This window comes from Podarcis tiliguerta (assembly GCF_965153285.1).
Source record: "Podarcis tiliguerta genome assembly, chromosome: 17".
Classification (NCBI taxonomy): domain Eukaryota; kingdom Metazoa; phylum Chordata; class Lepidosauria; order Squamata; family Lacertidae; genus Podarcis; species Podarcis tiliguerta.
This window is the reverse complement of record NC_139550.1, coordinates 33,893,948-34,015,530: the sequence shown is the minus strand read 5'-3', so window position 1 is coordinate 34,015,530 and position 121,583 is coordinate 33,893,948. Positions and strand designations below refer to the sequence as shown.

The 121,583-nt window shown below is 47.0% G+C and overlaps 1 protein-coding gene across 5 annotated transcripts; it reads left to right on the top strand.

The window, feature by feature from the left end:
* Nucleotides 1–16,961: 16,961 nt before the first annotated feature.
* Nucleotides 16,962–115,278, top strand: MAST1 (microtubule associated serine/threonine kinase 1). 5 transcript variants are annotated; one of them, XM_083419406.1, is made up of 27 exons: nt 16,962–17,084; nt 44,155–44,186; nt 65,757–65,845; nt 66,900–66,975; nt 72,362–72,440; nt 73,739–73,899; nt 75,769–75,844; nt 77,209–77,418; nt 77,773–77,874; nt 82,708–82,840; nt 85,841–85,908; nt 91,639–91,724; nt 93,193–93,401; nt 94,268–94,406; nt 94,563–94,695; nt 95,444–95,609; nt 96,155–96,256; nt 96,588–96,710; nt 98,227–98,336; nt 100,575–100,738; nt 103,000–103,268; nt 105,441–105,647; nt 107,023–107,252; nt 108,421–108,543; nt 108,964–109,100; nt 109,182–109,369; nt 110,141–115,278. In XM_083419406.1, the coding sequence occupies exons 1-27, from the start codon at nt 17,046–17,048 to the stop codon at nt 111,244–111,246; spliced, it is 4,557 nt and encodes a 1,518-aa protein (XP_083275532.1). In that variant the 5' UTR covers nt 16,962–17,045; the 3' UTR covers nt 111,247–115,278. The 5 variants fall into 5 exon arrangements, with proteins under 5 accessions (XP_083275532.1, XP_083275530.1, XP_083275529.1 ...); XM_083419404.1 differs by having other exon boundaries at nt 109,179–109,369; XM_083419403.1 differs by lacking the exons at nt 16,962–17,084; nt 44,155–44,186 and adding an exon at nt 51,869–52,139.
* The last annotated feature ends 6,305 nt before the right edge of the window (nt 115,279–121,583 follow it).

Genomic DNA, 121,583 nt, shown 5'->3' with positions numbered 1-121,583 from the left:
CTATTATATTTTTATTGTAATTTTACTGGGGTTAGCCGCCCTGAGCTTGGCTCTGGCTGGGGAGGGCGGGGTATAAATTATTATTATTATTATTATTATTATTATTATTATTATCTGTCATGAATGCTTCAGTTGAGATTCCTGCATTGCCGGGGGTTGGACCTCAGGATCCTTTCCATGATTCTGTCAGATAGACAAGCAAAGAAGCAATGCACTTACAGAGATGGGGAGGCCCTGCAAGTTGCTTTCTTCACCCGCCCCATACACAGCGCACATAATGATTATATTGCATGTGCCCTGGAGGCTGGAGGTGCACTCCATTGCCTCTCGGGACAGACGGATGCCAAGCACAAGCTCCTGTGGCACAAACAATAAAGACACAAAGAATTATTGTGAGCATAAATCTGTAGCTCTGGAGACCACCCTGCGCACTTCTTACAAGAATGTTTTTGACTAAACAGTATAAAAAGAAAGAAGACAAGCACAGAGCACCCAAATACAGTGGTACCTCGGGTTACATACACTTCAGGTTACATACGCTTCTGGTTACAGACTCCGCTAACCCGGAAATAGTACCTCAGGTTAAGAACTTTGCTTCAGGATGAAAACAGAAATTGCGTGGCAGCGGCACAGCAGCAGCGGGAGGCCATATTAGCTAAAGTGGTGCTTCAGGTTAAGAACAGTTTCAGGTTAAGAATGGACCTCCAGAACGAATTAAGTACGTAACCAAAGGTACCACTGTAGTTCCATCCAAAAAAAAAAAAACCTGCAGAGAAAGTACGTATTTGACTTCATGCAAAGGGTCAAGAGCCACTGAGGGGGAAAATAGGAACACTTGGAGGGCCTGAAGTGTATATGAAATATAAAAGGAACTTTACACTGTGCAGTGACAATAGATCTATGGTCTCAGATTCCCTGGCAAGCCTATTACTCTTATTTTCCCTGGGGACGAGAGGCTGCCTGCAAGCAGATACGCATCTAGCCTTGTCTCCTTGGCAATGAAAGACCCATGTTCTCAAATCTACCCTTCAGTGAGAGACCCATGGTTTCAAATTTCCACAATATCTAGGCCTCATATACTTGAATCTTAAAGAGATGTATGGGGAATATGCTGCGATGGCCGCAGAAAGTTTAGGCTTTGGCGTTGCTTTTTTGATTCCATAGCAACGATTCTGGTGTTGCAACACTCACTTAATGATGCCTTGTGGAGCTCAGGAGACTGTTGCGTCTGAGGGGGAGGTAGTAAGTCTCTGTAGAGACCCAAGGCAGGTGTTTGGCCTGTTAAATTTGCCTGCATGCCTGTTCTCACCTGCTTCCCCTGCATTTTCAATCTGTCCTACACCCACACACAAGCTACCATTCTGAATAGAATTCATAAACACACACCTCAGATATGTAGATCAGTGGTTGGAGGATGGGAGCAGGGGTGGCAGGGAGCAGAAGGGCCCTAATACTTGGCTCTTGAAAGAAGCTCTTGGGCCAGATTCATCCTGGCGCAGTCTTTGGCCACCCTGAGCACTTTGAACACCAGACCCTCCAAGTGTCCCTGTTTTCCAGGGCAGCCCAGGACCTCCACACATATTGCCTAGGCTTGTGCAGTAGGGAGGTCACTTTGGCCTGCTAACACAGTGGTTTGACTTCACCCCTGGAGGCGCACTCCATTGTCTCTTGAGACAGAAGCATGCCAAAAATGCTCAGAGCTGTACAATATTGGGCTCAAGCAGGCATCAGGCCACGACTCATGTTTAGGTCATGTGTGATGGCCTGGGATTCGGACTCAGAGACTGAACCTGAGAAATCCCAGCCTGCACAGGAGTCCCCACCCCCAGAACCAGCTGAGCCGGGGCAGGGGCATGAGCCTGAAGGGTCCTCACCTGTGTTGGGTCCTCAGGTGCAGGCACCAGCTGAGTCTGCTGTGGTTCCTGAGGGGATGAAGGACCCATTGCCTGCAGGTGCTCCACTCTCAGCCCCGTCAGAGGAAGCTGAGGTTGCCTCTGGGTCTGGTAACCCTCCAGCCTCTCCTGAGCTGCAGAGGCTCAGGGCAGAGAGGCGGAGGGAACTAAGTTCCCGCAAGAGGAGTGCTCACCTCCAGGCCAGGAGAGGCGAGTCACCAGAGGAGCGGGGCCACCTTATGCCTCGGGGGAGATAAAAGCCAGCCAGCTCCAGTCCCAAGTTGTGGGAGCAACATTGTTGGTTGCTAGTTCCTGCCTGAACCCTGTCCTGCTTTTCTGCCAGAGCTCCTGACCCGCCCTGGCTCCCTGTTTGCAAGCCTGTTCCGGACTTCAACCAACTCCCTGCCCTGCACCCAGCTTCAGCTACTAGGGACTGCCTCTACGTTGCACCTTGACCACGGACCGGACTTGGACCTCGCCTCTTGGGTAACCCACGGGACCAACACATCATGCATGAGTCCCTGCCACACATTAAAAGTGCTCTAACAGTCATGACTGCCTGCAAAGAGTCCTGGGAACCATACTTGAAGAATGCCAGCTTGGTAGGAGTCCTTTCACAGAGCTACTATTCCTGGCACACTTAACAAATTACTGTTCCCAGGATTCTCTGACTGTAAAAGCAGTATGAGAGTGCTTCAAATGTATGGTGTGCATGTGATCTTAGTTTATCTCTGGCACTTGGAGAAGCCACACCTGTTCTCTTTGGAAGCTTTCCTTGGCCCTCGAGCCCCCACTTCCTGCACCAAATCATGGCGACTGAAAGCTCATTCTGTGGCCAGTGCAGCAGGTAGGTAGAACTCCTTGTGTTAGCTTATCCCCGTTGAGCTGGGAGCAGACCCTCCAAGTGTCCCTATTTTCCAGGGACGTCCCTGATTTAGAGAAGCCATCCCGTTTCTGATTTGATCCCAGAATGTCCCACTTTTCGGTAAAGGTAAAGGGACCCCTGACCATTAGGTCCAGTCGTGACCAACTATGGGGTGCGGCGCTCATCTCGCTTTATTGGCCGAGGGAGCCAGCGTACAGCTTCCAGGTCATGTGGCCAGCATGACTAAGCTGCTTCCGGCAAACCAGAGCAGCGCATGGAAACGCCCGCCGGAGCGGTACCTATTTATCTACTTGCACTTTGACGTGCTTTCGAACTGCTAGGTTGGCAGGAGCAGGGAGCGAGCAACAGAAGCTCACCCCATCGCAGGGATTCGAACAACCAACCTTCTGATCAGCAAGTCCTAGGCTCTGTGGTTTAACCCACAGCGCCACCCACCACTTTTCCTTAGGATGTTCCTATTTTCATTGGGGAAATGTTAGAGAGTATGGAGTTATCCGACCCCCGAGCCATCTGAAGCCAATCCCGTATAGGGAAATGTTTTATCATATTTTTATATATGTTGGAAGCTACCTTAAGTGGCTGGGGTAACCCAGTAAGTTGTGTGGGGTATAGATACCTTCCCGCTGGAGTGGTACCTATTTATCTACTTGCACTTTGACGTGCTTTCGAACTGCTAGGTTGGCAGGAGCAGGGAGCGAGCAACAGAAGCTCACCCCAGTAAGTTGTGTGGGGTATAGATAGTAAAATTACATTATGGAAGGGGCATCCCTATTTTCATTGCAGAAATGTTGGAGGTTATGTGATAGCCGTCTGCAATGGTGTCCCTGTAGCTTTCAGAAAACAAGCCAGAAGCTCCCTAGTCTTAGAGTACTTCCTCTTAAAGCAGGACAACCACGGTAACATAGAAACCAAGCCACTGGGCTTTGAGGCCCCAGACACCTTCCACCCTGCTGTTCTGTCTCTATGCTGCTTTAGCTGGTGCTGTTGTGATCAAGGAAATAGCCTATAAGCCCCAACGAATTTCAGTATCTTTAAAGGAGAGGCTGTGAGCCACTGATTTGCTAACTAAGCCTCTAGCTTGTAGTACCTGGTACTTGCAAGCAGATATGAAACACACAAAACAGACTTGTGGGGGGCAAGGGACCTTATCAGAGTTATCCAGAATTTATAGCAAGTTCTTGTAGCCTTCTGCATTGGAGTGGGCGTGGAGAACCAGGCACATTTTTCCGTGTAGTGATTAAGATGTTTGAGACATGTCTTTCATGAAATGGGTTTAATTACTGATCAGACACCTCCAACCAAACCTACTTGTGACACTGTTTTCTGTCTTCGATAGAGAAAAGACTGATGTACAGTGGAATCTCAAGTTGCGAACGTGATCCCTGTGGGAGGCACGTTCACAACCCGTAGCGTTAGCCACCTACAGTGCCACGTCTGCACACGCACGGGTCGCAATTTGGTACGTCTGCGCACGCGCGAGCACCAAAACCTGGAAGTAACCCATTCTGGTACTTCCGGGTTCAGCACAGTGCGCAACCCGAAATCGCGTAACCTGAAGCATCTGTAACCCGAGGTACCACTGTACAGCTCAAGGAAGTTTTGGTCGTCTTTTTTGTGTCAACCGCCAAAACAGTTGCTAACTAATAGACAGTGACTTGGTGGATTGATATAGACAAATACAAATTTAATAAATTATACACAAAATTATACATAAATAGTCAGCAGCATTGATCGAGAAAGGTCAGAGCATGGAAAAATATGGGGACAGCTCCAGGTACATCTCATTAACAATGGTACTTTTTTATTGTGTGTAGCTCACACAAGAAAAACAATTGTTTTCCATCATTATCATATAGTTTGCTTTGGAAAGATGTTCTGGGACAATTTGCCGTTTGCACATTGCGGTATATAGGGCTGTATGGTGTAATTTAAACTCTTGCCAGGCTGGTTATTGTTAAGTATTGGGTATCTGTTCTGTTAATTGCTCTTGTTACCTGAAATCAAATAAATTAAAGTTAACCAGAAGATGTTCTCTGAACATAAGAGTTCATAAATATGTTTACTACTAGAGCTGAGATGATGGAATCTTTTTGTTTATTAATAGAGTGACAATAATCTGATGAACCATCCTGGGTTTGTGCATTGACTAAGTGCCACTTTTAGTTTGAGGAAAATGTCATTTACAGAACTTGTTCTAGATCCAAAATAGGGCTCCACCGCAATTTCCTGCTGAACATAACCCCCTTGCTATCAGCAAGAACCAGAGACAAAAAACAGGCTATGATATCAGGCTGGTTCCTGCCACAGGGCTGTGATCTGGACTGGGAGCACATTTTCTGGGAAGGTCGCCACAACTGCTTTTCCTTCAAAATAAAAGTGGCCAGTAAGCATGCTGTTGTAAAGGCATGAAAAATTTCACATGCAATTTGTCCCTTGGTTTATCCAGGCAGTGGTGTGAAGAGAAATCCTAGCTATATAATTGAAAAATTATTTTATTGTCTTTGTACACTAAGAGCAAAATGGCAGCTGTATTATCATTTACTCACAGGAAGCACCAGATTGCTGCAGGAGACAATAAATTCAGAAGTACCTACACCTTTCTGTGGTCTCTGTCAAATGTGAACGATGTCCTTTTCTCCTTAGAACAGTAAACTCCTCTGCCCAAATCAGTGTTCCATCAGACGAGCTTTTATTTTGCGCAAGTAGCATTAGCTAAACCACCTGCCTAAAGTTTCAAGGTAGCTTCTACGTTACATGTGTGAGTTTCAACTGGAAATTGGTTTACATGTTATGCTTTGGAAATGTAATACGCAGAGCCTCTGAGAAGGAAGATCTGGGATTGGTTAGAAATGATGTCACCCAGGCCTTTGTTGCATTTTAGAAAGAAATATTTGGCTCCTGCCTTTGATGCTGACCTGGTCTTTGACTTGCTTCACTGCAGATGGAATGTCACCGACTAAAGGGCAATGGCTGCTGTCTTTGAGGGACCAAAGCAGGGATAGACTAGAACCTGTCTGAAAGTGAACATGTAGAAACATCTGCAGCATGCTAATTTAAACCATGTGCCTGAGCATTAGAAAGTACTATAAGTCCTGGCGTGTACCCTTAGAATCCAAAGCTTTTAAAAGGTGCCTCCATCTTCCTCCAGAAAGGAATTCAAATAATGACTTACTGATGTGCGTCAGCATCAGATCTTGGTACCACTACAGAAGATGATTTGCAGTTCTGTGAGGCTATCCAGACAGGGTCTGTTTCATATGAAGCATATGTGAGCATTACCACATCAACAAAGGGACGAAGTGTTTGTGATGGAGACAGACGCATTCTTTTGTTCATTTATTCACCCATTCTTGTATAAAGCAGCAGGTGGCACACTTATTGCCAACGAAAGGTGCATGCGCAAAAGGGGAAATGATCTACCCCCCTCACAGTTTGTCTGCCCAAGCTCGTTTTTCCAATATCAGATATCCAGGCTGGGGAGAATGCTGGTGCAAAACTAGGAGAGGCAGCGGAGGGAGAAGGGTTATGCATAGCACAGCAGCACATCCTTTTTTGTTTAAAAATTAGACTTTGCCCCACCTTTTCTCTTGTTTACATATGAATGGGGCAGACCTTCATTCCAAGGAACCCGAACCATAAAAGTCTAAATGAAAAGAAATAAAGATGTTAATGGACCAAGTAAATTTTATGTGAAAATAGTTTTGGAAAACTGCTGTAATGACTTATATGAAAACTCAGCCAGGGGGATTCGAAGAAGTCACCCAACAATTACAACAAAAGTGGAAATATTATAGTTAGGATACATGTTTGTTTGTTTGTTTGTTTTTTGATTTTTTTATGTTTGTGGATATGTTTGCTATAAATTTGGAAAACTAATAAAAAAAAAATTGGAGAAAAAAAGGAATCCAAACCTGGGCAAGCCCCTGGAGCCCCCGAATTCTCTCACTGCTCACTGCCATTATGGTTTTATTTACACATATATACAACTTGAGCATAAGATCTGGAGGGGTGGAGGCAGTGGCGTAGCGTGGGGGGTGCAGGGGGGGCCGGCCGCACCGGGCGCAACATCTGGGGGTTAGGGTTAGGGGGCGCAAATCTACAAGTTAGAGGGTGCAAATTTCTTGCCTTGCCCCGGGTGCTGACAACCCACGCTACGCCACTGGCTCACAGCATTAACACCCCAACAGACCTTGCTTCTCCATGAGTCACGGCTTTGGATCCAGCACAGCTCAAACATGTCCCTGGCTTCCAGCTGAACCAAACACAATGATGTTGGCTAGGAAAGGGAGTACGGCACAGGAGAACGGAACTTATTTTCTGGGCAGTGGTCAATCCAGTCCTCCCTAGGCTGTCCCCCAAGAACAAACTTCCCCTGTCTGGGCTGGATTAAGCAAAATAAGCACGTGCTTAGGGCATCTAGGGAAGGTTGGCACCACAGAAATTTTCCATGTCCTGATTTTTAACGCTAATGGTCACAAATTTATCAGCTGAGCATTCATTCTCTCAGTTGAAGTATATTAAAAATCCCAACACAACAACTATGCAACAAGACAGGCTGGGTGCCTCATCTCTACCAAGTATAGAAGCAGATGTGTTGTGTAAGAATAGCTTTGAGGATCTCATCGATGACTTTGCAATTAGGAAAAGTAAGGGGGGGGAAATCCCAATATAAATAAAGTGGAAGTATACAAAAACAAACATTATTTTCCATCTTACTGTAGGTTTCGTTTTGTTTCGAAAAATAGAATTTTATTTTACAGTTTATTGTTTATATTTTGAATTAGATATTTACAGTGGCACCCAAATATTGTAAGTGTTTAGGGCCTCTGAAGGTCTTAATCTAGCCCTGTCCCCTGTGTTCCACCTGGTTTACTCTAAATACGTGTGCATAAGGTTGCAGATTAAGGCAGTGGGGTTATTGCCAAATAAATTTGGATGCCTGAGAAACAGTTTCTATCCAAATGCGATTTTGGTTTTAAACGCAGTGTAAGGTAGTCTCTATGCGAGCATATTGTATTTAATTATGGGGTATCAGAGGTTTTAGGGGGCTAACCAGGCTGAGATGGCTGGGATAGCAGACTTGTTGGTTTTTGAATGTCTGATGTAGATTACCGTATTTTTTTTCCAATTTCATTGTTCTGTATGGGACAATGACAATAAAGATTATCGTATCGTATGCCTGCAGAACTGTGGCGCATGTGGAGCTTACTGTACATCTTCATATCTGAACAGCCCTCTTAATAAAATGGAGAGGGAGTCAATTTTTTACTCTTCCTTCTTAAAAAATTAATGTCTGACCTACGTGCTTGCGGGATTTTGAACAAGAGCTGCCCCTGGAAAGTGGAGCAGCTGCGGCAATGATTTTGCAGCTTCCATCAACCAGGAATGATACACGGCCGTCTGCTCTGAGTGTAGCAGGCTGGCTACATCCTCGTCTGCTTCCCTCCCCTGTTGCTTAATGGTGGGTCATAGGCCAAGCTCACTTTCTTCCATTCTGGAGCCTGCGCTGCCTGCTCTTCTGGCTTTAATAATATATCACTTGCATGAATATTTCATCAAAGCTAATTTTGCAAACATAGCTGGGGCTGTTCTGACTCCATTTGCTAGGGCCATGCGGGTCTTGATTTTTCTGGGGCACAGAAAAACTGCTGGGCGTAGAAGCAGCAGTCCGTCCTTCCACTGCCGCCTCGGAGCTCTCTCATTTTAAAGGTGTTGCTGGAGGCAGGAAGCTGAATGTAAGATACCATTTGTAGCATAGTGGACATGGGGGTGAGCTCTGAGTCAGGCTGTTCCAGATGCAAATCTTACCTTAATAGGTGACCTTCTTAGGACACAGCCAACAACCCCTCCATTTGCAACACAGGGATTATAATACAGTGGTACCTCTGGATACGAACGGGATCCATTCCGGAGCCCCGTTCGCATCCTGAAGCGAATACAACCTGCGTGTGCGTGTGCATGGGTCGCAATTCGCTGTGCATGCGCATGACGTCATTTTGAGCACATGCGTGAGCGGCGAAATCTGGAAATAACGCATTCCGTTACTTCCAGATCGCCGCAGAGCACAACCCGAAAGTGCTCAACCTGAAGCAACTTCAACCCGAGGTATGACTGTACTGGCCTGCACTGCATGCTTTGAAGACTCAAAATGTGTTGTATGCGTGGGAGATGTTATTTTACTATATAGCTTCAGGAAGTGCCAGACTCTGTACATGAATTGTGATTTTTTGAATGGTGAGTAGCATGTTACGGAAATCACATGGCAGGGTGCACATCTTTAAAGTTGTTAAATGTTATAAATATTATACCTGAATGTATCCTTTCGACTTGACAGCTCAGGGAAGATACCTAGCTTTATAAATCATAGAAAATCAACCCCCTTTGCCAATTTCCTCCATTCCAACACCATTTTGCCCTTGGGAAAAGGAGCCTTTTCCCTGCCACCTCCCGCCATAATCCCTCAAGTGTGAGGACATGTACACACACTCCCACCCAGGGGTGACAATTGCTGAGCTGATTGTTGGCCAAGGGAAGCCAAATCTCATCACTGGACTTGCCTTGGGGTCCAGACATGCAAAGGAAGTTCCATTGTGCTTCTGGTGGTGGGTACTTAACTATGCTAATCTTATACTTGGGTGTTGCCCTGACAAATTTGCCTATGTTAATCTTGTATAACCTTCCCCTTTCTGACGTTTTGGTGATGTAGCAATGATACTGTACGAACTGTATTCTGGGATATGGTGGGAAAGTTTTAAAAGGCAATGCCACCCTATGCTCAAGGTTCACTCGCTGCTGTTTGAACCTGTTGCGCAACAATAAAGGATCTAAGCCTACAGACTGCTGTTTTGCTCCAAATTACTTGGCTGGAATTTCCTTCTTTTACTGACTGCATGGACCCGCGGAGGACTTGTACCCTGATGAGCTGAGCTGTTTAGTAGTCTCTCAACCCAGAATTTTCCTTATCAAGCACAAAGCCTTTATGTTGGAAGAGCAGAAACACCAACATCTCCTCATGCAAACACATCATATATGTGACAGACCATGCCCAGGATGCCTCCATGGTATACTTGGGTATGTATAATGTATATACATTTGCATTCATTGTGAATCTCTGTTATGGACAGCTGTGTGCTGAAGGCATGAGGGCTGGATTATAGGAGCAGTCTTATTGTTTGCTTTTATTATTATCCCTAAACCATCAATCAGGTGAAGAAAGATAAGGCTTTGGGGTGGTTGTTTTTTTTAAAAAAAGTCTAGGGTTTTTTATTTGTATTGTTTTGAAACCTACCTTTGGTTGTTTTTTTTTTACTAAACCCATTTGACACCCACTCAAATAGACTTCAGACTTATGTGAAAGGCGATTCGCACATTAATAATCATGCACCACAGGGCAACCAGTTGGTAAGCTCACAACCAAGATGTGAAAGCTCTACCACTCCTTGACTTCACTAGATAATAATCATAATGATAATAATGCTTTTTTTCCAGAAAGGTGAACTCAAATAAGCTTACAAAAACAAACATTAAAAGCACAATAAAAACAACCAAAAATGGTCACCAATAGTATATAGAAAAGAGCAGTTCCAACTCAAGCCCAGCCCACTAAAAGATAGCAGAAAATTAGGCTGCAAAGACCTGGATGTATAAAAATGTTCTTGCCTAGTGCCTAGGGGTGGTGCATTATTCAAACAGGGAGCCACCAATGAGAAGGCCCCTTTCACGAAGAGGCGGTCCCTGCCTTGTCTGTCTGTCTGTCTCTCTGTCTGTCTTGTATCTATCAGATGCAAGAACCCTTTGGTAAATTGTCCTCTGTACTCACTTGCATTAGCTTGTATTTATTTAATCTGATTTTAAACTATTAATAGAAGAGTACTGTTCCTGGAGGTGCTGCAATACTAGGTCAATGTGTGGAACAGACAGAGTCAACAGAGTAACCTCTTATCTCCTGTGTCTTTTCCAAGAGATTTGACTTATGGTAGATTGTATCTTACCAGCCCAGTGGTTTTTCCTACTTTCTTCAGTTTAAGCTTGAATTTTGCTATAAGAAGCTGATGATCTGAGCCACAGTCAGCTCCAGGTCTTGTTTTTGCTGACTGTCTAGAGCTTCTCCATCTTTGGCTGCAGAGAATATAATCAATCTGATTTCGATGCTGCCCATCTGGTGATGTCTATGTGTAGAGTCGTCTCTTGTGTTGTTGGAAAAGAGTGTTTGTGATGACCAGCTTGTTCTCTTGGCAGAACTCTATTAGCCTTTGCCCTGCTTCGTTTTGAACTCCAAGGCCAAACTTGCCAGTTGTTCCTTGTATCTCTTGACTCCCTACTTTAGCATTCCAATCCCCTATAATGAGAAGAACATCCTTCTTTGGTGTCATTTCTATAAGGTGTTGTAAGTCTTCATAGAATTGCTCAATTTCAGTTTCTTCAGCACTAGTGGTTGGTGCATAAACTTGGATTACTGTGATGTTAAAAGGTCTGCCTTGGATTCGTATCGAGATCATTCTATCATTTTTGAGATTGCATCCCAGTACAGCTTTCGCCACTCTTTTGTTGACTATGAGGGCCACTCCATTTGTTTTACGGGATTCTTGCCCACAGTAGTAGATATGATGGTCATCCGAACTGAATTCGCCCATTCCCGTCCATTTTAGTTCACTGATGCCCAGGATGTCAATATTTATTCTTGCCATCTCATTTTTGACCACATCCAACTTACCCAGGTTCATAGTTCTTACATTCCAGGTTCCTATGCAATATTTTTCTTTACAGCATTGGACTTTACTTTCGCTTCCAGGCATATCCGCAACTGAGCGTCCTTTCAGCTTTGGCCCAGCCGCTTCATCAGCTCTGAATCTACTTGTACTTGTCCTCTGCTCTTCGTCAGTAGCATGTTGGACGCCTTCCGACCTGAGGGGCTCATCTTCCAGCGCCATAACTTTCATATGCCTGTTGTCTTTGTCCATGGAGTTTTCTTGGCAGGGATACTGGAGTGGCTTGCCGGTTCCTGCTCCAGGTGGATCACGTTTGGTCAAAACTCTCCATTATGACCTGTCCATCTTGGGTGGTCCTGCACCGCATAGCTCATAGCTTCTCTGAGTTCTTCAAGCCCCTTCGCCATGGCAAGGCAGTGATCCATGAAGGGGAACATCTGGGTAGGCTTGTCTAAACAATGTTTCTAGCAGGTGTTATTAGAAGGTAGAGAAGAGTAGAGTAAAGGTATTTGATCTCAATAGGCAAGAGAGTAGATGCTGCCACACTAAATGACTGAGCTCTTACAAATGTGGAATGAGTATTATGTGGCACTTGTAGTAGTGCCAATTCCACCAAGTGGGCACATGGCATGAAGAATCCCTGACTGGGGAGACCTGTCCAAAGGAGCTTCTCCCCTTTCTCCCCACAGGGCTTTGGCCGAAGTGCCACTCAGGACAGGGGTGGTTTACAAGATGGGACGCCTGGCAAATTCTCCTCTGGCTTGCCCTGTGTGTTCAAAAGCACGCCAGTGCAAGTAGATAAATAGGTACCACTTCAACAGGAAGGTAAACAACGTTTCCGTGCACTCTGGTTTCCATCATGGTGTCCCGTTGCGCCAGAAGTGGTTTAGTCATGTTGGCCACATGACCCAGAAAGCTGTCTGCGGACAAACGCCAGCTCCCTCGGTCTGAAAGCAAGATGAGCACCACACCCCATAGTCACCTCTGACTGGACTTAACCAGGGGTCCTTTACCTTACCTTACCTAACAGCTCCATCACTCTCAGGTTAGGCATAAGACCTCACTTCTCCACAGTGCACACCACACAATGATACCTGTGAAATGTATGGGTTTACTACCCATTTCATTTGATCTTATAGCGCACCTTACATTAAAGGATTCAGGGCAGATAGTAACCATGATGCACAGGGTTTAGGACTTAAGACAAATGGTGCACAAGAGGACAGGAAGGCAGTTCATGCCACACACACAAAGTCACCGTACATTTTTTATTCCTATTTCCACCTGTTTTCTGGCCAGGATCCAAATAACTACTTGACTAGTTCTACAGACTCAGTATCATAACGGCTGTCAACCCTGTTTTTAGGCCCTGTATGGCAGCAGTTAGTTCTGCAGCAATTAGCAAGAGAGAATGCTTAGCTCCATGCCATGTAAAAGCTTCCCCAGCTATCGATTTCTGCACTTCAAACTTTTGCTGCAAGGGACATCGGCAGGCCAGGCTGCTCTCACCCACCCACCCCTCCCTCCCTCCCTCCCTCTAGGCAGTTGGCAACCCTAGCGAGAGACCCCACTGAAGATGCCTGAGCTCCTAGGAGCTTCTGAAGTCATCCTTTGGACCACAGCCACGGTCTTCATCACAATTCTGCCTTGCCCTAGTTCCCTTCTTATTGATTAGCCCTTAAAGCCAACCCTTCCATCCTCTGAGGTTTCGTTTTTACAATCAAGTGCTATATAAATTTTACGAAATAAATAAATACGTTGTCTCCAACCCCATCCTTTGCCAAACCATGAAAACATCAAGCGGAGATTGCAGCCTTGGAGGGATTTGATAATGTGGGACGAATGAAATAAAACTGTTATAAGTTTGAGGTGCCAGAGTTTGTGGGGGCAAGGCACTCATAATTTCTAGATTTAGTAAGTGTTAGAATTTAATCAAGGTTCGGGAAGTTAAAACGGCAAACACCAACCTCCCAGATCCAGCAGGGATTCAAAATGGAAATAACACAGGCCAGCTTCCCCATGATGGCTGAGCTATCAGGACATTCAGTGCTGGACAGCAAGGGGGGTGGAGCCCCTCCTCCAGCTGTGTGTTAGTGGGCAGAGACAAAAAGGGTTTCGGATTTCAGTTTGGATGATGTGGGTTGGAGGGGAATCGTTTCACTGGGCTAACAACAACAACAAGGAACAAGAAAGGGGTCGAAGAGCACCATGTTGACTGACTGAGACAGGCTGTAACAAAGAGACAGAGAGCATGGCTGATTTTTCTGCTCTGAGCCTCCACCCTGCTGTGCCTATGGGAGAAGGGACCCTCTTGGAGTGTAGCGTGTTGAGCATTTGCATCTGGACTCAGGTTTTATATGTATGTGTAAATAAACCAGATATCATAAAAACACTACAGTCTCCACCACGCCTCGCTGTCCCTGGATAAAGTGCTCCTGGAATGCCTGGAATCTTGCACCACTTGTGGAATTTGGGGTGGCATGTAACAATCCTTTTTCTCTCAGCCACTATCACCAAATACTCACACCCCTTTTAGGGCTGCTTAACAGATTGGGAAAGAGTGTTGGCAGTTTGGCACTCCCAGCCCCTACTCCCCCTGGGACTAGAAACCAGAGACTGATCAATAATACAGCAAAGCTCTTAGCATATGTCAAAGATACTGTGATGGGGGAAAGGACATGGATGAGCCTTGTGAAAAAAGCCAAAAAACATTTTATTAAATGTCATTCTCCCCAGACACATTAGCTCATCAGAGTAAATTATCCCATTTCTCCTCCCCTCCCCTTGTACGCTATGACCCATAACATAATAACGTGTTTCTTTGGGATGTGAGAGGGAGAAGCTAGAGAGAAATAGAAGCAAAGTGTTGGGAGATATATATGTGAAAGGGTCAATGATTGATCTTGCCCTTAATCCCAATGCCATTAGTGCCCAGGGAAACTCTTGCTTTACAAAGGACTAGTTCTTACTGAGGTGGTAAATGTGTCTGAGCTGAGCCACTTCAGAGCATAAGTGAGGACTCACATAATGGAACATTCCTCATCCCCTGCACATAGAAAACTAACATGTCAGGGATAGAATCCATCTCATTGACATGCTAGTTTTCTATGTAGAGGAAGGGGGAAAGTTGTATGGAGGAGCATAACTCACCACCACCTATAGACTGACACAGCATAGCCTTGACCACCACAGTGAACCTTCCTGGAAGTAAGTCCTGTTGAACGGAATGGGGGTTACTTCTGCGTAGTGTGTGGTGTGGGTTCTGTGGCTGCTAATAACATCTGTACCAACTCAATGACATAAGCAACAAAGTAGTTGCTTCAGGTGCCAAGGAATCTGCACAATTGCTGATCTCCAAGGAAACAGGGACTTTGTCCAGGAGTTATAGATATGGAGTGCACCAAAGTTTAGTTGGGGGTTCAGGAATACATAGATCCTAGTTCATTTTTAAAGTTCTTTGATGGTGTTGCATTTGAACTTTCGTGCAAATAAGGAACCAGGAGCCAACTTCAGTGTCCCCCCGATGTTGAGGGCTAACTTCGGAAGCAAGGAGCCTTGTCTGTCCTGAGACCATGGGAAACCCAATGCCAGGTGGGAAGAGGCTATGCTAGGCTGCATCATGGACCCATGTGCATTAAGGCAGCTCCGTATGCTCCTATGGCAGCAGTGGCCCACAAGACACCATCTGGGAAGTTTTGCAAAGGATTAGCTCCTCCACAGCTCCCACCAATTTTAATGCAACTTGTATAAAGAGAATTTACCAATGCATTGTGTCCCACGTGGGAGAATGTGAGCCACTTAAGGTTTTCTGCTTGTGCCAGCCCTGTCTAAATGTAAAATATATTATAAGACCAATATATTTCTGTGTAACCTACTAAAGCACATTTGTCAGACTACTACACTATCAACTGCCATTGGCTGATGATGAGCTGCATTTGATTTAGCTGGCAACTGGAATGTTTTATCTGTGTGGCTTATGGGTGTGAGAATCTGATATGACTCCCCCACCCTTTTAAAGGCAGAGCTTCATTTCAAGTTACCAGAAAGGCGATTCTAAGCATCTGGAAGAACTTTCTTACAGCTGTTTGACAGGGGAACGGACTCCCTTGGGAGGTGGCGGACTCTCCTTCCTTGGAGGTTTACAAGCAGATGTTGGATGGTCAATTGCCATGGATGCTGGACTAGAAAACCCTTGGGGTCCCTTCCAACATTACAATTCTATGATTCTATATAATAGTCAGGGTAGACTGGGGGGCCCAATTTGAATAAGATATTGGGAGGGCAGGTAAGGGAGTGGGTGCTGCTGTAGTCTAAATCACTAAGCCTCTTGGGCTTGCTGATCGGAAGGTTGGTGGTTCGAATCCCTGCAACGGGGCGAGCTCCCATTGTTCTGTTCCAGCTTCTGCCAACCTAGCAGCTCAAAAGCACGTCAAAGTGCAAGTAGATAAATAGGTACCACTGCGGTGGGAAGGTAAATGGTGTTTCCGTATGCTCTGGTTTCTGTCAGGGCATTCTGTTGTGGCAGAATTGATTTAGTCATGCTGGCTACATGACTCAGAAAGCTGTCTGCGGACGAACGCCGGCTCCCTCAGCCTGAAAGCGAGATGAGCACTGCACCCCATTAACCATCCAGGGGTCCTTTTCCTTTTTTATCTTTTTGTCCCACATAATTGATCGCATGATGCAGCACACACACACACCATTTGAATGGGAATGGACATCAAATCTGCGGGGGTCCGGCCCCCTCACATATGTTACTGTGGGGGTCGAAGCCCCCACGGCCTCTTATGGGGCCGACCAAGACATTTTGGCGCCCGAGGCAAGACGCGCCACGGACGCGTGGAATGCAGATAGCGGGTGGGGTGGCTCCTTCTTAAGGGCTGCCTCGCAGGTGAGATGATGGCAAGAGTCTAGTTCTCAGTGAGGGTCTTTGGCCCGAGGGCGGGGGAGTGCGTCAAAGCCCGGCGCGCTGCAGCTGCGCCCCCACCCTCAGCCTTGGAGCAGGCGCGGCGCCGTGTGATCGCCCAGCCGGCCGAGGGGAAAGGGTTAAGGAGGCTGGCCTTGGCCGGCGAGGGGGCGCCGCCGCATCCTCTCGCTGCCCCCGCCAGGTCGGGCTCGGTGGCAGCCGGAGCGCACGTCGGCCCCGCCCGCGGCGCACAGGAGCGGGAGCCGGGGAGGGGCGGCCGCCGCCCTCGCCGCCTCCTTGTGCCGCTGCTCCAGCTCCGGCAGCCTCGGGCGCGCATGCTGCCGGCGAGCCCCAGGGGCGCGGCGTTGCTGCCCCGGCGCAGAGAGAGGATCCGCCCGGCGCGCCCCGGGCCAAGCGTCCCAGGCCAGGCGCCCGCCAGGCCCGCCGAGAGGCCGGGGCTGTGCCGCAGTCGGGGGGCGGGCGGGCGAGGCGCCCCCTCCGCGCAGCCCACCTGGCCAGCCCCGCCCTGAGCGCCGGCCCAGCGCAGCGCAGCCGCGGCCTGGAAGGCGGCACGGGAGGCGCGCTCGCTCGCTCGGCTCGGCTGGCACTAGGCGCGCGGCGCCCATGGGGCGAGCTCTTCGGGCCGGCCAGCGATGGACGACTCCGGGATCATACGCCGGAGGCGGCTGCAGGTAAATCAGGGCGCGCGGCGGGTCCCTTCTCCCTCCTCTCCCAAGCGCAGCCCGCGCCGCCCTGGCCAAGCCTGCCGCGGTGCCGGGGATGCGGCGCGCAATCCGCGCGCCCTCTCCGCCGACGCAGGCAGGCCGGCCGGCCGACGAGCGGCAGAGGCAGGGCGGCAGCTCTCTCCTCCGCCATCCCGGGGGAGCCTCCGGGCAGAAGCCCAGCCCGGGCTTGTTCCTTCCTGCAGGGCGCAGGTGTGCTCGGTGCCAACCGAGCGGCGCTTTCCTTTGGTGCCAGGGGGGCGCCGCCGGAGGTGGCCGCGCTCCCCGCACGCCAGACCCGAGCAAATCTTCTGGTGTCGCAGGGGGAGGAGTGGGAAGGGGGACGGAATGGCCGAAGACCAGCGGGGAAGCCGAGGGCCGCCTGCCCCGGGTGGGCTGTAGGGTCAGGCGAGTCCCTGGGCAGCGCCAGGGAAAGATCAGCGGCGCTTGGCTTTGCTGAAAATGAGATCTAGGGGAAGGTTCCTTTTTCTGCCTCCTTTTCCCCTGCTCCATCCCTTGGGGCAAAGCCAGACTGAAGAGACCGAGGCTGTACCTCAGTCGTAGGAATATAAGAATTTCCCGGTGGGGTCAGGCTAGAGTCCGTTTATGTAGTGTTTGGCAGCATGCAAAAATGACAAGCAGCAGTCCCTGCCCCGAGGAAGTTCCACTCTAAATACCACTCCCTAGCAAGGGAGAAATAGGGGTAGAATTATTACATTTGTTTACTTAAATAACTTGTTTAGATTTCTGCCCTATGCTTTAAGTACATGAACAGGGCAGCTTTACAAACCTTATTATTTTATAAACCTTAATATGTAGAGTAAACTGCAGCTTGAGCATGACAGCACCCAAATGAAATAGAGCAATGCACAAGCACTAAAAAGGTTGAGGGGGCGGGGGATCAAAAAAGTGTCCAGGAAGACTTGGAGTGGGGGCTGGGTGAGCCTTTGATTGTGAAAACATTCCAAAGCCAAGGTGTCTTATATTGCTACATTTCATTCCCACTTTGGTTGTCAGGAAATGTTGAACAGCAAAAGACTGCAATGGAAACATCCAGTTGCTGAAGATTTTTAGGGAAAGCCCCTGGAGGCCAACCCACTACACCTTTGACATTAGTGATTTTGCTTGGCTACTCCAGAAGTTCCACAAATGCTCTGTGAAGCATTGTGTGCTGATAGCACACATTGTGTGCACAGAAGAATTAGGACTGTGACATGAATGAGATTCAACAACTGGAGTAGTATGGATATGATGAGAGACACAGAATGGGGCACCCACCCAGAGTCCCATGGACTCTGGGCTAAGCAGGTTCTGCCTGGCTGGTATCTGTTTGGAAATTGAATCAATAGACAGTTCTCTTGGCTCCTTGCAGGCAGTATGAGCTGTGGAGGTAACAAACAAACTCTCCACATGTCCAGACACTTCTAGTTATATGTTTTAAAAATAATTCACTTTAACAGTTGTTTAGCCTTGTCCCTCTTATTTCACAGAGCTTGAAATGTGTTTATGGTATATAAACAAATTGTTTGGAATTATCGAGGCATGGGAATGTATGCATATGCTAGGTTCCCAGAGAGTAGCGCAGTCCATTCATCTGCATACTGTCCCGGGCAGCAAGGAAGGATACAAGAGAGAGAAAGCTATGGGGATGCTCAGCTCATGTGGAAGGGAAAAGCGAAACAGCAGAAGTCCCCGTGGCTGGACCATGTGCTTAGTGAAGGCGAGGCATTCTAAAAATGGAAACAAAACTCTTTCAAAGCCCATCATTTCTTGTAAGCAATCTGTTCCTAAGAAACCAAATTTACCATTTCCCGAGCTGTATTTGCAGCGGGTCCCTGGAAGGATGCAGAAAGTGTAGTGCAGACTTTTCCAACTTTGTGCTCTCCAGGTGTTTTGGACCACAGCATGTTGGCTGAAGGCTGATGGGAGTTGTAATCCAAAACATCTGGAAGGGCACCAGGCTGGCAAAGGCTGCTGTTAGAGTGCTGGGACTGGGGTGACCCAGGCAAATTCAGATGTTTTCTTAGCTGGGTAACCTTGGGCCAGCCATCATTGGTGTAATCCAACTCACAGGATTCTTTTGAGGATAAAATGGATCTTTGGTTCCTTGGAGGAAAGTGAGGATATAAATGTGATAAATGAGAAAATCTGTTTCTCTTTATTTCACATTGGTAGACATTGGAAGCTAAGAGACATATGAAATAGCAAAAAGTTGACTGGATATGAACAGCTAGTTCCATAGTTCTATTTGCGATTGTATTTTGTATTTTGTTTTGAACTGTTTTTATTCTGTATTTTATTTTATTTTGCTGTAATCCATTCTGGGGGTTTCCGGTGAAGGGTGGATAATCTAATAGTGATGATGATGACGATGACAATTAATAATAATTTCAATTAATAATGCAGTGATCTATAACCTCCCCTACCTCATTTTGCAGTCTCCTTGATGGAGAAGAGAAAGTCACCATCACTCATATAATCTTGGAGTAGGGTTTCATTAATTTATGTAGGCCCATCTGCGGTGTCTTTATGCAATGCCCAGGCTGTCCTGAAGCATATGAAGTGAGAAGTGATGAAAGTGCTTCTGACCATGTGAAGAGAGAATTTCATCCGACATAAAGCTACAGATTCCCAGGACTATGCCATAGGGTTCCTGGGTCTGAAAGTGTTTCCAGATAGTCTCAGTCCTGGAATTTGCACTGTTAGAAACTAAGTGCCATCTTTCAGTGGTGTCCACTAGACATCTTTTGCTATATCTCTTCAGACATCATGCCTAACCATGTTCTGCACTAATCAGAGTTCAAAATCCAGACTATGGTTTGTGCTTCTGCACATGTAAGCCAACCATTGTTTAATTTATTTGTCCAGGCGATAGGTTTAAGCATTTCCTCCTTCTTTTACCAATGGTCCTTACAATACTTTGGGCTTGTATGTATACTGCCTTTCATATGCAGAAATAATACTGTACAATGATCCATCAAACAGGTTACAACATTAAACAGTTAATATTTTCAAAACTAAAACACAGCAGTTATCCAAGGCAAATCAACACAAAACCACTTCTGGAACTAGACACCAGCAAAGATCTTAGGGTCACAAATGCATTTTCAGAAGGCACCCAAACACCATCAGTGTTGGTGTCCAGCTGGACATGCCACCAAGAGCCACCAAGAGAAGACTCTATTCCTGATCACCCCCAAATGCACTTCTTCACAATGTTCTACAACCAAGAGGCCTCAGCTGATCAGACAAGGCAGTATGGGAGGAGGCAATCTGTCAATCTGGTCCCAAGCTGTTTGGGGCTTTGTAAGCCAGAACCAAAGGGATGCGGGTGGCGCTGTGGTCTAAATCACTGAGCCTAGGGCTTGCTGACCAGAAGGTCGGCGGTTCGAATCCCCTCGACGGGGTGAGCTCCCGTTTCTTGGTCCCAACTTTTGCCAACTTAGCAGCCTTTTTCCATGCGCTGCTCTGGTTTCACCAGAAGCGGCTTAGTCATGCTAGCCACATGATCCGGAAAAACTGTCTGCGGACAAACTTCGGCTCTCTCGGCCAGTAAAGCGAGATGAGCGCCACAACCCCAGAGTCATTTGCAACTGGACTTAACTGTCAGGGGTCCTTTACCTTTACCTTTTTAAGCCAGAACCAGGAAGTTAAACCTAGCCTGATAGCTAATGATCAGCCAATTCAGCTCCTTTAGGAGTGGGGTAATAATATCTGTACAATAATGTAATCCATTGAGTAGCCGAGGCACCACATTTGTCGCTACTGCAGGTTCCAGATCAGCCCCAAAGGCAGCCCCACAATAGAACACATTGCAGCAATCCAGCTTTGAGGTAGTCAGTGAATTAGTCACAGGCATAAGGCTATTCCTGTCCAGAAATGAGAGAAGCTGGTAAAAGGCACTCCTGTACCATTTGATCAAGTGTGGATGAAGTGTATTGACTGACGTGGGGTTTTTTGCCTACTGTTTTCACGATGCTACAAAGAAAATATCACCCCTACGCCTTAATTATACTGTGGCTTCGATATTATTTGTGGAGCTGCCGATATAAATAGTATGCCTTACATTCTTCTAAATGTAACTTGAATTTAGCAACAGTCTTCATGACTTGCAACCATTTTCATGTAGTAATTATAAAGCTAGTAATCCTTAATCATAATATTTTAATGTGATATGTCGGTGCTGGAGCGTTTTAGACACTTTGCATACAGTAACTCTTACAGTAACGAGGTTGAGGTAGGCCCAATATTATTAGCTTTAAGCAGCCCTCTCCTAAACAAACAAACAAACAAACAAACAAACAATATTAGTGTGACTTGCTGAAGGCCATCTAGTGTGTTGATAGCACAGGTGAGATTTGAACTCAGGACTTCTTATTGATAGCTAGGTTTTCTGCATTAAGTCTCTTGGAGCGACAGACCAGGCCAGATAGGGTGCCCATGGTTCAAATACAATACAGTGGTACCTCGCAAGACGAATGCCTCGCAAGACGAATGCCTCGCAAGACGAAAGAGTTTTTTGTTTTTTGAGTTGCTTCGCAAGACGAATTTCCCTATGGGCTTGCTTCGCAAGACGAAAACGTCTTGCGCCTTTTTCTTAAAACCATCAATGCATTCCTATGGGAAACCGTCAATGCATTTCCTATGGGAAACCGTGCTTCGCAAGACGAAAAATTCACAAGACGAAAAAACTCACAGAACGAATTAATTTCGTCTTGTGAGGCACCACTGTACTCAAGTTGTGGGGGTGAGCACATGCAAAGCTGCTGCATGCAAAACATTTTTATCTTGCCGATCTTCCAAGGCACCCAGGTGGTAGTCATGGCTCTTCCTACTTTCCTCTTAAATAGCCCTCTGAGTTAGGAGAGGGAGAGGGAGTGATCTTCCCAAGACTACCCAGTAATGTCCATGGCTGAGTGGGATGTGAACCCAGCTCTCCCCCAGTCCTAGTTTGAGAGTAACAGCTACAGCACCCTAGCATTGCATTGACTGGCTCACCTTCAAGGATGGCTCTTTGACACAAGTAAGTGTAGGCTGGGATTTGGCTATCTTGCAAATGCAGCGTGTATCTCATTCTCTCTGCTGTAGTAACTATTGTTTTGCTTTCAGACCATTCGCAGGAAGTCCCCAATTGGTGGACACACACACACACACAGTGGGCGGGGCAGATTTTAGTAATATTTTGGAATATGGTACCCTGTGTGATGCCAAAAATTGGCACACACACCCCCAATGGATCTTCTCCATTTTGGATCTTCTCATTTTTGGATGCCCTCACCTCAGCACCCTGTGCAGTAGAACTGCCTGCACCACCCTAAATCTGGTGTTGTGGTGGGAGGAAATTTGGGAGCATAGCTGGCTGGGGGTTGCAGCAGCGTGGGAGAAAGCCCCCCTGACTGACTCCTATGGGACTGTTGCCAACAGCTGACACGCTTCCAGGAAGACACTCTACAAGGATGTAGAAGGAGAATGCAGCACCCAAAAGTAACTCGTAGGAGAGTCGGACCAGTGACAAAAAGCCAATGCTTCTCCATGCCTTGTTGGCCACTGTGGGGAATTGGATGAGAGAGGCCTGTGGTGATTGTTATTATTCTTTTATTTAGTGTTAGGATAATTTATTTAGTGTTAGGTAGTACCTCTGGTCTGGGACGTGGGTGGCACTGTGGGTAAAACCTCAGCGCCTAGGACTTGCCGATCCTCAGGTCGGCGGTTCGAATCCCCGTGGTGGGGTGCGCTCCCGTTGCTCGGTCCCAGCGCCTGCCAACCTAGCAGTTTGAAAGCACCCCTGGGTGCAAGTAGATAAATAGGGACCGCTTACTAGCGGGAAGGTAAACGGTGTTTCCGTGTGCTGCGCTGGCTCGCCAGATGCAGCTTGTCACACTGGCCACATGACCCGGAAGTGTCTTCGGACAGCGCTGGCCCCCGGCCTCTTAAGCGAGATGGGCGCGCAACCCCAGAGTCGGACACGACTGGCCCGTACGGGCAGGGGTACCTTTACCTTTACCTTTAGTACCTCTGGTGGGGAACGCATTGTGCTCCCTGGGTAATTTGTCCACCTTTGGTCCCCATCCTGCACTCAGCCCTTACCTGTGGCTCCTAGGAGCTGTCAGCATGTGACAGTGGCCATACCCTGGGAAAGGGCTTCAACTGGCCGGCTAAGCCAGGTGAAGATTGCCAAAGGGTCTCAAACCCTTGATGAGTTAGGGACTTCCACGGCGTGAGAAGACAGGCTCAGACAGACTAAACAGATGAGGCCAATACAGTGGTACCTCGGGTTACAGACGCTTCAGGTTACAGACTCCGCTAACCCAGAAATAGTACCTCGTGTTAAGAACTTTGCTTCAGGATGAGGCCCCATTAGCTAAAGTGGTGCTTCAGGTTAAGAACAGTTTCAGGTTAAGAACGGACCTCCAGAATGAATTAAGTTCATAACCCGGGGTACTACTGTAGTTGGTTCAACGAACCATATACAGTGGTAGCCCTTGGGTTACATACGCTTCAGGTTACATACGCTTCAGGTTACACACTCCGCTAACACAGAAATAGTGCTTCAGGTTAAGAACTTTGCTTCAGGATGAGAACAGCAATTGTGCTCCGGCAGCGTGGCGGCAGCAGGAGGCCCCATTAGCTAAAGTGGTGCTTCAGGTTAAGAACAGTTTCAGGTTAAGAACGGACCTCCGGAACGAATTAAGTACTTAACCTGAGGTACCACTGTAGTGCAGGTTCTTGGCACCCAGGGTGCACGTGTGTATGTGCCTGGGAGATGGGGCACAGAGGGGGCCCGCGCCAGCCCAAGCCCTCACTTCTAACCGAGCTGTGGCCGTCTGAGCTGGTGGCGAGGGAGGGGAGGCAGAAAGAGGCTTGAAGGCACCCCATGATGAGGGCAGACTTGAGGGCTGTGGCATCAAAGTGGCGTATTGTGGGGGTGCTAGGGGGGCCATTGCCCTGGGTGCAGTGGCGTAGCGTGGGGGTGCAGGGGGGGCGGCCGCACTGGGTGCAACATCGGGGGGGGGGCGCTCGCACTCGCAGCTCTCTGCCCCTACCTGGCTCACTCACTCTCTCTCACTGCAGTGCTGGCTGTGCGAATCCGATCCGAGCCGCCGGGTCGCCGCCCACTGTGGAGGGGAGGGTGCCAGGCGTGCGGTGCGGTGCGGAGAGAGAGCGAGGGACTATCTGGGGGAGGGACAGTGCAGCGGGGGGGGGGCGCAAATTACTTGCCTTGCCCCGGGTCCCTAAGATGGTTGGATAGCCTCTTTTATGGATAGCCAAGCTGGTGCTGAACACATTGGTGGAGTCTCCTTCTTTGGAGGTCTTTAAGCAGAGGCTTGACAACCATATGTCAGGAGTGCTCTGATGGTGTTTCCTGCTTGGCAGGGGGTTGGACTCGATGGCCCTTGTGGTCTCTTCCAACTCTATGATTCTATGATTCTATTCTATTCTATATTGCTCTGCTTTCCTTTGGACCACATCAGTGAGGCTGAGAGGGGCATCTTGTCTTCTGGGAACCCTCCATACATACTGCATAGACTTGTGGCCGGGAAGGTCACATTGGCTTCCTAACACAGTGGTTTGACTTCACCCCTGGAGGCGCACTCCATTGTCTTGAGACAGAAGGAAGCCAACAATGCTTTATACCACAAGGGTCTCAAGGCAACTTCTATTAATACAGCAAAAATAATACAGAACACATACAGTAAAAATTCAAATAGAGTAAAGGCAGTCATACATGCAGTGTAAACCACTGAGCCTCTTGGGCTTGCCGATCGGAAGGTTGGCGGTTCGAATCCCCACGACGGGGTGAGCTCCCGTGGCTCGGTCCCATCTCCTGCCAACCTAGCAGTTTGAAAGCATGTCAAACTGCAAGTGGATAAATAGGTAGCGCTCTGGCGGGGAGGTAAACGGTGTTTCTGTGCACTGCTCTGGTTTTGCCAGAAGCAGCTTAGTCATGCCGGCCACGTGACCCAGAAAACTGTCTGCGGACAAATGTTGGCTCCCTCGGCCAGTAAAGCAAGATGAGTGCCGCAACCCCAGAGTCGTCCGCGACTGGACTTAATTGTCAGGGGTCCTTTACCTTTACCATTAAAGGCAGTCATACTAAATAGCTAAAAGCTAAAACAGCTGCACAACACGACACTCATCATTAAAACAACAAACCCAAGAAAGCCCACCCCTCCAGAAAAGGAAAATCTCCACAGCCAAATGCATTGAAGTAAATATGAGTCCCAGCCTGGCACCAAAAATATGACAGTGTTTGTGCCAGGCAGGCCCTTCTGGAGAAAGCATTTCATAATTGGGCCACTGTTGAAAAAGATCTTTCTCCTGCAGCTGCCCACCTCTGGCTTGAAACAGTAGGTATGGTCTGTCTTCATTATGATGGGGGGGGGGAGGTTAATGAAATATACATGTCCCAATCCTGACTCCATCCAATTTTAGCCATATCATGTTGCCACAACTCTGTAGCTAAGAAGAGCTTTGAGCTCCGCTGAACGGCATCCCCATTTCTTCAGACCCTGCACTTGCTGTTCCACATTTCAAGTGTGCCTGCCTTTTCTTTCACTGATCTTAGAGGTAACCTTCTGCATGTTCACAGTTCTGAGGGTAGTTTAGGACTGGCAGAGGGAGCACGGAAATGGAGCAGTGGTGTCCCTGTGTTCAGAGAGCCTCCCTTGTGTGCTATAGGTGGGGTGAGATTAGGGTGCCTGCAGAGAGAAGCTACTAACGCTCATGTGTAATTGGGTTCCGGAGAGCATCGCCGTGTGAAAGCAGTGAGAGGTGCAGCTTTTACCACAAGAGTGATGGTGCTGCTCTGATGTCCCTCAGCATGGCTCTGGCAGTGAGCATGCCTTCTCTTGAAGACCATTCGCTACATAAACACCCCTCTTCCTGCCTAGCAGGGAGCACTTACTCCATATCTGAGTCACTGCTGACTTTTTCTCTTAGGTAGTCACTGTTTTTATGAACTGGCTGGATCCAGAGGGTTGATGGGAGGCACCAGCTGGGGAACCCCCAATGAAACCCCAGGGGATTGGTGGTTGGATGACGATGAGTGGCCAGAGGGAGAAGAGGGGGCAGAGGGTGTCAGAAACTGAAAGGGCAACAAGGATCAGTGAGCAGGAAGAGGCTGTGGCAGAGAGCAGCCCAGAACCAGAGGCTGTAGAGGAGAGGGGCTAAGAGGAAGAGATGAGGCAGGCTGCTGAAGAAGTCTGGGGGGCTTCCCCTCCCCCCTGGTCTCCCAGAACCAGAAGAGGTATGAAGAGGGTGGAGCAATGACAGGTAATACAACAGAGTCTCAGATTGCATGGGAAGGACTCAGGGAAGCTTAGGCAACTATGAGAAGGCAAGGACCTTTAGTCCTCACATAGGGGCAAGTTCTACCTGGAAGAGTTGCTGTGCTCTGCAGGCCTGGCCTTCTGGGCTGTCTAGTTTCTTTGAATAAAAAGTTAACTTCACTGAAGCTGTGTGAGTATTACTAACCTGCTCCTGGCACCCACTCCTGACGACTGCCTTTGTTTTCAGTGCTTCCTCCTTCTCCCTCTGCTTTCCACCCCACTGCCCTTCCTCATGATGCTGTGGTAGTCAGATAATCTTCTGGTCATGATGGGGTGGTAGGGTTTTCTCTTTCATTGCTCCTTAGCAGATGGGTGACCCAACAGCTTAAAACAACATGTGTTGTACTGCTGAGAGGGACTTCCTTAGAAAGCGCCCCTTGCTGTGTGCGTTTGGGGTCCTCGTGTGCTGTGCTTGGGGGGCCCTCCTGCTCCTCAGCTCCTTATGCATTCTTCTAAATGTAAATGGGAAAGGGTTTCCTTTAAGAGAGAATAAGAATGACTTGCCTTCAAAGAAGGCTTCTCCCTATATTTCTGCATGAGTCACTGTTCTGGACACACCTCCTGGCTGGAGTGGGGCAAGCCCAACATAGCGACTCCTTCAGAGAGGTAGGGGGCAGCCTCTGTGAGCTAGTTCTGCTGCACCAAATGGGGAAGGCAGCAAGCACAGTGGTTGGACGTATGTCTTGGATGCAGAAAGGCCCAGGTTTTAGTCCCTGGGACCTCCACTTAAAATGATCAGATAGATGTACAGTGGTACCTCTGGTTGCGAACGGGATCTGTTCCAGAGGCCTGTTCGCAACATGAAAGGAATGCAACCTGCAGCGACACCTCTGTGCACGCTTGGATTGCGATTTGCCACTTCTGCGCATGTGCACGACGTGATTTTGCGCATCTGCTCATGTGGCGAAACCCAGAAGTAACCCTTTCCGGTACTTCCGGGTTGCTTTGGGACATAACCTGAAAGAACGTAACATGAAGTGGACGTAACATGAGGTATGACACTAATGGGAAGGATGTCGGCTGCTGCTCGCCAGAGTGGGAATAACACTTGGCTAGATGGACCAATAGTCTGACCTGGTGTAAGGGGATTTCCTGTGTGACGAGTCCAGCCTCTTCCAACCGGGTGCCCTCCAGCTGTTCTGGACTGCAGCTCCCTTCAGTATAACAGCTGGAGGGCAGCAGGTAGAGAAAGGCTGGCCTATAAAGGTCTACATTGGGATCTGCTGCCCCTGTAGACCTGCCACCTGAGACAGCTGCCTCAGCATGCCTTCTGAGTGGGCCAGCCCTGGCCTAGACAATTCCATTTGTACTTGATACAATGGAATAACCTGCTCCCAGCTGCAGCTTGATTAGAAAGAGGTGGGCCCAGCATGGTGAAATTATTTATTCCCATTATATCCCTAAAGCAAGGCGAGACACAATAGGCAGCCTCTTGGGTGAGTGGGGCTAACCACCAGAGCCGCCTTACGTAATGCTCTTTCTCACAGCCCAAAGTAGTTCCCTCAGTGGCGCAATTGGTGCACAATGGCACATGGTTTGGGAAACGAACGGTTTGGGATCTGAGACTTGTTTCATTTGTATGCATTTAGAGGTTGCTGTGTTAAAAAGAAAATGAAAAGCAGGTGCAGTGAGCCTGAATATGTGGGAGTAGTTCCCTAAAATAAATATTGCAAAGACTGAGTGTTGTGTTAACTTGCTGAAGGGCTCCTTATGCTAACCCCGCCCCCCAATCTTGTGGTTATATATCATTGTAAGAAATGGCAATGTTGTTATGTTCGCTAAAGAGAGAGAGAGAGAGGAAAATTGGGGAACTGAGCCCTGTCTCTTTCTGCATCCATTTTCCTTGGTCACTTACCAGGTTTTGAAGAGGTCCTGTTTCTGCTTGTGCAGCCACAGCAGGTGCTGCGATTCCTCAAGTTTGTTGACTTCATCCCTGAAGGCACGCTCTTCTTCCAGTGTCTCCTGAGACAGATGGATGCCAACCAATTAATTAGGATTACCATGCTATAGATATGTCATTTTTGAACTGTTCGCGGGCATTTATTTAGCTGCTTGTCAGTTTCTCAAAAATGCGTACACACAAGTAGCTTTTAGAAAATGACAGTCGGCCACCCACACTTGTGTTTGAAAGATTAAAAGGAAACGGCTCGCATGTGCATATCATTCAGATATGATGGTTTTGTTGAACTTGGGTTTGCCAGAGTACCAAAAACTTGTTCAAAATGGCAGTGGATGATTAATGTCATTTTTAAAACAACATGTGATATAAGATGGTGCACCTGTGGAAATTGACTTCGCACCTCCTCCCAGCTTGACAGTGATTCATCGGTTACCAGATTTTGAAACAGGTTTCCAGTGAAGTGTGTACCCACATGGTGGAAATGCCTCCTAATCTGCTTTTTTAAAAAAAACAAAAAGAAAAAACCCTCACAATTTTTTTAGAATGCCAAGAGAAGTTGTGTGAAATCCCTTGTTGATTGAAGAATTGTTCTGTATAGAAATGCTAGGGATGTGCCACTGCCTCTTTACATGGATGGCCTTTTGGACCCACAATTTCTACCTCCGTAAATGATAGAATCATAGACTTGTAGAGCTGGAAGGGACCCTGAGGGTCATCTAGTCCAACCCCCATCCTTGGCAGATGACCATCCAACCTCTGCTTAAAAACCTCCAATGAAAGTCTTGTGGGAGTCTGTTCCACTGTCAAACAGCTCCTACCACCAGAAAGTTCTTCCTAATGTTTTGGTGTAATCCCATTTCTTGTCATTTGGATTTGTTTGTACACACACACACACACACACACACACAGAGCCAACAGAGAAAGCTAATACCACTGTTGATCTGTTAATTTTTAAAGAACTGCAAGACTCATCTTGTTTGCCTCCAGAGACCTGCTTAGCTACTTCCTCAAAAACTGCTTTGTTCATTTCTCTGCCTTAGTTTGCCAGGCCAGTTTACCTGTCAAAGAAATAAATTTTATTTATTTTCATAGGTTTTTTTTTAAAATCTACAAAGCCCTGCTTATTGTTGTTTTAGTTTGTTCGTATATCTCAGTCAGGTTTTATTTATGTATTTGCCTTGTGTATTTTAGCTTAATATTATATAAACTATAGTTTAAAAGAACCCCAGCCTTGCCAGTGCTCTACAGTGGTCTTGAAATTACCCGCATTCTTTCTGTACAGTTCCACTTTCACTGCTTTGGTGCATATACCAATAGCTTATATTTTGTTGTTTGTACCTTTGTTAGGTAGGGTTGCCGTATTTCAAAAAGTGAAAATCCCAACACAAAGGTTGTTGAGCTTTTATTAATTCTGACCAAAGTTGTTGAGCTTTTTTGCATTTTTTTTAAAAACATTTTGAGCTATTTTAAAGGAAATTTGCCATACATCTGGATTTTCGCAGACATTTTTTTAAAAAGTGATTTTCTGCCCGGACGCTGTTTATAAGGGCTGAATCCCGACTATGTCCGGGAAATTCCGGACATATGGCAGCCCTATAGGTGAATCCCAGTTTGAGTTAACTTGCTATCAAATACCAAAATTCAAGTACCCAGCAAGTGGTGCAGTTCTAATGTAGCCTCTTTAACAGAATGGTGCAAATGGTGTTGGCACATTGCCCAGGTTGCAAAACTCACCCAGAGTGTAAGATAAAGGGAAAATGAACAAAGTACTGAATATTTTGAAAAGTGAGGATAGTTTTTATTAGTTACAGTGGTACCTCGGGTTAAGAACGTAATTCGTTCTGGAGGTCCGTTCTTAACCTGAAACTGTTCTTAACCTGAAGCACCACTTTAGCTAATGGGGCCTTCTGCCGCCGCCACGCAATTTATGTTCTCATCCTGAAGCAAAGTTCTTAACGCAAGGTACTATTTCTGGGTTAGTGGAGTCTGTAACCTGAAGCGTCTGTAACCTGAAGCATCTGTAACCCGAGGTACTACTGTATTGGCATCCCAACAATATTGTAGAAGTTCTAGGCCCTTTGGGAGCCCACGGCGAATTTTTTGCCCGGCGCTTCAGGAGTATAGGGTCGCTCATCCTGATGCATTTGCCGGCTTGGGCTCCTTTGGGAAGAGGGGCAGGATACAAATTTAATAAATTTAATACAGTGGTGCCCCGCAAGACGAATGCCTTGCAAGACGGAAAACCCGCTAGACGAAAGGGTTTTCCGTTTTGGAGGTGCTTTGCAGAACGAATTTCCTATGGGCTTGCTTCGCAAGACGAAAATGTCTTGCAATTCCTGGGGTGTTTTTTTTGCTCCCCACCCCCTTTTTCTAAGGCACTAAGCTGCTAATAGCCTTTTAGCAGCTAATCCGCTAATCCCTTAAGCCTTTAATAGCCGCTAAACCGCTAATAGCGCTAATCCGCTAATCCGCTAATGGGCTTGCTTCGCAAGACGAAAAAACCGCTAGACGAAGAGACTCATGGAACGGATTCTTTTCGTCTTGCGAGGCACCACTGTAAATAAAATACAGTGGTACCTTGGTTCTCAAACTTAGTCCATTCCAGTTCGACTCCTGAAACTGTTCGAAAAGCAAGGCGCCGCTTCCAATTGGCTGCAGGAGCTTCCTGCACTCAACTGGAAGCCGCGGAAGCTGCATCGGACATTCGGCTTCCCAAAAACGTTCGCAATCCGGATGTTACGGAAAAATCTAGGTGCGAGGCTGCTCAGTCACCCAGCTCGTCGGCGGAGTAAAGGAAGGAGTCCAGCCACCAAATAGCTGTAGACCAAAGTTTATTGCGCAACAGGTTCAAAGAGGAATTTTGCACCCCGAGGATGGGGTCACAAGGACTTTTAAAAGTTTCTATCTTATCCCAGCATACAGGTCATTAAGCATCATCACTACATCATTGCTACATCCTGATTAATATAGGAGGAATGTGTTGGGGCAACAGGTGGATACAGGATATGTATTGGGAAGTACATTCTAAGCACCTACTTCAAAGGGGCAATAGAACTTTGTTTTGCATAGTCTGCCACCTGGGCAAGTCCGGAGGAGTGCCTTTGCCCAGCAATTGACACCTATGATTACCTTTGTGTGAGTATGTGACCTCCCGCTTGAGGGATTATGATGGGGACCAAGTGGTTTCCAACTCCTTGGCCAATGAAGCAAGTTGGCGATGGAATGAAGGAAACTGGCAAAGGAGTTGATTTTATATGATATTTAAAGCTAGGTAACTTCCCTGAGCTGTCACGTCGAAAGGATACATTTATGCATAATATTTGTAACATTTAACAACTTTAAAGATGTGCCCCCCCCCCCCGTAATTTCTGTAACACCGGAACACTCACTTCCAGGTTTGTGCAGTTTGGGAGCCAATTTGTTTGACAACTAAGCCGTTCGAGAACCAAGGTACCACTGTATACATACTTGGCCTTTGGCTGTCCAGAAATACATCAAACACTATTTTGCAGGTGTCTTAAATATTTTCCCTCTGAATGTTTGTAATGTTACTCTTTGCCACCCAGATAGGTTGATGATATCTTCCTTCCCTGGAGAAAATAATGCTTAATTGGATTTTAGCATGTGAATTCATTGTGAAATCTGTGTTTTATGAAGACATCCATGTCAAACTATATCTCCTTCTTCCACCTTTATGTTATTATTGGCTCTATGTACTGGGATCTATATCTTGCATCTTCTCAAGTATTGCCCCTGTGTTCTGCTGTTGAGAATTAATGTACTGTATGGGTCAGAAATCTAAAATTGACTGGTTCTTGTTACTGCTTTTGCAAAGTATGGCAGCTGCAGTTCATTTTGATTTTATTTTTATTATTTTTCTAGTTTTCCAAAATTTACAGACATACAAATCACAAAGACACAGATCACATACAATTCCAATACACATGCATATTTGACTTCCCCCCCCCCTTCTTGTGGTTTTTTTTATATTTTAGTTTTTCATATTGCATTTTCCACATTAATCCATTTTTAAGTTCTGGTTTAATTTCTCTGGATAATATGTTTAACTGCTTGTTTTACTTTAACCCTGCTAATGAACTTACTTGCATACAATAATTTTTCAGATATTCCACAAATTTCCCCCAGTCTTTAATGATTTTTTTTTCGTTCTTGGTTTCTTATGACACCTGTTAGTTTTGCCCTTTTGGCATAGTCCATTAATTTAATCAGCCAATCTTCGTTGGTTGGTGCTGCATATTCTTTCCACCTCTGGGCAAAAAAACAGTTGTAGCATACATAAACAGGGTTTTTTTTTTGGTCTTTTGGTATCTCTGTACCTACTATCCCTAGAAGAAAACCTTCTGGTTTTTTGCTAAAGGTTATCTTAAACATTTTCTTCAATTCATTATAAATCATTTCCCAGAAAGCTTTTGCTCTTTTACAAGACCACGACAAAGTACCTTCTTTTTATTTACATTTCCAGCACGTGTTTGATTTTGATTTATACCTTTTTGCTAAGCCACTAGGGGTTAAATACCCTGTGGACTATCCTTTTGAAAATTGGCTGCCCAGATAAATTTGTAAACATCATTCAGCTCCTCCATGATAATATGACAGCAATAATTGCAGGTAACAATGGCTCTCAAAGTGAACCGTTCACAGTGGGATCAGGTGTTAAACAGGGTTGTGTTATTGCCCTAGCTCTATTCATTATTTTCATTGCCAGGATCCTACACTTTGTCAAAGGGAAACTCCCCACCGGAGTAGAAATCATATATTGAACAGATGGAAAGCTCTTCAGTCTGAGCAGGCTGAAAGCAAAGAGTAAAATTACTGTAACTTCCATCATAGAGCTTCAGTATGCTGATGACAACGTACTGTGCACACACTCAGAGGATGACCTCCAAACCATCCTAAATATCTTTGCAGAAGCTTATGAAAAGCTTGGCCTATCACTCAACATCCAAAGAACCAAAGTGCTGCACCAACAAGTACAAAATAACCCCTCTGCAGCGCCACAAATCCAACTCAATGGTGTAATGTTGGAAAATGTTGATCGCTTCTCTTACCTAGGCAGTTATCTTTCCACAAGGGCCAACATTGATGGCGAAATCCAGCATCGCCTGAACTCTGCGAATGCGGCTTTCTCCCGGGACATTCACAGGGAAACCAAAATGCTTGTTCACAAAGCTATTGTACTACCAGCCTTACTATATGCTTGTGAAACATGGACCACTTATAAACGCCATCTCCAACTCCTCGAAAGATTCCATCAACGGTGTCTCCGAAAAATTTTACACATCACTTGGGAAGACAGGCGAACTAATATCAGTGTACTGGAAGAAGCAAAGATCGCCAGTGTTGAAGCAATGATTCTTCAACATCAACTTCGTTGGACTGGTCATGTTGTGTGGACACCTGGCGGAGGAAGAGAAGAGAGGGGGGAGTGCACTGCTCCTGGCAACGCGATCCCGGTGGGGTTCCATCGCGGCTGCCTCCTGCCCACGCTGGGCACCCCACCCCCAGAATGCACGTCCCGCCCCTGTGGGCGGTGTGCCCCGCCCCGGAACATGCGCTAGCCTGCTCTCTGCCCACCCCCCTGGTGCTGGAGCGTGAAGCTCCTCCACTGTGTGCGGATGCCTGATGATCATCTTCCAAAGCAACTACAGTCATGCCTCGGGTTGAATGTGCTTCAGGTTGAGCGCGTTCGAGTTGCACTCCGCGGCAACCCAGAAGTAACGGAGTGCGTTACTTCCGGGTTTCGCCGCTTGCGCTCAAAATGACATCATGCGTATGTGTGGAAGCAGCAAAATACGACCCACAGACGTGCCGTTGCTTGTTACGTTCACTTCAAAATGCAAACAGGGCTCTGGAATGGATCCCGTTCGCATGCCGAGGTACCACTGTATTCTATTCTGAACGTAAAACTGGAAAGCGTAATGCTGGTGGTCAACAAAAGAGGTTTAAAGACTCTCTCAAGGCAAATCTAAAAAAATGTAGTATAAACACTGACAACTGGGAAACACTGGCCTGCGAGCGCTCCAGTTGGAGAACAGCCTTTACCAAAGGTGTCATGGGCTTTGAAGATGCTCAAACTCAGGACGCAAGGGAGAAACGTGCTAAGAGGAAGGCACGCTTGGCAAATCCACACCGTGATCAACTCCCGCCTGGAAACCAATGTCCCCACTGTGGAAGGATGTGTGGATCCAGAATTGGCTCCCATAGTCACTTACTGACTCACTGTTAAAACCATGTTTATGGAAGACAATCTTACTCGGCTACGAGTGATCGCCAAAGAAACGCCATCTATACATCATTTTCATGTAGTTTTCCTTCTGCTGTAAATTTTAAATCTGCATTCCACAGCTTCTCCCATGCGGCCATTTCAATATTATGACCTATATGTCTTGCCCAGTGTGGCAGCTGCAGTTCTTTCTGGTTTCTCAGAACCTGTAGCTCACCCATTTTGAGACAGTCACGTGTTAAACCAGCGATACCAGCAGGATATCAACACATGTTGACTGTGCTGAATATTTCTGAGTATTCTCAGCAACATGCCAAAAGTCACTACAAAATATAACCATATATGCTGCAGGCCTGCATGTGGGAACCGTCATGCTTGGCCTGGGTAGGTAGTTTGCGTGAGTAGAGGCCTCAATGCTGGCTGCTGCTGTGAGAGCTTGGAGATAGTGATGGATTTAAAATGAACAAATGTATAAAATTATGCCAAGATACACACGCATAGAGGAAGGTTTTACAAAAGAAGGATAGAAGACACTGTGTGTGGTATTAAGGTTATACTAGCCTCTCCCATCCTTGTGCCATCCAGATGTTTTGGACTGCAACTCTCATTGGCCAGGGCCAAGTGGGGGAGGAGTCTAAAACATCTGGAAGGCACCAGCTTGGGTGAGGCTGGGTTCAGCTGTTGATAGTCTGTTTCTTGATCTCAAAATAGATAGGAGCACCTTTTAACGTACCGTAATTGGAGATAAACACTTCACTTCCCCTGCCCCAGATTATTAAATGTATGCAGCAAGTAGCTGCAGGATCTAGTGCCTAAATGAATGCTTCCAAGTTGTTGCTGAATTGCTGCCTTGAATTTAACACCAGCAGTTAGTAAAGATTTGACAGATAAGATCATTACTGGGGCTAACCACGGGTCAAGTGATAGCAAATGAAACCAGCTTGATTTAAGTAGAATGGCAAGTGGAATTTGAACTGCACCTTCAGTATTTTGAAATGCTGAGGTTAATTAGACTCTGAGAATAAGGAACTGGTGTTTCTGAATACTGAAATTATATCTGTGTAGTGTGTATCGATGATAAACAGTTTCCATGCCAAGCAGAACTTAAAAAAACAACCAAAAACCCAACACCTTGCAAGAAAAGAGAAGCCTCCTCTAGTTTTCTGTTGAGGCATGGAAGCGTGCAGAATCTGTCCGCACCCACAATGATAGGACGGCATGCATAACCAGCTTACCAAGTGGTTACATGATCACTGTGGTAGGTTAACAAGCAATGGCTGGAATTGATGCTAAGAGACGGAATTGATGTCCGGGGGGGATTTATGAAAGGCGGTGCTTTGTCCTGGATCTTAGGCAAGTCAATTGAAAAATAAATAATAATAATAGCTGAACAACTAGTGTTTTCCTTTAAAAAGCTCAGCAGTTTGGGGGTCTTCCTAAACAAAAGCTTAACAACTATATAATTTCCAGGAAAAGAGACTTGTAGGATTTTCCACATCAGGTGGCAAAATAGCTTGTACCTGACTGGTGGGCACCATTTGCTGCTCTGCCTCAGTCAGCAAAATATCTTGGTGCAGCCCTGTGAAATATTAATAGTAGGCTGTATTGCAGGCTTCCTGTCAGCCACTCTCTCTCTCAGCTACAGCACTGTGCCCCTCCCTCCAAAAAAAGAGCATTATGAAGACAATGTTGTATATTGGCATTGGCAGGGAAATCATTTTAAGTATTTTAAAATGAAACTTCACGCTTTTAATTATTTCTGTCTTAGCTGTGGTCTTGTTTCTGGATGGACTTATGACTGTCAAATCATAGCTACACTCGTTTCTTGTTTTCCATCGCTTCTCTCACTTCAGCCCTGGGTGTGAGAGAAAAACAGCATATAAAAGAACCAGGAGGCTCTGTCTCCAGAGAATTGAATTGTCATTCTAGACTTTACCTATCTCTTTGCCTGGAGCGACTGTGGAAAGAAACATACTGGTGCGGTAATGTGGTGTTGAAGCATAACCCCTTGTCAGGGGGTTTTTTTCAGCCGGAACTCTGTTCTGCCACCTCTCAGGTGGGTGCCATTGCCTTCATAAGAGAATAAGGGAGGCATTGCTGGTGAGTTCTGGCACCTATTTTTCTAGAAAAATAAGACCGCCCCTTGTGCTATTGTTCCCCACTGAACCTCCCACTCTCCCACCCACCCTTGGCGTATTCTGCTTAGAAATTTGGATGGCAGATAAATATTCTGGTCATAATCCACCTGGCAGTTTCCAAATAAACAAGAATGAAAACGAAATTTTGCATTGGCCCTGAATATCCCACCCAGAATGGAGCTGATTTGAGGGGGAAATGGGCGCTTCGGGCAGATACACCAAATGACACGTCCTCTTTGGTCATTTACCTGGGGCACAGTCCACCGGGACAATCTCTGGCACAACCCCCATTGAAATGAGGGTGGACAGGGGGATTCCCTTGCCCCAGGTTCTGTTCGCCTCCTCCCAGAAAAAGGAATTTTGGATGTGCTTCACATTCAGCTCAGCCTGCTGTCGTCATCAGAGGGACAAATCATATCCAGAGACATAGCCTTGTTGGAGGCTGTATACACGATCCCTGTAAAGTTATATTCTTCCCCTCAAAGACTTCTGGACATTATAGTTTGTTAAGGGTTGCTAGGAAATGTAACCCTCTGAGGTGTAAACTATGGCACCCAGAATTATTTGACGGAAATAATGTGCTTTGAATGTGTTTGAAGGCTATATGCGCACTATAGCCTTAGTTTGTTTCAGCAAAGTCTTGTAGACACCTAAGACTCTTGGAAAGGGGAAGCAAAGGTGTTGGAAGTTAGCATGGAATCACTGAGCCCAGAGACAGTTTGCCACATACAGTGGTGCCTCACAAGACGAAATTAATTCGTTCTGCAAGTTTTTTCGTTCTACGAGTTTTTTCGTCTTGCGAAGCACCAATGTGTATTGACGGTTTCCCATAGGAATGCATTGGCGGTTTAAAAAAAAAGGCGCAAGACGTTTCGTCTTGCAAAGCAAGCCCATAGGGAAATCCGTCTTGCGAAGCAACTCAGAAAACGGAAAACTCTTTCGTCTTGCGAGTTTTTCGTCTTGCGAGGCATTCGTCTTGCGGGGCACCACTGTAGTTAAAAACAACAACGAACGATGTGTTGGAATAACATCTATGCAAGAAGAAAAATAGCATCACAGGAAGAAAGATTCTTAGCCTAAGTTTGTACCTGCTGCTCTGGCTTTCTACTTGCAGTTAATGGTTTGCCTAGGGCAGGCTTCCTCAAATTCGGCCCTCCAGATGTTTTTGGCCTACAACTCCCATGATCCCTAGCTAGCAGGACCAGTGGTCAGGGATGATGGGAATTGTAGTCTCAAAACATCTGGAGAGTTTGAGGAAGCCTGGCCTAGGGAAACACTGAACTATGTGATTCCCCCGCCTTCAGTATGGAATAATATTGTCCATTCATTCTGCCACCTGGCCTAAGGCTGATTCACACGTACATAGACATGACCTTACTTCTGGTCACTCTTTGATCAGTATTTGATGATTTTGCGACTGAGGCCTAGTCTAGGTCTATACAAGCAACAGAATGACAAGGTGAAATTGTGCGGTGGTAGAATGTACTGTTGTATTTGTCCATGGAGTTTTCTTGGCAGGGATACTGGAGTGGCTTGCCGGTTCCTCCTCCAGGTGGATCACTTTTGGTCAAAATTCTCCACTATGACTTGTCCATCTTTGGTGGCCCCGCACGGCATAGCTCATAGTTTCTCTGAGTTATTCAAGCCCCTTCGCCACAGCAAGGCAGTGATCCATGAAGAGACATCAGCTTGCCAACCAAGGTCCGTATACTTAAAGCTATGGTTTTCCCAGTAGTGATGTATGGAAGTGAGAGCTGGACCATAAAGAAGGCTGATCGCTGAAGAATTGATGCTTTTGAATTATGGTGCTGGAGGAGACTCTTGAGAGTCCCATGGACTGCAAGAAGATCAAACCTATCCATACTTAAGGAAATCAGCCCTGAGTGCTCACTGGAAGGACAGATCGTGAAGCTGAGGGGCCAATACTTTGGCCACCTCATGAGAAAAGAAGACTCCCTGGAAAAGACCCTGATGTTGAGAAAGATGGAGGGCACAAGGAGAAGGGGACGACAGAGGACGAGATGGTTGGACAGTGTTCTCCAAGCTACCAGCATGAGTTTGACCAAACTGCGGGAGGCAGTAGAAGACAGGAGTGCCTGGCATGCTCTGGTCCATGGGTTCACGAAGAGTCGGACACGACTAAACGACTAAACAACAACAAGAAGAATGTACTACCTTAGACTGCAGGGTTTTTTAAATGGTACATGATGTTAAACACACACACACACACACACTGTTCCTTGCAGGTAGTAAACTAGACGATCAGACCCTCCAAGTGTCCCTATTTTCCAGGGACATCCCTGATTTAAAGAAGCTGTCCCGGTTTCTGATTTGATCCCTGAATGTCGCACTTTTCCTTAAGCTGCCCCTATTTTCATTGGAGAAATGTTGGAGGGTTTGGAGTTATCCGAGCCCCGAACCGTCTGAAGGCAATCCTGTATAGGAAAGTGTTTTTTTAATCTTTCATGTTCTGCTATGTTTTTATATGTGTTGGAAGCTGCCTAGTGTAGCTGGAGCAACTCAGTAAGAAGTGTGGGGTATAAATAGAAAAATTATCATTATGGAAGAGGACATCCCTATTTTCGTCGGAGAAATGTGGGAGGGTATGGCATGTGGGAGGCAGGCCGGGCTTAGAACATCCCTGAGAGTGCTATTTGTTTCCTTACAGGGAATTATAGGGGGCAGATTGCCATTCACAAATGGCACCTTCACTCCCATTTCAACATGGTTCAGCCACAGTGGCACAGCTAGGTAATTTTAGACTCTGGACTTGATGGCCTTTGCTGCCCCCTCCTGCCTTCGGGTGGTAAAGTGTATGTCACTTATTTCAAAATGTGGTAAGCCCTGCACGCTATAAAGGAAAGTTTCTTTATAGAAATCTCCCCCCCCCTTCTTTTTACGAAATTGTATTTGTATGAACATAAAGGACAATTTGGTATTATATTCGTACAGAAGAATTGTACTGTATAAAATTATGTACTTGGTTTTCCTTACCTTCATTTTCTTTCTTCTTTGTTCCAGTTTTAGTTTTGAATATTGCTGTATATATAGACTTCTCTTTTTTTTTAATTGAAACTAATAAAGATCAATTTTTTTAAAATGTGGTAAGCCAGCCCTGTCTGGGTCGGTCTGCTTATTCTGCGTTGTAGGAGCCCTGGACTTCTGCCCCCAAACCCTGCCCAGAATTCCCCTGCTGTTTTGCCACCTTGTTCTGTCACGTGTGGCACCTGCCATGTTGTTTAGTGCATGGCTTGATTTAAACTTGATGCTGGGTGGGTTAAAATTGATTTTCTGTTCTGCCCAACCAGCTTCATTTGCCATTTGGGCCCTCAGCTGCTTTACCTGCAACATTAGCATGCCAGCACTGCTGCAGCCAGCTCCTGGTGTGTTTACACAGCACAAGTAGCAGATGAGGCCTTGGTTTGAACATGAAATGCTGCTTGGGTCTTCAGGTTTAGAAGGATATCACACTTCACTGGAGCCAAGGCCATTGTGTTTCATGTGCATCACATACACACATTGTTGAGTTTCTTTGAGGCAGATCTCAAGCTTGCTTTGTGATGAATTGTAGGGGGGAAATACGGCAAGGCAGTGGGAAAACTTGTTGTGGGGATGCTGATGCCTGTGGCAAAGACTGGCTTTGGATGTGTGAACTGACCTCAAAAAGCACTTTGTCTGAGGTGAGGAGGGCATTCTCTCTGCGGAGCTAAACCTGTGATGGTGACTCATTTGCAAAGTGCCACCTGATGCTGCAGTCATTGTGATGAACATGCATGTGTGAGCCAGCCCTTAAAATGAAAGAGATAACTGAAGGGAAAGTTAGGTTGGAGTCAATTCAGGAAATAGCTAGGGCATCAGTCTAGTTCAGCTTTTCCCAGTCTAGTACTGGATTACAATTCCCATCTTCTTTGACCATTGATCATGTTGGCTGGAACAGATGGGAATTGTAGTCCAACAACATCTGAAAGGCACCAGGTTGAGGAAAAATGGTCTGGGTTTTAGCAAAAGTTATAGAATGGGCAGGGTGGTAATTGAGAATAAGACTTTATTTACAGGACTTTTCCATCCTGCCTTAGCTCTAAGAAGAGCCTCCAAGGTGGTTCACAGCAATAAAATACCAATGCAATTAAAAGGTGTATTCAAAACCAAAATAAAACAGATGAACAAAATCATAACTAGATAAAATTAAGGTGTATTAAAAGTCTGGTGGAACAAAAATGTCCTTATCTGCTTCTACCCAAAGGGCTCTGTCTTATGTACATCTCCATTAATTGCACCCACCTTGGTTGCAGAATGCAGAGCAAGACCTCAGAAGATGACCACATTTGACAGGCAGGTTCATGGGGGAAGAGGCAGCCCTCTAAATAGCCTAATCTCAAGCCTTTTAGGGCTTTATCGATAATAAGCAGCACTTTGAATTTAAGATGATGCAGCCAAAATAAAAAGGCCTGTCTGGATGCAGGACTTTCTAAGCAGTTATCACAAGTTACATTCAAATGACAACCCGGGTAATCAACAGGATCCATGTGCTTCATTCATCTGACAGTCTTGGTGAACATTGCAGTGGGCTTTGTCAGTTACTACCACCAGAGTCCACTGTGTAAGGAAAACCTTTCTGGAAGCTTCCTCTGATAAGCGTCCGCACACGCGATTGCCTGCTTAGGGAATTACGGCAGACAAGGTTTCCCATAATGCATGAGTGTGTGAGTCATTCTAGAACCCCCTTATAAATAACAAAGCATTTACAAATTATTTTATACATACATAGTTTCATTCGGATACACGTGCTTTTCCTTAGAAAACAAGTCTGATTCATTGTTTCCGGTTCTGATAGAAAGTGTCAATCTCCCGCTATGGTACTTGCTCCATTGACACAGAGGGGGTTCCATTCATAGAAACAGCGGTATTGCCTGCTAGTTGTGTTGAGCGGTCGTTAGGGGTGCAACAACTTTGGCAGCAGAGCTTTGGGCAGGTTGTCCCTTTAAATTTTTAAATGTCTTACGGGTGTGAGCCCTTTATTGAGAGGGAATTTGAGTGGTTAAGGAGGGGCTTTGGGGTTCTTTCGATGTGCGTGATGTAGAAAATTGTAGAGATGTATCAAGGCACTTATGAGCATGCATTGGTGACTGTGAATGAAGTGGGGGTAGCATTTATGGTCATGCCTGTGTATCAGAAAGAATCAGGACTGCTTAGAGGTGCTGATGCTGCGAATCCCTCCATCATAGGTTCAGGTTGTATATTTGTGTAACTAAACCATATATCATAAAGACACTGCAGTCTCTGCTGTGCCTCCTTTCCAAAAGAAAAGACAAACCTTGGGTGAGTTTCTGGAACTCCTTGTAACTTGCACCACACAGAGATTAGGCTGGTGTGCAATAATACATTTTAATGGTACTGGGTAGAGAGGGACCTATAACTTTGTTTATATTGTCCCCTGTTGGTAAGCAGAAATTGAAATCTGTACTGCAAAGCGGTTGGCATGAATATGCTATTTAGCGATTCTGCTGGCACTTGGACAATCTGGAAAATCCAATATGTCTGTCAAAATAACTCACCAGGAAATATATCTAATGCTACCTGTTACATTGAGAGAATCAAGTGCTTTCCTGTCTTGAAGAAACCTAATATCAGGAAGCAACTTCAATGCCTGCCTGCCTGCTTGTCTTTCAGTGTGATCCTATTCATGCCTACTCAGAAGTAAGCCCTACTGGGTTCAATAGTGCTCACTTCCAAGTGAGTGGGCATATGGTTGTAGCCTTGATACTTTATTTTCTTCACCCATCCTTCCTTGATTCTCTTTTCTAATTTCTGATCCCGCCAGCCCAGCCCCACACCCTGTTGGTTCCCTCACCTAGTTCACCCGACCTGTAACGTCTTTTGTCATTTCCACCTTTGAGCCTCTTGTGAGGACAGTCTCTGGGGTGGCCCTCCTTTCTTTTGTCCCTCACCCGATCACCTCATAAACAGGGCTATGTGTACCTGTGCTAAAATGGAAAAAGAGCAACAATGCAGCCAGGCAATCCAAACAAGAAAAGGTAAACTTTGTGATTTAGGTACACGCTGTAAATCGAGCACATTTGCCCCATTTCCCTTGTTTTACATAATTTATGATGCACTTTGGACAATTACTGTTATTATGCATAATTCATTCTGGTTTTGCTAGTCAGGGGCAGGAAGCTATAGATGCCTCTGACCACTGGGAAATCCTGTTGGCAACTCCTTTGGGTTTTCAGCAAGCATGCAGTGACCACACTTTCAATCGTCTTTACGGATATAAGGACTAAGGGGTCAGCAAACTTTTTCAGCAGGGAGCCGGTCCACTGTTCCTCAGACCTTGTGGGGGGCCGGACTATATTTTTGTGTGTGGGGGGAATGAATGAATTCCTGTGCCCCACAAATAACCCAGAGATGCATTTTAAATAAACGGACATATTCTACTCATGTAAAAACACACTGATTCCCGGACTCTCCGTGGGCTGGATTTAGAAGGTGGTTGGGCCGGATCCGGCCCCTGGGCCTTAGGTTTGCCTGCCCATGAACTAGATTGTTGTTCTCTCTCTTTCCTAAGGTGAAAGCTGAGTTTTTCAGAGAGCTGGTTTCTATGCACGTAGCATATACAGTGGTGCCCCGCAAGACGAATGCCTCGCAAGACGGAAAACCCTTTTCAGAGGTGCTTCGCAGGACGAATTTCTCTATGGGCTTGCTTCGCAAGACGAAAATGTCTTGCGATTCTTGAGGTTTTTTTCGCTCCCCACCCCCTTTTTCTAAGGCGCTAAGCTGCTAATAGCCTTTTAGCAGCTAATCCGCTAATCCCTTAAGCCTTTAATAGCTGCTAATAGCGCTAATCCGCTAATAGGGTTGCTTCGCAAGACGAAAAAACCGCTAGACGAAGAGACTCGCGGAACGGATTAATTTCGTCTTGCGAGGCACCACTGTACGGTACATCCTGTCCTTTTGTGTTTCATGGAGTCATGGCAAATGTGTGTTCTTCTTGGCCTAACTGAGCTCTTCTGCAAAGTTCTTCTGTGGGGGCTTACCACAGATTTACGTGCTCTGCAGTATCTGCCACCACAAGTCTCCCTGTCTTCCCCATCTCTCCTTTAGCATTTTTTTTGACCATGAGAAAATTGTAGAGGAGTCTAGCTTGCCTCTGGGTATCCCACTCTCATCAAACGTTCTGAGGAGAATGTGATGGCTTATTGGGAATGAAGAACTGTTGCCTACCTGTTGTGCTCCACTTTCCCTCAGGACAGCTACATTCCATATAAAGGATGTGTAATGAAGAATGAGTTACATAAATAGTAGGGATGAATTTCCTTACTATTATTTTTACTTCATGGAGGGTGGGATATAAAATAAAAGGCCAGTCTTTCCTTTCCTTATCCTCAATTTACACCTGTAGCTAATGTATTTTTTTAATTATTTGCAGAAAGACCTCCCTTTGCCCAGGAAAAGCAGTAGGTAAGTACAAGATTTCTGTATTTATAATAGATACATAGCAGAATGCCAACGTGAGGGGGGGGAAACTTTTTCTTTGTAGCCACTTTTTTTTTTTGCTTGTGTGTGTGTATTATACGGGATATGTAATTTATTATTATTATTATTATTTATTATTACTAACTACCCCCCTTGTGGACTGATTTAAATATCATTACTCCAATGAGAAGGCTTCCAGCCTGGTGATGCTTTGTTTAACATCTCCTTATAATGTGAATTGCCTTGTCATATTGCATATCCTTGGTGGTGAAGGAGAAATGTACGCTGTCCCGGCAATGCATGCAGCATGGAGCTTTGAAGTGTTCGCTTTCCCCAAACAGAGCACCACTACAGGGAAGATAATTTCAGCAGCCTCCACACAGGGGCTGTCATAATATTTTAAGCTGCTCTTCAAAGCTACTTCCCAACCTCAGCATTTTTTGCTATTTTGTCTCCTAGCCTGCCCATAACCCTCACATTATAAACTCACCACTGGGCCATTTTGAACACTCATTCTGCATTGTGGACAAAGCCTTTCTGCTCGTTTGCTTCTTTAAAATATGTTTGTTCTGGCTAACAGGTAGTTTTCCTAGAAATCCACTCTATGAATAAAATAAGAGATTAGAAGGCAAAGGCTCCCACCGTCAGCCCTTCAGAGTGACCTGCTGACAAATTTTGTTGCCTGAGATTTGTTGCCTCGTGGTTGGCAACTGTGGGGCAAGAAAGGACCCCTCGAGGGAGGGGCAGGCTTGTCCAAGGAGACTCTGAATTACTGACTGCTATGCCAGGATGCTTGGGACACGGGTGGCGCTGTGGGTTAAACCTCTTGGGCTTGCCGATCAGAAGGTCGGCGGCTCGAATCCCTGTGACGGGGTGAGCTCCCGTTGCTCTGTCCCTGCTCCTGCCCACCTAGCAGTTCGAAAGCACATCAAAGTGCAAGTAGATAAATAGGTACCGCTCCAGCGGGAAGGTAAAAGGCATTTCTGTGCGCTGCTCTGGTTCGCCAGAAGCGGCTTAGTCATGCTGGCCACATTGACCCGGAAGCTGTACGCCGGCTCCCTCAGCCAATAAAGCGAGATGAGCGTCGCAACCCCAGAGTCAGCCACGACTGGACCTAATAATCAGGGGTCCCTTTACCTTTACCTTTATGCCAGGATGCTAGGGTATTTGTAGTAGTCTGCAAAGTGATAACATAGAACTGGAATACGTGGTTATCCCGTTGGCTGGTTCTATGAAAGCATTCTGCACACATAAATATTGACATACACAAAACAGAACTGAGTTGTCTTTCAAATGGAATATTCAGCTTGCATGACTTTGCAGCTGCATATTTGTACCTGGAGTTCTCACGGCATTTGAAAGTTTGGCAGGAAAGTTCCCCAAGGTGTATGATTCAGTACTTCATAGTCCTCTGCAATCTCAACATTTCTACAATCCTATTTTAAGCAGAAATCAGTTTACTGAGGCCATAATTAATTCTGCAGTAAGGAAACGGTGGGGTGTGGAAATTGTGGAATAGATACCCCTTTATTTATGTGGATAAGCAGATAGTCAGGAGGAGTGCATTTGTTATCCTGAAGAGGCAAGCCACTGTTTGGTTTCAAAAATGACTTGCCTCATTAGGTGTTGGAACAGCTGCAGAATAAAATGTCAAAATAAGCTCTGACTGTGTGTGTGGTTTCTTTTGCTTCATATTTTACTGTTTAGATTGTTGCCATAATATTTTGCCTCCATAGAGAAATGTATAGGAGGATTACATGTGGGAATTATTTTTTCTGGAATTCCTAATTCATATAAATGGTGCAGGAAAAATCTGCCCAGAAAACTAGATTCCTGCCAGTTCCTGCTGATGGACTTTCCCATGGATCTTATATCTGAGTAGCAAAATGCCCCTTGAATGGTGTGTGTGGCTGAGGTGTATCTGTGCAGGTGACTGTTCATCTCTGTGCATCCACATTAATTCTTGACCTTGTGTTTTTCCACTTAGCAAACACATATTGGTGTGTAGTATGTTGGGGAGTATTAAACCACAGAGCCTAGGACTTGCCGATCAGAAGGTTGGCAGTTCGAATCCCCGTGACGGGGTGAGCTCCCGTTGCTCGGTCCCTGCTCCTGCCAACCTAGCAGTTCCAAAGCACAACAAAGTGCAAGTAGATAAATAGGTACCACTCTGGTGGGAAGGTAAACGGCGTTTCCGTGCGCTGCTCTGGTTCGCTAGAAGCGGCTTAGTCATGCTGGCCACATGACCCGGAAGCTGTCTGCGGACAAACGCCGGCTCCCTCGGCCAATAAAGCGAGATGAGCGCCGCAATCCCAGAGCCAGTCACGACTGGACCTAATGGTCAGGGGTCCCTTTACCTTTACCTTTATGTTGGGGAGTATGTATGTGCATACAGGTCTGAAATGAAGATGGGAACTGAAGTAATGGCTGCTGGTAGCAGTAAGTCACTATTGGCTGCCTGAAGTATGGCAAATCAGTGATACAGACTAAGTCGAGCAAGCTATATTCTCCTTATTCATTTTCTAAGGCAGAGCTTTCCAAACTTTTCATGTTTTTATATTTTTTTAAAATAATTTTTATTACATTTTCAATTTTTTGTAATCACAATATCCACACATAAATCAATAGGCTCAAACATCGCTCTATCCGAGCATCGAGCTCCTCCCGCCCCACTTTCTGACTTCCGTACGTATTTACTTTATTCTTAGCATTTCTATAACCGCTTTTTTACCTTCTTGCTTATTTTTATATTTCCCCTTATTCAATGTAAATCAGTTCCTTGTATTATCATTACAAAACATTTCAACTCAAAGCAACAAACGTTTTCAGGTGTTTACAATATTCTTTCATATATAATATAAATTTGCTCCAGTCCCTTTGAAACAGTTCGTCGCGCTGATTCCGGATCTTCCAAACTGAAATATACTCAGAGTCGCAAAGTGATTTCGTGCTCTTTATTCAGCTCATAGTGGTGAGGAGGAATGAATGAAAGTCCCCTCAAAGTATCTGCCTTATATACATTATCTACACAATGGGCTGCACATGATTGGCTAATTCTGGAATTCTACTGTAAGCCAATCAGGTTGTGGATTCACTTCTATCTGGAGCATGATTGGGTGGTTCCTGCCAACCAATCATACTGCTGCATTGTTCTAGGACCAATCAGACTGCTGCAGTCTGAATCCTATTGTTCTAGGACCAATCAGACTGCTGCAGTCTGAATCCTATTGTTCTAGGACCAATCAGACTGCTGCAGTCTGGATCCTATTCAACTCAGTACATAACACAAACTTTTCAAGCTGGTGACACACTTTTAGGACACGCCTCATTTTGTGACACAGCAATTCAGTTTCGCATCATTTCGTGACACAGTAATTCAGTTTTACTAGAAAACTGTAAGTTAAACTAACCCTTTCCAGCCCCAGGAGGAGCAAGGGGACCATTCATGCGACACACCTACACACTGCAGCCAACGCACTAAAACAACGCACAGTTTGGAAAGTTCTGTTCTAAGGGTATTAAAGTGGGCTCTATAAATCAAAAAAATTGAAAATCATGAGTTCCCCTAATATGTTCTGCTACCTTTAATGCCCTCTCAACTTTCTGGAGGCACCTCTCTTGCACGGATGATCAGAGGAGGAGGAGATGAGTAATGTTCCCACAAGTGTGTAGGACATTATTATATAATACTCCAGAGCAAAGCTTTTTTAATAAAAAAAAGATTAATATTTTTTCCAGCATTAACAAAATCAAAAACAAATAACAACATAAAAACCAAACTACAACACCGTAGTAGCTGCCACTTTAGGTATACTGGAGATACATAGTCTAGTCATATTAAAGAAAAGCAGAACACACCGATTTCACATTTATGCATGTTACATGGACCGAAGACTCCAGATCATCAGCACAGACAAATATGGACTTCCAGGATGAATCAGCATCTTTTAGCCAATTGCCCATGCATTGGCCTTGAGTTTCATCAGGCAGAATCTCTATGTCTCACACTGTAACCCATTCTTGCACAGGATATTATTGGGCAGTGTTCATGTTGTGTAAATCAGTTTGTGCTTATTAGACCCAGAACTGTGTCCCAGCTTTGAATGTCATCTTTGCCTTAGGTCAGACTAAGGCTAATGGGGTCTAGAGAAAGATGCTTCCCTCCTCACACATGCTGAATGCTCACTTTCCATTACAGTTTCTGCTTGGATTCTAGTGCCGAGTCCGGTGCTCATTTCCCAAAGCACTTCCAGCGTGACACTGACGAGAAAGCCGAAACTGCTGAGCACAGCAGGATTTAAGAGCATGAATATTAGGGATAGATGGGCTGTGTGTGTGGGGAAAGCAAGAGGAGAGGAGTTGCATTTCTGAGAACTCAGCAAAAAAAAAATAATGCATTCATTTCGAAGAATTTTTCTCTTAACCATGAGGACTGGAAACCAATGTTTTTTAAAACGAAGGTGGCAGTCGCTTCCTGTGTCTCATAAAATGCCCACACATGGCAAGATGGCTTCAAGTCAAGCCAAAGTCTGTGCTGAGGACCATGACTTTTGGAAATCTCTGTTCATTGCTGGGAGTGTGTCTGTGTGACTATTGAAATTACTAAGAGATGATGGGTGGAATTCAACATAGCACTTAGTGGGGTTTGCGCATGGGGAATGAGGTCAGCTCGTGCAACAGGACTTCTTCCTCCCCCGTGAAGCCCCTAAACCTGTTCTGAGAGTTCCCTTAACCCTCCGGAGCTGAATGCAGGGGGAACAGGGGAGGCGGAGCAGCTGCGGACTTTGGGGTCTTAAAGGTCAGCCATGCCACGTGTGCCTCCAAAATGACTCTGCCTCTCACCTTCCATTCTACAGTGGCACCTTGGTTTTAGAACAGCTTAGTTTATGGACAACTTGGAAATAGAACACTGCAAACTCGAAAGTAGGTGTTCCGGTTTGTGAACTTTGCCTTGGAAGCTGAACATGTCCCGCTTCCTGTTGAATGTGTTCCGTTTGTAAATTGAGTCCCCAGATGCTAATCAGAGGCTTCCTGTTGAATCTGTCAGCTGTTGAGTCCCAAGCACCCACCATAGCTGTCAATGTTTCCCTTTTTTTATGGGAAATTCCCTTATTCCAAATAGGATTCCTCACAAGAAAAGGGAAAAGTTGAAAGCTATGGCACCCATGCAACACAGAGGTGATATTTGGAGCTTTTGTTTTTGCTATTTTTTGCATTTTTGTTTGTGTGGCTTTTTCATTTTTTTGACTGTAACTTGTTCTTCGTTTTATGGGACTGATTTGTGGCTTGTGACTTTGTTTTTGTGACTTGTTTTTGTGGAACCCAGTTCAGCTATTGATTCATTGTGTGGCTGCAGAAATGGATAAAAAAACCCCATTCAAACAATGAGTGCACATCAGTGCACATAAGATTTTTTTTTTTTTAATCATCTACAATGTTGTCTTATTTTATAGTACAGTACATTGATTATCAGTGGTCTCATTAGATAGTAAAATTCATGTTAAATTGCTGTTTTAGGGGTTGTTTGTAAAAGTCTGGAATGGATTAATCCATTTTGCATTGCTTTCTATGAGAAATTGTGCCTTGGTTTTAGAATGCTTTGGTTTTGGAACAGACTTCCAGAACAGATTAAGTTTGGGAACCAAGGTACCACTGTACATTATAGTTATGGTGGCTGCTGTGGCTCCACGCACTCCTATTGCACAAGCAGACCATATTCTGTGCATGCAACAAGTTAGCTGACTCACACCTTTTACATGTGTGTTTGTGTGTGTGTGTGTACACTTGCTAGAGTGTTAATGATATGTTACATAGTTGTGCTTAAAGAAGCACAACTGAAGCTGCACAATTTATTTCATTTAAATGAGTATTCATGTGTTTCTACATATACCTTTTAGGAAGGGTTTTTCTATAGATTCATGTTATCTCTCCCCCCCCGCCCCCCACCTGGAGATATTCCACCCCTGGAGGTATTGGGCTTGAATATGAGCACACTACTGGAACCTGAATAAGGATTGGAACCAAGAATGCAGATTTGCATGATGTTGATTCATAGGGTTAGTTCTGACTTTATGTCTAAAGTACCTACTTCAAAAAGTGATCCAGGTGCTGTGTTTGAATGTCTTGTGGTGGAGAGCCTGTGGCAATGTCACATGTGCCACAGATCCCCTGGGAACCACTGGCATAAAGCAAGTCACACAATAATCCCAAAACAAAACAAAATCCAGCCAACAGGTTGAAAAGGAGCTAGCCTGATCGTCTTTTGCTCCAGTTGGTGTGGAAGCAGGCAGTGTAGTACAAGTACAAAGCTTGGCCATCATTTTGCAGCAACCATTATGGCTGGAAGCTGTTGCCCTTTATTGTGTTCCTTCTCAGGCAAACAAATCAGGTGATTGACTTTCCACGGGTAAATTTTTGCAGTTTTTGCATGCCAGTCAGTGCTCATGCTGCATTTAGAAGGTTGCAGTGGTAGGAAGAACTGCAGTTCTGCTTTAGGCAAGTGAGTCATATGACTATTTCCCCTTATTATAGTTGACGTTTTCATAGTGCTTTATATGGTTCAAAGCATTTCAGAAATACAACAACCCTGTAAGGTTTGGGTCAGTATCATTAAGACCCTTATTGCAGAGTAGAGGCTGCTGAAGCTGAGAGAGATTTGCTCATAATGAGCTTATGGCAGAGGCATCCTTATTATTCTTTAATTCTTTGTTAAATTTGTATACCACCCTTCATCCAAAGATCATAGGGTGGTTCACAGCATAAAAATTAAAAAATGAGAACACAAAATACATAATAAAAACAAAACCAAACTAATAACCCCCCCTCCCACAAAGACATTTATTAGGTTGTAGAATATAAAATCACCCAAAGGCCTGGTTAGAGAGAAATATAATTGCTTGGTGCCTTAGGATATGGAGTGAAGGCGCCAGGTGAGCTTCCCTGGGAAGAGCATTCCACAGATGGGGAGCCACCACAGAAAAGGCCCTTGTGTAGGAGGCACACAAAGAAGGGCTTCAGCTGATGATTGCAGGGTCATTATTCATAGCTCTCTCTTTTTAGCCACTATAATGCAGCTTGAACATGGCCACCTGGTGTCTGCTTCTGAGCATGGACTTAATGTATGTTTCCAGGTATTTCCCTAAGTTGTACTGGGAATGCAGCTTGTTTTGAGCAAAAACGCCACATTCACAGTTTCCCAGATTTTGGCATTAATGTAGTCTGCTGTTTATGGCTAGTGAAATCAGCTTCATCCTAGGCCTGCATACCTATGGATGCTCTTAGGCATATATGCAACCAGGGACAGTGGGCACCATTTGCAGAAGAGTTAGTAAGTGGATATACTTTATGGAAGACAATCTTACTCGGCTACGAATGATCACAGAAGAAGAAGAAGAAGAAGAAGAAGAAGAAGAAGAAGAAGAAGAAGAAGAAGAAGAAGAAGAAGAAGAAATACTTTTTACACCATCAAAGTGTACAAATATGTCCATCAGTGCAAGACATCGTTCACCCGTATGGTGAGAGCACCTACGGTAGGCAGGTATTTGCACGCAGCCAAATATGTGTGCACACAACCCACACCCATATGCAGATCAGCAGCACTTGCAGCATGCGCTCATGCACACACTGCCACTTAATACAGCGCCGCCCCCTCACACCTCCCCCTCCTCTCCCTGCCCTTCCCCGCATTCTCTCCCTCCCTCTGTCTTCCCCTCCATTCCAGTCCTCCTTTCTTCTTCAAAAGGGAAGGCTCACCACAGACCTCCCCCCTCCACTCTTGGCTCCAGTGAGGGCTCAGAAGGTGCCTCTGCAGCATATACCACCCCCAGCCTCGCCACCATGACCCCCCTGGGGGATGATGTCTGAGTCCCTGTGGACAGCGCTCTCCAATTTCTCTATGCCCGATTTCCTTGAGAGCAGCATGTTTCGCCGTACAAAAAGGTACAGAGAAAGGAAGCTTAATTTAGTCTGCATCCCTCCATCTTTTCTCCCCCTTCTCCGTAGCCCCTCCCCATCAGCATTCTGTCCCCCTCTGCTCTCATTCCTGTGTCCTTCCTTCCTTCATCCCTTCATCCCCTATCATTCTTCCTCTCTCCTCTGTCTCCTGTATCTCTTGCTCCACTCCCCCCCCCCCACTTCGCTGGTTTGCAAGGGAGAAGGGGAAAAAAGAGCTTGTGTATTATCATCTTCCTTTCTCTCTAACAGCCCCCCCCCCCCCCCCCCGCATTGTGGCCAGGCAGCCAGGACTCTCCAAGGAGGTGTCTCCTGGGGAGGGAGGGAGGGGGTTGCAGTGGCTGGCAGGGTTGTGGCGCAGTTGGGGGAGGGGAAAGAAAGATTCACAAAGACTAGGATGCCATGGCAACTGCCAAGGACATGAGCTGTATATGAACTGGCAGCACTGCCTATGACAAATGGTTGGTCTGCCTGTCTTTCTAGTTGTCCGTCTCCCTCTGGCTCCATGGATGCCCCCCCTCGGTTCTTCTGGGTCACTCAGCCTGGACAAGCTTGTGGCTGCTGGGGGTGTGGGTGGGTGGATGGGGATGGGGTCTGTCGGATGAAGCGAGCAAATGGAGATGGATAGGAGGTGGCTGAGCCTTAGTGGCTGGAAGGAAGATGCAGAGGGCGAGAGATCTGCGTGTCTGAGTGCACTCCAGAAGGATGGTGTTGTGGATGTCTATATATATTTGCCGCAGGAAAGTTAGGTGGGAAGGGGATGAGTGGGAATAAATGGAAAGATCTATGGCTGGGTTCTAGCATTCTGTTCTTCTTCCTGAAGATGCTCACGCCTGTGAATTTTTCAAGTGCCTGCATGCTTAGCTGCCACTTCTGGCAGCTAGGAATTTTAATTGCATTCTAGCCCTAGGAGTGATTGTGTGAAAAGTGATCTAAGATTACAATAATCCACCCCCCCTTTACCCATCCATCATAGCAGTTGAGTACGGAATGTATAGCAATAACACCCCCATCCTTTGCTTAAATTCTCCCTGCCATTGCCCTCCATTCCCATAATGCCTCAATATACACCACTGCTTTCTCTGTTATTTATCTTTGCGATCTGCTCAGCTGCAGGGCAATGCTTTTATAACTGCATATAACAGAGAGACTTAAAGACGTGTCCAGCGTCAGTCAGGTGGGGTTGTGGCAGTTAAGCTAAGTCCTCTCTGCTGTCTCAGCTTATCAGATGTGGGTTCTCCTACAAGACTAGCCCAGTTTGTGTTGTTTGAGTCTGCATGTGTGCAGTCTACATCTGTTCATTTGAACATCAGTAATTGGCAGTGTGAGTTTGCAGTGAAAGAGCTGAGTTGGGGGGAGAGAAATACAGGGAAATCACAGACGTGTGTGTGTGTGTGTGTGTGTGTTTACTTGTTTACATAGGACGTAGAGAGCAGAGTGTGTGCTGCCACTATGTCATTCTGTGTGGTTGAACAATGGTGTAGGAACTTCAGACCAGAAGTCAGGTGGCTTACTATAATTCCTTGCGCCAAACTGCAGTGCTAGAAGATGCCTTGATGTGTTGCAAGTTTGCAGTGGGCTCTCTCCCAGAACTCAGAATCCCCGGGAGACTCGGACAATATTCCCTATGAAAGAAGGGAGTCTGTTGAGCTTCACAGTAGGCAGATGGTGACAGGTCCTCTGCCCTATTGCTCCACCTATAGGAAAGATGTATTTTCAAACTATCAGGAATAAGCTTATATCCCATACTTGTGGATCAGCTAAAACAGATATTTCTTTCTCACATTTTATCCTGGGAGCTCTGGGCAGCATATACAAGGAGAATCCCATTTTATCTTTAAAAAGCCTTGCAAATGTGGGTTAGGCTGAGAGATCGATAGATAGATAGAGACTGGTTCAAGGTCACCCAGGATGTCTTATTGTTTTTTAAGGATTTGTCTTTGCAAAGCATTTCCAGAAAATGGACCCCACTGCTTTCCAAATACTAGATGTGGTTTTGGAAAAGATCTGCTGCTGCCTTGGGTAGAGAAAAGGGGAGCAGCTGAGAGTGCCTACTAAGGAACAGCCTAGACATGACCAGGGGTAGCCATGTTTGTTGTTCATATGTCTGCCTCGTTCCTGTACGCTGTGAAATTGAAACGTGTTTGCTCTTCTAACATGGAAAGGGATGCTTGGGTGAGAAGAGAAGAGCCCTTTGAGCCTCAACTTCCATGTGCTTCATTTCCCCAGGCCCTTTCCCCTCAGCCCAGACTATGGAGCGATGGCTTGCAGGCAGTGTTAGAAACTGAGATGTGAAATGTAGGGGCTAAATGGCACCTTAAACCTAGGTAATGGGCGCAACAACGGAATGTCTAGGCACGTTTTTTTCATAACAAGAATACAAAGCTGAACTCATTATCAGCTGCAGCTAAAATATTATGTTCATTTTTCACATGGTCTAATCCTTCCCCTGCCCACCCCCACTAATATTCTTAAGAGGGTCTCTTCTCTGGACTTCAGAGTGTAGCTAGAAGTGGGGAGGCAGAAAAACATCCTCCTTTCCTTCCACTCTGCAGTTTTAATCCGAAATCTTGGGCTCAGGAGTGCACCCAGGGCTCTGAAACCGCTAGCGCTAATGAAATTACCTGTCGCGAAATGCGCCTAGAGCAATGGGAGTTTCGAACACAGCTTTCAGGGAGGCTAGGAAGGGAACGGTTGGGCTTAGCTCTCCTTCCTTGTCTGACTCTTCTAAGGTCAGAAGCCGATCCACCAACTGCAGAACATTTTGTACATGCATGGGGTGACACAAGAAGAAAGAAACATGGCTGCCCCCATTGTATCTAACATGGCTTTCAAGACTTTTAGGATTAGGAATAGACTTGTATGATCTTTCCACTCCCTTGCCACAGTCCTCTGGGAGGTAGGTCAAATCTTTCACCCCAAACATCACACCAGTCCTTGCTAAAAAGTTTATTTCAGGGGTGGGGACCTCTGGTCCTCCAGATAGTTGCTGGACTCTTAACTTCCATTGTCCCAGAACCCAGAAAGGCTGAGGCTGATGGGGTTGGAGGTCGGTGACATCTGGAGGGTCCCCCATCACTGTGATATATATCGTTGTTAATATGGGAGAGCTTTGCTCCTTTCTGTGTGGTAACTCTTGTTCTAAGCTGTCATGCAAATGAACCTTCACATCTGAAACGATCTTGTGCAGTTCATGAGATGGTGTTGGACTGGGATCATGGAGACCTGACATCAAATACCACCTCTGTTGTAGTTTGTTCTTTTGCAACTGAGTCGCAAACCCAGAGCATTACCCAATCTTACAATTTCCGTTCCAGATATGCGAGATAAAGATTTCCCCGAAAGAGGAGGAGTCAGCTCTGTTGCACTTCTGTCTTAGATGTTCTGCTGTTTATTTGTTTATGTATGCCCTGCTTTTTGGAGTAACATCTTACAAGACCAGCTTACAAAATTCAAAAGCAGGAAAAACCTCACATAAATCAGTAAAACCAATAAAGTATCACAGGTAAATCACATTTAAAAGCACAGCTGAAAGGCCTTCTTAAAATTCATGCTCAACATTTTACTCAAAGTAGGCACACTGAGATTAATGAACATGACTAAGTTAGATCCATTAATTTCAATAGGCCTGCTCTAAGTAAAACTTTTATATGCCTGTTGTCTTTGTCCATGGAGTTTTCTTGGCAGGGATACTAGAGTGGCTTGCCGGTTCCTGCTCCAGGTGGATCACGTTTGGTCAAAACTCTCCACTATGACCTGCTCATCTTGGGTGCCCTGCTCGGCATAGTTCATAGCTTCTCTGAGTTCTTCAAGCCCCTTCGCCACGGCAAGGCAGTGAACCATGAAGGGGTCCGCATAGTAAAAGCTATGGTTTTCCCAGTAGTGATGTATGGAAGTGAGAGCTGGACCATAAAGAAGACTGATCGCCGAAGAATTGACGCTTTTGAATTATGGTGCTGGAGGAGACTCTTGAGAGTCCCATGGACTGCAAGAAGATCAACCTCTCCATTCTGAAGGAAGTCAGTCCTGAGTGCTCACTGGAAGGACGGATCGTGAAGCTGAGGCTCCAATACTTTGGCCACCTCATGAGAAGAGAAGACTCCCTGGAAAAGACCCTGATGTTGGGAAAGATGGAGGGCACAAGGAGAAGGGGACGACAGAGGACGAGATGGTTAGACAGTGTTCTCGAAGCTACAAACATGAATCTGACCAAACTGCGGGTGGCAGTGGAAGACAGGAGTGCCTGGCGTGCTCTGGTTCATGGGGTCATGAAGAGTCAGACACGACTGAACGACTAAACAACAACAAATAAAACTTAATTGAATGCCAGTACATCCAGATTAAAGCTAATCATAAAGGCCTTCTTAAATGCAAATGTTATCAAAGCATGCTTAGAGAGGCTTGGGTGGGCGGTTTGCCTGTGTTCCATTGCATTGGTGCAGAAAAGACCCTGCCAAACTAGTTCGGGTCCACAGGAGACCAGAGAGCAGGGTGTGGTATGAAAAGCTCAAACCCTGCATAGGCTCATGTAGGCAGATATGATCCTTTAAATACAGGTAAGGCTTGTAAAAGTAGCCCCAGGTTGGCTGCTTCAGGGATGAGAAGCTGCCCAGAGTGGCTGAGGAAACCCAGCCAGATGGACAGGGTATAAATATTAAAATTATTGTTATTATTATTAGAATGCCCAGGAATTGAGAACCCACTTTTCCCCTGGGTTCTGCAGCCAAAAAATGAGGATTGTTCATTCATTCGTTCGTTCGTTCAGGCACTACTTTCAGCTTCAGAGATGTGAGGAAAGGAAAAACAGAAAAATTCAAAGAGAGGGGAATGCTATTTATTTTTAAATGTTAATAATATTGTAATGGTATTTGATACCCTAGGACTTGCCGATCAGAAGGTTGGCGGTTCGAATCCCCGTGACGGGGTGAGCTCCAGTTGCTCGGTCCCTGCTCCTGCCAACCTAGCAGTTCGAAAGCACGTCAAAGTGCAAGTAGATAAATAGGTACCGCTCCGGCGGGAAGGTAAATGGTGTTTCCCTGCGCTGCTCTGGTTTGCCAGAAGCAGCTTAGTCATGCTGGCCACATGACCCGGAAGCTGTCTGCAGACAAACACTGGCTCCCTTGGCCAATAAAGCGAGATGAGCGCCGCAACCCCAGAGTCGGTCACGACTGGACCTAATGGTCAGGGGTCCCTTTACCTTTTACCTTTATTGCCAACTTTGGGGAAATGTGGGGCGTAGTGAAGGGTTTGTTTTTTTTACTCCTGCAATGGAGCCCAGTTCTTGGTGTGATGTTGGTGCTTCTTGGACTGCCTATAAGTGTCTGAAAATTAATCTTTGGTTGTTATTGTGATATGTAGGAAGATTAGAGAATGTATTTCAGGGAGCATAACCGGAGTACATAATGAAGGCTAGCTTCCCTGTTAACCCCCCTGTTGCATTCACAATGAGGGAAAATAAGGGGTACATTTATTTATGCTTTTCAGTGTATTGCTGCATGCAACCCCAAGTGGTGTGAGATTCCAGATGTTCCAGGTGTTTACCCAGCGTTCATGTTTCCTTTTGGAAAGAGGCACAGCAGAGACTATGGTGTCTTTATGATAAATGGTTTATTTACACATGTACTACCTGAGCCTATAGGGTCGCGGGTAGCGCTGTGGTCTAAACCACAGAGCCTAGGGCTTGCCGATCAGGAGGTTGGCGGTTCGAATCCCTGCAACAGGGTGTGCTCCCATTGTGAGCTCCTGTCCACCTAGCAGTTTGAAAGCACGTCAAAGTGCAAGTAGATAAATAGGTACCACTCTGATGGGAAGTTAAACGGCATTTCTGTGCACTGCTCTGGTTCGCCAGAAGCGGCTTATTCATGCTGGCCACATGACCTGGAAGCTGTACGCCGGCTCCCTCAGCCTATAGAGTGAGATGAGTGCGCAACACCAGAGTCGTCCACGACTGGACCTAACGGTCAGGGGTACCTTTACCTTTACTATCTGAGCCTACAATGGAGGGGTTCGCAGCATCAACATCTGGCACAGCTGTCTCTCTCTGCTTGCTGCTTTGCCTCTGGTCCACATCCCTGCAACTCAGCTCTGAACACTGGCTTTGTCCTTTTAACTAACCGCAAACTGGGGGAACGGCCCCACCCATTTGCAGTCTCACACAGAGCCTCTTTCATTTGTTTCCTTTAGTGACCCATTACCCAGGCTATCACCTCAACACAGGAAGCTAGCCTATCTTAATATTTGCTCAATCCAGGGATCAGAAGGATATCGCATATAGCCTACTTCCTCCCCCCCCAAAAAAAAACCCATAACAGTATGCTTGAAGTGTAATAGAGATTTTCATTTGTGTTGGCAATTGTGAGCTTTCAGCTGAGGAATGATACTGATTCTGGATGGATTAATGCAAAAGGTAGTAATGTGATTTCTATTGCTATTGAACTAGGGTGTATGGAGTGTTATGGGAGGGGTAGTACCTCTGGTGGGGGACACATTGCCCTCCTTTTGGGTTGTTTGTCCACCTTTGGTCCTCACCCTGCACTCAGCTCTCACCTGTGGCTTCTACCTGTCAGCGTGTGACAGTGGCCACATCCCGGGAACATCTTCGACTGGCCAGCTAAGCCAGTTGCCAATGGGTCTCAAACCCTCGATGAGTTAGGCACTTCCCCTGCTTGCAAAGACAGGAGAGGATGAGACCAACAGTGGGTCCAATGGTCAATAAGATGGCTTCTGCATGTGCTGTTGAGGGAAGTGAGGGGCAGGCGGAGCTCATCAACCTGAGAAGGTAGCTCTTCTAGGAGAAGGAAAACTCCGAGCCTATGCCTCTGCTGCCTTGTGGGATATCTTCGGAAGAAGAAAAGGCTTCAGAATAAACCCTACAGAAATCCAGAGTGGAGTCCCTAAGGTGGTTGGATGGTGCCTAGTCTTGCACCCCGGAAAGGTTACTTCAACGCAGCAAAAGCAACACAGGAGGAAGCAGTTTCAAGTTACCAGTCTCTGCAGCCACAGCAGGTGCCGTGATTCTCTAGTGCAGGCTTCCTCAAACTCGGCCCTCCAGATGTCTTTGGCCTACAACTCCCATGATCCCTAGCTAGCAGGACCAGTGGTCAGGGATGATGGGAATTGTAGTCTCAAAGCATCTGGAGGGCCGAGTTTGAGGAAGCCTGCTCTAGTGGTTTGACTTCACCCCTGATGGCGCCCTCCATTGTCTCTCGAGACAGACAGATGCCCTGCTCAGGAGTCACCGCACAAGTGTGAGCTGGACAGGGAACCATCGCCAGCTTAGTCCTGTGCCCTGGTTGTACTAGGTTGTCCTCAGGGCTGCTTGCAGAGAGCTCTCTGCCACATCAGGAGTCCTAGCCGAGTCTTGAGGGCCCAGCCTAGAGACCTGTTTCCCTTTTGCACAGCCTCACTTAGGGCTTCTCGGTTTAGGCTTGTTACCTGATTGTGACGTGCGTTTTGTGAACGAGCCATCATGCATCAGACACCTAAGGTGAGCCTTTCATATCGCCTCACACACAATGCTCCTTGTTTCAATGGAAACAGTTGTGAGTCATGGAGTGACAGAACTCAAACAATGATTCATGTATGTGTGTCCCAGCCGTAAATAGAGCCTCACAGGAGTCATGTCAGCGTGACCTACTCTCTTTTCTGCCCGGGGAGAGGGGGCTATGTGTATATTATATATTTAATTATTTATCCTTTTCCATTTATATGGTGCTCCCTAAAATAAACTATCTAGGCCTGATACAGAAAAATAAAACACAGCAATTATACAATGGTACATTCAAAATCCACAACAAGCCTAAAAATCCAACCAGCGTAAAAGCATACAAGGAATAATCATAAGGCCGACACACAGATACACACAAGTGCAATACAGGAGCAGAAAAGCTGAAATCACAATCAAATGCAGGAGCTAAAAGCCATCAGCCATGCCACAGAGATTTAAAAAACAAGATTTTAAAAGGGGAGGGAGGGGGGAGGAAGAGGAGGAGAAAGGTGGTCAGTTATTATTATTATTATTATTATTATTATTATTATTATTATTTTAAAGAACCCAAAAAACGGCTCAATAAAGTGAGGTGTGTGATAGGAGTCAAAGGAGTGTTTCATAAGGCAGGCAGGAAAGGAAACTGCCTATGAGGAGCCTTTCTGGAGAGAAGTTGGGAAAAAATGCATTTTTTAAAAGGGCTTTTTATGGATCAGATTGGATCTACTTAAACAAAATTTATATACTTCTTGATTGTGAAGAAAAAGAAAAGCAAAAGACCCAAACACCTCTGAGTGCTTTACAAAAAAATATAACAATAAATAATAAATTATAATAATTTTTTATTTATACACTGTCATTCCTGGTTCAGAAAACCGGGCTCAGGCCGGCTAACAACAAATTCTAAACACTTAATTGTAGAAGCAGCATAAAATACAGTATAAAAACATGAATAACAATAAAATTCAAGAATCAGTTTGGGGGAAATCCATCTAATAAGCATTAGATAGTCACCAGGGCTAGCTGGCTGAAATAGTTCTACTTGGGCCAGTGAGGAGGCCAGGGGAGAATTAGCTGTGGGGTCTCAGAGCGGGTAATCTTCATAAAAAGGGGAAGGGGAGGGAAGAAAAGGAAAATAAAAGATCAGGCTGAATTCAAATTAAAGGCCAGGTGGAATAGCTTTGTCTTACAGGCCCAACAGAAGGAGGTTAAATCCTGAAGGACCCTAGTCTCATGGGACAGAGCATTCCACCAGGTCGGAGCCATCACTGAAAAGGCCCTGGCCCTGGTGGAGGACAGTCTGACTTCCTTAGGGCCCAGGACCTCTAAACTGTAGCCTTTCTACATTTTTTCCCGGCCAATGCACCAAGAAATGTAGAAAGGCTACAAAAGTATGGTTATTCATGGACCTCTGCGGGGCATACCAGGAGAGGCGGTCCCGTAAAAATGAGGGCCCTAAGGAAGTTAGTAGGTGTTACAAACACATTCCAAAAATAAAAGGAAACGATTAAAAATCACAGAGAATCTCTGCCTCTTCCCCATCCCCTCTGTGCATGCTGAAGAGATTGGTGGAAATCATGGCTGGCTAGAAAGTCAAGACAAAATCTATAGAGCCCTGATGGTGACTCAGTCCTTTCAATAATAATCAGAAGTGACAAGGCTCTTCTTCTCAGCCCAGTCAGGGGGCATCTAGAAAAGGCCACAGCCCTAAAGACAGTGACTGTACCAGATTGGGTCTGGTATGGAGGAGCATATGCTAGGATGTGTATGAATGAGATAGGCCTGGCTTGGGTTGTAGGTGGGCCTCAGATGAGGGAATCAGACAGAACTGTATGTAATTCAAGATGTAAAAAAAAAAATCACTGGGTTGTAAGGTGGAAATGTTACGTGGCCACAGAAGTGTGCAAAGTGAGTTTATAGTTGCCACACATGAACTGGTCAGGGTTGTGAACACCCCATGCCTTTTCAAAGCACACGCACGCAATTCTGTGCCAGGGTTATGCAAATTCTGCTCCTAGGGGTGTAATAAATTTTTTTATTGTAATAAGAATATGAAAATTAAGCAACATTGCTTATATTTGATTAATTTGCATAACTCTGCACCTGTTAATCAGGGATGCGGAAAGCAAGACAAGACATTAAAAGCCCCATTCTCTGATCAACTGAAATATTATTAGGTTATTAATAAATATTTAATAAATAAATAATATTATTTTTATTATTCATCAGGTGAGGCTTGCACTATTTCACATGTAACTTCACGGTCATGAGGGCTAGAAACTTTTTTAAAAGTGCATGGGTTGGGTTGGGTTTTGAAATCAGATTGTAAAAATCTCACTTCGTAAATAAAAGGGATGTCTCTAGGTTTCATGGTTGTAAGAGAAATACAAATGTCAGTAAGTGTCAGAAGATATTTCTGTGGACCTCTTTCCACTGGTCTTGAAAGAGAAGAGGGTTATGCACTGTACCCGTTCTCTTGCCATCATTTAGCTGAATTCCCTTTTTCTTTTGCACACCAATTCCATCCTCCACGGTATGCATTCCTTCTAGCTTCTTTTTACCATCATCAACGGGCAAAAGTGTTGTATTTTTGCAAATAGTTTTTTGGGGGGAGGATTTGGGGGGGTCTACAAAGATATGGTTCGATATTTATGAAAGGATCCTGCTACATTTGCTTGCTCAGATGAAAGATTGATCTTTTTTAATGAAATTTATTCCCCAGTGGAAAACCTGAGTCTCAGAATGTGTCAGGATCCTTTCATAAACATTGGTTTGCAACGTTCTGGCTTTAGTTCTTATTTTTATATCAAAACTGGGGTGATTGGGATGGATTGTGCAGTTTGACTGCCCCCACTGATAATGTCCCTACTTGCTCAGACTTACCGGACTCATGGGGTGGGGGTACAAGAAGGGTAACTATTCTGGCCTGAGAAATTTGCATCTCACTTGCTATTTCAGATGGTCTAAGCCCTTGCTTGCCATCCTTTAATTATTCTTATTCCCCTAGTAGCAGAATGCTTGACAGTAAAGGAGAGGTAGATAGGCCTCCAGAATGACAGCAGAACAGAGTTTTTATACTTTTTAGTGCTTTTCTCAGGGGGTACTCAAAGGTATGCAGTACCCGCACCTCTTTTTGTTGTTGCTAAAAAGTGTGGCACTTACTGTAACAACATCATGGTGAGTACGAGCACCTATTTTTCTAGAAGGAAAGCACTGAATGGGGGTATATAATGTCAGGGGTGAACAAAGGCTAACCAACACCCGCGGAGGGGCAAACTGCAGGCTGCGCATGCGTTGTGCCACTACATACGACGCATGTGTGGTGTCTCTACATATGGCATATGTGTGGCGTTGCTACATAGGGCGCATGTGCAGTGTTTCTACATACGGCGCATGCGTGCAACACTGCACATGCATTGTACGTAGCGGTTTGCCGCCGACGCCGTCCGAACGGCATACGGACGGTGGCAGGATCCTCTGCTCGCGGCTGCAGCTGTGAATGGAGGATCCTCCACATGCGGCTGTGGCAGTACAATGGCTGCTCACACCGCCGTGCCTGGGGATGGCGGAGTGCCTTCTTCTCACCCCCCAGACATGGCACCTGGGGCGCACCACCCCCCGACTCCTCTTGCGACGCCACTGTATGGTGTGAATTCCGCTGACCTTGCTCTCCTCCTCCAGAATACTCTGAACAGGCTCATCCCTTCTTCAATTAACATGTTTGTGCCACATAAGTGTGTTAGTCTTTAAAAGGCCGCACAACTCTTTTGTTTGTGTATCCTCTTTGAGAACTGAGTGTCAGAGAGGCATTAGGATGGTGGATCACTATGGGGGGCATATGGTGGTACGTACTTTAGTATCCTGTTGGCACACAATGAACGACACGCCATCAAAGTTATATCTTGTTTAGAAGTGTTGTTTATCCTAGGCGCATGTGTGAGTTTTGTGTCTCTCCAGAGCCCACCTTGGGAACTTTCTGTTATGTACTGAAGTTCTCACCCTGGGCCAGCAGGGGGATACTGTAGATAGTTATGCAAATAAGGGATCGAAAGTGACGTTCAGTGATTGGATAGTTTTAGAAAATTGTTACAGTTACATTGTACTGGAGCTCTGTATAAGCAGGCTGACTGAACCCTTCAGTTCAGTTCTGTTCTGGCCTGTGAATAAACAAGAGCTGTTTGAAGATTCGCTGTGTCGTCTGATATGTTCACCCACAACTTAACACTTTCTATAGCTTTTGTGATGGAGGGTTGGGACACTTGGCTCTCTTTCAGTTGTGCATGTTGGGCTTTCCGTATGAATGTTTCAAGAAGATAAGAGCCTTGGAGGTGCATTTCTTCTGGCTCAGATGATTGCTAATTCAAACTTGTTCAGTTGCAACCCTGAACCCTAGCATGCAATGGACAGAAGGGGCACTGCACAACACGCAAGCCATTGTTGGCAGCCCATAAGCTACTGTGCAGCCTGAGAAACTGACAGCGATATAAACCTGGGCAAACATCCAGCCCTGTGCAGTTAGTAACCTATACCATAGTGTTTGTACAGCACTGAAGACTAGCTGGCAAAATAAGGTTAACAGCCAGCCAGCTGCACCTGGGAGCTGCATGGCATTTCAACACAGCCTTGTCAAGGCACACATCTGAACGGTGTTGGGGCTACTCCAATTTACTTTATAATGCCTAAACGTTGTGGCAGAGTTTCTTTTCTTGAACTGCTTAGGTTGTGGAATGACTTGCCTTACCTCAGCTCATCACTGAGTTCACCTCACTTATCTGAGGACTAGTTATGGCTTAATAAACATGGAAAGGTGTGGATACCCTGCCAATGAACCCTTTGTGAGAATGTTAAGGCTTGGGGGAGAAAGAAGGCTGTAAATCACACCTAGAAATGCTACTTAATTGTTGATTAGGAAAAATCTGGCTCCACCCTTCTATTAAGTATGAGTCGTAGTTCCATGCAAATAGCAGTTAATTAACACCACCAATGCCCTCTAGGGACGTGGGTGGTGCTGTGGGTTAAACCACAGAGCCTAGGACTTGCCGATCAGAAGGTCGGCGGTTCGAATCCCCGCAACGGGGTGAGCTCCCGTTGCTTGGTCCCTTCTCCTGCCAACCCAGCGGTTCGAAAGCACGTCAAAGTGCAAGTAGATAAATAGGTACTGCTCCGGGGGGAAGGTAAACGGCGTTTCTGTGCGCTGCTCTGGTTCGCCAGAAGCGGCTTAGTCATGCTGGCCACATGAACCAGAAGCTGTACGCCGGCTCCCTCGGCCAATAAAGCGAGCTGAGCGCCGCAACCCCAAAGTCAGCCACGACTGGACCTAATGGTCAGGGGTCCCTTTACCTTTAATGCCCTCTTTGTCACCTTCCAGAGGAAAAAGGAGCTGAGTATTATGTGATCATAGCAAGCAAGAGTGGATCCAGGATTTCTGAATTTCAATATTGAGTTAAAGCTTGTATACGTTTATGAGAAAGACGGAGAACGCAGGCACAGTAAGGCCTCAGATGGGAGGCAGGTCTTGTAGCAAAAGAGCTCAGTTTGGTAGTTCTGCTTTTGGATCACACTCTAGATAAGCCCACCCACATTTGTAGTGGAGTTCTGTTGCCTCTAGGTAGACACTTTTCCCACACTGAACCAATACTCCTGCTTTTCACACCTTCTCATAAGGGATTTGTAGCTCAGTTATTTATTAGAGCTAATATTTGTATGCAGAATGCCTCGGTCATTGGCCTGAGCGACTTCAGCTAAATGGATCTCAGTCTGCTTGAGATATTGGAGAGATGCTGCCAGTCTCAACAGGCAGTACTGGACCAGGAAGACCAGCGGTTTGACCCAGTAATAAGGGAGCTCCATGCCACAAGGTGGGCCAATGGTTATGTGGGAAATGGGGTTTCCTGGCCAGCTGTTCTTTGGGAAAGGACTACAGATGGTAACCTGCTACCATTTTGGAGTAGCCAACCAAGCTGAAAAGAGAATTGATTGGCCAAGCTTTCTAACTGCAGCCTTTCAAGGCAAACCACATAGTAACATGAGCTGCAGCCTGGTCTGGCATCTTTCATCCACACACCCCCTGATCTAGGCCTGTCTTCTTTCCCTCTCCTTCTTTCCTCCCCTTTGTACAGTTGCCGAACCAGTAACAGAAAGAGCCTGATCCTGACAAGTACATCGCCGACGCTGCCGCGGCCTCACTCTCCACTCCCAGGTCATATTGGTGAGTTAAGCCCTTGACCTGCCCCATCCTTCTTTCAGGAGTTCCACCCTGGATGTGCCTTATCCAACACTACACGGTGGGTCACAAACAGAAGACGGCCCCTTGTCTTGCTGCCCCTGCTAAGGCAGTGGCCTTCAAACAAGGCCGGCTAGACTGGCTTTGACAAAGCACACCTTGGAGGCGAGTAGTAATTGCTCATACCCAGGACTAATAAGTTGCCCTTTGTTCCTTCTGAGGACGCAGTAATGTAAGTCCTTCGTTTGTTAATCTACCCTCGTTTTTTTTTTTTTTAAAGTGGGGTTCCTTCGCATTGCTACAGCTGGATAGGATTAGATGGACATAGTCTTGTGTTATACCTGTTTGTCATAACATGCCAAGATGCCTACAGAAATATTGAGAGAAATTTCGTCTAAAATCCATGTCCACCAGTTTCCAGTTTCCATCCTGTCAGCCTTGCCATACGTTTAGCAATAAGTATTACATCGACTCCAAAGCAATCATATTAGTTTGATTTAGAACCAATCTTTGTGGGTTCATCCATCTTCTAGTCAGCCTTTGCATCCGAACTGTAATTTTCCCACTGATTTCTTTTCTCATCTTTCCATGCATTCCAGGCCATCTGTCTATTATTCTGGCCACATATATAGCAGCACCTTCTCTTCTGTTCATCTTACTAACTATCCCTGCCATTGTCTGTCCATCTGTCTGACTTCAAATCTTTTCCTCTGACTGTCTACCCAGCCATTTGACACTCGATCATTAATCCCCCATTGTCTGTCTGTCAGCTGTCTTATTTGTTTATTCACCCATCCAGCATTCTATTTCTTGGCCTCTTTCTGTCTTCTGTTTTCATATTCCTCTGCATCACCTCCCATGGCTTGTTGCTGGAGTCACTATGGCAACCTTTCTCATTATGGCAGGCTCTGAATATGAATATGAATATGCTGGCTCCTTGAGTGAGACAGGGTTAAGAATTCGATTTGATCCTCTGGCAGTCTCACAAGGCAATGTGTTGATTTCCCTTTTGTGTCTTCTTTTCCTGCCCTGCCCACAGGTAGCAGCCCTCTGGACAGCCCTCGGAACTTTTCCCCCAATACACCAGCCCACTTTTCCTTCGCTTCCTCCCGCAGGTAAGAGCAGTCCCTCATTCTTTGGGGCTCTGGTGTCCAATGGCTTTTGGGAATCTCCACTGCAAACCCGGACTCCTTCACTGACCACTGCTGTGTCCATACAGGGGTGTTGCACGATGAGTAGTCCACTTTTTACGTATGCACCTGGGTGCAACAGTGTCCACAGACGAGTCGTTTAAATTTTCTGCCTCTGATTCCTAAACCAGTGTTTTGCATCTGCACTAGTTGCATGTATCTTTGTGGTGCCCGCTCCCCTCAGTTATTATATACACACCCTCTATTAACATTTATAGATATAGATATAGATAGATATAGATGATATAGATATAGCTATAACCAGGGATGCAGGTGGCACGGTAGTGTAAATCACTGAGCCTCTTGGGCTTGCTGATCAGAAGGTCAGCGGTTTGAATCCCTTGCGACGGGGTGAGCTCCTGTTGCTCTGTCCCAGCGCCTGCCAACCTAGCAGTTCGAAAGCACACCAGTGCAAGTAGATAAATGGGTACCGCTGCAGTGGGAAGATAAACAGCATTTCCGTGTGCTCTGGTTTCCGTCATGATGTCCCGTTGTGCCAGAAGCGGTTTAGTCATGTTGGCCACATGACCCGGAAAACTGTATGTGGACAAACGCCGGCTCCCTCAGCCTGAAAGCGAGATGAGCGCCGCAACCCCATAGTCGCCTTTGACTGGACTTAACTCTCCAGGGGTCCTTTACCGTTACCTTTTTACCTACATATATAACCACACCTTTAAAAAAAACACAGCAGAAAATAGTCAAGAACTAAGGTTTACCAGCATATTTTGCAATGGGCAAAATGAAGGGTTGTGAATTTAGGGGTTGGGGAGTAAACACACACAAAAATAAGTCTTGCCATGCCGCTTATAGCTACTGATGATACAGCAAGCCCCCCTAGAGATTTGCCTCATGGGAGACTTGCAGTCCTTATTTGATGAAGTCCCACATCTGGTTGCAGAGGCAGAGTCTCCTGGGCAAAGTTCCCATAGACTACTGAATGAATGGAAGCCCACTTGGGGTAGAAACCAGTTCCTCTGTCCACAAGGAGAACCAACTCATACCCATCCTTTTTTCTTGCTTCAGCCCCTGCCCAATCTCTCAGTTCCCCACCAGCCCATCCCAAGAAGTCCCTCTCAAAGGCTTCAGAGGAGCACTGCAGGTTCCTGGCTATCATTCTCGTGTTTGATCTACCAGGCCATGCTGCCAGAATGTGGCATACAGGAACATTTGAGGCGGTTGAAGACTCCACAGCTGCTGCTCCCCACTCCCCATCTGCGCTCTGCTCTTTTTATAGTCATGCCCATGCAGCTTCTGCTTCCCACCCACCCCCAAAAGCAAGGGAACAGACTGTGAAGTTCCATCTTGCCATCAACAAAGTGCTGAGTAAAATCCGCCCTGAGCTGTTTACAGATCTCTGTTCTGTGAATTTTCACACTGGACTAAAACACACGTACGGTTTTATCACAGGAGTATGATTAGAAAATACCTTATTCCGTGGAACTTGCGAAGTCACTCGTGTTAGTGAGAGAGAGAGAGGGAAAATGAGAGAGAAATCAAGCAAAGTGTATAGATTGGAACAAACCAGGACACCCCGAAAGAGCTTTTTTTTTTTAGGAAACCACTGAAATTGTTGAATTGTGGGGGGGTTTTTAAGGAAAAGCCAAAAGTTGTTGAGCTTTTCTTTACAAAAACGCCAAATAATGTGATTATTTTTTTTAATAGACTTGCCTAAGATCCAGGACAAAGTGCCGCCTTTCGGAAATTCACCCCAACATCAATTCCACCTTCGAAATCCCAGTAACGTCCAGGAAAATCTGGACGTATGGCAGCCCTAACAAACACACTGAGGCTGCCTAATACATAGTATAAAAGGAGGAGGATGCTGGCTATTTGTAGAAAGCACAGGGTTGAGGGCCAGGGTGTTTGCATGGGACAGTAAATCGTCAAAGCTGTTCCAGATGCAAGACTGAAGGGTGAGGGAAACTTTGCCAGAAAGCTTTGGAAATTGTTGGCCAAAGTGATCAGGGCAGTGTGCAGAAAGGGACAGTCCAAAACAGAGTCACACAGTAGCTGGGATCGAAGGTAAGGTACCTTTCCAAGCAGACTGGGAACAAGATGCCATAATCTAACAGATAACAACCAGAGAGTCAACAAGGTCAAGACTAGCTGTTGTCATGCCCAGACAAAGTCCCAGACCTGACGCTGAAGTTTTATAGCTAGCTTGGGTCAGGGCAAACCAATAGGACATCTGTAGGTGGAGCCCTCCTGGAGCTGGGGGAGGAGAAAGTTGACCCTCTAGCATGCATAAAAAGTCTGAGATGCAACATAGGTCCACAGCACACATATAAAGCACATTCAACACACATTTAGAGTATCTGACTTCTCCCAAAGAATCATGGGAACTGTAGTTTTGCCTTCGCAGAGCTACAATTCCCTGCACCCAACAGTCCCAAGGATTCCTTGGGCAAAGCCATACATTTTAAAGGTGTGTTGAATGTGCTTTAAATGCATGGTGTGAATCTGCCCTATGTTGACAAGGACATTTCCTCTTGTGCTGTCCTTTCTTTCTGAACATCTGAAGGGAAAATAGAACTGGCAGGAGAATTCTAATGCAAGGACTCTTAATTAGAATCAACCCTTGCGCCAGAACTGCCGTTGGGGTTTGGGGTTGCGATTCCTTAAAGGGTTTGTGGCATTCACTATTTCACCCAGGTGCTCCACTTTCAGTAATCCGGTTTACACCCCTGAAAGCTATGCCACCATCACAGATACTGGTAACTACTGAATCACTTTTTCTGCCTTCAATTTGATATAAGGCATTCTGTGGAACTGGCTTTATTAACAAGAGAGGTATTTTTTAAAAACCTCACCAAAGAAAGAAGCTGAAAGGGGAGCTGTGTTGGGCATGGATATTTTTAATTATACAGAAGCAAAGATGGGAATATTTAAATCAAACTTAAATTTCTCTCAATCCCTGTCCCCAAACTGATGGGGCCATGGAGAGGAGGGGAGGAAAGAAAATAAGAGAAAGCAGAACTTGTTACACTGGCTCCCACTAGCACAACTGCTTAGTTGAATGAGATGGTCTAAGGTAATAATAACTGGAAACATGAACTCTACAAAATAGTTTAGCAAAGAAACAAAGGTAAACACCAAAATAGTCATGAATCCAAAGAGACTTGAACCTTCTCCAAAAGCAAAGTTCTGTTGAGTCTTCTGAGAATTGCAGGGGAATCCACCAATGGCACTTCTCTGGGAAGATAATCGCTGCATTTTATCCTCTCGGTAACCTTGCCAGGCAGGTTAAGCTGTGTGACAGTATCTCTCCAGGCACGGTTGAACTACAACTCCCATCATCCCTAACCACCGGTGATGGTTATCCAAACTTTCTCTTGTCCTGCAGCTTTGCCCCAGGGAAAACCATTCTTTAGAGCTCCATCAGAGCAAATGGCAATTCAGGTTTTCTCTTAATTGGTGTTTGCTCTGATTTAGCACTAAAGAGTGGGTAAGGTGTGGGGCAAGGGGGAAACTGCTCAGATCCATGCTTTCTAGGTGTGGAACGAGCAGAATTGTGGATGAGCCCTAAATTACACTACAGCCTGGCCAGATTACTTAGCAAACACTTCAAACATGAAAGTTTGATTAATTATTCAAGGCCAGGCTAATCAATTGTCATTGGATCCAGAAGATTAATTGCAACAGCCAAACACCACTTGTCAGTGTGTTTATAGCTTTCATTGATATAGCAGCTAGTTCACAAAATCAAGTCTCTTTTTTCCTGGTCCAGGCTCAAACTGTACATCTTTGAACCTACATTGCACCTGAATTGAGCTTATGCAGGTTTGGGAGGGGGCAGGGGGCTTTCACATCTTAACATGTGGAAATGCTTCAAGAGCACATTCCCCATGAGGAAAATCCAAATCACTTGGAGCTTTTTAACGTAAAAAGACAGGGAGCAAGGCCAGAGGGGTCTAAAACCAACAACAATGTGGAAACGGAGACATTTTTCTCCCTGAGGATAACAGAATTTGAGGGTGTCCCAGTAACATTGGCAGTAGGCTCAGGTTGGGCAAAATAACAGAGCAAGCTTAACCCCCAATCTGCTGTGCTGGAGGAAGTTAAGAAGTGGCAGAGATTTCCCTCCACTCAAATACAGCCAGGTTCTGTTGGCAGGAGGCCTCGCTGCTGTGGAGGTCCTCACTGCACCTGTCAATGATACAGGCAGGTGGGAGCTGCTGCCAGTGGCATAAACCCCTGAAAGAGGCTGTGTTTGGGGCAGTGGGACTGGCCAAGCATCCTCTAGAATCTATGATCCAGCTACTAGTGATGGACTGAGTCTGGGCCTCTTGACTGAAGTCCTTACTGGAAGTGCTTCTCTTTAAAACATCAAATGAATTGTTGCCTTCAGCACCTATTAGTCATGAGAGGTAAATAGAACCTCTGCATTCAGAAGCAACATACTGGAGGGGTAGGCAATGTGTTGCCCTCCAGATGTTGTTGGACTACAACTCCCATCATCCCTGACTTTTGACCATGCTGGCTGGGGCTGATAGGAGTTGGAGCCAAAATGTCAGAAGGGCACCACGTTGCCAATCTCTGCAGCATGTTTTTGGACACCATATACTGGGAGACAAAAGAATAAGGGATTCTGTTGACGGGAATCATAGTGTTCAAGCCCATAGAGCTCTCAGCCCCATCCTCCACTCACTGCATTGTCCAAATATCAGTTACCCTTAGCAAAGTTTCTGGTATTTCTATGGAGCCTCATTAAAGCCCACAAATGGGTCTGTGTCTACAGTAATAGAGAGAGGTTTTCTAGGCTGTACCTAAATGGTTTGACATATATGTCAAGTTAGAGTTTGATATGAGAGGCATAGTGTAGCATTCAAACTCATATGCTTTGTACGCACCTTTGTGCGAGAGCCAGTGTGGTGTAGTGGTTAAGAGCGATAGACTCGTAATCTGGGGAACCGGGTTCGCGTCTCCGCTCCTCCACATGCAGCTGCTGGGTGACCTTGGGCCAGTCACACTTCTCTGAAGTCTCTCAGCCTCACTCACCTCACAGAGTGTTTGTTGTGGGGGAGGAAGGGAAAGGAGAATGTTAGCCACCTTGAGACTCCTTCGGGTAGTGATAAAGCGGGATATCAAACCCAAACTCTTCTTCTTCTTCTTCTGTCCTGAAAGTCTGAACAGGCAATTATTTCTAGCCAGATGGTTTACTGGAGATACCAGCGAAGAAAGCACAAATGGTTGAAACATAGACTTTGTGACAATATGGGTTTTTTTCTTTCCCCCCCCATCAGAACTGGTTCTGCCTGAATCTTTAAACTATGGACTATCTTAAAGTTCCTGTTCATTTTGATCATTTCAGGGCAGATGGCCGGCGCTGGTCCTTGGCTTCCTTGCCGTCATCTGGATATGGAACCAACACTCCCAGCTCCACTGTATCGGTAAGACCTTCCTGCCATTAAGAAGATCTGGGAGGGAGGCAAGATTTGACTGGTTATTGACTGGAGCTGTTTATTGGACAGTGGCCCAAAGACTCTGCTGGGGTGTTTGAGGACAGGCCAGCCATGCAAGTCTAAATCATAAATAGAAATTGCTAAAACTACGTGTGGGCCAACTGACTCCCAGTTTGCAGCTATTGACTCCCCTCCCCCCCCAAGAGAGCCCTGCGTGTCCACTGTAGGGTTGCCTTATGTCCAGGAAATCCCAGACATGTCCTTTTTTGTGGGGTAAACAGGCCCATTCTGGGGAGGGGGAAAAGAGATTTCTACATTTTAAAGGAAATGTCTAGGGTTTGGGGTTTTTGAAATTGGGGTGCGGTTTGGCATGGGCATGGGTGGCTCTGCACACCGCAGCCGCTGTCCGCCTGAACCAGGGAGAGAGGCACATGGGTGCAGGGGGCCCTGCGCCCTGGCTCGGACTGGCAGCAGCTCTGGCTGTCTTTTCTCCCCCTCTCTCTTCAAGATATGGTAACCCTAGCATACAGGCCAGAGGTAGGGGAGGGGAGTCAGTGTTGTCAGCCTGGGTTGCCTTGGGGCACCTTTAGGAGAAGAGGCATCTACATAATGTGAGCACTCAGCACAGGTTGAGGAAGCAGGCTGCATGCCCATTGCAAATGTTGTCACATAACTCAGTGCAATCTTTAACATCCTTGTGTGTGTATCTGTGGTTCACTGTAATACCATCTGGAATTCTTAGCTTCAGGTCAACCTGAAGGGCTGTAGGTCAGTGGTAGAATGCTTTCTTTCCATACGAAAGGTCACAAAACCCATTCCTGGCATTTCCAGGTAGGACTCAGAAAATATGTGTGCCTGAAACCTCCTGCCAACTTGGTGCCCTCCGTTATGTTTTGGACTACAACTGCACACCCCAATATCACCTCTGCTGTGCTGGCTGAGGCAAACAGGACAGAGAAGGCCGGTGTAGTCTATGCCGAGCTAAATGAGCCGGTAGCCAGATGGTTTAAGCAGCTTCCTGCGTTCAGTCACATTCTGTGGGTTAATGCCCGGCCGACGTACGAAAACCATTCTGCATTAACAATTCTCATGTTGCATTGGCAACTGGATTATATTTCGGTTCCTGCAATAAAACTGTTGCATGTTTTAGAAGGCTATGCAGCCCATGTATAGGAGCTGGGCCATTTCCCAGACCTGGATACATTTCCGTGGCAGATTTGGGAAGACATTTGCAAATAGCTGACACTTGGCATCAACTGAGGGCCAATTCTGTTTCTTCCTTGCAGTCATCCTGCTCCTCCCAAGAGCGCCTTCACCAGCTGCCTTATCAGCCCACTATGGATGAGCTGCATTTCCTTTCCAAGCATTTCGGCAGCAGTGAGAGCATTACTGATGATGACGGGGGGCGGAGGTCCCCTGCGGTGCGGCCCCGGTCCCGGAGCCTCAGGTAAGGATGGAGCAGTTGTCACCCTGCAGAGCAACTCCCTTGGGTCCCTTGTATGTTCATTGTGCATTCATCCTTCACTCAGAAACTTTGGTAGGAATATAAGCAAATGAGAGACTTGCAATGAAATTATTGAAGGTCTGTAGAAGACCAGTGTTCCAGTTTGATTCAGGGTCAACCCTGGCTGGCATGGGTAGATCCTAAGCTCCCCCCCAAAACAACAACAACAATGAAGTGTATTTGCTAAGACGCATTTTAGTGCAATGATCTGTGCTCTGAATATGCCTCTAGGAAGTGGGGAATCTCTGGTTCTCCTGATGCTGCTGGACATCAGCTCCATCAGCCCCAGCCAGGATGCCAAGGGGTCAGAGCTGATGGGAGTCATAGTCTAGCAACAAATGAAAGGCCTCCAGTAATCTTAAAGAATGAATGAGTTTTACGTAGACAAAAAGAAACACAGTCATACCTTGGTTCTCAAATTTAATCGGTCCCAGGAGTCCATTTGACTCCTGAAATGGTTCGAAAACCAAGGCGCAGCTTCTGATTGGCTGCAGGAGCTTCTTGCACTCAATCAGAAGCTGTGGAAGCCGTGTCGGACGTTTGGCCTCTGAAAAATGTTTGCAAACAGGAACACTTACTTCCGGATTTGTGCCATTCAGGAGCCGATTTGTTCAGGAGCCAAGCCGTTTGACTACCAAGGTATAAATGACACATTAAATATCTAAGAAAATAAGCCCAAAACAGCAAATATGACTTTTGTTGCATTTCAAATGTGATAAAGACTGAAGGTATTAGTTATTTGAAATCTGCCACTAGGCTGCAATCCTATATATATTTACCTATGAGTAAGCCCTGTTGAACTTCTAAGAGTAGACATTAGAGGGTTGTGCTTTTACTTTCTCACGTTGGTATGATCCAGGCCAGGAGGAAAGGTTAAACAGGTTGAATACAAAAGGCTCTTCTACTGTCCTGCCTGCTAGGAAGCAATTAATTGAAGAGAACTGTGATTAAATAGCTCCTGCTAATGGTTCCCTGTACATCTCGCAAAGCAGGTTTGTGTGCCATTCTGAAAGTGTTGCCTTTAGTTAAGGAAAGCAATAGGAAATACTGTCAAACCTCAGTTGTGTAGAACGTAATCTGTTCCGGAAGCCCGTTTGGCTTCCGAAATGTTTGACAACCGAGGTGCAGCTTCCGATTGGTTGCAGGAGCTTCCTGCACTCAAGTGGAAGCTGTGTCGGATGTTCAGCTTCCCAAAAATGTTTGAAAACTGGAGCATTTACTTCCGGTTTTTTGGCGTTCGGGAGGCGAAACGCTCCAAAATGGAGGTGTTTGGGATCCAAGGTTTGACTGTATGGGAAGCAATATGGGTAATACTGAACACCACACTGATCTTTCCTGTACGCAGGGGCTGGGGTCTTGGAATCTGTTTTCTATTTTACTGGAACTGCTGGAAGCAAAGTGCACAAGACAGTTAGAAATGGAGAGCGTGGTGCCTCTGAGCACACTCTCAGCCCATGAGTTTGTTTTCAGTAGTACAACTGACCTCACAGTCTTTTCACACAAAAATCCATTTTGATACCACCATGTTTTCTTTATTTCAACAGCCTTATTCAGAAAGTGAGAGGGAAGTCTTGTGTGTGTGTAAAAAACCCTTTCCAAGTCTCCTGCAAAGTACCCAGAGATTTGCCATAGATCCCGATCTACCTTCTCCCCACTTCTTCCATACGGTATATTTCACACCATTAGCAACGAAAGAATAAAGATTAGGTAGTAATAAAGAAAAGTGAGAAATTCCCAAATAGAATTCAGGATGATGGGGAGTGCAGGGAAATAGAAGATACCAGGAGCTGATGCATTCTTATTCCTTTGCAGCCCGGGCCGGTCCCCATCTTCCTATGACAATGAGATAGTAATGATGAATCATGTGTACAAGGAACGATTCCCCAAGGTAAGGGTCACAGTCGGAGGCAGAATCTAAAGATTTCATTTCCATCAAATAACATCCTACAGGGACCATTTTGCCCGGAATCCTGGAAAATGGCTGCTAGAGGCCAGTGGTGTAGCGTGGGTTGTCAGCACCCGGGGCAAGGCAAGTAATTTGCGCCCCCCCCCGCTGCACTGTCCCTCCCCCAGATAGTCCCTCGCTCTCTCTCCGCACCGCACCGCACGCCTGGCACCCTCCCCTCCACAGTGGGCGGCGACCCGGCGGCTCGGCTCGGATTCGCACAGCCAGCACTGCAGTGAGAGAGAGTGAGTGAGCCAGGTAGGGGCAGAGAGCTGCGAGTGCGAGCGTGCGAGCGTGCGCCCCCCCAGATGTTGCGCCCGGTGCGGCCGGCCCCCCCTGCACCCCCCACGCTGCGCCACTGCTAGAGGCAAAGGGATCTGTTTCATTTAGCCACTTTCCATTGACAAAAGACGGACAGTCTACCTGTATTGACACTTAGCATGTAAATTTGGGGCTTTTTTTTGTCCCTCTCTTTCTGGACACAGCTCCATGCTTAAAAGCTCTGAGTCCAAGTGTGTGTGTGTGTGTGTGTGTGTGTGTGTGTGTGTGTTTTGTCCTGGAGCTTTCTTTGCAAAAACCCACTCTTTAGTGCTCAATTGGAGCAAATGTCCATTTGGTTTTTCTGCGGATTGCCTTTTGCTCCGACTGAGCTTTAAAGAGTGGGCACCTTGAGCAGGAGTTTTACACCGTGGATCGTGTCTAGGAAAAGTGTGGATCAGCCCTTAATTTACATTTTAAAACTTGAATACTCCTGCCCAGAGCAGTATCTCATTGCTTTACTTTGTCTCATTCTCTCATGATTATTGCAATAGCCCACATTCCAAACAAACACACTGAGAAAGGGTAATGGAGAGAGAGAATAAGAACTGGGCCCAGAAATGGAAGCAAACATATAACATAGATACCTGACTAGGGTGTGTAATTGTTATTTATATAAATAGATATGATGGAGAAGAGAAATACCTTATGCCTTGTAAGATTGAGAAAGAAAGAGAGCCCCTGAGGTTGGATGTGCCTTGTTAGACGTCGTGTCTTACTGTGGTGCAGTTGTGATATAGCAAGTGATTCTTTTAGAGGAAGGTGATAAAAAGGAAGGGCTCTCATGACCCAGAATTCATAGATTTTTGTTTTTTTTACAGGGAGAGCACAGAGAGTGCTGTGAACTGGGTTGTAGTTGATTGAGGGCCTGGGAATCAGGATTCCCTTATACTTTCCCTAGCTTTGAGAAAGGAGCAATGCCTCTTCTGGGTTATTTACTAGACTCCTCTTTTTCCTGACACAAGAGCTCCAATGTCTTACCCCCACAGGCCACGGCGCAGATGGAAGAGAAGCTGAAAGACTTCATCAAGAGCTATGAGCCGGACAGTGTGTTGCCCTTGGCAGATGGGGCTCTCAGTTTCATCCACCACCAAGTCATTGAGCTGGCACGAGACTGTTTGGCCAAGTCCCAGGAAGGCCTCATCACCACTGTCTACTTCTATGAGCTGCAGGAAAACATGGAGAAACTTCTGAAAGATGTGAGCACGGGGCCTCTCAGTGAATGTGTAGTGCAGGGCAAGATGTGCTGAAGAAGTCAGTTTTGCATGGCAGTGAATAAAAAAGATACAGTCAGGAGAGGCAACAGTGGTCAAAACGAGGGAGCTGGGTTGGATTGGAGTAATTTCTGGAGAAATTTGGGTTTAGGTGTGAGTGGCAGCAAGTTATGATGGAAGCAACCATGATGGACGAAACAAGCCATGTGAGAGCAGGGACTCTGAGTGGGATGGTAGCAAGAACATGAGGAGGTGTTCCTTGTGGGCACAGTGGCTTGCCATGGAGATGACTGCAACCAAAGCCCTTCTCTAACAAGCCCCTTCTTCCATTCCTTACAGGCCTATGAGCGCTCTGAGAGTGAGGAGGTGACCTTTGTCACTCAGCTTGTGAAGAAGCTGCTCATTATCATCTCCCGACCAGCCCGGCTGCTGGAATGCCTGGTGAGGCACTGAGGCAGTGTCTGTCTGCTTCCCTAGGAATTGGCAGAAGTCAAAGCTGTATGTCTCTGTTGCCACTTGATATTTTCCCACATGTTCACATCAAGATCACTCCATGATCTCCTGCCTGTTGCACTCTCTGGACTGGTGAGGGGCTCAGTTTCTCAGGTCAAGGGGAAGGCACCTGTGAGAGTCAAGGCTGTGGGTTTATGGGCTCTGGTTCTGTAGGATCCAGCCCTGGAGCTTCCTGTCTGCCAGCCTCAGGTTCAGTGGGCTCAGTATCATGCTCAAAGCCAGGAACCTAGTCCACCACCTCAACCACTAGCCCTGTTGCCTCTTTGGTATCTTGGCCATTGACTCTGGGATTGTCACAGGTAGCATTGCTGTGAGGATGGGGAGAAGAGGGCCGTTCTGCTGTTCTCCCACCATCCTCCTTTTTCATTTGCTAATACATGTTGCTGCAAAGGAGTTGTGTGATAGGAGTAGCAGGGAGCCACCAGAACACTCAAAACATAAATTCACAATGAAGTGGCCAGCAGATAGGAGCTATGTTGTGGGTTCTAACATCACACACACACAGTACTGTGCCCAACTAGAGCCTACAACACTTCTGCAGAGGCATGTTTTGCACACAGTAGCAATTAATGGTCCATTTGAAGGAACATATGAACAAGTACAACATATGACATCCCTGAGGGACAACGTGTGGGCTGCGCACAGCAAATGAGAAGGCAATGTACATGTTTTAGGAAGAACATAAAAATCATGTGTGCGCACAAAGCTCCTTAAAATGAATGGAATGCATGAACAAAGCTGCTCTAACTCAACCCAAGGCCCACTGGAATCTTCTCCCTTTGTTCAAGGCCCGTTGGCTATTCCCACCAATGGACCCCATAAGTTTCTGATTCCCTTTGTCTCAAGAGGGTGCACTCTCCAAACAGGATATTTTAGGAGGACAGTGTATTTTAAGAGCACTGCCATGCATCCTGTTGCCTCTATATCACGTTTTTAATAATTGCATTGTAGCCTAGGTTGAGAGGGCCTTACAGGGATAGGAGATGGAACAACGGTTTTTAAATAGATGCCATAAATAATACAAAAGAAGCCTGGCTTGCTAGCCGGGGGGGGGGGCACCACAAATGGATACCACCTCTTCTCCCAGGGCTACCTCCTCTTCCAGAGCTGGGAAGCGAATTCAGAGGTTCTTGTCTCCATCCTAGCCATGCACTATCAGAGCTTAAAATGAGCCACCAGTTATGCAGTCAAAATGAAAATGCTGTAAATACAGGGTATTACTCAGTAACTATCAGACTGCACACAAAAGGTTAAGGCAGAGGTTTTCAACCTTTATGAGTCCACGGTTCCCTTAACTAACTACATTTTTTCTGTGGCATCCCTGTGGAGCTCAGGAGCCCAGTTTCTGTCACCCCTTGCCTGCAGAGCTGGCAGCCTCTCACCCTTTTTTGAACACGGTCTCCTCTCTTTGGGAGTCCTCTAGCTGCTGCTGCCATCCCTGGTCTTTTTTTTATATATAATATTTTTATTAAGATTTTTACATAAGTAGAAAAGATAACAGAAAAATACAAAAATGCAAAAATACAAAACGACAAAAAAAAGAAAAAAGCAACACAAAAAGAAAAAGAGAAAACAGAAAAACAGATAAAAACAATTCCATTTCATAATATTCCTTGCATTTACTTATTTCCCAGACTTCCCCACGCCTCCCTTCACTGTATTCCAATTCGTATATTTAATCAGCAAATCCCTTCCCTTTTTCTTACCTAATTTTTAACTTGATCTTAATGCATCTTAGTCTCCTTAGTATCCCTGGTCTCTGAGCTGTGCCCCCTGCCCCAAAGAGAGGTGGCTCCTATAGCTTATAGCCAGGGCTGCTGCAATAAACCGCTGTGCAAGCCTTTGGGAGGCAATCTGAGAAGTCAGGGAAGGAAAGGGGGACACAGGCCAGTGTTGCCTGCTGCACCCCTGAACATCATTCAAGGCATCCCAGGGTGCCACGGCACACTGGTTGAAAACCACTGGGTTAAGGAAAAGGGCACACACAGCCAAATAAGGCCTTTTCTCATATGGGTAGTGAAAATCATATTGAACTATTGTGGGAGTCCAAACACTGCTGGAGAGTCACATGTTCACTATCCTTGCTCTGTATCTCTTTCTATGAGGCAGAAAGTGAAAGAGGCAGCTTTAGGGCAGCCATGCTGATCAAGAAATTAAGGGTGGCAAACTGGGAGGGAGACAGATCTTGTGCAAGTACTCAATCACCCACAAAGTTCTCCTGAGCACAGCCCAGTGCTCATTTGTTTAAACAGGGCTTTAACAGAAGACTTCAGCAGGTCATTCTTCATTCTAATTAGAGGCGAGGCAGCAATTTGGATTTGGTGTTGCCCCAGCACATCTTGGACCAGCCCTTAATTCTGCCTACGAAGGACATCCTGGCTTGTGTTACTTTTGTCAGCTTTGTTCCCACATGGTAGGAGTTCATCCTGGTGCCTGTTCATCAGTCCTGTATGTGGGGAGGAGCCATAGTCCAGGAAAAGTGTTCAGTCCTTCGTACCACGACTTAAGTATTAGCACTGAGCCGGGCACCCTTGAGCCTTGGCACCAGTTGCTTCTCCTTCTGCCTCTTAATCCTGGCTCTGCTCTCTGCCATCCACAGGGCATCAGCTTTCATCCACCTGCCTGTTTCCCTGGCAACAGACGATCCAGTCACAGGGTGCGCTTGCTAGTTGCCAGGTGGTTTGAGGAGCAGGAGGCTGTGCCAAGCCAATGCAGTATCAGTTGCTGTGCTTGTGTGGGCATCCCTTGTTTGAAAAGGAGGAGAGCAGCACTAGAGATTACGCCTCTTTTTATCATATATGTATATACTTAGTTGTCAGTTTGTTTTTGCCAAAAGCTGGCTGATGGGAAGCTGTTTGATTTCCTTATTCCTTTTTCAAGTGTTTTTCTCCACCGGCTGTTGGCTTGTGACTGATTGATGAAGAATCTCTCTGTCAGCCAGATCTGAAAGAAACAGTGTTGGGCAAAAGATTTTGTTCCTCCTTTATTTCTTTTAGCACTGGTTCCCCTGATACTGTTTCCTTTGGACCTGGGAGTTCAAGGGAAGCAAAAACACCCACACATAAAGCTTTCACCAAGGTTAAGTTGGAACACTTCAAATTCCTGTTTTTCTATAATAACTCCCCAGTCTCATCTCCCTGTCTACTGCTTTGTCTCTCCCCATCCTTTCCAAGTCCACAAAACCAAACACACTGCAGTCAGAATCAGTCTTTTGATTACTCTTTCATAGCCTGGTCAGCTTGTTTCATTCCTTAGAAGCAACATAAATTGCTGCAGCTAGATCTGTAGCCTACATTATTTTTAAAATTTGGGTGGTGTGATCAACTAGGTAGCCCCGTTGAAATTAATGAACATGGCCAAGCTTGGTCTATGAATGCCAGTAGAGCTACTCTGAGTAAAACTTAGTTGAATTTCTGATTCACAAAGAGGTTGCAACCCAGTTCACAGACCTATATGACAATTACTTTGTCATATTACGCAAACTGCAAAATTACCACACAGCAGTATAATGGTTCAGATCGAAACCTCAGTCACATAATTCCTTCACTCACTCACTGTAGGATCCCCACAGCACAAACACAGAAATCTCTGGCTCAGCTACATAAATCAGTCTGCATCACAGTTGGTATACTTGATAACATAGAATAAAATTAATGAAATGGGAGGACCCCAATTCATCATTTAGCATAAGCCTAGCCATCTTGTAACCTCTAGCCGATCCACGTTGCACCAGCCTTTTTCTATGGCCCACAGCACCCCATTTTTGCAGACCTTCATTTCTAAACAAGTAAATCCAGAGAAGCGGACACGGAGCAATGGATCCAAACTACAAGAAAGAAGATTCCACCTAAACATTAGGAAGAACTTCCTGACAGTAAGAGCTGTTCTACAGTGGAATTTGCTGCCAAGGAGTGTGGTGGAGTCTCCTTCTTTGGAGGTCTTTAAGCAGAGGCTTGACAACCATATGTCAGGAGTGCTCTGATGGTGTTTCCTGCTTGGCAGGGGGTTGGACTCGATGGCCCTTGTGGTCTCTTCCAACTCTATGATTCTGTGAACCCAAAGAGAATCTTTAACCTGCTTACTATGGTAAAATCCTATGCTTTTTGTGGATAAAATAATGTTTTGCACACCCAAGTCCCTGAGTGGTGAGAGGTTTCAAGGGTGCTAGCACATACTTTAGGTTTGGTTCCCTTGATGGAGACAGATAGTGCTTCTGTGCTGTATGAGCTTGCTTCCATAGACAAATAGTCTATGCAGAAGATAGAAAACTCATAGCATTAACAGATCCTCCTCCCCCCCCCCTTAAGCAGATACTTAACAGATGCAGCTAGGGTTATTTACTCAGTAAAGAAACTAGTCTGACCATTTCAGCAGCCTTCCTGTTTCTACAGAATTTGGTTCTAGTTATGAAGTCACAGGATTGAAGGGGACCCCCAAAGAACCCATTTGATCCAACCCCCAAACTTATTATTCCACTTTTCCTTCAAGAAGCTCAGGACAGTGTGCTTGGGGACTGTGCCATTCTACTCTATCAATTGCCCTGCGAGGTAGGTTCGGCAAAGAGAAAGGAGTGGCTGCTTGAGGCTCGCCCAGGATACTCTGATCCCGTCCCCAGCGCTCTGACCATTACACTACACCAACTCTCCCTTTTGTGAAAAAGCAAAGGCAGCTCATTGTTGCTATCTCCCCGCAGTCTTAGGAGAAGAGTCCTGATCCAATCCAAAGCAGGGCCTAACTCTGAGCTGTTCTACTGCTCCCTAGGAGTTTAATCCCGAGGAGTTTTACCACTTACTGGAAGCTGCTGAGGACCATGCCAAAGAGGGACACCTGGTGAAGACCGATATCCCTCGCTACATCATCAGCCAGCTGGGACTTACCCGAGATCCCTTCCCAGGTAATTCAACAAAAAATCACCTGCAGGAAAGCAGGCTGCATTCCACGTATGTACCTGGGCCGCAGTACCTACTGTGTTGTGTGAACATATGTGTATGTGATTTCATGCATGTGCTAGCATGCTCATCTTGTAACCTCCGTGGCTATGTGGCAAGTGACCTGTCCTGTTAGCTGTGGAGTTTGGCTTTACACGGGTTCCAAGAAGCACAGGCTGTTCCGTCCCCCTTCCCCCTCGTGAGGGTTCTTCATTCGTGGGCCAATCACATTTCCTCTACGGTGTTCAGGGTGACCTCTTCATGTGCGTGTTTATTGTTAAGGGTTATCTACTTGTTAAGCAGGACAGGAAAACACACGGAGGGTGTGGTGTCACTGATGGGAGTGGGTGTCAGGGCAGCTTCTAGCCTTGACATATTTCCAGTACAGTGGTACCTGTATCTTAACAAAGAGGTGAAACTCATCTAGGATTCCTTGGGGACCGAGCATCCCCTAAGAAAGGATAGATCATGGATAGACCGCGTCCCATTGGACAATTCCTTAGCTTACTGCTGGGATTTTTGTGGAGAACACAGGACTAGATGGACTTCATTCTGATATAGAAAGGCACTTTGGATGATGATAAGATACATTCTTTGGTTCCCTTATTAATACAGATCAGTGAAGCCTTTGCCACTAAGAGATCCCAAGTATTGACCCTTGCTGTGTGAATCTGGACCTAGTTCACACACACATTAGCAGCCATTTATTTGTTCATATGATCATGTATCACAGATACGTGACACCTGGGGGGAAAGACCACATACTGTATTTTTTGCACAATAACACTCACTTTTTTCCTCCTAAAAAGTAAGGGGAAATGTCTGTGCGTGTTATGGAGGGAATGCCTACGGGTGGCATGCTTACGGATTTTCCTCCTCTAAAACTACGTGTGTGTTATGGTCGGGTACGTGTTATAGAGCGAAAAATACGGTATGTGTGAATCTACATTATGACGGAAAGGATGTCTTTGTATGAACGTTTTTTGAAATACTGTTCACTGCCCTGGTATCTTATTTATTAAGTTGTCAGGTTAGAAAGTATGCGTGCTTTGGTATCAAGGTGGTCTGAACCACTGAGTCTCTTGGGCTTGGTGATCAGAAGGTCAGCAGTTCGAATCCATGTGACGGGGTGAGCCCATGCTTTGTCCCAGCTCCTGCCAACCTAGCAGTTCGAAAGCACGCCACTGCAAGTAGATAAATAGGTACCACTGCGATGGGAAGGTAAAGAGCATTTCCGTGCACTCTGGCTTCCATCACAGTGTTCCGTTGCACCAGAAGCGGTTTAGTCCTGACCCGGAAAGCTGTCTGTGGACAAACACCAGCTCCCTTGGCCAGAAAAGCAAGATCAATGCCACACCCCATAGTCGCCTTTGAGTGGACTTAACTGTCCAGGGATCCTTTACCTTTTACCTTTTACCTCCATCAATAAACTTTTTGATTTTGAAATCTTAAATTGGGCTGAACCAGCTAACGTTTGATGCCCTAATCTTATATGGCAGATTTCACTGGTCATTCAGGGTGTGCGTCTTGGTTTATCTGTGTAAACTGAGGGGCAAAATGTCGTTATATACATGTGGAATTTCTTCTAATGAAAAAAACCCCAACCCAACACTTTTGCTATAGTCTCCAGGACTCCAAATCTATCTGCCTGTCTTTCTGTCTGTTATATTTATATCCCTCCTCTTCTCCAACGAGCTGAAGGTGGTGTATACACCTCACTTCTGCCCACCCCCTTCCATTTTATCCTCACAACAACTCTGTGGGGTAGGTTAGGCTGAGAGACTGGGACTGGACCCAGGTCACTAGTGAGCTTCATGGCTGAGTGGAGATTTGAACCCTGGTCTCCCATGTTCTAGTCTAACACTGTAGCCATTATGCCACATTGGCTGTCCGAGCGGTGCAGGCCAAGGGCATGTTTAATGCTTTCCTCTCAGGCTGGTTTCCCAGTCACATTTGGCTCTTCTTAAGGGACGCGGGTGGCACTGTGGGTTAAACCACAGAGCCTAGGACTTGCCAATCAGAAGGTCAGCGGTTCGAATCCCCGCGATGGGGTGAGCTCCCGTTGCTTGGTCCCTGCTTCTGCCAACCTAGCAATTCGAAAGCACCTCACAGTGCAAGTAGATAAATAGATACCACTCCGGCGGGAAGGTAAACGGTGCTTCCGTGCGTTGCTCTGGTTCGCCAGAAGTGGCTTAGTCATGCTGGCCACGTGACCCTGGAGCTGTACACCGTCTCCCTCGGCCAATAAAGCGAGATGAGCGCTGCAACCCCAGAGTCAGCCACGACTGGATCTAATGGTCAGGGGTCCCTTTACCTTAAGCTGCTTTATTCCCATGGGAGAAAGTTGTACAGGCCTGTTCCCAATTGTTTGACCCAGGGACAGGGTTGGTAGTTGCTCAAGGTCAGTCTGTGTGGTGTCAAAGTGCTGACACCCAGGTAAGCCAAACCAAGTTCACGTGCCGACGTTGGAGAGTCAAGTGGTCTCCAAGGCACCAGATGACGGAGAGATTGCAATTTGGCATAAACTATCTGTATCTGTGTGTGTTAAATGGGCATGGGCATGCATTTGTGTGAGCAGATAGCACAGCTGACGTTGTATTCCAGTGTCAATGTAAGTATATGCGAACCCGCATACCCGCAAGTGTTTGTGTATCTGTTCCCAAGGTGTGTGCTAAGGTGCATGCAAGCATATTCGCCTGTGATTTGTCTTAGCGAGCGCATGCTTCCGTCTCCTGATTTGTCGCCTTGACACGTGTATCTCTCCATCACACACATACCCCCACGCGTTAGCATGCCGCCGTGTGTGCATGTACGTACCACAAGGCATGTGCATTGGCGTATATGCATGGCTGTATGCACATGTCTAGGTTTCGCCCTTTCTGTGCTTTCATGAATGACAATGGGGTTGCTAAAGCCTTATTCCCTTGGCTCTCCCTTTGGCTCTTTCCAAACCCTGTTCTCGTCAGATGTGCTGTATGTGGAGGAGCATGATAGCGGAGGATCGAACACACCTGAGACAGAGGAGTTCACAGAGGTCAGTACACAGGGGGCACCAGCCGCACCCCAGCTCTGTGCTGTCTATCCCAACTCTTCACACATAGACACAACTCTCTCTCTGTCTCTCTTTGTGTCTCTCTCTCTGTCGCTCTCTCTCTCTCTCTCTTCATACCGCTGCTCAGTGTTTCTGCCACTACATCCACATCGCAAGCTTGATCCTGGGGAAAGAGGGAAAAGCAAAGCTCCTGCACCTACCTGACTTCAGGCAGCCGCCCCATTTGGTGGGCTGTTGTGCAGGAAAACAAACTAAAGGAAATCTGGCTACTCACTTGGGTTCATGCAACTAAAGCCCTCCATTTATCATTGGGCGTTCAGTCTCTACTGGCAGCAGCTGGAAATCAGGCCAAAGCCGTGGTTGCCAACATGGGCACACGCCCCGGGGGGGGGGGCAATTTGATTTTTAAGGGGAGCAATTTGAGAATGAGTTATTAAGAGTTAATGGCCACTCCTCCATGTGAATAGGAGTTCACTTTTTGAATACAGTGGTACCTCGCAAGACGAATGCCTCAGAAGACGAAAAACTCGCAAGACGAAAGAGTTTTTCGTTTTCTGAGTTGCTTCGCAAGACGGATTTTCCTATGGGCTTGCTTCGCAAGACGGAACGTTTTTTAAACGTTCTTGCTTCGCAAGACGGACTTTTTTTTAAAACCGCCAATGCATTCCTATGGGAAACCGTCAATACACAGTGGTGCTTCGCAAGACGAAAAGACTCGCACAACGAAAAAACTCGCAGAACGAATTAATTTCTCTTGCGAGGCACCACTGTAATAAGAATTACATGTCACGGGAGGGGGGTGGATCAGGATTTTAGAGATGCCTAGGTAGGGCATGGCCAAAAAATGTTGGGAACCATTAGGCTATAGCCAGAACTTGTTGCCTGGATGCAATTAATTTACACACCTTTGTTATGTAAGTAAGCAGCCCCCCCCCAAAAAAACCATGAGCAGCCTCAGGACTGTGGGGGGCGAGAAGATGAAGTTTTCCATCCCTACGTAAAGGTGATATTTGCAATTTCGGGGGAAAGTCCAAAGTAGGTTTCCCAATGGATAACTTTTGGCAGGTCAGAATTTGTCAGTGGCAGAGTGACACTTCCTCTCTATTCCCATAGCTGTTCTCCCCACCCCAAATCCAAAGTCCTTCTGGGCTAATAGAACTTTGGGACAGGGACTGGGGCATAAACATAATAAACAGACTCATCACCTCGCTTTAATGTTTGATCTTTTACCGTGTTTTTAATGTTCCGTTGGGAGTCGCCCAGAGTGGCTGGGGAAACCCAGCCAGATGGACGGGGTAAAAATAAATAAATTATTATTATTATTATTATTATTATTATTATTATTATTATTATTATCATCATCACTGTCAAAACAAAAGGCCACCTTTAATTAATTAATTTTTTTAAAAAACATGACCATGCGCTGGGAGCTGTACAGTGAAATCAATGTGCTTGGAGCCCCACCTGATAATCAACCCAAGCTTTAGTTGACGGCTTAAAACTTGCAGCTCGAGTTATGAATTTCGCGTGTTAGATGACTCCCTGGGAGTTGTGGAAGCAGCTGACTTCCTTGCACCCTGACTTGGGTAGAGGTAGCAGCAGCGCCAAGGATGGCAACCCAAGCAGCAATTCTAGGGGTGCCAGAGGCAGAGGATGATAGGGTGCAGTCCTTGGATTTGTGGCACACTGGTTTTGGACCAGCAATACAGTCAAACCTCAGCTCCCAAACATCTCCGTTTTGGAACGTTTCGGCTCCCGAACGCCGAAAACCAGGAAGTAAATGCTCTGGTTTAAAAAAAAAATTCGGAAGCTGAATACCCGACGAGGCTTCTGCTTGAGTGCAGGCAGCTCCTGCAGCCAGTCAGAAGCCATGCCTCAGTTGTCATTTCGGAAGCTGAACGGGCTTCCGGAACGGATTACATTTGACAACTGAGGTTTGACTGTGTATCTGTGTCAGCCACGCACAGTAGTAGCATAGCAATTGTGCAAGAAAAGGGAAAGAGGCAGATAAATTGGGGGAAAAACCACAATAGGGGGTGGGATGAGAACCGGTGTGGTAGAAGTTGGAGAAAATGCATGAAGTTCCCATTTGCCTCCTCCACTCTTACGAAAGAGAAGTCCAGGCAGGCATATGAGGAGGGAAGAGAAGGAAGGTTCAGCTGGGAGATCCGGGAGACAAGTGGATGAGAGGCACAGAATATGGGTGGATGAGGTGGGAGGGAAAAGAAGCCCAGATGGTGTTGGAAGCAGCCAAGAAGAAGGTTTAGGAGGAATGTGATTAGTGGGTGAGAGGAAAAGAGAAGGCATGGGTGATTGACAAGAAGCATCATGGGCAAATGGAAGAGAGGAGGCTTGTGTGAGAATGCCGGGAAGGGAAGCAGGTAGAAAGTACAGGGAAGGAAAATGAGCTTCTTAAAATATACAGTGCGAGGTGGTCCTAAGTCCTGCTGGTCCAAGCCAGGAACTGCTTTATCCACCCCCTTCTCTGCCTTATCCAGTGTGGTGTAGTGGTTAAGAGCAGTAGACTCGTAATCTGGGGAACCGGGTTCGCGTCTTCGCTCCTCTGCATGCAGTTGCTGGGTGACCTTAGGCTAGTCACACTTCTCTGAAGTCTCTCAGCCCTACTCACCTCACAGAGTGTTTGTTGTGGGGGAGGAAGGGAAAGGAGATTGTTAGCCACTTTGAGACTCCTTCGGGTAGTAATAAAGTGGGTTATCAAATCCAAATTCTTCTTCTTCTTATCAGAGTCTGTCAGGGGTACAGGGATGGCATTCATGTCTCTCATTTTGACAGCAAAGGGGGCGTAGGGAGGCGTTCTTAGTCCTTATCCCACACTTAAGGAAGCCTGCCTTCTCTTCCCTCTTAGAGATCCCCCAAATCTTGAGCACAAAAGTGTCTCAGACATACGGCTAAGATTCATTGGGTGCTATTTGGGCTGCGGGGTTAAACTGGTAGAGGGTTTGGGTTTTCCACCACTGATGTTATGTGTTGGTTCATTGAATTTGAATGGTGTGTTTTACATTTGGTTTTTTGATATGTTGCGAAAAAAGATGCTAAAGTAGAACTAAGTATAAAACTGCAGCACCGAAGCCTACAGAAGCATGACATGGTTGTTGGCCAGAGACGTAGGAGGTGATGGCTCTCTTGCCTTCATTCATCCATTCTTCTCAGAGTGTGTGCTGCATTTTTATTTGGGAAAAGAGCACATGATGCAGTGGTGTGGGGTAGCCAAAACAATTATGTCCAAACATGCTGGTAAACAGAAAATCTTAGAATCATAGAATTGTAGAATGGGATGGGGTCACCTAGTCCAACCCCCAGCAATGCAGGAATCTCAACTAGAGCATCCCTGGTGAAATGGCCATCCAATCTCTGCTTAAAAGCCGGAGTCAGAACAGCTGTTGGAACAGATAGTTCTTCCTGGTGTTATGTCAGCCTCTCCTTTCTCGTAACTTGAAGCCATTGGTTCGAGTCCTATCTTCCAGAGCAGGAGAAAACTAGCTTTCCCCCCCATTTTCCACGTGACAGCCCTTGAGATATTTGAAGATTGCTATCATATCTCCTCTCAGTCTCCTCTTTTCCATACCCAACTGTGTGTGTGAGAGAGAGGGGGGGGAGAGAGAGAGGGAGAGAGAGAGTGTGTGTGTGTGTGTGAGAGAGAGAGAGGGAGAGGGGGGGGAATGTGTGTGTGTGTGAGAGAGAGAGAGAGAGTGCGCGTGTGTGTGTGAGTGAGAGAGAGAGTGTGAGAGAGAGTGTGTGTGTGAGAGAGAGAGAGAGACAGAGTGTGAGTGTGTGTGTGTGTGTGTGTGAGAGAGAGAGAGAGAGAGAGAGAGAGGGAGTGTGTGTGTGTGTGTGTGTGTGTGTGAGAGAGAGAGAGAGAGAGAGAGAGAGAGAGAGAAAGAGAGTGAGAGAGAGACAGAGTGTGAGTGAGTGTGTGTGTGTGTGTGTGTGTGAGAGAGAGAGAGAGAGAGAGAGAGAGAGAGAGAGAGAGAGAGTCATAGAAGCTACAGAGCTTTCTCAAACAGCTGGAAAGGCAGGAAGCCCCACTGCTGGGATAGAGCCTGCCTTGGTCTGAGAATCAGAGAAAGCATTGGTGTGGTGCCTGCAGCAGCTTCTCATCCTCCCATTGGGGAACCTTAGCCATCTAGCATGGTGACCAGTCTGGTTGGACAGAAAGGTGACAAGCACAACTCCTTCCTAAACTCCAGTTGACCTCAGTTAAAGCTCAACAGCATGGGGGACCCAGAAGCAGCCCTTCTTGTGGAAGAATAAATATTCCATTCAGTAGAATGAATCCAGTTGCAGGCGACACTGGTGCCATCTCCACCAAGCCCCAGGGGCCTGGGCACCCACAAAAATTTTGCTGATGGTGCCTGGCCTCTGTCGCCTGCCTCTGGGCATCACCCAATTCAGCCACGGCACACGCGGGCCCTGATCCAGTCACTCCCACAGTGCTGGAGCTGCTCCATCGTGATGACATGACATCATCACATCACCACATCATTATGCTGCAACTCAGTGTGCACCAATGTCGGGGACCCGCAGTGGGGGGGGGGCAAGTCAGCGCCCCTGTCAGGGGAGATCCCTTTCTAGGTTTTGTGTCACAAAGGTTCTTAGAACAGTATGCCTTTATTAAGAGGAAAATAGAATGTGGTCGCATGCACCCCCCAAAAATTGCTATGCGGGCTCCTTTTTGAATAGAAAATAAAATTATTTATTTAGTAAAGATAAAGGGTGGGGATAGAGAAGAGGGAGAGAGATCTAGCAGGCTTCCACCTTCTTAATACCAGGTGGAAAAAGAGCCCAGCTCTTAGCTCCCCGCCCAGTTGATCTGCGATAGATAGGAATAAAAATAAATCTGTTGTGATTACAGAAAGGAACTGAAAACATGTGGAATCTCTTGTTCTTTTTGCTCTTACTGACTAACCTTTCATTTGTGTGACCCAGGCTTGAGGGGGTTGGCTTCTTGAATAACAGAAGACACTCCACCAGAGTAACTCCTTATTATTAGGCATCTGAGTCAGTGGGTGGCTCTGCCTGCAAGGTTCATCATGAAACCCAAAGTGTCGTTGCATAGCCAGGGATTGCCCTGTCTTACGTTTGTGCTTTTGGCTCTGGTTTTTTTTCTGTCTTCTGCATCTATAAATGAAACTAAATGGGCTATGCCTGTTCAGTTTCAGAGTGGCTCTCTACCAATTTTCTGGTACCAGTGTTAACTGTGTTCAGAATCTGTCATATTCCATACACAACTGCACTCCTAACCAGTGGCGTGTGGTCAGTGGACTAGGCTAGTTCCCTAAATGTTCCGGGTAAATTAGAGTATCAAATGTATTAAAGTCTGGTGCCTCCTTCCCAAAACTCGGGAAACTTCTCCCTGTCTTAGAGAGGGAGGTGTGATGCTCCAACTGGGTCCAGGAGCCCTTCTGCCACCTTCCCAAAGTCCACCCAGCTTTCAGAAGGAGGCACAATGCTCAGCACGCAACGTCACAACATAGCAATGTCACACTCGCAACAGCAGCACCCCCCCAGTTGCCCTTGCAAGTTGGCGCCTCTGGCCCTAACTGTTCCCATACCAAAAATAATAATTCGCCGTACGGCACTGCTCCTAACCTTGGTCAAGAAGGGGTCCTCAGTAGGGTTGTCTTCAGTTAGCGTGGCTGGATTTCATAGGAGCTTCTTATGCCCTCACACCCAATTTAATTACCATTACAGAGTCGTGGAACTACTCCAAAGCCAAAGAAGCCACCGGGAGAAGGAGACTTTGGAACAATTAAACTCATAAGCAACGGGGCATATGGGTGAGTGAGCTGACTCAGATCCCAAGCTCCTTGGATCTGCCTGCATGGAAGGGTCTCTCTTGCTTCTGGTTTGCTCCTTCAGCACCAAATCAGGCCTGGTTCAAATGCTTACCTGGCCCAAAGGTGCTGTTCCGAAAGTGGAGGAGTAGGCTGTTTCAGCTGGTTGGAGTTGGAAGTATCACACCATTATGGTACGACCATCCATGTTGGGGAACCCATGTCCCTTGTTTCTTCATATGAGCATCATGGTGTAGAGGTGCAGGATCTCTGATATATAGAAGCATCTGAACCAGGCTTGGAAGTTCAGGAGATATCCCTTGGGGGGGGGGGGAGAGGAATTACAGTGGTACCTCTGGATGCGAATGGGATCCGTTCCGCAGCCCCATTCGCATCTTGAGTAGAACGCAACCCGCATCTGCGGGATTCGCTGCTTCTGCGCATGCGCGAGCGGCAAAACCCAGAAGTAACGCGTTCCATTACTTCTGGGTCGCCGTGGAGCATAACCTGAAAACGCTCAACCTGAAGCATATTTAACCCGAGGTATGACTGTATAAGGGTTTTTCAACTACACAGAAAGAAGAAGAATAATGGTAAATTCCCATCATAGTAAGATGGTGTAGGGAACTGGATCAGTGTATTGATGCTGACAGGGAACCTTACTTGTATAGGAACAGCAGGGAGCCCCATTTAAGGCACGTCCATATTTGCCTAAAACCAGCTGTCACATATGATGTCAATTGTGGGATACCACCAAGAAGGCCCTGTGTTCTCTTGCTACTTGCCTCATACTGAGACAGCAGAGGCACCTGGAGGGAGAGTTCTGAAGAAGGCATCAAAGAGAAGGCAGGGCGATGCGGAAGCAGGGCGTTCTTCAGGTCGCAATCCTCAGACAGCTTCCCACCCAAGGATGGCCCAAGATCTTTTGCCACCTTAAGGGTTTGCAATGATGTGTAATGTTGATGCAGTGAACATATGAGCAGACCTAAGCCTCACTGTCCACTCCCAAAAGCTCTGGGTAAAAGCTAGTTTACCAGCCCATTGTTTAAAGAGGGGAGAGAGTCTAGTATTTATAGAGCGAGGATCAAGATCCCTCAATACACCTACATTTTCTGCTGTGTTCTTGGAAAACACGGCTCCCAGAAGTGCTTTGTGGGTTGGGGCTGCCTCTGAGAGCCAGTATGGTGTAGTGGTTAAGAGCGGTAGTCACGTAATCTGGGGAACCGGGTTCGTGTCTCCGCTCCTCCTCATGCAGCTGCTGGGTGACCTTGGGCCAGTCACACTTCTTTGAAGTCTCTCAGCCCCACTCACCTCACAGAGTGTTTGTTGTGGGGGAGGAAGGGAAAGGAGAATGTCAGCCGCTTTGAGACTCCTTAAAGGGAGTGAAAGGTGGGATATCAAATCCAAACTCTTCTTCTTCTTCTCTTGCTGAGCACATCCCCTCTGCTTTCTCCGCCTCCTCCTCTCACAGAGCTGTGTATCTGGTGCGGCACAAAGAGACCCGGCAGCGCTTTGCCATGAAGAAGATCAACAAGCAAAACCTCATCCTGCGCAACCAGATCCAGCAGGCCTTTGTGGAGCGCGACATCTTGACTTTTGCAGAAAACCCCTTTGTGGTCAGCATGTTCTGCTCTTTTGAGACCAAGCGCTACCTCTGCATGGTCATGGAATATGTCGAAGGTACACGGCCACAGAACTCCTGAAGGGACTCAGATACCCCCTGGTCTCTCAGTATCACACAAGTCAGCTTTCAGGTTACATATGGAAATTAAATCCCATGTGTGAGCTTGCAAGAAACAACCCATTCTGAGAGCAGCAGCGGTTATCAGATACTCATGAGCAAACAACGTGCACATCTTTTGTTGTAGAAATAATATCCAGTTATTATTATTATTTATTAAATTTATCTATTAAATTAAAAATATAGCTCAGAAGTTGAGAAAAGCATCTTTCCTGGCCATCCAAACTGATCTTATCCTTCTCAGTCCATTAGCACCCAAGCTCCTCAACCAGTGGTTTCATTACTTTCAGTCAGGACAGTGATGTTACTGGAAGCCCTAAGATGATGATGATGATGATACCTTTATTGTCAATGTACAACCTGTGTACAATGAAATTAACTGAGCCTATTTGCCCTCCACACAAACTCTTTTATTCAAAAAATCTCTTTTATTCAACTGTGTCTCTGGCTTCAAAGCAAGCTTGGATTGTAAGAAATGACAGAGTCCCCTGTGTGCTTGGCAGGCGCTTTCAGCATCCTGTTAGCTTTTTCAGCAAGCAAGATTGGAAACAACTCTCTTTAAACCAGTCTCAGGTCAAAAGATCACCCAGGTCTTTTAATATTAAATACAGCATGAATGTAAGGCACAGGGAGCCAAGCCTTGCACCTTCCCTCCTGCAGACTGTGCTTCTTAGCATTCCAAATGGCACGGCACTGGAGGACTGCAAGCTCCGATCAAGGACAGGAACAGAGCAGTAGTCCTGCAATGTACGTACAGAGTGGCCTGCTAGCTGCCTCCCTAACCACTTGACCCTTTTCCCAGCAGGCGGGGACTGTGCCACACTGTTGAAGAACATAGGGGCACTGCCCGTAGAGATGGCCCGCATGTACTTTGCCGAGACCGTCCTCGCACTGGAGTATCTGCACAACTATGGCATCGTCCACCGTGACCTAAAGCCCGACAAGTATGAAGCAGAGAGCCAGAGCCTCTCCTGGGCTATGTTGCCGGGAGAAGAGCTTTGCTGACATTCCCTGGGTTCCTTTGCCAAAAGTGTGGGGGCGGCAAGGTGTTTCTGTGATCTGAGCTCTCTTGACGGTTGTTTCTCCGGCTTTCTCCTCAGCCTGCTGATCACTTCCATGGGGCACATCAAGTTGACAGACTTCGGTCTCTCCAAGATGGGGCTGATGAGCCTCACCACCAACTTGTATGAGGGTCACATTGAGAAGGATGCCCGGGAATTCCTGGACAAACAGGTGGGCACCCTGATGGAGTGTGTGAGAGGGGAGCGTTGTGGGTGGGTGAGGGGGCAGAATTTGAAACGTGTCGTTGAAATTTTGTGGTATAACCCTGCCCCTGTGGTGCAAATCAAGGCTGATCCAAGGGAGTTCTTCCTGCTCCTCTTAGATTGTGTTTACATACAAACGACAGAAGTAAGAGGACATTAATCTCAGTTAGTCATTGGCTATGGGGGTTTTCACTGCTGCCAGACCACTAGGTAAATATTTAGGGAGGTATGAGATAAGAGAGTACAAAAACCCCTTGCTGCTGGCTGGAAGCTCTCATCTGTTTGACTTGTTTTTAAGCCCCAGCATGGACTTTAAATCAGAACTTGTCAGTCAGCAGAACAAAGCCTTTCTTACCAAACAAGGCCTTCTGGTATTTTAGAAGGAAGACACGAGGCAGGACATGACAAATTGTCATTGTGTATGTGAGAGGGAAAGCTGTAGACTTAGGGTGTCTAACCTCCACCCCAGGGGCCTGGCGGAAGCTTTTCTGACCCCCAAGACCCCACAGGTGGTGGTGGTCAAAACAAAAATTATATACCCAGCTCTAGGATGGATAGAGAAGTCTGAAACCTTCCCACCCAGCCCAGGACTCTGAAAGGAATGCAGATCACCCCCTTCTCAGTTGTCTCAGCTAACATAGGGATTTTCCCGGCCATTACCGGGATTTCATCCAATCTCTGTGCTGCTAGCTGAAGGACGGTTGGTGTATTGGCAGGTGTGTGGAACCCCTGAATACATTGCTCCCGAAGTGATCCTTCGCCAAGGCTATGGGAAGCCAGTGGACTGGTGGGCTATGGGCATCATCCTCTACGAGTTCCTGGTGGGCTGTGTGCCATTCTTTGGAGACACTCCTGAGGAGCTCTTTGGTCAGGTCATCACTGGTAAGTGAAGGGCAGGTGTGTTTGGGTCGCTGTGATCCAGCTATGAGCTCAACATTGTTACTTGTTGGCTTTGGAATCTCCTCCAGGCTTGGCTTAGTTGCTCCTGCTCAACCAAGGTGAATGGAGGGGTGAGAGGAGGGTGCTGTTTGAGTTGGTGGGGAGAAAAACCTTAGGAGGGTATCATGAAACAGAGAGAAGCATTAAGGCGGAGCTTTGGGGTCAGAGGCTCTGTGAGCTGCTTTCCATGTTAGGAAGATACGAGCCCATATCCCAGTAACAATTAAACCTGTCACAATAATCTACACATTGAGGAGACCCTTCCAGTGGCGTAGCGTGGGTTATCAGCACCCGGGGCAAGGCAAGTAATTTGTGCCCCCTAACCCGTGGATTTGCGCCCCCTAACCCTAACCCCCAGATGTTGCGCCCGGTGCAGCCGGGCCCCCCTGCACCGCCCACGCTACGCCACTGGACCCTTCTAACCCTCCCTAATCCACCCCATCAGCAGCCTTGTCCACCAAGAGCTTCTCTGTTCTTTCTGCTTTCAGATGACATCTTGTGGCCGGAAGGGGAAGAGGCCCTCCCAGCAGATGCTCAAGATCTCATCTCCTGCCTCCTGCAGACCAACCCTCTTCTCCGCCTGGGGGCAGGTAAGGACACTTGGTCAGGGTGCAGGGCAGTTAGTTAGGTGGGGCTTCAGTGTGATCCATTCCAGAAGGAGGGGAGGGGTAGTCCTGCCCCCAGATCTCTAGATCCTCTTTCGGGGTGTTGCAACCTGGGACACCAAATTGTTGACCAGCTGTGGCCTTGGTGGGTCTGTGTCAATATTCCCTAAGTGCTCAAGATGTTTCCCCTCCCTCCCCCCACCACCTGGCAGCAGAATCACATGTTTCTAGGATAGAGCACCTCTTACCATGTCCAGTTTGATTGGTGGTGTTGTCCAGCAGAGGGCAGCAAGACTTTGGTCTTTGCGTTTTGCAGGTGGCGCTTACGAAGTGAAACAGCATGCATTTTTCAAAGATCTGGACTGGAACGGGCTTCTGAGGCAGAAAGCGGAATTCATCCCTCACCTGGAGTCTGAGGAAGACACCAGCTACTTTGACAGCAAGTGTTAACATTCTTCTTTCTTTTTCTCTCTCCCTTCCCAAATGTTTTCCTTTAACAAACAAGAGAGAGGCTGCCGGCCTGCACCCCTTCCCACTGTCCAGAAACACCTAATCCCGTATTGCTCATGTTAATAAGGGCCTTCTCCTTCCTTCTTCCATACCAGAGAGGCGTCAGTGGGGGATTTCCATTGCAAATATCAGCTTCAGAGGAAACATTTTCACCAGGGCTACCACAGGGGAGAAAAGGGCCATAGCTCAGTGGCAGAGTAATGCCTGCAAGCAGAAGGTCCAAAATTCAGTCGCTGGCACTTCTAGCTGGGACTAGGAGAGACCCCTGCCTGGAACTCTGGGAGAACTGCTGTCAGTCAGTGTAGACAGTGTGGAACATTATGAACCAGTGGTTGCCTCTGTAGGAGGAGGCAATGTTCCAGTGAAAGAGTCACACCGCTGCAGCTGCTATTGTATTTTTTAAAAAATACAATATTTGACAAATGTCAAACCCTGTCAGGATGCTGACAGCGGCTCCTGGCTGGCTGCCCAGGAAAGTATAAAGACAAGGAAAAGTTTCTTACCTTCCTTTTTTATTTCAATATTACAGAGAGAGGCTATTGAACCCAGCCTCTTGGATAATGGCGTTGTCCTGAGTGAATCTACACACACACACACCCGTCTCTCCCTCTTCCTCATTCATCATTCTCATCGTCTCCTCTACGTGTCTTTGAGCTCTTAGCTCTCCTACTTTAAAGGGTCCCCGGGTTCTGGGAGATGGGGAGTCTGGAATGCTTTCTAAAGACACCGTGTCAACCAGCTGCCGTTCTGGTCCTGCCTCCTCCTCTCTCATTATTTCCTAACTTTCCCCCTCATCTGCCTCTGAGCTGTGACCTCCCTCAAACACCTGTTGTCAATCTATACTGTCTTCCTCTTCCTCCTCCCTGGAAGGGTCAGGCTGGGGAGTCGGTCTACCCAGACCCTGACAAACGTAATGCTTAAAACGTAATGCGCTAAATGCTAAGGTGCATCTGATGTCCTGTTTGGTTCACACGGCCAAGATCAGAGATAAGCCTCTGCCTGCTCTGGGCTTGAAATCTTTATCATCCATGCCACACAACTGTAGGTGATTGACAGGTAGGTGACCCCTCACCCACCTGTCAAAAATGGTCCACGGAGGGTGGATTCTGGATCTGATCCTCAGGTTGAAAAGGATTCCCCATCTGCTCTTATGTGACAATGGCAGCATAATTCTGGGAGATGATGGGGACATTCTAGGGTTCTCATTTCTTTTTAATTACATGGGTCTGATCTTTGGGGTGGGGGTGCAAAGGGAGAGGCTACTTGTTCCTGGTGGGGCTTTGTTTCTGTTTTTCCAAGCTTCCTTCCTGTTCAGGGTGAGATGTTCCACTTGGGTGCAGGAATGACCATTTGGGGCCAGGCTTAGAGGGAATGTGGGCAGCTCAACAGCAGTCCTGCTGCCCAGGTCTCCCGCAGCTCCCATGAGACAGTTTTCCTCTTTCCAGCTCGCTCCGATCGTTACCACCACATTAACTCATATGATGAAGATGACACGACTGAAGATGAACCTGTGGAAATAAGGCAGTTTTCATCTTGCTCTCCCAGGTTCAGCAAGGTGAGAGTCCTCACTGACTGCATTTAATTTGAATTGTTGTTGTTGTTTAACACTGGTGCGGTGGTTATAGAGGGTGCGCTCAGAAGCCCAGAGTTTAAATCTCACCTCAGCCTCAAGGTCACAAGTGTCCCTAACCACTTCCCTCTCTGTCGCCTCTCTTTCTTTCTGCAAATAAACGAGGATATTGTTACTGGCCTACTAGGCATGGTTGCTGTAAGGATTACTAAGATAATGTGTGTGAAATGCTATAAATACTTTTAATTGCTCTATGAAGTGCTGCTGTTGTCTTCTTCATTCTTCTCCTTACCATCAGCCAAACACATTAGCAAAATGTGTTTGGGAGCAGAGTGCAATGAGGAGTCGGGATTTGATTGGTGTATGTTGGGGGTGGGTAGCCAATAAATGTATTGGCTATCTTCATAGCGCATCTCTATAGGGAGGCAATACAATAGGAGATTGTCAGCAGCAGCACAGCCCTATGCAGACTTACTCACTTAAGTGTGCAGAACTATGGTTTCCAAGTTGTGTGTTTGTTGAGCTAATGTGTGGGTAGGTGGCTGGGTATTTTCAGGCGAAGATTGGCAGGAAGAAGGGATGCTTGAAGTCTCCCGCATGGGCCAGATCTGCACACTCAGACCTTTCTAAGACTGTTCCCAGCACCCCTGGTATAGGATCTGAAACCAGCAGTAACCCTCACTGATGGAAAACATATACAGTGGTACCTCTGGTTACGAACTTAATTCATTCTGGAGGTTCATTCTTAACCTGAAACTGTTCTTGACCTGAGGTACCACTTTTGCTAATGGGGCCTCCCACTGCCGCACAATTTCTGTTCTCATCCTGAGGTAAAGTTCTTAACCCGATGTACAACTTAGCGGAGTCTGTAATCCGAGGTGTTTGTAACCTGAGGTACCACTGTACTTGAAATCACCTTGTGGGCAGTGGGGGATTTTCTGTTGAGATCTGAAAGATTTGGGGAGGTTTAAGAGCACAGCAGTGCTATGTGTTAATTTTTGGTGGCTGAGATACTTTTCAAATTTTCCCTTACAAACACCAAAGAATGTCTTAGAAGGCTCTGGGTGCTGTGTTTTGTTTTTGTTGTTATATCCTCCACACAACATGCTTCTGAGTGTGTGTCCTCAGGGGCAAGTTTATTGCCTAATTAATCGAATTACGTTTAATCTAATTACGTTTTCACCTGTGGTTTTAGTACTGCATGAATGATTGATGGATTGTTTTGTGGATGGTTGGGTCAACTGCTTTGCGGCCATCTGTAGTGAAAAGCAGTCTATAAATAAGGAAAATAAATACATATTTATTTATGTAGACAAGGATTAAATGTAAGGTATTGGTTGTGTTTAGAATAGATTTATGAAAGATTTAGAAAAATTATTGATTAGACTATTTATGTGAGATTGTATGGGAAAAATACGGAATAACAGATACAATCTTGCTTAAAATGTATATAGGAAGTGCAGTGTAAGCGATGGAAGTCAATCAATGAAATTTTATTATTATTTTCATATTGAGATATTTGTAGAATAAACTTGGAAGAAATTCTTCCAACTTTTCTTCTTCTTTTCTCTTTATTTTTTCTTCTTTTTTCTATTCTTTTTTCCTCCTTTGTTCCTTTTCTCATATATATGTGCTTATTTGAAATATATATGTATGTATGTATTTGCAATATTTTGCTTATATTTTGTAACAATTATGTTATTTTATTTTTTTTAATTCTTTTTATTGAGTTTCTCTTAAGAAAGAAAAAAAAGAAAAAGATCAAAAAGAAAGAGAAAAAACAAAACAAATCAACAGATTAATAAACAATATCCGTACAAAACGCAGGAATGACATTCATTACCATTTTTGTCCTTTTCCTTAAAACATTATATTTTTAAATATTTAAACCTTTTCCCTACACCTCCCTTGACCTCCTACCCTCCCGTTTTCGGGTTTCTTAATAAGAAGTTCTTTCTTTTTTCTGCAGCTATTGTTACTGGTTTGCGCGTCGTAAGACTTATATCAAACCTGCTATAGTTTTTAAGTCTCTGTAGTTACCTTCAGTGTATACCATAAATTTTTTCCAATCATTAACAAACTTTGTATTTTTTTGTAACAATTATGTTAAATAAATAAAAATTAAAAATAAATACATAAGCAATAAAGCAGCTCCTTATTGGTACATTGCTGTACCATTTCTCACCCTTCTGGCCTTTGCCGCCTGCCCCCCCCTCAATACAGGTGTACAGCAGCATGGAGCACCTCTCCCAGCATGAGCAGAAGACTCCAGGTGTCACCAAGAGGGACCAGAGCAACAAACACAAAGATGAGAAGCTCAGCAAAAGGGAAAGCCTGGGCAGCTTCACCCTTCGAGAGAAAAGCTGGCGCACCAACTCCCCTGAAATGTGAGTCTCCACCCTGTGCAATAACAGCTGTGGCTTTTGTTCCTCAGCCCCCAGACCTGGAGGAGGCTGAGGGCACTTGGAAGAGGAGCTCTCACTCCAGCTCTGAGAGGCAAATGTGGGCTTCAGGGTTTCCTGGATATTCCAGGGCTCTGGTCCCAACCTCTGGTCCCTGGCAGACGCTAGCTGCTGTTAGTCCAGCACTTCCCCATATGCCCTGAGGATTTAGAAGAGAAAACTAGAAATATCAGCTGAATACAGGATGCTTAGAAAATGGACGCCGTCTGTCTAACTAGTACATTAATCAGCTGTTCCCAGGATCACAGAATTGATAGAAGGGACTGTTAGGAACATCTAGTTCACCCCCCTGCAATGCTGGAATCTGTTGCCCTACATGAGGCTCAAACTCACAACCCTGAGATTAAATCTCATGCTCTACCGACTGAGCTTAAATGTAATGCATTTCTGAATTACCGAAATCTCAGTGTAGGTGCAATATAAGTGAGGCACAGACTAAAGTACAGGATGACATTAAGTTCAACAAACAATTGCTTTCTCCTCATTCTTTGGAGGGAAGATAATCTTTTAAAGTTCTTTTTCATTCCTTATTATAGAATCATAGAATCATAGGGTTGGAAGAGACCACAAGGGTCATCGAGTCCAACCCCCTGCCAAGCAGGAAACACCATCAGAGCACTCCTGACATATGGTTGTCAAGCCTCTGCTTAAAGACCTCCAAAGAAGGAGACTCCACCACACTCCTTGGCAGTAAATTCCACTGTCGAACAGCTCTTACTGTCAGGAAGTTCTTCCTAATGTTTAGGTGGAATCTTCTTTCTTGTAGTTTGGATCCATTGCTCCGTGTCCGCTTCTCTGAAGCAGCAGAAAACAACCTTTCTCCCTCCTCTATGTGACATCCTTTTATATATTGGAACATGGCTATCATATCACCCCTTAACCTCCTCTTCTCCAGGCTAAACATGCCCAGCTCCCTTAGCCGTTCCTCATAAGGCATCGTTTCCAGGCCTTTGACCATTTTGGTTGCCCTCCTCTGGACACGTTCCAGTTTGTCAGTGTCCTTCTTGAACTGTGGTGCCCAGAACTGGACACAGTACTCCAGGTGAGGTCTGACCAGAGCAGAATACAGTGGCACTATTAATTCCCTTGATCTAGATGCTATACTCCTATTGATGCAGCCCAGAATTGCATCAATAGGAGTATAGCATCTAGATCAAGGGAAGTAATAGTGGTACAGTGGTACCTCGGAAGTCGAACGGAATCTGTTCCGGAAGTCCATTTGACTTCCAAAATGTTCGGAAACCAAGGCATGGCTTCCGATTGGCTGAAGGAAGCTCCTGCAGCCAATTGGAAGCCGCGTAAGCCGCGTCGGACGTTCGGGTACCAAAGAACGTTGGCAAATCAGAACACTCACTTCCAGGTTTGCGGCATTCAGGAGCCAAAACGTTTGACTCACAAGGTGTTCAGGATCAAAGGTTCAACTGCAATGCTGTCAGTGCAAAATGTAACGCTTTAGGCATTTATTTCCCAACACCACCACCCCTGTACTCTTTAGTTGCAGCCCTAACAAATAAAATGTCTCCTCACTTATTGCAACTGAATCCACTGAAGATTCACCTCTGAACTGGGGAACCTGCAATCTTCCAGAGACTCTTGGACTCCAACTCCCATCAGCCCCAGCCAGTGTGGCCGGTGGAAAGGGATGATGGGAGTTGTAATCCTGAAGCATCTGCAGGGCCACAGGCTCCCCATCCCGGCTTTAGCTAAAGTCGATTGTGCTCCAGTTAGTGAAGGTAAAGGGACCCCTAGCCATTAGGTCCAGTCGTGACCGACACTGGGGTTGCGGTGCTCATCTCGCTTTATTGGCCGAGGGAGCCGGCGTACAGCTTCTGGGTCATGTGGCCAGCATGACTAAGCCGCTTCTGGCCAACCAGAGCAGCGCACGGAAACGCCGTTTACCTTCCCGCTGGAGCGGTATCTATTTATCTACTTGCACTTTGATGTGCTTTCGAACTGCTAGGTTGGCAGGAGCAGGGACCGAGCAACAGAAGCTCACCCCGTCCCGGGGATTCGAACCGCCGACCTTCTGATCGGCAAGTCCTATGTGCTCCAGTTACAGCACTAATAATAATTTAAAAAGCTCTAAGGCCTCCTGACACAAGTTGAGCCCTGGCTGGCATTTTGGACATGGCCTCAGGTGTTTGGGGTGGGGGGGTGAGCCATCTTGCTTGTTTTCTGTCTCTCAGGAAGCGGCTCTCAGCCTCAGAGTCCTCCTACACCGAGAGTGATTCCAGCCCTCCGCTGGGTGCACGTCGGCGCTTTTCGGCCCTGATGGACACCAGCCGTTTTGCCGTGCCCCTGGAAACCGACAGCGAGAGTCTTGGCAAGGGGCCTGCGAAGGCTCCTGCGGAAAACGGGCCCCCGGGGTCCACGCCCCAGGTGGAAGGCAAGGAGAGCAAGGAAGGGGCAGCAGGAGAGGCTGGGCAGAGTCCTGCCCCTGTAGAGACTGAGGCAGGTGAGTAATGGCCTCTTGCTGAAAGCCCTCACTCTGGCAGCTGAAGGGGAGATGCCACAGTCGGGGGCCCAATTTGCTGTTTACATGAGATGTGCCTATTACAGTCTGAACAGATTCTTGGTATGTCGCCTCCCTTTTGACATCTGTTTTGTGCAGCCAAAGTCCTCTCCCTTCCAGCTTCTGGTGAGGAGATGCAGCCTGGCTCAGGGAGACCACACATCCCTAGGGAGCAGGGAGCAGTGTACCCCAGACCCTTAAATCACCCCTTGGCAGATCCAAGCACTCCAATCTTGGTTCTAAGGCAAATCTCAAGTGTACAGTTAGCCTCTCAGGACCTTTCCGGTAGGCATTGCACAATGTAGCGGTTGCAGAGCATCCAAACGTCTGTTTTCCCATCAATTGCCAGGAAATTGCAATTTCCCAACATTCGGGCTGCAAGGTTTTGTTGCTGGAGAAACTCGAACCTTCCTCCCACCAGCACCGCACAAATCTCCTGATAACGCATCCATTGCGATAAGGAGCACACTAGGCAATGTGTAATTGGTGCAGGCCCTTCAGCCGATCGCTTGCAACCAATTCCATTCTTGCACAGCCTCCGGTAATTTCAGTGGGCTTGCGCAGGAAAATTTCCTGGTGGATTGTGACTTATGGGTCGGATCCATCTGCCTCCCACTCTGCCGCCCAAAATTTGCTGCGTGAGACAGTTGCTTCACGGTAGGAATGGCTCTGTGGCAATGGGTGACACAACTCCCTTCCTGCCTCTGCTAGGGTCATTTTGCAACCCTTTTCTTTCTTTGTTTACATGTTGGAGGTGAAGTCCCGCCCCATGGTGCCATAGGAGGGAGGTGCTCCATGAAGTGCTTTTAAAACAAAAGCAAAAAAGGGGTGACTGCCCCTTCGCTGCAACCTTGCCCCTCTGCTTCTGCAATTTTTTTGTTTTCTCCCAAACTACTTTATTTGGGAGGAGGCATGCTTTTGTTTCGTAATTTGGTTTTTTAGAGGTTACCCAGAGCCAATGCACATCCTCCTCTCTTTCCCCCCAAATAGATTCTGGTACTAGATTGGGGCTACTAGCAGGAGTGCAATGCTAAGAATAAAATGTGGTGGTTGTGAGCAGATTATTTAGTAAAAGCCTACCAAGCTGCACATTCCACCATCAGCTGTCTCCCTTCTTGAAGAGTGGCTGGGGAAACCCAGCCAGATGGGTGGGATATAAATAAGAAATTATTGTTATTATTATTGCACACAACAAGCCCCCCCCCCCCACCTCTCTGTCCCCCGGTGCTTGGGTTGCCTACCCTGTTTCTACCCCAGGAACAGGCACGTCTGCTACAAGTTCTCAAAGGCTCTAGCAAACCCCTGAGATTTCCAAAAAGAGCAAATGCAGCAGTTACTTCTATTCTAGTAATATCTGCCAAGAAGTTTGATTGGAATCTGGGCTTTCCCCACGTTTGCCAGAGCTTGTGTGGTTGCAGAAAACCCAAAATGGCGAGAGCCTTATCAGCCCAGGTGTACGTAGGATCAGACCGAAAGGTTCCTCTGCTACTGGCATACTGTACTAAAACAAGCCCTTATCTGACCCCTGGTGGTTTTAACAAGCCCTCAGCTGGTGCTCTTGGAGGGGGTAAGGTGCCCAGGGTGGGGGGGCGGGTAGAGCCATCCCTTTGCATGGCATCCAAGGTGTTAGCCGTGTCTAGTAAGAAAAGGGAAAGGGCAATGATTCCTTGCAGAGTCTTGCAGCCCAAGCATCGAATTGCATGGCTTCAGCACCTTTATGCAGTCCACAGAACTGAGGGCAGGCAGCTTGGCAATTGCAATATCAGGTGTGCATCAGTAGCACTTACCATGAGGTCCTTTTCGCACTATATGTGAGAGTTTGGTGGGCACGCTGGGGCTTGGCCCTAGGCCTCTGAGCTCCGCTGGGGCGCAACCCCATCTCCTCAGCTCCACCTCGAGAAGGCCTAGGCAGGCAGAGTCACCCTGCCCGGTGCTCCACCCGCCGTCTGAGGAAAGGCGAAATCTTTGGGCATGGTGTTTGTGATCCTCGGGTGGCTGGGGGTTTGGACAGTCCCCCTCTGCTCTGTGCTCCTTGTTTGAAGGCGGGGGCCCCTGGCGTGTGGTCCTCTGATGTAGGGCTTGAGTCATCATCCCTCTCTCTCCCCTCCCCAATAGGCAATAAATCAAAAGCGGGTGAGCTACAGCCCCCAAAGGAGCTGGACCCATCAGCCCCCAAAGCCACCAATGACTTGGTGCTGCGACGGGCCCGCCACCAGCAGCTCTCAGGGGACGCCACGGCGGCCGAGAAGCGCAGCTCCCGCACAGGGGGCAAGGTCATCAAATCTGCCTCAGCTACTGCGCTGTCCGTCATTATCCCCACAGGTACGGGCCTCCTCCTCTCGCCCCCCTGCACATAACCAGCAGGCACAGCACTAACCCCATAGGAACGGCATCCCACTTTGAGCCTGGCACCCCACCCCCTGCTCTCAGCCCATCCCCTGCCCCCAGGGGCACTGGGCTTCTCACTACAAACCGTCCATCCTGCTTGACAGCATCTCGGCCTGTCTTTCATGCTGTATCCACCCGCCCTTGCACAGAACCGCTCCCCTTCCATCGGACCGGCCTGTCCCGGCGGGCCGCATCCTGATCAAGACCGTCCAGTCCCTGAAGACAGGACTCATCTGTGGCTGTTCCAGTAGGAATGAACACTCCCCACTCACTGCAGCCTTCATCAGCTCACAGCCCCCAACCTCTCACTTATCAACCCTGCATGCTTTACCCACCCTATCGGCACTTCTAACATAGTTGCTGAGCTGTGTTGCATTTTGTGCCAATAAAAAAAATAGGTCTTCCATAAGAAAAATGGAACTCTGGGCCATGCACAAACTTATGCAAATGAAGCATATTTGCATGTGTAACTTCCTCTGTTGGTTTAGATTTTGCAGCTTCTACAGTTTTGCATAGTTTGTTCTGCTTCTGTCGTTTACAAAGAGACAGAAAGTAGCTTTCAAGGCACTGAGGACCCCCTGAATGCTGGGAATCCTATTCAGTTACACCGCTTAAGATTTAAGCAAGCATTCCCCACACACTGTCAACTGCACCATGAGGGCTGGAAACTTGCTTTTAATTTAAATGCAAAGGGAGGTTCTTGGGAAGCTGAACGTTGTGCCAAACGCCCGCAGCCTTCTGCAGCTTGAAATTGCACCATGCAGGCCTTTGTCTGTGGCAGGGGTCTATAGCTGTATGCTTAAACTGGGGGTGGGGAGCCCTTTCTGATGCTGTTGGGTTCCAACTCCCACCAATCCTAGCCAGCATGGTAAGGGATGATGGGAAGTGGTAGCCCAACAGCACCTGGAGGGCCACAGAGAATAGGGAAAGGCACCACTTATGTTCCCTTTCCTGCTAGTAGGGCACACACCAGGCTTCATTTGCCTTTGGGACCTGCGGGAGCACTTTGCCCTAGCCTGCTCGACACCCACCTACCCCGACGTACCATTTCCCAAGCTCAAAACTGCCCTTGGAAGTGTTGCAGCTTCTGTACTTTTCCCTCGCTGCCAACAGGTCTTGGGAAACGACTGGAAGGAACAGGCGGCTGGCCTTAGGCTGTGTGCAGAGACCAGAAAGTACAAGTTTGCAGGACCTAGAGCAGGGGGGCAGGGCTCCTGTTCTGGGAGGCAAGAGGTGCTCTTGTGTTCTTGCCCCATGGAATGGCGGAGGGCTTCTTGCTTAGTTTTTCTCTCCCTCTCCCTCCTCGCAGTGGAACAGCACAGCAGCTCACCTTTGGCCAGCCCCATGTCCCCCCGGTCACTCTCCTCCAACCCGTCATCCCGCGATTCCTCACCGTCCCGCGACTACTCGCCCGCCGTCACCATCCTGCGCTCGCCCATCACGATCCAGCGCTCGGGGAAGAAGTACGGGTTCACACTTCGTGCCATCCGGGTTTACATGGGGGACAGCGATGTCTACAGCGTGCACCACATTGTCTGGGTAAGCATGCGTGCCAATCCAGAGGGCACTTTGGGCAGGTGTAAGATTAACACTTGGGACACTGGTGGAGCTGTGGGTTAAACCACAGAGCCTAGGACTTGCCGATCAGAAGGTCGGCGGTTTGAATCCTCGTGACGGGGTGAGCTCCCGTTGCTCGGTCCCTGCTCCTGCCAACCTAGTAGTTCGAAAGCACATCAAAGTGCAAGTAGATAAATAGGTACCGCTCTGGCAGGAAGTGCACTGCTCTGGTTCACCAGAAGCAGCTTAGTTATGCTAGCCACATGACCCGGAAGCTGTACGCCGGCTCCCTTGGCCAATAAAGTGAGATGAGCGACCCACCCAGGAAGAATGGCAGATGAAGCTGATGGACTACATGGAAATGACAGAAATGACTGGCAGAATCCGAGACCAGGGAGAAGAGTCGATGGAAGAAGATTGGAAAAAATTTAAAGTATATTTACAGAAATACTGTAAAATTAAGGAATGTTAGAAGAATATTGGAATGAAATTATATGGTTTTAGTAGAAATGTTATAAAGAATTGAGCAAAAACTGATTGTCGATGGGCTAAAGTGGAAAATTTAAAGTCAGATTGTGTTAAGATAAATTATAGAACAAGAATTGAGAAAGAGGGAAAGGATTTGCTGAATTAGCTAATTTGAACTAGAATACAAAAAAGGGAGGTGTGAGAAAGTCGAGGAAATAAGTAAATGAAAGATAAAGATACGGAAATTGGATGTGTTTTAAATGTTTTTGTTTTTTCTTGTTGATTTGATGTATTGTTTTTTCTTTCAATTCTCCATGTATTGTTTGTTAATTTTTAATTGCTTTTTTCTTATTTTTTTCTTTTTTTTCTTTCTGTAACTGTAAAACTCTTAATAAATATTATTTAAAAAAAATAAAATAATGTGAGATGAGCGCTGCAACCCCAGAGTCAGTCACGACTGGACCTAATGGTCAGGGGTCCCTTTACCTTTTACCTTTAAGATTAACACTGCACCAAGGGGAAGGAAGAGCCCCTTACCTGCCTTGTCTGCCTCACGCTAAGAGAGCCCAAAGGGGCAAGCACTTTAGGCGACGGCCCTTGCAAGGCCAAAGCCGGGTGTGCTGTGGGCAGAAGGGGGCAGCAGAGCCATGAGAGCATCTCTCTCGTCTTCTTCCCCTGGCAGCACGTGGAAGAAGGTGGTCCAGCTCATGAGGCAGGCCTGTGTGCCGGAGACCTGATCACCCACGTCAACGGGGAGCCAGTGCATGGGCTGGTGCACACGGAAGTGGTGGAGCTCATCCTGAAGGTAAGCACAGAGCGGCCGTGGCCTCTGAGGGCACCTGGGCAAAGTGCTGCGTCTGCTTCAGGGGCGTAGCGTGGGTTGTCAGCACCCGGGGCAAGGCAAGTAATTTGCGCCCCCCCCCCGCTGCACTGTCCCTCCCCCAGATAGTCCCTCGCTCTCTCTCCGCACCGCACCGCACGCCTGGCACCCTCCCCTCCACAGTGGGCAGCGACCCGGCGGCTCGGATCGGATTCGCACAGCCAGCACTGCAGTGAGAGAGAGAGAGTGAGCCAGGTAGGGGCAGAGAGCTGCGAGTGCGAGCGCACCCCCCTCCCCAGATGTTGTGCCCAGTGCGGCCGGGCCCCCCCCCTGCACCCCCCACGCTACGCCACTGGTCTGCTTGCTGTGCCAACAGCCAGCTCTCTCCCCTCTCTTTGGCCACAGAGCGGGAACAAAGTGATGGTGACCACCACGCCCTTTGAGAACACCTCCATCCGGATTGGGCCAGCCCGCAAGAGCAGTTACAAATCCAAGATGGCTCGGAGGAACAAGAGGAGCACCAGCAAGGAAGGGCAGGACAGGTGAGGTGCAATAACCCGGGGGGTGGAAAGGAAGGGTCTGGCTCCCCTCTTGGCTAATGGCTCCCCTTCCTTCTGTAGCAGCAAGAAGCGCAGCTCCCTCTTCCGCAAGATCACCAAGCAGTCCAACCTGCTGCACACCAGCCGGAGCCTCTCGTCGCTGAACCGCTCGCTGTCCTCCAGCGACAGCTTGCCAGGCTCTCCCACCCACGGCCTGGGCGCTCGCTCGCCCACCCAGAGCCTGCGCTCCACACCTGACTCTGCCTACCTAGGTAGGAAGCCCAAGGGGGTTGGGCTGCAGCAGGCGGGTGGGGAGAGGGTTAGGGAGGTGGGGGACATCTGCTCCCAAAGATGTTCTTTTTGTTTTGTTTTTTGTTTTGTTTTTTGTTTTGTTTTTTGTTTTGTTTTTTGTTTTGTTTTGTTTGTTTTGTGTTTTGTTTTGTTTTGTTTTGTTGGTTTTCACATATTACATTACAATACAGATGTATCAAAGCCAACACCATTTCCTCCCCATCCCCCCCATACATTTACATTTCTATTTCCTCAATCCATCATATTATTCTTTTCTCCTTCCTCCCACTTCCCTCCACCCCCGCTCGATTTCCTCCACATTATACAATTTACAACAATCTTTGCATTCTACAATATTCTCAAATCATCTTATCTTTCCATACTAATTTTTCTTCCATCCAGTACTTCACATTTTAATCTAGGCATGTTAGCGTATCTTTTTTTGAGCAATATTTTGCCATATATTCATCAAAACATTTCCACTCCTTTTTTAATTTTTGATTTGACTGATTTCTTATTATAGCAGTTAATTTTGCCAAGATTAAATATCCATTTTGTTTACAAAGCCATTCCTCCCCCAAAGATGTTCTTAATGGGGTGGCAGTGGGGGGGGTGCAGAATTGTATGTTGTGAGCTCTTGCTGCCTCTCACCTGGAGGGAGTTGAGACTGGCTTGGAGCGTACCTGGTGCCCAGCAAGGGCTGCTGGTCTCCTGCCTCTCAGCCTGCCCCCTTCCCCTTTGCCCCCCCCCAGGTGCCTCTTCACAGAGCAGCTCCCCAGCCTCCAGCACCCCCAACTCGCCGGCTTCCTCGTCCCACCACATGCGGCCCAGCACCCTGCACGGCCTGTCTCCCAAGCTGCACCGCCAGTACCGCTCCGCTCGCTGCAAGTCGGCCGGCAACATCCCCCTCTCGCCCCTGGCTCACACGCCCTCGCCCACGCAGTCCTCGCCGCCCCCGCTGCCCGGCCACACGGTGGGCAGCTCCAACACCACCCAGAGCTTCCCAGCCAAGCTCCACTCCTCGCCGCCCGTGGTGAGGCCGCGCCCCAAGAGCGCAGAGCCGCCTCGCTCGCCTCTACTGAAGCGCGTGCAGTCGGCGGAGAAGCTGGGCTCCCCGCTCAGCTCCGAGAAGAAAGTGGTGGTCAGGAAGCACAGCCTGGAGGTGGTTCACTCCGAATACCGCAAGGACTTCTATGGGGAGCCTGGCCTCCACAGCCTGGCAGAGTCCGACGGGGAGAGCCCCAGCGAATCAGGGGCTCCAAAGCCGCTTGCCACCCGGCGCCTGGGGCGCCAGGAATCCCCACTTAGCTTTGGGGCAGGAGATGGAGAGGCCAGCGCCCTGGAAGCCAGCATCAAGGCCAGGCTCCCGGAAGCTCTGCTGGGGGACTGCAGGAGAAGCCAAGCCGTGCAGACCGAAGAGGCGTTTGCAGGAGCCAACCGTGCCCTGGCCAAAGCCCTGAGCCCCGTGCAAGAGCACGAGCAAGGCAGGAAAGGAAGCGTGGAGGTGGAGGTCGCCCCGCGGGGGCCTGTCCCCATTGTGTTGGAACCCAAGGAGATCCAAGAGCCTGGTCCTCCTGGGAAAGCTGCCCCGGAGCATGGCCAGGACAAGGCTGGCTCCCCCAAGGAGAAGTGGATCTTGGAGGTCGTGGAGGAGCACACCACCCTGGGGACCTGCGCCAAGACCCCCAGCTGCCTCTGCCCAGAGGGGACCAAGAACGGGCTGAAGCGGGGCTCAGCGGAGGCAAAGGGGAAGCGGGGGAAGGAAGAGGGGTCTGCTCTGGGATCCGGGAACAAGTGTGCTGGAGACACCCCACGGCCTTCACCGCCCGCACTGGAGAAAAAGGGGGCAGCACGCTGACACAGAGGACTGCCTTTCTCACTGTACTGACCCCCAGACCACGCTCCTTAGGACACCTCCTTCATCTTTGCCTTGCAGCCGTGGCAGCAGTGGGGCTGGTTAGGGCACCCACATCGAAGCTGGAGGGGGCTGACCTGTAAGTTCCCTGTAAATACGAAGGGCAGAGGCAATGATGCCTTCCCCCGCCCCCCGGCCACCCTCCTGCAAATGGCATGCCTGGTGTTAGGCCTTGTAAAGTACCTATACATAACTCTCTCTATATATATTATATTATATTATTTATATAAATATACATATATATATATATATGAGCAAGACTACTCTATACATGAAAAGGTTAATACTGTGATCACTCCCTTCCCCAAAGCTACTCCCAAGGCCCTGGGTTTCAAGCTACTCCTTGAAGTCTGTAGGATAACAGGGGGAATGAATTGATGTGCAGGGAAAAGACATCACAACCAGAACATGCGCAGACCAAGTAAGTTGGGACGCAGAAGATTTTACTAACCCACAAAGTGCAGAAACCCAGTTATAATTCTTGTTGCCTCTGGGTCCTTGCATGCAGAGGGGGTGTCCAACTTCATGCGAGTTCGTCATTGATTGATTGAGAGATGCCAGTCCAGGCTGGCACCACGGCAGCAGTCAGCAAGTGAGCTCCCATCCCTCAACAGCCAAAGTCCCCACCCCCACTTTCAATTTGCCCGTAGCACATGTCCAAAGGAAGTTCTTCTTTCCTGACTCCCTTAGGTGAGGCAGGGAGATGCAGAAACCCTGAATTTATTGTTTTGCAGTTCTAATACTTAGCTAAATCATCTCACCAAAGTGAGCACTTTAAACATCAAATTGAACTCCCTGGCAAAGCAAATTGCACATCGGTCAGTTCTTAGCATTGTATGCCTGTTTGAAACTAAACAAAAGTTTGGATTTGAATGTGCCTGGATAGAGAAAAAGGCAGATTGGCCCCACCTCTAGAAAAAGCAGAGGTGCTTTAAGTATAAAGGTCTCCTCAGGTGGCAGATTTGACGCACTATGAAAAGTGGGAGATCAGAATATCTGGCTTAGGGGTCACGACCGATTGGCAAATATCCCTGTACTAGCCCTGATTAAATGGGGCTTATGCTGGTGAACTCACTTCTTGACTTAAGTAGTAGAAGGGGTGAGCCATTTGGATTTTCCACCTTAGGTATGCAAAGGCAAAGCCAGACAGACTAGTGATTCTTGAGAGAGAGAGCAATTGAGAGCCCACGTGTTTTCAAACTTGGCTTAATGAGCCCATAAAAAAAAAAGTGGTTTCTCAGACAGTGATTTTGGAGACAACTGAAAACCATTAAAGGTGGTTGGTTGCTTGGTTGGTTGGTTGGTTGGTGAAGAGGCATGTTACAGTGTAGTCTGAGCTCATGGTGGATCCCAGCCTGGAAATGCGTGTTGAGTCCATTTTGGAGAAGGGGGGAAACAGTTTTCTGAAATATTATTAATACTTTTCTGCCCCTGTTCTTACATGAGGTGCCCAATGGGTGCTCACATAGCATAGCCTCTGACCTGCTGCACAAAATGGCATCTCCTGCCAATGTACTAAATGCATGCCCCTTAATGTAGAACTACCACGGCAGTCCTTGGCCCACTGGGCTGTTGCATGTCAGTGGCAAGAGCTGGCACCAGGAGGGTAGAACCATTTGGCATGTACACTCCGCAATAATGGTGCTGGAAGAGGAGGGTGGGCACTGCCGTTGTTGCACATCGCACTTGTGTCAGCAGCTCCTGCAGCTGCCAATTAGGTTGAAGTTGGTCGGGAATACATTTTCCTGCAGCCACCAATTGGGCAAAATGCCTGCAGCCAACCATGCTGCCCCATCATGCAGCTGTTGTGTCATCTGTGTTTGTGGGCACTGAAGTCATCGTGCATGATGGTTCTGTAAGTTGGCAGTGTCTTGTTTCGCTGTAGAACTGTAACCTCAGAGCATGTCTGCAGCTTCTGCCCAGAGGCACAATGCCGCCAGGCCTCCAAAGGCTCAGACCCTGAAATACAGGGTACAGCTTGGCATAAGAGGGGGTGGAGCCTGCCAGGGCAGGGGCGGGGCCTAGTGGTGCCTGGTGGGTCAGGGGTGAAATCTGATTTCAGAGGAAATGGGCAAAAATTCTCAACCGAACTTCTCACCACCCACTCATGGCTTTAAACTCCTTCCAGTGCTCAGTCCGCTTCACAATCCTTACCTTGTTCTTAAGAACATGGAAGGAGGATGGAGCCCAGTGGAGGAATGGCAGGTGCATCCACTTAAACCTTGGGGATTGTAGCCTTGTAAATGTGGCAGCAGTTTCCTGACTGAAAATCCTAAACTCAGCGCCCAAGGTTATTTAGTGGTAAGTTAAATCAACACTAAGGGACGTGGTGGCACTGTGGTCTAAACCACTGAGCCTCTTGGACTCGCTGATCGGAAGGTCGCCAGTTCAAATCCCCGCAGCGAGGTGAGCTCCCATTGCTCTGTCCCAGCTTCTGCCAACCTAGCAGTTTGAAAGCACACCAGTGCAAGTAGATAAATAGGTACCACTGTGGCAGGAAAGTAAACGGTGTTTCTGTGTGCTCTGGCTTCCATCATGGTTTCCATTGCCCCAGAAGCGGTTTAGTCATGCTGGCTACATGACCCAGAAAGCTGTCTGTGGACAAACACCGGCTCCCTCGGCCTGAAGTGAGATGAGTGCCGCAACCCCATAGTCATCCTTTGACTGGACTTAACCATCCAGGGGTCCTTTGCCTTTTACCGTTTACCATTTACCAACACTTAAGTTGTTAGGTCCTGGATGCACCATATGAGAAAAATAGCCTTCTCTTCCCTCTTTGCATCTCTGAAGTTTTATTTTTTGGCCTGTAAATCTTAAGAAAGAAGCAAAAACCCTGCAACTTTGGGTCATGGTCAGAGAGTTGGCAGCCCTGCTGCAAATGGCAACATCAAACCCTAACCACTAGGGTTCTTCCATATGTATTCTTGACCATTCTTACGCCTGGTTCAGCTCCCAGTCTGTCTCCAGCCGCCTTCCTCACTCACTGGTCCTCTCCCAGTCCAGTTACCTCTGAAGTGAGAGATACCCTCTATGCAATGCGAGCTGATGGCAGAAGTCTTTTTTTACTTTTGCCCTCCCTCTCAAATTTCCCTCTTGTTACCCTGCAGCAGCCATTAACTCATCTTTCCTCAGCTATCCTGATGGTGGGGAAAAAACCACTTGTTTTCCTGAAGAGAGCTGGATCCCAGGGCATCAGATATTCCACTGGAAATAATAACAGCAATGAAGTGGGGCTTTAGGGGAAAGCCGGGTTCACTTCTGTTGAGACTTTACAACCCATGTAGTATCTCTGTTGTCTGACCAAACCAAATTTAGCCTGTTGGGCTTGATCAATCTTCCTTGCCTGGGGCAACAAAAAAATGGGATTGGGAAGCATGTGGGAAGCCAGAATACGTGGCAAGTGGACTGTGTTTGACCTGGTGGGTCAAAAGCTGTGTGAGCCTAGCCAATATGCATTCTATGTCCCCCAAACCGTATGAGACCTAGAGCTTGTCATAGAGATTGCTCCAGGTGAGTCTGCAAGATGCAATGCATGTGCTGAGGAAGCTACAGCCGTGGGGATAGGGATAAGTCCTAGACTGGGAGGAAAGCGAGTGGGGAAATGCTTTATCTGGATGAGGAATCTTCTTCACCAGTCCAGAGCTGCTGGACCCACAAGGAAGGAAAGCAGGAGGAGAACTCCAGGGAAGTAGGAGCTCCTGCCAGTCTGTCCACCTTGCAGGGAGGGTGTGTCGATGGCTGTTGCGCCCTCCAAGCCCTGACATGCATGAACGACTACTGAAGCACCACCTGCTATGTTGGCATCTATCTGTAATGTGGATAAAGGCATATAGCCCACCTCCTTCACAAGGAGATAAGCTGACAGCCACACAGTGTCTGCCCGCAGTGTGTGTCTTCTGGGCCATTATAACTTGTTTCCAGGCTTATTAAGGCAGGCACACTGTGTCATGTTAATAAACCAACCTGTACAGCAAATCTGGCCTTTGGCTTCTCTCTTATTGCTGCCTGTTTGAGATGGAGGGACGGGGACCAGAGAGCTCCCACCTTCTTATTCCCTGAGCTCCAAGGAAAGGAAGCCGGACCCAGAAGAGACTGGGGCAGAAGAGCTGGGTCTGGGGTTGGGGTGGTTTCCTCATCCGCTGTTCAGGGTGTGGGGTTCGGTTCAAAGAATGAGCGGCCGCCGCAGGGCCTAGGGCTCAGGGTTTCCCTCCCTCCCACGTGATGCCCGAGTCACTCGGCTCTTTGGAGCTTATTTTCCCTGTTCTGCCCTCAGGTCTCCTCCCTCCTGCATGGACCTGGCTTCCCTCCAGCAGCCTACAACCCCAGTGCTTACATAACAGCCAGGGCATTGTGCCAGAAGGTTAGTATTACAAACAAGGTGCCTCTTGTACACGTGAGGCTCGTCTCACACAGCCCTCTGTGCCAGGACGAGGAAACCAGGGCAGGGCCACAAGCGCATTGGCAAAGGTGCCACCCACTGCTAGTTTTCCTTCTGTAGGGCTGTGGGGCTGCCCTTTCTGCATAGCTGACGAGCTGACTCACTGAGCAACCCTGAATTGCCTGGAATAGGAAATCCGGGCCTCTGACTCAAGGGCTGGCCTCTTGTGGCCAGTCTCTGACTCCGCTTGGGGTTCTCTAATTAATCTGGGTCCTTTTCCTCCACCCCTCTTAGGACGGTCTAGAACGAATGGTCGGATCTTTTCCCCATCCTGACCTGGGTGCCGTAACACTCTCATGCGCTTGGTTAATCAGCACATCTGCCAGTTCCTAGACTTGTTCCTACACAGCCTCTTGATTTCCATCTGATTCTGTACCTGCTGTGTTGGGCAAAGCATGAGGGAAAGCCGGTGTTGACCACAAGGAGACAATGAGTTCAGTCCTCTGCTAACGTTCCGTGTCAAGGGACCTCCTTCTGTCACCTCCAAAACAGAAAAGTAGGTGTCATCCCAACCGCTACACCAGGGATTGCGATTGTTCTTCAACTGCTACTCCCAAAATCCCTGGCCTTTGTCCAGGTTGCTTGGGGCCCAGGGGAATTGGGCTCCAACAACACCTGGTGCCAGTGGCGTAGCGTGGGGGGTGCAGGGGGGGCCGGCCGCACCGGGCGCAACATCTGGGGGTTAGGGTTAGGGGGCGCAAATCCACGGGTTAGGGGGCACAAATTACTTGACTTGCCCCGGGTGCTGACAACCCACGCTATGCCACTACCTGGGGCAACCCTCCCGTACACCCCAAGGATGGTCCTGCGATGAACCAAGTGGCCAATCTAATGTGTTGCTTTTCAGTTACCAATCAATAACATCTCTCTATTAGGTTCAATTTCCAGTAGCAAATTATCCTATGGAAGCCCCACTAACATGAACAGAAATCAGACAAGCACTGTACACTTCAACGGGGCTTGTACAAGACAAGTTCCCAGCGGACTGTGCCCCCATGTTAGTGAGTGGGAAGGTGAGTGTCACTAGGAATTTCAGCATCAGGTACCGAAATGTTTTGGGCTGGCCTTGTACACCCTGCCTGTTTCTCAACAGAGGTATGTTAGCTCTCAACGCAACCCTTCCCTCATTGAGCTGCTAAGACTCTTCAGTATGCTGTTGAAATTATAAATACGTAGGATGAAAGGGGAACCTTTTTATGTTGTGAGCCACCTCTGATTTTCAGGTGAAGGGCGGGGTACAAATTTAATAAATGATGATGCTTTGGTACTCCAGTCCCCACATGAATGCCTAGCAAAGGCAGGGTCTTAACAATGCAGATTGCCCCCAGCTTTCTAATATATATGCCTGCAGATGATGAGAGAAACCAACTGGGCAGGTAGAGATGATGGCACATGGTGGCAGTTATTCCAGGATGCGTAATGTGAAATGAGCACAATCAGACACGCACAGCTTTCTCTTGAGAGAGCAAAGTCGAAAGCGTAATAGGCCAACAAAGCATCTATGCTTAATTCTGGGTATTGGGCACCATTGCACCTCACACGGCGTCTTAATCATTCTCTGTGCCCCCTCCCCACTCATCAATCTTGGTTTCTCCCTTTGCTCTCTAATCCTGCTAAACCTTGGTGCCTTCTGCCTGCTAGCCCTGGAATTGGAAAAACAAGCCAAGTGATGCAATTCTTAATGATAGGCAGCATCTCCACAGGGGCACTGGCTAAGAGGAAGGTGCAGCTTCTTTCCTGGAGACACCCACTAAGTACTCATGAGAGTCTGGACTGAGCTGTCAACATCTCCTTGCCTTGCAGAGTGACTCAGCAGTGCCTGGAAGGCAGTGGCTCCTGAGAGGAAAGGTGACCAGGGAGTCACCTGGATCCCAGCAGCCTGTGGAAATGGCTTCATACGGTTTCTGGGTCACTCATCATTTCTTAGTTCAGGGCGAGCCTGGTAGCTTGCCACCTCATCGCCCAGCTTACCAACACAAGTTTCCAAATGGCAGAGAGACACAGGAACAATAATAAGCCATCACATTAGGTAATACGAGCTTTTGTGAACATTTTCCACGCTTCCAGCACTCCACAACTTCAGTGCCAAGGAGAAGGCTGTTCTGGGTCCACATTCTACACAAAAGGTTTGGGGTCCAAATGTTTTCGGATTTCAAGAAGCAGGTTCTACTATGTCTGAATAGGCAAGTGATTATATGTCTCTTTGCTTCCTCCCTCAAGCACCCTGACTTTGGGTGCATATACTGCAAAGGAGACCTAGTTTCACATCCAGGCTTTAACGCAAGTGGTCCATCACACGTTTAGATTCCCCCAGTGCACTAGCTTTCCAGGGCCTTTTCATGCTAACAGAATGACATGGTGATGTGGGTTGGCCATACCTGAGCCAAGCTGTGCTTCTGTAATTTCTTCTCCAGGAGTCCAGTCCAGGATCCTGCCTACCCTTACTAACTGCAGATCCCAAACACTAAGAAACGTCCTTATTCCACCCAGTCTAGCATCATACTAGCTGGCAGCTGCCAACCAATTGCCTGTGGGAGGATCACAAGGCTAAAACCAATAACACTCCCTTTTTGTCACCAGCAGCTGATACTGAAAGATAGGCTAACTTTGTCCATGGGGGCTCCATTTTGCAGACAGACCTGTCTTCAATGAATGCATCTTAGATACAGGGGAGACCACCATTATTTTTGTTCTGTTGACTTTGACTTATTATTTATCTATGTGGGTATTCATTTGGGTTGTTGCAAGCCACCTCGAGGATTACACAGTGGAAAGGTTATGTTTTGAGTAAATAACCCATTGGAAACTACCAAGATGCTCCAATCAACCAAAACAGAAGGGCAGAACCATTTAAAAAACACGAACCACCTAAACTGAGAGGACAATGAGGGGGAAGCCCCATCTTTGTGGGCGTAATGGCCTTGATTTCGATTTACAGTGGTACCTCGGGTTAAGCTCTTAATTCGTTCTGGAGGTCCGTTCTTAACCTGAATCTTTTCTTAACCTGAAGCACCACTTTAGCTAATGGGGCCTCCTGCTGCCGCTGCACTGCCAGAGCATGATTTCTGTCCCCATCCTGAAGCAAAGTTCTTAACCTGAAGCACTATTTCTGGGTTAGCGGAGTGTGTAACCTGAAGCGTATGTAACCTGAGGTACCACTGTAAATGCTGCATAAAAGGAAGGCAGCACGAGAACCTGCATTTGTGCCGATTTGAGCTTAGGTGGTCTCACTAGAACTGGTGTGAAACAGCAAGATTGTTTTCAACAAAGGGAATAAAATGCTCAGAATGCAAAAATGAAGGGAGCAAAGATTAAACTTGCTTCAGTTAAGCCAACAATTGGGAACTGTCCTTCTGGATGCTAGTCATACAGAGCATCTATTCCCAATTACCGCGTGTCTTCTAGCAGCCCTACATCTTCACAGGAACACAGGAAATGTCCTTACCTCTACTTGTGTAGTCCAGTCAGGGCTGGTCCAAGAAATCTTGCTGTCTGAAGCAGAGTTCCAAATACTCCCCCTCCCCCCAATCCTGTGCCCACTCCCAAGCATAATACCATGGCTAGTCAACGTATTTTGGCATTTGAGGCATGAAATCCCCACAAATAATTCTCCCCCACCCTGGCAATAACACAGCAATAATTTGCTGCCCATTCATGAGACTCAAAATTGGTTGCCTTGCTCTGCCTAATGGTAGGGCCAGCTTTGAGCCAGTGTTGTCAAAGCCAGTGTTCCCCAGCCTTGTACCTTCCAGGCTGCACTGACTGGGGCGGATGAGAGCTGGTAGTTCAAAATATCCGGAGGGCGTGAGGATGGGGGAAGCCCCTGGGCTGTCAGACAGAGTATTCCCCATCACCTACTCGCGGATGTTTCGCTGGAGACTGACAGGAATTGAACCTGAGACCTTCTGCATACAAAGGGCACGGTGTGTCGCTGAGCAACAGTCCCTCCCCTTAGCTGTCGCTTTTGACCTGATAAATTTTCCACCCCCCATATTATACAACTGAATTGCCACGGAGAGTTTTCATGACACTTGCGCTGAGTGTCTCGATCAGGATTAAGGTGGAATGAAGCTGGTCCATAGCCCTTCCTTGCGTAACTGCTTCACCGGCTGCCTTCTTCATGGCAATCACAGAGAGCTTAAGGCAACCTCAAACCAATTGGACACTGCTTGAGAAGCAAGAAAGCTGGGTGGAAACCAAACCAATGATTATGTTTCAAAGGCAGCTTGTGGCAGAAGGTGGAGGCTGCCGACTGACACCACAGTTAAGTAACACCCGGGTGTCCTGTACAGTGTTACCGTTAAGACATTCCAGAGTCTCAATTCATAAACGGGTTAGGGAGCCACTTTGTTTTGACTCGCAAATTCCAGCTCTGAGTTGTGCCACCTTTGCCCTTAGGGCTGCCAAGGTGGGGGCTGGAGGTGATGCTGTGATATTTCCTTTTTGCTAGCTCTGCTCCTCTGCCTTTAGAGCATCCTGACACACACAAACTAGAGGGGTGTAACTTTTCCACCCCGCTTCATCCCCATGAGTGGAAAACTGCCACCTGCTCAATAGCTCTCTGTAAGTATTGAGCCTTTGTCTCTCCACTGCCTGTTTGCCTCAAAAATATGGCAATGCCCTTGTAATTTGGTGCCACAAATTCGGGAGCTTGCTCGCCTCCAAAGCTGTCCATACGGAACACTACATGGGCTGCCCCCAACCCCCATCCTGGCTATCCTATTCTGTTCTCTATCTTTTTTATCCCAGGCTGTTCTCCGCTCTATCTTTTTATCCCAGGCTGCCGCTGCCATGGCAACACAGGCCAGGCATTCTGATGGGCTGCTTTCATGGTACACAACACTGGCTGCCAGCCACCCTCAAGCAGTGTGTGTGCAAGCAGAAGGGGCGGGCAGGCAGGGTGTGTGTGTGTGTAGCCGATGACCTACTTTTAACGGCACTTTCTTCTTGCCCTTGCTAATCGTGGATAATCCTACCCTGACCCAGAGATGTGGCAGAATGAGGAAGCACGGAGACAGGCTTCAAAGAGATGCAAAAAGCCAGCCGATGGGGGTGTCTGCATAAAGTAGCAGGCTCAACATAGTGGGGGAACACAACTGCTACTGTTACTCAGACCCTACCTGCTCCTAGTCTGCTAATAGGAATGCCTGCGCTAAGGTGGAAATTATAAATAAACCTTCAGTGGAGGCCAACCCTCAAATTTTTAGAACGGCCACATTAGCATCGCAGGAGTCTCATCTCTGAATCCCACAGGCAGTCTGACACATTTTGCTGTCCCTACAGCTAGTTTACATCTTACACTCATATCGCAGGGACAGCAATAATTGATTCGATTAACCATAATAGCTAAGTGGAGCTTCCATGTTCAGGGGCAGTGCACCTCCGACCAGTTGCTAGAGGGCTGCTGCTCTAATGCACAATGTGTGACCTTCCCAAAAGCATTTCATTGGCTATTGTGGGAGAGGGGAGGCTGACTTGTGACGGTCCCATGTTTGAGCCCACCAGACTCTTCCCATGCTCCACATGCAGGGTTTTGTATCCAGCAGCAGACATTTTCGTTTCTCATCATTACAAAAAAAAAAGGTAAATGTGTTCTCCTCCTCCTATTGTACCACTGGTAGGAAAACGAAACAAACCGTATGAAACTTACAGGCACCTGGCCAGGTTTACGCAGCCTGAAGCAGAGGCCAGACCCAACCCTCGACACACCTCAACCTCTCAAATAACCCACACCTGTAATCCTAAACATCCTTGAGGGCAGGAACAGGGAACTTGTGGTCCTCTAGCAGCTCCCCTCATGCCTGACCACACTGGCCGTGTTGGTGGGGGCTGATGAGAGCTG

What these genes read in the sequence shown, in the direction of transcription:
- MAST1 (XM_083419402.1), top strand. Translation starts at nt 52,054, where the DNA reads ATGATGTCTGAGTCCCTGTGGACAGCGCTCTCCAATTTCTCTATGCCC. An exon ending in GGTCATGGAATATGTCGAAG is followed by an intron (nt 93,402 to 94,267) that starts GTACACGGCCAC and finishes TTTTCCCAGCAG; the next exon opens with GCGGGGACTGTGCCACACTG. An exon ending in GCGTGCACCACATTGTCTGG is followed by an intron (nt 107,253 to 108,420) that starts GTAAGCATGCGT and finishes TTCCCCTGGCAG; the next exon opens with CACGTGGAAGAAGGTGGTCC.